The 144,179-nt window shown below is 43.4% G+C and overlaps 1 protein-coding gene across 1 annotated transcript; it reads right to left on the bottom strand.

Moving 5' to 3' along the window:
- Nucleotides 1-42,210: 42,210 nt before the first annotated feature.
- On the bottom strand, nucleotides 42,211-101,923 carry KIT (KIT proto-oncogene, receptor tyrosine kinase). The gene is made up of 21 exons (XM_030023439.1): nucleotides 101,751-101,923; nucleotides 82,770-83,009; nucleotides 78,299-78,577; nucleotides 74,683-74,819; nucleotides 71,825-71,984; nucleotides 68,773-68,962; nucleotides 67,950-68,065; nucleotides 62,437-62,551; nucleotides 61,020-61,213; nucleotides 59,825-59,931; nucleotides 59,606-59,732; nucleotides 59,242-59,346; nucleotides 59,044-59,154; nucleotides 57,230-57,380; nucleotides 54,742-54,830; nucleotides 54,265-54,392; nucleotides 50,909-51,031; nucleotides 46,659-46,770; nucleotides 46,462-46,561; nucleotides 45,704-45,809; nucleotides 42,211-44,555 (listed from the first exon to the last, which is right to left on the bottom strand). The coding sequence occupies exons 1-21, from the start codon at nucleotides 101,815-101,817 to the stop codon at nucleotides 44,430-44,432; spliced, it is 2,883 nt and encodes a 960-aa protein (XP_029879299.1). The 5' UTR covers nucleotides 101,818-101,923; the 3' UTR covers nucleotides 42,211-44,429.
- Between the last annotated feature and the right edge of the window lie 42,256 nt (nucleotides 101,924-144,179).

Below are 144,179 nucleotides of genomic sequence, written 5' to 3'. Positions count from 1 at the left end.
GCTCTGGGTGCTGCTGGGGTGCTCCCTCTCACCCACAGCATCCCTCGACACAAGCCGGGCAAGCAGGGATCTCTCATGCAGCACGTTCACCTCCACTCTTGCTGCATGGCCATTTCTTCTCCCGAGAGTGCTCCTACCTCAGCAGTTCCCAGAAGGGGTCCAGCGCTCATCTGAAGTCAGCAAGAGGTGGAAAATTCACCACTTCCCAGCAGTCTGCTGTTCACTGATAATTGCCCTTGATCAAACACTGTGATCAGATATATATGGCTTTGGCTTCTAGCGGCCAGTTCTTGCTATGCCTCTGGGCCCTAGATTTTTCTCCCTGTGAAGGTAAATTCACCATAATCAAACCACCTTTCATTTTTCCATTCACCCTCTTTCACTGGAACCCGCTTCTGTGCTTTCTCCTAAACTGCAATGTCCCTCCAAAAAAGGTGATCACAGACCTGTGTATTGTCTCCATTACCTCTGTTTTACACAGAAAAATATGCTCCTCTGCTTCTTCTCCCTTGCATATGCCTTCAAAGTTTATACTGAACCTCTGCGGCTGCTACAGATCAGCATTATTGCTTGTGCACAATAATTCCTATGGTATCCCAGGGTACTGAACCATCTGAGCCCAAGGCAGTAAAGCAAGGACTTTTCTTCATCTTAGCTGTTAGGTTGCATTCGGCATATGGAAAAAAGGCACTAGCTTCAATTTGATGATACCAATAGGAAAACAGGCTGGTGTAAAGCTTTTAGATGTAGGGATTGTGTCTCGCTTCCCATTTTGCACAGTGCTTGCTTAGTGCTGTGGGATCTTGTCCTGCTTCTGTGCTCCAGCATTAGCACATACACAAAATAATGAAGTCGAGGCTAATTAATGGGACCAAGAACTCTCCATCAGCTGCTTTACACTTTTCTTCCACAGCATCAAGAGTGGGGCTTGATGCTGTAATGACAAAACTGCAGTTTCACAGGAGAGCTCAAGAAGCTAACTAAAACACTCCAAGAAATGTAAAACTAAATATTATTTCTTGAAATATAGAAATCCTGTCTGGCCCAGGAAGAAGTACTTAGTACTATATATAAGATTGCAATTGGGATTTTAGGAGGAAAACACTGGGTATTTACTAACTGATACACTGGATATTTACTAACTGATGAAGTCTTTGAGTAACAACAAGGTGGAGGCTATTAGTTCAAATCTCATCTCCCAGCAGAGCATGCCCTATAGGCACGTTGGGGTCTGGTACTCTCAGCAGGGATTTCCCTGCTTGTAATGCAAAAGGAGGAGATGGGAGGTGGATAGAAGGTGACAAATGTGAGCAAGTAGGTACTAAAGGGGAATCATCTGACATGAAGAGAGGTGACTGAATGAAGTTATATCTCTGCTGTGCTTAAATCCATGTATATGATGCTGAACACTCATATACATGGATTTAAGTATGTATACTCACATATGCATACTCACATACGTGAAAGAGACTCTGGAGGTGTCGTAACAGTCTCATACTATTGCACGCACTGATCTCCTGCCTAGCTTTGTGCAACCTCCAGTGCCTTCTGCCCTCTCAGAAACCCCTTCTTCACTCAGATTGCTCCTGGATTTTATTACACATTTCTTCACTCTGATACACAGCATCAAACCCCTTTTTAATTAAGCCATCACTAACAGATTATTGCAGAATGCAACATAATAGGCACAAAACTAAGAGAAACTTTACCTGGATATGGTAATCATAAAGATTGTAAACTTCACAGTCTAAAGAAATGTTTCTCTCAACCAGATGTCTAAGGAGTGCAATGAGAAAACTTTTATTTGTAAATCACAATGTAAATAACAAATTCAGATATCACTCAAGCATATAATTCATGTTATTGGCAAATACTTGCATTAGGAGCTTTAATGAGCTTCTAAAAAGTAAGCCATTTATGCAAGCCAGTGTAATTCCTCTTCATAAAATACAGAACCTGGATACATACAGATAATAGTAGATAAGCCCCTGAAAATGAGAAAATAGAGATTTGATGTGATGCACCAAGAGACAGGAAGCCAGTGATAGCTTTCAGAGTGAGGTGACAAAGGAATAACAGCAGAAATGGCAGATGACCTCCCCTAGCAGCAGTGGTTTGGATGGATCGATGAAGGTGTAGTACCCTACCAGGAGACCAACAAAAATACAGAAAGATAACTGGGAAGTGACAAAAGTCTGAGGAAGTTTTTAGTGGCTTAATATAACATGCTAAAATAAAAAGGGCAGTCTCTGTGCCAAGTGAATCCAAATTCTTTCAAAACCAAATTACCTTCATGCTAATGATTTTCTGAGCACTGATGTTTTACAGCAGAAACTAGAAAGCTCTGACTTCAGTGGATCTCCTTCTACCTCTCTGAGATAAGTAAAAGCACTTAAACAAAAATTAAAAAATAAAAAGCATATAAATTCTTGGCAATGAACACATTTATTTATGGAGTTGTATTGCTTGTTGTTTAAAAATTTTGTATCATAGCCAGGTTATTAAAGTTCCCCAAATCGAAGCTCTGTTTAGTTCTTCTGGTGTTCTTGTACCACACCAGCTCACTGCTCGCTCACTCTCCTGTAAAACTGGTCATACCTGATATTATATTAGAGTTTCTTACTAAAATGCTTCATTCTGCCAGTACTGTATGGACTGTGCTGTAAGATCTAAGTCATCAGTGCACCTCAACTGTATTAAAACTAAGAAGGAGAAGTGGGAAAGGAAAAGAAAAGAAAAGAAATGAAAAGAAAAGAAAAGAAAAGAAAAGAAAAGAAAAGAAAAGAAAAGAAAAGAAAAGAAAAGAAAAAAGAAAAGAAAAGAGAAAAGTTGACAACGCTTATTGTTCAAATTATCTATGGCATATTAAGTCAGTAGTTAAAACTTATTTTCTCATGTATTTTAACTAGTCCAAGTTTATATTGCATACATAGCAATGCAATGTATACTTTCATGCAGTACATCCAATAACCTTTAATAAAATATTGTAAAGGCTGTTACGAAGCACATGCAGTCAAAGTACATTAACATAACTAAACTCCTTAATCTAGAAGAGCAGATCTGCAGTTGCAGCGTTGCCCCTGTTTATTAAAGACAGACTGGGAGCGTTGTCTCCACCATTGTGTCCCTTTGCCACTTTTATTTTCCCAAGGAAAAGGAAGGATGACCAGCAAGGCAAGCTTTCTTCGGGGTTGCAGAGCCATCTAGTGTCGGAAGAGCAGGATTCCCGCATACATAATTTCTTCCCATTTACACTTAATTCCCCAAACGTTTCCCCATTCCATACTTCAAAGATTTTATCAGCGTTTCTCAGGCTCCTTTTTGTTCTCTGCAATACCTTCTTTTTTCTTCCTTTTCTTTTCAGTCTTTAGAAATCTTCAGGCATGAAAGGACTGCCTGACAACACTGACTGCCCCATACCCATACACAAATGATGGTAGGTCCAACTTTCTGTATTTGTTTCTTCCTTAGGATGGAAAATACAAGGGTGGAGCTGAGCAAAGATTCTTTTATTTATCCAACCCTCTGCAACACCTAAGGGGCCAATTATACCTAAGCTAGCCCTAGTAGATGTTGGTCTATCCTGTCCCTAAATACATCCAGAACATCCCCATTCCAGAGGTAGGAATATCTTATTCTCTCTGGCCAGCCTTTCCCCTGTGGTTACTCATTTTCACTCGGGCAGTTTGCTCTCAAGTCTAGCTTCAGTCTGTTTCTTTCAAATTTAAGTGGCTTCTTCTCATCCTCCCTTGGAAAAAAACAGAGGCATTTGACCAGTACTGTCTTTGGTGTAACATTTGTCTATTGGTGGATGTGCCTCCTCCGCTGCTTTTTCTCTATACAAAGCAAGTGCAAACCTTACAGTCTTTGCTGGCCAGTGGGGTTTGCGGGACCTCTTTGCCATGCTTTCTGCTCTCCCCTGAGCTGTCTCTTTGTCTACCCCTTTCTCCAAGAGCCACGGCACTGCTGGATGCTGCTTCAGCCAAGTCTTCGCTAGTGTCGCATCAGGGCAGCACAAGGGCTGCCTGTGCCTTACAGGTGATACAGCTGGTGCTGAGCTTAAGTGGCCACCTCAGGTGGGGTAGAAACAGTCTGAAGGGCTGCAGAAAACCCAGAATACAGCAAGAGAAGTCTGAGTGCAGGGTGCTCAGAGAAACAGGACTACGGGGTCAAATAGGAAATATTATGAGCAGTTCCAGAGAGCTCATGAACACTGGTGGCCCTCCAGGTAGGAGGAGTTCTATATGTAACATGTATATGCACGTGCATATTTCCTACAGAATGTTTCAGCTCACTGTATACAAGGTAATGCTTAATTACTCTAGAGATGGAATAAAATTGTGTCATTTGACAGACTAGCTGGAGAACAGGTTAGCTAAATGTAGGTACGGTTTTATTTTGTGACCAAAGTACTTGTTTCAGGCAACAGAAAGGGTTTATGTAGATGACTGTCCTGGGTCTATTAATCAACAACTAAAAAAGAATGAAAAGTTTGGAGCTAGAAAGCTTCCCTATTTCAAAACTGGGTTTGACTGCGTGACATTTGGCTTCTGGTGATGTGTTTCATTTTTATGTGTGGTGGTATATGTTATCCAATATGACCTCCAAAGACAGGCAGCTCTATCCTAAACAAGACAGGACCTCAGAGGCATGCCTTTTATACTCAACTCCAGCTAGAGCAGATTTCAGTGATCCACTTTGGAAATGATGAAGAAATAAATGACAGACAAGCTGCCACCCAAAAAGAGGGGCAACCATAAATACAGAGCTGAAATGGTCTGATCATAGGAGGGATATAGTTACCTAAGTTATATGAATATCCATGTTAGATAAAGAGAGGCATTTATCACCCATGCCTCTGTTTAGGCATCTGTAAATAAAAAGTCCAACAGGATTTTGAAAGCAATCTGGCAGAAGGTGGGTAACCTCAGATTTCCACTGAGATGGTTTATTTTTGGGCTGGTTTCCTAAGAAACAAAGTGTGTGTGATCACACTGTCTGTCTCCCACTAATAACTTCTGAACCTGCTGGCTGGGTTTGATGGAAGGCTAGCAATCTCAAGGATATGAAATTCCTGTATGTTCCATGAAAATCAGTCACTAGGTGGAGGAAAGAGACCCAAATGAGTATCTCCATGGGGAGACAAGTCATAGAATGAAATCAGCTGTTCTTGGTCTGGTTTGGTCTACCAGCTGGGCAATAAGTAGGTATTGGGCAAACAATAAATAAATGTGTGCACATTGCAGACCCAGGCACAGCGCAGCACTGGCTGCTGCCTTTTGGGGCTGTATTGTGTCCAGCTGCTGGGCAGAAACGGGGTGCCCTGGGGGAAAGGAGGAATATGAAACAGATGGTGGCCCTGGAAAGGGGAGCCCTTACTCATAGGAGTATGAACTACTGTTAATGTTGTTCGTGAGTGGAAGATGCTGGACCCTCTGCAGTGATGCAAATAAGACGTCTGCTTCCTCCTCTGCTATTCTACCAAAAGGCATAATTTGTTTAAATAAAATATCTTAACTTGTCTTAGCTTTTGGTTTTGTTAGCTACCCAGCAATCAACAATTTTATTAATTGGAAATTACTGGTTTGGAAAAAAAAAAATCACTCCTTTGCCTCATCTTAAAATAAAAGGTGTTTGTAAAAACCTCTGGCTCACAATAGTTTTTAGGACATTTTAGTACCATGGGAATGGATGCGCTTTCAGAGATACAACTGCCTTGCAGACGGAATACGTTAGCAGAACACGAAAATGAGAAAAATAAGGTGGTTGTTTGCACATCTGCCCACTGGAGGCCTTGTCTCCCTCGGCACCAGCTGCCACAGACCACTCCTTGGAAGAAAGGAGGTACCGCAGAGGTGCCAATGACCTTGATAATATAATGCTGTGCCAGTAATTGCCTGACAGCATCCACCGGTACATGAAAGTATCCGTTTACTCCAGGCCTTTCTTTAGAGGCTGCAGTTTCACTGGGTTATTGGGACATAAGAAGTCTCTGCCTTACAGCTTTTTTTGTGGATTCCTGATGTTTCTGGCTAGAGTGAGGTAGAGAAGGTATCGCTATATCCTCCCATGCTTTTTCCTTCACCTAAGCTTAATCTGTTGCTGAAGAAAGACAAGAAAGCAAAGTTTAAGACCAGAAAACAAGGTTAAACCACAGGCTATTATTTGTAAAACCCTGATGAAGAGCTGCTTGCAATTCCTGGACAACAGGTGTATGGATTATTACAAGAATATAAACAAAACCAATGTGTTTTCCCCTTTATTCTTTCCTATCCTTGCTGCTGTGACATAACTGAGCAGAAATGTAATTATCAATGTAAAATCTACATTTCTGCACATTGTGTACAGCACACACACATGGAAACCCCTTGGACCTTCTTTGGAGGCAAGTTCTCTGTATTTATAATACCGTGTGTCGTGGTTTAACCCCAGCCAGCAACTAAGCACCACGCAGCTACTCACTCACTCCCCCCCCCACCCAGTGGGATGGGGGAGAAAATTGGGAAAAGAAGTAAAACTCGTGGGTTGAGATAAGAACAGTTTAATAGAACAGAAAAGAAGAAACTAATAATGATAATGATAACAATAATAAAATGACAGCAATAATAATAAAAGGGTTGAAATATACAAATGATGCACGGTGCAATTGCTCACCACCCGCTGACCGATGCCCAGTTAGTCCCTGAGCGGTGATCCCCCCCCCCCCCACTCCCCCCAGTTCCTATACTAGACGTGACGTCACATGGTATGGAATACACCGTTGGCCAGTTTGGGTCAGCTGCCCTGGCTGTGTCCTGTGCCAACTTCTTGTGCCCCTCCAGCTTTCTCGCTGGCTGGGGATGAGAAGCTGAAAAATCCTTGACTTTAGACTAAACACTACTTAACAACAACTGAAAACATCAGTGTTATCAGCATTCTTCGCATACTGAACTCAAAACATAGCACCGTACCAGCTACTAGGAAGACAGTTAACTCCATCCCAGCTGAAACCAGGACACCGTGTCATGCCAGATATGTTACCTGAGCTCTCCCAACTTTCAAAAAAGATGACAGCAGGTCCTACTCCACCTTCCTAGACACACCTGCTGGGCAAGCCAGCGGCCAGGAGACCTCCACAACCAGCAGCACCATCAGCTCTTGGCTTGCTGGCATTCCCCCCATGCTGGTGAAGGGGGAAGCTCTTGTGGTATCCAAAGTGGAAGAGGTATTCAGATCAGCATATGAAATGTCTGCAATGGTCTGACAGTGTGGATTATGTTCACTGTATGCTGTGCCCAGCATGGGTGGTGCAGGAACCAGTGGCACAGCAGGCGCCTTGGTGAACCCATTGCTGGTCAGTCCAAAATCCCTCCCTACCTCCCATCTTACCAAAGCTCAGTCCTGAGCTCTCGATGGCACTGGCAGTGGCCTTCCCACACTGCTGGAATCTGCAGCTACTAATTAAAGACCAATCCCTGATGAACCCTTCTAGTGACTGCCCTGTGGCCTCATGCTTCCTCCATCTCAGCAGCCTGTGTTTCATCTCCCCTTTAGCAAGCTTCTTAGGCAGGTCACAGTTCTGGTATAGCTCCTCTCTTAATTGATATTTCTTGTATGGCACCATGTCAGATGCTTCACTGAAATCAAATCTGAGCAAATCTGCTGGGAAAAGTCAGCTGTCTTGTCAAAGGAAGATACTGGCTTAGTGTGGCACTACCTGCCTTTCAATGAACCCAGACTGCGATTTTGCCCTGTTTGTAGCTTACCTTCATGTCTTGAATTACAGTCTCCTCCCTACCAGGTGACAGCTCTTGGGAGGGAAGAGCCCTGTGCTCAGACCAGGCCAGCACCAGTCATCATCCTTCTTGTAAAGAATAGGGTCCTTGAGCTGGAATAAATTGTGACTGTTCCTCAGTAATTACTAGCACCTTTGGTCATAAACAGGAATTAATTCACCATGAAAAATCTACATCAGTATCATAGTCTGAAATACTAGCATTGTTTTTCTTTAAAACAGAGGCAGGTAGCACTAAGGAGTCTTACTGCCACTGCTGGCTGGACAAACCCATCAATTTATGTGCTGGAAAGAAGTGTGTGTAAACATTTTTCTTTCCAGCAACCGTGGTCAGATGAAGAGATGAATGAAATTTCTTTTATTCAGAAATGATTAGTAAAGATATCAGTCAAAACATGAGCAGTATCTGGAACAAGCCATTGAGATGATAGTGGTAATATAACCACCGTTCATACTATCTGGTACCAAATTCCTCTCCCTACAAAGTGGCAGGGTGTATTTGACCCGCCTGCTGTTACTACCAGGCACTGAGAGCCTGGTCTTACTGCAGTGGGTGCCAGAGTTTCCCAGGAATCACATTTGGTTTGCAAGCAAAGTCTGTTTGGTCCATTTGAGATCCTTACAGACCCACCAGCTGCAGTGAGTCAGCTCTCTTCCCCTTTTCTCACCAAAGCACAACTTTCATTCCCAGCATCACGCATCTTTGTGCAGAGACATGAGCCGGTGTAGCCAGGATGGCAATTCACTCCTCTGGATGTGTCCCCGAGGTAGGGGATTGTTCTCTTTTCTCTGCACCTGAAGGTTGGGTCATGGCCACGTGGTGCAAGGAAGTCTGGTTAGGTCATATGAGATGTTCAAATGCTGTTTGGCCGACGGACAAGTCTTGTTTCCCATGAAAAGGAAACAATGACTGGACTATGCAGGCTATAGTCTTGTGCCCTTGTTCTCCGCAGGGTACGGGGTAGGTAGCAGGAGGGAGGATATGGTAGCAGATCACTGCTCATTTTTAGTAAAAAGCCCAGCACATTGGAAACGACGTCTTTTGTCTTTCAGACAGTGTCAACAGCTAATGCAGGAGAATTACTGCAATACTGCAGCCCCATGCAGCGGATGCTCCCTTCTCCCAATACACTGGAGTGAAGCGATTCTGAATAAGCATTTGTAACCAGAGCCCGGAGTCTTTCTGAGTTAATAAAGAATTATTGGCAGCGAGTTTCCCTGCCATTCTTCTGGAGCTTTTCAGCTGCCACTCTGCAGCAAGGAGATAAACACAAGCCCTAGGAGCCTCTCGCAACTTTCCCACATACTGTAACGTATTTTGGAGATGTAGAATAACACAATGGAGTTCAGTGGAACCAAGCAGCACCGCAGAACTGCCAAAAGTAGGAAACTGGTGTGAGGGACTGCCACTGCTTCTCCTACATTGCAAGCTTCAGTTACTTGGTGAGTTTTGCACTGCACTTGGGCATTTTTAAGCAAACGAACAATTCTCAAACATTTAAACAAAATTCAGTAAATGTAGTGGGCTAGAAGCGCTGATTTTAAAATGTTTGGGTCGGCAATCAGGTAATTGTTATATAGAGCACAGTAATAAGAGAGAGATGACTCTTACCTGACTTTAGGTGCCTCTGAGGCACATCTATATTCCAGCTTGGCAACTAAGCACCCTTTAGAGTCAGCATAGTTAATGAAATACAGAGCGCAATTACTATTGCCTAAAGCAGTCTACTAGATTTGGCCAGATGGATTACGAGGTCTCAGCTGATGAAATCTCCTCTGGCAGAATGAGCACCTAGACACCAAGTTCAGATGCAGGCAGCTACCACTGCAGTCAATGTCTAATGTTAGGCAAAATGAACGTGGTCCAGATATCGTCCCTCCTCAAGGTGACCAGGTACAACTCTTACAAGAATAATGCAGAAGGTGCTATTAGCAACAACCAATACAGTGCCAAAAAGCTTTTCAGAAAGAGCAGGTTTCTCCACTGCTTACTGACAGGAATAGGAATCAGAGACCCCGAGAACAAGAACAAAACTCCCAGAGGGCTTAAATAGAGGAAACTAAAGGACTTGCCTGAACGTCAGAATTCAAATATTTATAACCCACTGAGAAAGCGTGTCTCTCCAGCAGCACTCATGGCATGCCTTCACTTCAGAGCTAGCGCAGGGTGATTGAAAAGTTATTGGCATCTCCCCAAAGCAAAGCCCACTCCGAATTGTAGTTCCACCCTGGTGAGGCCCATGCTGGGCTGGGACCATATTCCCCAGCTCCGCGGGTTTCCCCTGGTCTGCCCCTGAGGGAGGAGGTGAGCAGGGGAAGGCAGACGGCACTTGGGCAGCAGCACCTGCAACCTTGATGCAGGGATATGGGTCTCGGGGTGGGATGAAGAAGATGCTGCCCACTGACCATACCCAACCCCAGGGAGGTTGCCCAGCATTAGATGCTTCCCAAAAGACCTGTGTGGTTCCCAGGGGCAGCTGTACCGATGTGCAGAATCCTCATTAACAGTAAAGAGCAATTAGGTTCTCTCTTCATGGGGCTGTACTTTTCTTAGTTGCTTACTAATTGAAGCACACCCTTCCTTTGCTTTGCACCTTCCTTTCACAGGGCTTTCAGGCGTAAGCAAGAATCCTTGCTGCCCTTTCTCAAGAATCCCCCTCTTTTTCTTTCTGTCTCTGTTAACAGTGGGTCTTGCACGAGACCTGAAGTAGAGATGCTCCATGGTCACAGGCTGACGACAAAGCTCCTTCTTCGTGAAACAACTGCATTTTTTTCTTACATATTTATCATTTGTGCCCTGATTTAAAGAAAAAAAAAACCAAAAAACTTTCATAGGTGAGCTAAATTAACCTAGGACCACAAGTTACATGTGTGCATGTATGTGTGTGTGAGTATTCTGAATTGGGAAACATTCTTCCTTCGTTTCCTCTCCTGAACTATTTACATCCTCATAGTGAATAATTTAATCATTATTAAACTGTCCATGATCATGGTATTACAATGTAATCACTACTGGCCTGCACAGAATGCAGATATTTACATACATCACTTCTTTTTGTATATGACATACATTAAGAAGTATACCTAAAACAATTTTCAGTTCTGGCCAAATTTTGTTTTAAGAAACAAGTGGAATCAGACAGACAGTATCAGCATATTTAGGCCATTGTTTTAAACAATATCAGGAGATTTAATTAAAGAAAATCACCCCATACTGTGAGTAACACTGCGTGACTGTAGCACAAACAAAACTAAGCAAATTTTTGATGAACGCTGCATCATCGGTTACTAATGTCAGATGAATAACTAATGCTATCTCGTGCTCCTGAAGCCTCGTTTCTCAGCAAGGAACCTCCCTAAGTGAAATGCTAAAGAGAGCAGTCCAAAGATTTACATAGGTCAGGATGTAAATCTCGGGGGAATGAACAGATTTCTCCAAGCAGAGAAGCAGGAAAGGGAAAAACAGCAGCTTTCCTTCTTCTGAGAGGGGAAAACAGATAAAGGGTCCTGGTGGCTCCTGCCAAGTCCTCACACCCGCTGTGCTGCAGACAGTCCTGCCTTTCATAGACGGCGGAGCAGCAGCCATTCATTATTGGCAGAGAATTAACTGCTATTCCCATTTATTTTTTCCTTTAGAAATTATAAAAACTGGCTCGTGGGAGAAGCTAACACTTCAGTTTGCTGTATCCTGCCAATAATGATCAACCAAGAACATTAAAAAGTGGCAGGCAGTGATACATTTTGTTTGACTGGGCCTTCTTTCTCAACCTCCTGATATTTATCAGCCTCTGTAGTTTGATAATCAAAGTTAGCATGCTAGAGACAGACAGCATCACCTGCCCAGGAGCCATGGGTACCATGGTTTAACCCCAGCCAGCAACCAAGTACCATCCAGCCACTCACTCACTCACCGCCGCCGTGGGATGGGGTAGAGAATCGGAAGGGTAAAAGTGAGAAAACTCATGGGCTGAGATAAGAATAATTTAATAATTGAAATAAAATAAAATAAAATAATTAATAATAATAATAATGATAATAATAATAATAATAATAATAATTTGTAATGAAAAGGAAATTAACAAAAAGAGAGAGAAAACCCAAGAAAAAGAAGTGATGCACATGAAAAACAATTGCTCGCCACCAACTGACCAATGCCCAGACTGTTCCCGAGCATTGGTCCCCCCAGGCAGCTTTCCCCCTAGTTTATATACTGAGCATGGTGTCATATGGTATGGCATATTCCTTTGGTCAGCTGGGGTCAGCTGTCCCGGCTGTGTCCCCTCCCAGCTTCTTGTGCCCCCCCCCCAGCCTTCTCGCTGGCAGGGCAAGTATGAGAAGCTGAAAAGTCCTTGACTTAGTGAAAGCACTGCTCAGCAACAACTAAAACATCAGTGTGTTATCAACCTTATTCTCATCCTAAACCCAAAACACAGCACTACACCAGCTACTAGGAAGAAAAAGAACTCTATCCCAGCTGAAACCAGGACAGCCTGAATGCCCCAGAAGCCCCTGAGGCCAGTGGGCAAGAAGTGGTGCGGCACTGACAAAGTGAGATCTCAGAACGGACATGTTCCCTGAGAAGCCCTTCCATCTTGATTTCTGGGCACTTTTCCATGCAAGACACTTCAGTGGAAAGTTGATTCGTATCTGTTTACAGCCAAACTTATCCCTGAAAGGCAGATGTACGTTAAAAGCCAAAAAAGCTTTGGCTGTTGGGAAGGGTTTCTACTGCAATAGTGAAATGTTGACCCTTTGCTGGTGTAGTTGCTCTGAAATTTTCTACTACTGAAATGTGCTGCAGCAGGTGGAGAAAGGAGGCCCCATCCCTCCCCAGAACATCAATGTTTTTTGTGATCTCAGGCTGCCAAAAATCTTTTTATCAGTTTTATAGCCCCAGAGAGGTTCAGGGCTACAGCTCAAAGCAAAGCTTGGTGGGACTTCAATTGCCAGAATGGAAGTTATTAATCTCCCAAACTTTGCTCCCCAATCTGTGTACAGTTGGGTTTGGATGGCCCTTCTAAGGCACCTCACCTTCTCCCTACAGGAGATGGGAGGGTAGGTGCCTAGGTCTGGACTTTGCATTTCTACTCTGGAGGTCGGAGTCTGCAGCCCAACGTTTGCCCCAAAGGGGAGTCTCTGCTGCTTCATTCCTGGAGCAGGCTTGGCTGGTGGCCGTGCACCGCTCCTGCCTCCTTCTCCAGCCTGCAGGTAGGCATTCCTCTGCTCTCGCCCAAAGTCACGCAGAGCCTGAACTCTGACTTCCAGCTCACTCTCTTCCATTTGCTTTCAATCCCACATGCGTCTCGATCCCTCTTGACAATTGTAAAGCCCATGAATACTGTGTCTTTGTGGCAAACACAATGTGGGGTGGTCCTCCTCGGTTAATAACCAGCCGATGCGCGAGCCCTCAGCTCCTTAAAGCACAATGGGGAGTTTCTTAGGTGCTTTCCAATGTTTTGTTGCAAGTCCATGAAAACTGTCCCACGAGCATACCGATGCCCTTGCACGTTTCAGAGGCTGCAGGCAGGGGGATTTTGCAGAACCTCCTTGCATTCAAGCTCTTGCCACAGAGAGGCAGCCTCTGCCAGTAAGACAGAAAGAGAAAAAAAACAGTGAATGGGAAAGGGGAGCTTTGTAGGAAGCATCAGTAAATGGAAAAATAGGGACAGTGTAGTCGGGATGTGAGGCTGTGCCTGACCTCCTCCTGAAGTGCCCCTGTGCTTTGTACTGTGGATGGAGGCTGCACTTCAGCGAGGTGTTTTACATACAGTAACAAGGTTAAGTTTCCCTGACCTGTGAAGGCAAAAAAGAAGTTTTTTCTGGTGTGAAATGACAGTGGTGTCTTTGCAGCAGCTCGTTCTCAGGACTGGAGCAGCAGTGGTACCTATCCTGATGGTTTATGTGCCCTCACTGAAGAGCTTGGGGGATTCCTGAGCCCACTTTCTGCAACCAAGGGACTTTGCTGGTGGGGACCACCCCGTTCTAGCATGGTGGGCAGTCTAAAGAGAGCATAAGCAATAATTTACAGCAGGTAGGGATTTACTAAAACCATGAAAACCATGTATAAATTTTGTCCCTTATATTAAAAGACCAAGTTGAGGACTTGCTGGGGTTTTTTCTAACTGAATATATGGACCTTTGTTCCTTTTTTTTTAACTGGGAACTCTGTGATATCAACTTTCCTGAGGACAAAAGTCCTTAGCTTTCCACCTGCAAGTCAAGGATGTTTTTCTATTAAAATCCTAATTGTATCAATGAGGTTTATTCATTGTTTCAAAGTTACTAGTAACAATTAGCATGCTGATGTTCACTGATTAAGAGAAGAAGGAAAAAAAAAGTCTAAGGTAAATAAATCAACTTAAAAATTATCCCTTTCTGCAAACAACAGCTGCACAGGAAAAGGAAGACTGTTAGCCATCTTTCACTGATGTACTAGGCTGATCCAGTAGATGCGTTTCAAGTACTCTGCGGCTGCAAGTTAATATATCCTACACTCCACAGGAAAGAACCATGCAGGAAAACAAAAAAAAAAGGCAGAACAATTGTGTGAACCAAACGCCCCATCTTATTCTGAAAACATCTGGGCCTCTGAACGTTTCATTCATTCATTTGGTTTATTTGGTGCAAAAGCTGCCCAAGCATTAGCAGCCTCTTGGTTAATAATAGAAAAAGCAAATGTTGGTGTAGAGATCCTTTGCCTTTTATTCGGTAGGACATGGACTCAGAAAACAGGAACCGCTCAGGGACTGAGGCTATACGGAGTATGACGAGATTCAGTATGGGGGAGGACAGCTGGGATGTGTGATGCTGGGATTATGGAGGGGATAAGGAATGCCAGTGGTTTTGGAAATACTGGTTTATCAAGAGCCTCAGCTCAGCACAAAGTACAGGAGTGTTGGAGAAAAAGACTACAGGGGCGAAAGAAATAAATGGAGGATGAAATGCAGACTCAAAAAGTCTGGGATGATTTTGGCACAAAGCTTCCAAAAAGCCAGGATTTTATCAGTCAGGATATCACAGTTTCTGACAACTTCTACCAAGCTCAGCCATGGGACTCTGCTTTAGTGCTGAAGAGTGTCTTGTGAAGGGTTAAGTGGTGAAAGAGCAACTGCTTCATTTTACGAAGATAACACAACAAAGCCTGGAAATGCAAATGCGTTCAGAAAAAGCCTTTGAACAATTTTTTTTTTCCTCTCAAAGTTTTTACGTTATAAAGGTTTAAGAAAAGTCCCCACTGTTTATTGTCGAGTGTTTATTACTGCGGACATCAGGAATGGCTGACAAGTTTACATAAAAAATTCCGGATCTTAACATTTTCCCAGTTGTTACTTTTCCTTTTCTACCGCTTCATCTTTACAGAAGAAAGGGATTAAAGTGATGTATTTTGTCGCACATTTTCCTGCAGTGAATTAACCCTTGGCCAGCAATGACAAGGAAGACAGTGCAGCTATATGGAAATTAACTTGACAGCCAATAAACATGAAAGCCTGTTGTTCACTGGATTTCATTTTAATAGGCATTAACAAGGCTTTTGGGTTAAGTAAGCAAACGGAACTAGTCCTGAGACTATAATTTCATTTCATAGCCCTTTTCATAGGGATTAGCTATCAGTCTGAAAGGCCTGTGAGGCTTCATCTGGCTTTTTAACTCAAATTGTACTGAATCCATCGCAATTCCCTTTTGCTCCTAAAATGCTACAAACAAGTAAACAATCTCCATTGTGGATCTTTATATTTCTTGGTACGCGTCAGATTTTTAATGAGAAATCTGAGGTTGGAATGGTGCAAATCTGCACTGCAGGTAGAGCCTGCCTATTCCCAGAGCTTCAGTTAGTGAGAATCTTTATTCTACAATGATGATTTTGCTTTAAAAAATGTCAAAGGTACCTGCATGAGCTTAAGGAACAGCTAAGCCTGTTTCCCCTCCTCTCAAATCTTAGGCACAGTTTGTGCCTGGGCTGAACTTGATTTGGCTACAAGCTCTCCGGGTTGGGGTACCAAGCTTGTGTCGCTCTGCAAGTTAATCAAAATTGAAGTGATATCTCACTACAGACCTTGATGCTATCGTTCTGCTCATCCTCCTTATCAACTATCTTCCCCTCCAGAAGTAATACAACAATTAACAGCTGGGTAAGAACAAAGCATACTGTGCATGCTTTATTAGGGGGTAAAAGGGCACAGAGTAGCCACAGCACCAAAGAATCAAGATGAGTGGTTTTAATAATCACTTCTGACTGAGAGCAGCGTATGGGAAATTAAAATAATGCTTTTATACATGCTCTGGTTGAGCGAGCCTTCCAGTCAAGAGAAACCACAGAGCTTCCTAACGTGACAGTCAGGAGCTCGCTGTAGGAGTTCCCATCGGGCCCACGGCTGGTGATGGTGGCACCATGCCGGATGGTCCCAGCTCTGCACAGAGGCATCAAAGCTTGAACACTTCGGTGATTCTGAGCAGCTTAATGGAGTTGTACCACATGGTGCCTGGCATACCAGAGAGCGGTCCACTATTTCAAGCCAGCCCTGTAAAGCTGAGGACCACACTGTAAGCGGCACAGGGACTACATCCTCCTGTGACCGGGAAACAATGGAGACAGAACGGTTCTGGGCAGAAGTCAGTTGGTGCTGACGCCTGGCGTAGGACCATACCAGTGGTTGCTCATCGCGTGCTGCAGGGATACTGCTAAACTGGGGCTGAAGAACGGTGGTCAGAGGGTGCTGATGTTAGAGCATGTGACAGGAGGATAAGTCGTGTAGAGCTACCATGTCCACTGCTACTGTGTCCGCTTCTCAGAGTACTGAGTGGATGGAGTTGGGTGATTGATGGAAAATTGTTTTCCCATGGATTCGCAATTCAATCTGCCATGCTTGCATCCTTTTCACCTGCCTTAATGCAGTTGTTTGTTTGTATAGATATTTGTGAAGAGTCTTTTATTTATGTGACTAAGTATTATTCACACACAAGTGAATGTATTGACACGTGAACAAATGGGTTCCCAGAAACAAAAGCGCACTCTCTCTGGAAGTGATTACCCTGCCAACCTATACATACACATTTACTTGATGAGAATGTGACTAGAGAAACCAAATGTAAAACATGCAGGACGGTCAATAAATGTCATTTATGTGTCCCAGTCAGGAAGGAAACTAGCTATTTTTAAAACAGGAATTTATAAATATAGCCAAATATAAGGCATGGTCTAAAGAGGACAAGCAGGAATCAAAGATGCTCAGTAGCTTTCCTGGAGCACAGAGCTTACTCACCATCCCTGTTACTGGCCCAGACCCAAGTAGAGCAGAGCCCTTCTAACGTCCTGTTAATGTGAGTGTCTTCTGCTCTTTTAGCTAATAGCATCAGCAGGTCAGAAAAAGTCTGTAGAAATATGCAGGACCGGGCTTAGCACTTCTGCGTGGCTTTGTTGCAGATTCATGACTTACGAGCAGTGGAGGGCTTGAGAGTGGAGTTTTCTGTGTATCATCTGCCTCATGCTTTCATGCATAGACACTCACCCTGTCCTGTGGCACACATGAACCTGAGTGTATTTCTTCACATGTTGGGCCAAGACAGCACCTATCCACTTTCTTTCCTCTTCTCAAGAATTCAAAAAGTCCTGAATGACTTAAATTGCCCTAGCAAAATCCCAACACAAGCACCTACGCGTTATGGCTCATTCAACGCTCTCGAGTCTCCATCAATACCTCAACCAGAGGATCCTGCCATGCAGATCCTGTAAGAAAGATGTCCTCAAGTGAGGTACGTGTGCCCGGAAAAGTCTGTATTTCTGTGCTAAAGAACAGGAATGTAAATATTGTATTAAGATCTTGTATTTAACATCTGTGATCTCAGCAAAGGGGAGGAGAAGAAAAAGGAGGTTGTTGTCATGAAGAAAACAGCAATGCTTACTACCCAAAGGTTTCTATTTCAAAGATTTAAAAAAATATTTCATGTGTTATTTGCAAAGTTGTATACTAATTAAAACATGCACTGAAATATTTATTAAGATTCTGCATCTCTCTCTTGGCTCCCTCTCTAAAGCTCACTCGAAACTATTATATCAGCTACTTTGGGGGTTTATGTACAACAAACAGCCCAGAGGCTTAATTTTGTGCAGCACTTTTTGAAAAGCTATGACTGCAAGCTGTGCTTCAGCAGAGTGTAAGGTTGAAATGTAGCAGGATATTGCTGTTTTAATGTTCCTATCACATGGGTATGTAAGGCATGGGAGGTAATCAGTAGCTGGTTATTAAAAATCAATTTACTCCAGTGTGCTATAGTGCAGACATCTACCATCATAAGTAATATAAAAAAATTTAATTTTATTGTGAATCTCCTGATACATCGATATTTTTTTTTTCTTTTTTTTCATGGAGCTGCAGTTAGACTTGGAAAGGTGATGTGGTAGCATTAAAACATTTCTGGACTGATAAAAATGACAAAGATATTGTCTTCTTAATTTCCTGCTTTGAAACCATTCTTACGATTTCACAGCCTTTACTAGTGAATTCACTTATTAGTGAATTTTTGTGTTTCCCAGTCCCACCAGCATTGCCTACATGCAATAATTAGCAATTAACATGATAGTTATGTTTTAAGGTGTTTTTTTCCACTATTCCTAACTTTGAAGACTTGATTTTGTTCTCTAAATTACAGTTATAGTCCATAGCATTACCTTTTACTGGGGCCATTCAAGAACTGTATTTTTAATATCTGTTTTCAGTAGCTTAAAAGACTGTCGAATTTCAGTCAGTTTGAGGGTGTTATTTTCCAGGGTGGCAGTCCACCTCCTCCAAATGAATTTGGAGAGGCTGGAGGAAGAGAGGAAATGCTTGGCCTTCTTTCGGAAAAGAGATGAGGGCCCTCAAGAAAACTTATTGCCTTCATGCTTTGAAATGATGGCTTACGTTCACGCACACAACCCCGCCACGTTTAAATGGCATTATTACGATGGCAAAAACTCATGCATTCAAAAGGTCAGAAATGCCAGAATTATAACAACATATTTTCTGGGGGGAGTTCTTTCTGTGTTGTAATGTTGACCCTATGGATAGGATCACGTGCTATTTCTCTGTAGATGCTACATCTTGCCAAGTGCGTTGCTTTCACGTGACTCAAATACATCTGATTTAGTTATAAATACTGGAATAGAGGAGGCGAAGCTTGTCTCTTTTGTTCTACAGTGCACCAGATGTCCCTTTTCATTATCATTACAAATATCCAGTGGTATTATTCCTTCATGTCTCTCCTACAAGCCCACACAGCGCTGTGGAGGAACCATTCATTGTGAAATTACAAGTATCTATTTAACACCAAGAAGGATATTTGGTATTTTAAGAGCTGTATTATATCAAGGTAAGTGAAATTTCTTTCAAAGCTGTTCTAGATTCACACCAGTGACAGTCTGGGGAGAGGCGAGCCTCAGCTGCAGGTTCCTTTAAGGCATTTCTGTAGCCTCAGGGCTCCTTGGACTCATGTGCTCTCTGCAACTGTCTCCTTTAGGCAAGGAGCCGGCACTGTAGCCAGTGGCAAGACCTTCTCCCCCTTCCCCTGCGCTCCCCACACATGATCAACCCGGCAGGTGAGTGAGTGACTGCTGCTGCACAGAGGGGGTTCAGTGGTCACATACCTTTTTTTTCCCCAAAAGCAGCCTCAGACTGATCACCAGCCTGAATAGCAAACCTGAAGCAGACAAGATAATGCAGGAATAGCAGGAACCTCATTCAGAGCCGGTTTCAACTGAAATACAGTGAGCCCACTGCCTCCAGATTGTGCAGACTGTGCTACTGCATGTGCACGCTGGTTCTTAACTGTAGATCTTTACAGAGGAGTTTTTGCCTAGCTTAGTTAAATGCCAAACAAATGCCAAATAAAAGATCATTGCAAAAGGTACCATAATAAAACTACTTTCCAAATGCCTCGTGATTAGGACAAGAAATATCAGCAAAGGAAACAGGTTAAACTTTATTCCTTACTTTCTACCCACCCAGTAAAGTACTGCAGTACTGATGTGGGAGGCTGCTGAAACGCCATCCTGGAGGGTTTTAAGGACAGGTTAGCAAATGTCTCCCAGAAACAAATTAGGAATCACAGATTCTGCATGAAGGTAGAAGAACAGACTGGATGAGCTCTCAGTGTTTTTTTCTAGCATTCATTTCTATAACCCATCACACACCAGAAATGGGGCCGCTATCCCAGTTTAAAAGGGATTCCCAGAGAAACCCATACCGTTCATTGGCACTGTGATGGGTCTTCCAAATCCCACGTCGAGCAGCCTGCCCTGTGCGGTCCCAGCAGTTGCTGCTGTTTCACACCATCACTATGCCATCAGAGAGAAGAGCCCGGCCATCACCACCGGGGAGAGCAGCTGTGTTGGCGTGGCAGCCCGGCTCCAGCAAAGCCTTTGGGTGCAGTGCCACAGGCAGTCACTCCAGCAGAGATATTTTAGGGGAAGGTGCGTCCTCAGCCCCTCAGTGGCTGCAGACACCTCTCCCTTGTGAAACCACAGCTTAGAGACAGCTACGCTGTGCTCTCATGTGATCAAGTGCATCCAGCACCCACTGCTCTGCACCGACTTGACTGTGTCACCACTATTGGAAACCCATACTTTGGAAGAGCAAGAGAAGCCCATCTCACTTTGCCTGCAGACTGGATTGATTGTCTTCCTACAAGGAAGAACAAACAAAAGTGTCTTTCACACTCCATCACACTCCAAGTGTCCTTCACACTCCATCGTCACTACTTCCATTGCAATAGTCAGTGGTGTAAGGAGGCATAAAAGATTTAGCTCAACTACTGCACCATGCTAACAGTAGACACGAGTGAAAAAGAATAGCTGATTTTTTTTTTTAACTCTTTTAAAATCTCATTTTAAAATTTTAAATCTCAACAGAAAAAAACAGTGTAAGTGTGGCTCACACCGTCTTGAGGGGACAAATGAGCTTAGACAACTCGTCAGCAAATGAGCAGAAGATGGGGAGCTACCGAGCAGGACAGCTCGATGCCAAGAGTGAGCAGGGAGCTGATGTGCCACCAGCTTCATCTGAATATTCAGGAAAGTTAGTTAAACGGTGACACCTTGTCCTGGCACATGTCCCTATCCTCTCCTGTAAAACAAACCCTGGCACACAGCACATGTCGTGTCACTTGCCGTTTTTCTTTCAGAGGAAGAGAGAAAAAATTCTGCATATTTGTGAGACATCTGCATTTAAAGCCACAATAGCAGGGAATGTAGATGTCTGTGCCCTTCAAAAAATAAATGCCAGGGCATACTTTCACAGAGTGCTTTGTGCCCTGCCCTCGCTAGACCAGGGAGTCTTAAGACCACAGTCACATGGATTAAGGCAGAAGCATTGCATAGACTGAATATATCTGCCACACTAGGCAAAGATTTCTGGATTAAGATGCGTAAAAGCTAGCGGTAACTGAGATGGCAGAGATTTAATAATGCTTCTAAAATTGCCTATGTGATTCTCCTGGCTGTTCGTGGCCTGGAGGAAATGCTTTCTAGGACCGGGGTGGTGCGTTTGAACCAGCGGTTCACACCTGCCAGAGAATTTGTGGGGGGAGCTGTATAAAAGTGGGATGCGTTTGGGAAGCTGAGGGGAGATGTGGCAGGCAGGGTAAGTGCCACAAGAGTGGACGGAGGAGTGGGCTGTGCCAGGCTGAGCAGGACACAGGGAGGCTGGCAGAGGAGACAGGCTCCTTTTTGGAAATAACTCTGAGGTGCGGGTCTTGGTGGGGCAAAACAACCTCTCTGTTAGTGCAAAGCAAGAGCTGTGGGAAGGGTGGCAGCTTTAGAGGAGCTCCCCCAGAGCTGAGTCTCCTTTCCCTCCTGTCCACTGCTTTCGCTTGCAGACCTGGAAAGTGCTTGGCAGGGATGTGTTCCCCCTCGGCCAGCTCACCTGGGAGGAGCCCAGGCAGCAGCCACCAAAACGCCTCCCGTAAATCCTCCCTGCCACCCTCCATGCCCGTGCACGCCCCTCGGCACTGCTCAGGCTGCCTGGGTGCCTTGCGTGGTGGCTGGACCCTGCACGGGACGGTCGGTCACGGAGCAGCGACTGGAGCCTGCCAGCTCCGCAACAGCACCTGCTGAGCCGGCGTGGCCGCCGTTGGCAAAGAGGACTGAACTCAGGAGCAAAGAGTGTGTTTTCCAAGGAGATTATTTGGCACTTAGTGGTTTGTCTCCCAGATGACAGTGTCAGTCATCATAGCAGGGACTGTGTGTTAGCTGGCTTCAAACACAAGTTGAAACACAAATCATCTCGTGAATTACAGATGAAACCAGAAAAGGTGATCAGAAAGAAAGACTCTTCAAAACTCAAAGGTCATGTCCCTGCCTTGACGGAGAAGCAGGTTTTTCTCTAGTAGTAGGTAATTATTCTTCTGTGGAGTATAGATTTTGTGAAATATCACGAAACACTATCATAAATCAGAGAAAGCTAAACCCTAAAACCTCACATCAGAGACACTGGGTTCAGGCTTCCCCTAGAAACTTACCCCTCTGGCTCTTTACACAGGCCAAATCCAGGCTGAGGAAGTGCCCATGTTAATCCATTTAAGAGGGAGGATCACAGCAAACATCTCATGACAGCAGCTGACCTTACAAGAATGCCTCCCTCATGATGGCAGAGACTTGACATAGATGCCTGAACTTGCAAAGCATTTGTCATTTTGAACTGCCACCCTGGGACAAGAGTTCATAACCTCCTTGGGATCCCCAAGCCTTGTTCTCTAATTGCCCTTCAACCTGAAACCCAGTCTTTTCAGAAGAATTCAAGTAAACGTTCTGGAGTATTTATTTTCAAATATCTGAGCTGACTTAGAGAAAGCAGGCTCTTTTTATCTCCACAGTAGCCATTTCTCAATGGAAATAGAAGGGAATTACTTTTAAGGTAAAGAAGTAATTGTTTTCAGCTGGTTAATAATGAAAAGAAATTGCATGCAAGAGTTTGTATTGTCAAATCCTTCTATTAAACATAGAGAGAGAAGGATTGCAGAGCATGGCTCCAGGCTGGAACACTGATATAGCATTATCCCTGTTCCCCCTCTATTACAGCTTTAACAGTGATCTGCAGACTGCAGGCTGCACCTCAAGACAGCTCAAGACAAAGGGTCTCAGGGAGCCAGAGCTAAGCACCATGTTTTATCATTGCAAATTCCTTCCATCTCCTGCCTGACTCAAATAGATGCAATCTAGACTGGAGGCCTGATGTTCATGTACCTTTTGATATCTTTCTGACTGTGTAAAGGGACCGCAAATGGGACATAAGTATAATTTATACATACTATAACCTCACTTTTCATTGCCCCAGTGGAGACTTCCTAACTATGAGACTCAGGCCAGAAAGTTCACATTAATTCAGGCATTTGTTGTTTCTTCAAAGTATAAAATGGCAGTTGTACAGCTGAAAATCCCAGTGGCAGCCCCATAGCTTCACAGGAGGAGACAAATAAAGCATTCAGTGTTTCAGAAAATACCACAAGGGCCAGTCTCGGTGAATCTGCTGATCTCCCCAGCATCCGTCAAGCAAAGTCTTGTCAGAGAAAAAGCATCTGTGTTTGAGACTTCTCATACAACTGACAGCTCAGAAGGTGACTCACAGACTGGGGGGCTGGTGTAGAGTCAAGCTGGCCAACTTTGGTCAAAACGAGCTCTGAGAGCGGGAAGAAAGAGAAATGGCCCCATTGTTACAGCCACGCCGCATGACCAGGGCCCAGGCTGGGGCCAAGGCAGCGGAGAGGCTGCCGTCACTTTCTTCGCCTCTACCCAGAAAATCTGGGCTTCCAGACGTTTTGATTTTCTCGATCGCGGAGCAACCATTGCCATTGGGCTGCAGGAACATCCGAGTCCGTACAACCAAGGGATCGGTGGCAGGCAAAGGCAGGCGGTGACTGCTTACACCCCACAACTGCTCTGCCAGGCGGTGCCCCAGGGATCATGGCACTTGGCGACTCGATGTCAGTAGAGCTAGGATAGTGTTTGCATTTGCTGTACCCCAACCTGCACTACCTGAAGTGGGGAGGAGGAGGTCTGTGAGGAAGGGAGACCTAAGCGGTCAGCACAGAGTGAGGGAGCCTTCTGGAGTCTGATACTGCTCCCCTTAGAGCATCCATCTCACCCTCCTTAGTCCTCTGCACCAAAGATGTTGTTCACAATTAAAAGTGGTTCTTAAAGGCACGCAGGCTAACTCTGCTGTTTAACAATAGATAGTAGCAATGCATAGATAACTTCTATTTAATTCCTTAATCTTACATTAAGCCAGGAATGTGTGTTTACATTTAGTATTTCTAAGTATCATGCTTCTCATGTGTGCCTGATTTTTAATGATCTCCTGAATAATTCATTCTAAAAGCCTCTTTATTTTCTTCTCTCCAGTTTAATTAACCTCTTGGTGCAGTCGGTGGGATTTTACCATAAAAGCATAATGCCTTTTGCACTAGTGTGTAATTCTTGCTGGAAGAATCTGAGTACAGCCACTAAAGAGTTAATAGCAGCTTCTGACTTAGTGCCATTTTATTATGGATGATGAATAATAACAGAACATTTTCTTATTGTTCTGAGCACTACCTTAGGATACCCAGGAAGGAGTATTCATCCTGCCCAGCACCACTGGCCAGACCTCGGCGCACGGCTCCTTCCTCGCACTGAGGCAAGGGCAGCATCCTGCGTTAGTTTTCTATGGAGTTCTCTCTGCCCTTCCCAAAAGGCTGAAGAAGGCTCCCAAATGTATGCTGGTCCTCTGCCAGAGCCTCGGGCGACAAAAACAATTATGTGCGATGCAATTGCAACAACAGGAGGCTCTTGACTGATACGCGCTTTTGGGTTCCCAGTTAGAGCCTTTTTGGGTTCCTACCGATGGACCCCATTGACCATCCCATCCAAAGACTTGGACTTCATCAGCAGAAAAGAGCATTTCTCCTTTGTGCTGCAAGTTGGCAGCAATTATCAATAACTGTATGAGCTAAATCTCCTTGTTCAAGGAGCTAGACTGCTTTCTACAATGAGAAATATTTTTTACTTTGCAAATGGAAGTTGCTGTAACATGGTAGTGGACAAGTCTTTATGAATGCCCATGCATGAGGTATCTTCTTATTTCCAACATGTCTTCTGTTCCAGGGTTTCTAACTACCCTATGAGTGTCTGCAAACTCACCTGTCTAATTTCACAAAGTTTGGGGATATTATTCTTTCTCTTACAGAGGTTAGGAAATGGTGATACAGAGAAATTAATAAAATTGTCCCCAGTTCTGTCACCTGGGTAGGGACACCAAGGGGAACCTTTGTATGCTGACCCCACCATGGTGCTTTAACTGGAAAGCCAGTTTTGCCGCAAAATGTCCCCTGTGCTCATCCACACTCTCAGCAGGTGCAGGGGCTGCTCACATCTACAGCTACCTACCAAGTTGGTGAGGGGCCTGGAGCACAAGTAAGTCTTATGAGGAGCAGCTGAGGGAGCTGGGGCTGTTTAGTCTGGAGAAAAGGAGGCTGAGGGGAGACCTTATCGCTCTCTACAGCTACCTGAAGGGGGGTTGTAGTGAGGTGGGTGCTGGTCTCTTCTGTCAGGTGGCTGAAGATAGGACCAGAGGAAATGGCCTCAAGTTGCAGCAAGGGAGATTTAGGTTAGATATTAGAAAAAATTTCTTTACTGAGAGGGTTGTCAGACATTAGAATAGGCTGCCCAGGGAAGTGGTTGAGTCACCATCCCTGGAGGTATTCAAAAAGCGCGTAGACAGGGTACTCCATAACATGGTTTAGTGGGCATGGATGATGGTTGGACTCGATGATCTTGAAAGTCTTTTCCAATCTAAATGATTCTATGATTCTATCATTCTATGCTTCTACTTCAGAGGCAGAAGACCCTCCTGATGCCTTCCGCAATTTATCCTGTCTCTGGGCAAGTTTCTGTATCTCTTAACCTGGTACAGAGTCGTACTTGACCAAGTCACGCTTGGGTCACCTTAGTGCAATACCTTTGCAGTGGACCAGCCGAGCATCACTTTGGTCCTGTGGTGAGGGATGGCACAGGGCCACATCAGGCTGCGCTGGGCCAGGACCCAGAAGATGTGCAAGAGGTCACAACAGCAAGGAGCCGTGTTTTATCCTGGGCTTGTGAAAGATAACCCATCATTAGATAAAAGCCCGTCCCTGAAGATTAGAGAACTACTCCTAAAATAGGCAAATGATTAAGCCCCAGCTGGTTTGGTCTGGACTAATTAAGGCTGAGTCTTTGGCTGGGAAAAGTGATATGGGATTTAAATCAGCCCTGCACCGTTTCAGGAAACAGATTCTCTCATGCTGTTCTTTTTCCCCCGTAACTATTCTCCGGGTTCAGATTGTCAAAACACGCAGTGGCGGTTATTCGCTGTTAATTATTTGATGCTTTCTTAAGATCCTCTTATGCAACTGCTTCGTTATGCAATTAAGCAGCGGCAGGTTGCCACACACCAGGCGGGGTACGAGGAAGCCGGTCGTACCTTAGATAAGCGGCAGGGGTTGGCACGGCGGCAGGGGCTGGGGGCCGGGGGCTGCGGGTCGGGGCGAGGGGGGACGCGGGGAGGGCAGCGCTTCCTATGCACAAGCCGCACCAGCGCCTCGGCTTCCTGAGCATCTGCGGCTCGCGGGACGGGCAGGCCTCGCGCCTTTCCCAGTCTTCGACGTTGCTGACTGCAAAGCGTCCCCCGCGTGACCGCGGGGGCTCAGAAAGGGACAGAAATGGCACTCGGGCGGCTCCATTCCCCACGATTTGAGGGAGCTCGGAGAGAGGATCGCAGAAGCCGGAGCTGGGCTGCTTTTTGATGCTCAGGCTCTCGACACGGGGGTCTTTCGTCTTGCCCAGGGCAGCAGCTGGCAGTGGTACCCCGGCTGGAGATGGGGAAAGCCTCACTGCTTTCCATCAGGTGCTCTCTCCTGGCACGTAAAGCCTGGTTTGCAGCTTATTTAAGGAGAAATTTGTGAGATGGGTTTTATCCGTGAAACCTTAAGCGATGTGGTCCCCGGGCACCAGCGCCTGCCTCACTCCTCGCAGGACACCGCGGCCAGCCCAGGCGCTCCTGCTGGAGCCACGTGTTTCACGGGGAAGGTGCTGGCAGGTGGCATCTCCGGTAGTCCCTGGCACTTGCCCATCGTGCTAAGCTGCACCAGCCTGAATTTGCGAGTCTCAGCCCCTGCCCCTCTGGGGAGAGAGGAGAGCCTAGCGGGCAGGGGGATGGTGATTTTAGGCATGGGCATTTGTCCAAGTGTATAATGCCAGGGTTTAGTTTATTAGATACGTTCATGTATAAAAAGGCATTTTATTTTAGTGTATTTTAATACATACCTAAATGCTTCCAGCTCCTAAGATTTCTCCGAAGACTAATTTAAAACTTTTTTTTGCATTGTACATGAAGACCCTCATACTGTTCCACAGAAGGGAACATACTCATGAGGATGTTATGACAAACTGTCTCTTGGTGTGTCTCTTTATTAATTTTTGGTAAGACCTTTTCTAATAATACCCATTAGTTCAAAAAACTAGTATCCCGTATCTGGAGCTTCAAAATTAAGAAAGACTATTTGCCTCTGAGGGCTTCAGAATTGTCCCAAGCAAAAGTTCTCAGAGAAAAGAAACCAGCAGTTTGTATTTTTTTAGATTTTAAGTAATTTTAAAATTTAAAGAAATTCAAAATTTAAGGGATAAACTCTTTGACTCAGATCCATTAAAAGCTGAACTCTGTGTAGAAAATATGTTTTTTTAATTCTTTTTTTTTCCTGTGTAATCAAATAAAGATTGTGCAGCCACAATTCAGGCTGTTTGTGTTTTTGTCTTGTAATAAGATGTTATTTTTTCCACAACATCCTAGCATTAGAAATATATACCAAAAGCACTGCTTAAATTCCAGCCAATTTAGATTGTTTGATCTTGTTTGTTCCCAAGCTTCATTCTCAGTCAAGAAAGTTAGATTTCTGTGTCCTAGTAGATTATTATTATCATCTAAAATTATTGGCACTGAATGAAAACATATAGGAAATGCAGATAGCTTGTGGTCTTTACACATCACCACGGAGGAAATTCCTTGAACATACAATCTGCCTGTCCAGCTGTAACTTGCTATGTGTTGAAACCTTTATATGCTAAACATATGGTATATGGTTTAAGTCTTCTCATGCGATGAGCAGCCTATCTTTGAAGGCATGACTTTAAAATGCTCCTTTGCTTGGGAGACCTACCAATGCACAGCAGCACTCTTTCGTTGGGTGCATTGAGACGATGGTCGCTGAGTGTCCGTCTTTACCAGAAAACAAACTGGGGAGGGGGACAGGCTCAAGCCCTGCATTAGCATGATTTACACGCTGCAGGGAAGGCCCTATAGCCCAAGCAGGGACCATTTAATAGAAAACTTCAAACGCTGAGCAGAGCTGGTGTTTATACATCAAAAGTGTGACTTTTCCAAGGAAAAAAGACACTCAGAAAGTTTCTGTTGCTGAAGAGCAAGTTTCCCTTACCAAGGCATTTGTACCAGCACATACACACTACCATGTTGTGTACTTAAAGGTTTTCAAGCTCAGCCCACGCTTGCTGAATTTTCTAGCTGGGGATCAGCTTTCCAAAATCTCTAATTACTCCATGCATCTCTTTATGGGATAGTGTTGCCATATTACAAGAAATCTCATCTGAAGAGGATAGCGTAATCCTCCACCATAAATTATGTTAGTCAGTCTTCTGGAAAGCTGAATTGCCAAGGGCAAAACACCACTTCTCTGTATCTGTCAAACTGGGGTAATAATAATACTTACCTGTATCACAAGGGTGCATTTAGGATTCATTACCCCTCCTCATGCCAAGGATGAATTTATCCCATGGTGTTTGGTACTGCCACCCATTAGTGGTAATTTGTATAACTAATTATTGTGAGGCCTGCCTGCCAATGTTTTCACACACACACATGCACATACTCTACATTAACTTCTTTCTAGTAGACTTTCTGGCACTAGCAGAAGTTTTGGGCAGATCTTTCCCAGCTAGGTCTTGCTCATGTTTTCCTTTAAAGGAGTTTATCTGTAAAGCAGTCTCGAATGATGAGTCCCCAAGCAGCCTGGGCTATTTGCCCATAAGGTGCAAGTATTTCCTGCTGACATTTTAGGATAGGCTTTCAAGCACCTTTTAGAAAAGGAAGTAGAATAGGACCCAGAGAGATCCTGCCCCCAAAACCAGGCTGCAAATCTCTCTTCCAGCTGGTGGCATTAGATTATGGCATGCAGCTCAACAAGGACTTTGTACAGCTCAGTCACAACAGGGCTGAGGTAACACTCACTTCCCCAAATTAATTGGAAACCTAGTTTCTATTTCCGGAAGTCATTTACAAACTGACTGAAACTGTTAATGATTAAAGGATTCACCTCCCATAGCTTCAGCAGTATAAATGCCAGCTTTGTAGTCTTGAGTGATTCATCCCATCACAGGGTAAGCATCCAAGACAGGTGAAACAGTCTCGCTGTCAGCTGCAGAAATAAACTGGGGAGGAGGGGGAGCTTGGCCAGGGTGCCTAAATTTCAGACAGCCAAAATTAACTGGAATTAATCCACTTTAAGATGCTTTTGAAGATGGGAATTAGTTTGTAAAGTCACAACAGCCCAGAACATCAAAGGTCAGTGAGCACCTCACTTGGGCTCTTTTCCCAGTTCTGAAAACGTTCTCTCTGTATCACATGAAACTCTGGTTCTCGGTGAAAAATGCCTGCCTGCTTGTGTATCTGAACTTGTGAATACGATGTCCTGTATAAAGCACAGTGCACTATACTGTTTGCATTCATTAAATCCTCTTCCACTGGAAAATTGGCTCTCTGGCTTGGGATATGCATGACACACGGGAAGGATGTCTGTAATCACTTACACAAATGTCCATATCCTTCTGTTGTTCCTGCTCCCTCCTTACTGTCTCTCATGCTCAACCCAACTGCATCTTGAACTGGGAAATGACAAGCTGTGAAGTATTTTCGATAGTTAGAATTACGTTTGGGTCTTGAGTATCATAAAAGCCAGAAAAAAACTGCATTTACTAAAACCCTTTTCTCTGAAAAGGTATTAATAATGTATGATCATACTTTGCAGATAATGCAATAATTGCTTGCTTGATTATGTAGCCAAAATAATCATTTTCAGAGATGTTTGTTTTTTGCCTGGTGACTACATTTTGTATCATTTTCAGGGCAACAGATGCTCATCTATTTGTTCTGGTTCAAAAACCAGCTCTAAATTGAAAGTGAATTACTGTAAACCTTCCACAGACATCTAATTTTACTTTAAAAATACATGCAGCCTAAACGTTCTTATACCCAGGAGGGGAAAATCCACACACAAAGACCATGTTCAGGGAACTCAGTGCACTACAATTAGCTTCACACCCTGCCAAAACGGAAAAATTATGCACCCAGAAAATACGCATTCGCACACACCCGCAAAAACATGTGCTGTCTTTCAAATCTGTTTTTTAAATGTTGATTCTGCTTCTTTGCCCCGGCATGACAGTATTTTATGTAAGTTTTTTAAGTACGTGCCAATTTCACTAAATAAATATAAGTAATTAAATAAATAAAGTGAATAAATAAATAAATTAATAAACAAACAAATGTAGGTAAATAAATATAAGTAAACAAATTTATAAATATAAGTAAATAAATAAAAGTTAATAAATATAATTTGTGATCTTGGCTAGGCTGAAATGCACTTGAAGACCTGTTTGGGTAATGATTTGGAAAGTAATGGACTACACAAAACCTGACGCCCAAAATGGGACCAATCCAAAAATACATCTAGGGATAAAGAAGTACTAAAAAAAAAAATTTAAAATAAAAGAAGAGAAAAATTCATGATTTTTCCCTAAAGAAAAGGAAAAAATCCAACAGTAGAAAGCAGGACAAAGCTGCAGCTAGTTAGGTTATCTGCTTCACTTTTTGGGTTGTTATAAAATACTCTGCCTAAGGTTTTCGAAAGTCATTACCTTTCAACTGACTGTTTCCACCTCCTTCAGTACCAACACGACCACGGCTTGGTGAAGGCCCCAGTTTACAACCTTGTCCAGACCAGCTTTCTTTTTAAGTGCTTAGATGTGCTTTCCCTGCTCAAATCCAAGGGCAAAGCTCTCTGCAGAAGAGGCTTTACCCCCCGGGTCTGATGTCGTACAGCAAGGACCTCAAGGAGAGGACGATGCCAGTGGGCAAAGCCCACCCGGAGAGGATGTCCACCCTCACGCCGAGGGCCAGCACAACCAGTACGTCATCCCGCTACAAGCATTTCTGCCCCAAGGAGGATGCTGTCTGGAAATCAGGTTGCACCATGGACTGTTGATTTTTTACCAAATTCTGACAACTCCTGCTTGGTTTTGCCACCTACTTTTTTTCAAACAGCAGGTGAAGTGCTTTATTTTTTGTGGAGACATGGGTACATTATTTTCTAGTTGTCTTCTCCCTTATTCAAGTGTATTTTCACCATGGCCAGGCCTGAGGTAGGAGGCAATTTAGGGTTTGGAAAGCGAGTTGTGACCAGATGTAGTCAGCAGTGTAAATGGGCTCCCTTCTACTCAACCCCACTTACTGCATCCTCGTTCAGGGTGTTGCAATTAGATGAAGTAATGTCTGAGACTAAAAGAGGGAGAATGACCTTGTTCTAGGATTTTTTTTGTAAATAAGACATTGAAATGAAAACAAGACAATGTTGCACTGGAGAGGAAAATGCAGGAAAGTAGTGGCCAATCTGGTTAGCGAAAGGCTACTTAAAATCTGTTTCTAAACAGGAACTTGGGGTGGAAAAGGAGAAGGAAACACCCCCAAAGGTATGGCTGGTCATGGCATGCAGACTAAAGAGAAAAGCATCAAAAAGAGAATCTGCACGTGGCAGGTGGAAGAGGTTGGTGCTCAGAAGTGACCCTGTACTTTTTGGGTGGGAGGTGAGGAGGAGCCGCTTTCACCCCTGCTCCTGCAGGCATCTTTCCCAGCCTGGCTGCATGCGGTGCTTCCTCCTTGTGCTGCCTCTGCCTGGTCCCCTGAGACCATGGGAAAGATTTCAATAAAAATGCTAAATCCTGGGAGACGAGCTTAAAAAAAATCAAGAAAAAATAGAGGCAAACTGTGCAGTTATTAACCACCCAATTTAAGAGGTGATTTTTGCAGTCATTTTCTACCTGATTTCAAATCTTAGAATATAATGAAATATGGTTTAAAAAATTCCTTAAACAATCTGCCTCTAGTCACAGCCACAGGTTCCTGTTCCCTGAACAACAGGTAAATGTAGGTTAGGAAACAAAGTGGGAGGCAAGAGCTATGTTACTTCTTGATTTCAGCTGGTTCTTCATACCATGCAGCACAAAATCCTACCTGCTAAAGGACCAGATGCTAGTTTGTGTTGTGTCTAAGAGTGAATTGAAACATTCTTTAAACAAAATGTAATGGGAACTACCTCTGTTTCAATAAGGCCCTTAATGGAACAGCACAGGCATCAGTATTAGGTCTGTTTTTATTTAATATATTTCATTATTCATGATCTAGAATTTTACAAAGGAGTCAATTAATTACAGTTGGAGAAAAAAACAAAACTGGAAGGTACATTACTATGCTGCTGCCAGTAGTTAAAGTCAACTATTTCTTTGCCAGGAAGATTTTTTTCCTTCCAGCCAAAATTAGCAGTGCGATTACCCCAGATTGCTCTGTCTCCTTGTCCCCGAAGCAACTCCTTCAGGTGGTGGAGCTGGGTGCCACCAAACCCACAGGGTGCCTGCCAAGGGGGTTGTATGTCTGATGGCGATGCCTGCGCCAGGTTGTCTCAGGAGCTGCGTGACTATGCTCCGAGCTTCCTTGTTCAGACTGCACAGACAAAATAGTGTAGAATCAGTGCCTTCTGAGCCCTCAGCACATCTAGTCTACCTACTTTTATCCTTTCTATATACTTCTTCCCACATACTTCTGCGGCAGGCATGGAGGAGAAGGGGAACAGATGCGCAAGGGCTACAGGTGGGTGCTGGAAACACTGGTGGGGATGTAATGAAGAAGGTGCTTTGGCAGGAGCCATCCTAGTAACAGCGAGCATCCTCAGAGGCAACCAGTTAGTTTAGCAAGTTGCATCTGCAGGCAGTTGGTAAAACAGTTCTCTTGAAGGACTTCTCAAAAATAATCACATCTTTTTTCATGACAAAAGGCCTCTGGACAGCAGGATGAAAAATGCTGCACACAGGTTAGGTGGAATGATAATGCAAATTCTGAAGTATTTCTTCTTGTAAAGTCTTCACGGTAAGTCTGTCATGCATAGTCATGTCATAATATGCATAATATGCATAAGTCATAACACATAGACTTATGGCTGTGATAGCAGCCCTGTACAGCCCTCTTTCTACACTTGGGTTACAATGCTAAAATCTATTGCAAAAGGATTATATTGAGTGTGCCTGCTTGGAAGTGATAGACTTCCTGAAGCTGTACTGACGTTCAGGAATGGTCTTTTCAAGTACAGCATATACTTAGCCAGGAGAGAGGATTTGGACATTATTAGACAAAATGAACCATATTCATATGGTGTTTATAAAATACATTTGGATGTTATTTCCCACTGCAGCAGATGGTACCCAAAATAAGAAATGACCTGGGACCTCATTACCAACTGCATAAAGTCTGCACAAAACTGCTCAGGGAAGTAGGAAAATATTTGACTTGTTTTCATTTGAAGAAGGTTTTGCTTACTTTTGGTCTCTTAGAAAAGAAAGTTCATAGAAGATATTCATCACAAATACCCACCGTGACACTGGGCAGAACAGAAATTTAGAAGAAATATCCCGCCTCATGCTGCAGGGTACCAACCATCAGTCACTGCCTTGAGTTAAGAAGACACATCCCCACCATGAGGCAGGTATTCCCAAGGTGCATGTGATGGGCAACTTGTTTCCAACCTCCCCTGAAGCAGCTGATGAGGCCATTGCCCAGGACTGCAACGCTAAATGCCAGCATTCATCTTCCAGGGAAATGGCTGGAGTCTCAGATGTTGCCAGATAAGTGTCCTGGTGTCATATGATGGGACCATCCCTCCTCCCTAGCCAACAAGGGCTCTCGAAGGATGCAAATAAGGGTAATTATCCAAAGAACCAACACTCAAAAGGGTGCCCATCTCTAACACTTCCCTGGTTTTGGTATCGCGTGCCGTAGATTGCTGGAGTTAGCAGCCAAACGCACAATCTCCTGTTTCCATTAGTTTCTGCCACTGTCATGAGTTACGAAGGACAAGGACGAGCACGAAGCACAGGACTGATGTGGTGCCAAGCCCAGTGCAAAGAGCAGTAGGATGCAGCCAGGGAAGGAACCTAAGCCCTTGCAGCAGCTCTTGAATCTGAAGCTCCTAGTGACCATCTGCAGCTGTGTTTGCCCACGTGAATGTCAAATGCAGCCTTGTCTGGTTTTGCTTCATTTGCTCTTGCTGGTTGACCCTTCACGGTGACTGCCCTGAAAGATGGCGGCTGTTGTCTGCAGGGGCTGAGCCAGCAGCACCCGGGGCACAGGAGCCCTAACTTTCTCCCAGATGCTGAGAAAGCCTTTTCCCTTCCCTCTGAGTTTTCTCCCCTTTCCGTGATCACTGTAACCTGTCTATACAGACAATAAGCTTTAAGGCTGGATCTCCCCATGTTTTGGGTCTTTGTTGGGTTGTCACACTCTTCTTCCCACTTCTTGATGCACTGCACGATTTCGTATTTTGATACGAATTTGAGCCTAGACAAATGTGTGCCAGTGTGTAATTCAAGTTTAATCTGCCACCAGAAAAGTTACTCTTTTTAATTTAAAATAACCATTTACCTGAGAGTCGAGCTTTTTACTAGTTGTAACTGGAGAAAGAGCCACACCAGAGAATAGTAATGCTTCAGTGTAGGAAAGCTGGTTTTTGCCTGTTTTCTAAAACTTCCACTGAGCCCCAGAGGCTGTTTTTTTTGTCATGGAGGAGAAACAAAACAGTTTTTGTTCAAGTTCCTTGTGCAAAGGAGCAGAGACGTTTCCTTCTCCAGCTGATATGTTGTAGATCAGCTTTAACCATATTTGCAGGTATCACTGTGGTTAGGCTTGTACTTAACCACAGATTACAATTCGGGTGCCAAACAATCTAGATAGCTCGTCATATGACTGTAACGATCTCACAGCGCAGCGCAAGTGGGGTCCACGGTTTTCTGTGCCATCTTCTTTGCTTTCACACTGGCCGCACGCAAATGTAAAACTGCAACCTTTTCATATCTATCCTGCCATTGGAAGGACAAGGCGTGGGTGGGCAAGCAAGGTGTGCTGATACTCATCCACAGTCCTAATTTGTGCGCATCTGTGTGCTCCGGTGAAAAATTAGGCTCTGCTCCAAAGAGGCTTTCGGTATCAGAAGAAGAAATCTTGAAAAGATGACGAATCCGCACGCGCTCTCTGGGCTGGTGACACCGGCCGCATGTTGCGCTACGAGACTTGCAGGCATCAGGCCAGAAAATATCCTTGGCGATACTGTGGTGTTATTTCTGAAGATATTTCTCATGTAATAGAAACGGCTCTTTGGACTGTCCAGATACTAGACGGTAAATGAGGGGATTGAAATTCTTACTTTCCAACCGGTTAACAGTCATTTTCTTCATCATTTATAATTAAATTACTAACAGCCCTGCACTGTACAATGCAAAATACTTTGACCTTCTATCAGGACCCTCATTTTTCTCCCCCTGACCTAAGGCTAATGTGTGAGAAAGCAGGTGTGATGTATTTAGTCCTAAATAATTTTCTGCTTTGACAAATGTGACAAAACGTGGTTCTCCTTCAGCCTCCCCCCTCCCTCCCCCCGCCTTCCCTTCAGGAACTGATGTTTTAAATGCAGAGCCCACAGCGATGGTCTTGTCCCAAGGAGGTAGATCCATCTATTTATTACTTGTGATCAGAAAAGTGCCAGGGTGGTGATCGGCACACATGACCATCACACGGCCTGGGCAACGTAATTGCAACAATAGCTTACGAAGATGATTAAAAGGAGATTTGTTCCTAAAGCCATTTAAAGAGGAGGCCAGAGGGGCTTGTGTCAAACCGCGCCGCCTGCCTCAGCAGCGTGTTTGCCTGCAGGACAGTGTGTTCTGCAGCTGCCCTGCGCTAACAAATACACACACACACACACACACACATTGCCCAAGGAAGGGAGCTGGAGCCTCCCCACTGCTAGGGAGAAGCCTTGAGCAGTTTCCATAAAAAGAGGATCTTCCCCAATGTTGTACTGATAGAGCGTCACAGAAAAATCAAAAATACTAAACGCAGCAAAAGCTGAGGTTGGTGAGGCAACTGTATTAAGGAGCAATAAAAAAAAATTAAGAAAGCAAAGAAGCATTAAAGATCATAAAATATTTTTTTTTCTTCCCAGCTCTTTGGGACAGAGGCTGTTAAGGAAGCAGGTAATATGCTTCCTGCTGGGATGAACTGGCAGAGTAACAGAGGCCACCTGGGAGGCAAATCCTCTGGGTTAACTCCTACCACTCCTAGAGAAATTCCCATCCCCTGTCAAGTGCTGGTGGCTTCTCTGCAGGGAGCCGGCAGGATATAGTGCAGGTGTTCTCCTTGACCCTTAAAGTGCCATATGTGGCCCCAGAGAAAAGCTGGCTGGTGAGCCCAGGGCCAGCACTGCTGGGGATGCTCGTCCCTGTGCTGGGATCCCAGTACTCCTGTCGCTCTGGGTCCTGCTGAGGCATCCCTGCAGGGGCCGTGCAGCAGAGCGCAGGCAGTGCAGTGTGACGTGCAGTCGCTGGCAGGATCTTGCAAAAATATTTTTATGACAAAAATATTGGTTTGTTTTGTTTTTCCACTTAAGTTGCTGTGCTGGTTTTGGCTGGGACAGAGTTAATTTTTTTCATAGTAGCTAGTATGGGGCTATGCTTTGGATTTGTGCTGAAAACAGTGTTGATAACACAGGGATGTTTTCGTTACTGCTGAGCAGTGCTTACACAGAGCCCAGGTCTTTTCTGCTTCTCACCCCACCAGCGTGTAGGCTGGGGGGCACAAGAAGTTGGGAGGGGACACAGCTGGGACAGCTGACCCAAGGGATATTCCAGACCATATGACATCATGCTCAGCGTATAAAGCTGGGGGAAGAAGAAGGAAGGGGGGATGTTCAGAGTGATGGTGTTTGTCTTCCCAAGTAACCATTATGCCTGCTGGAGCCCTGCTTTCCTGGAGATGGCTGAAGTCCTGCCTGCTGATGGGAAGTGGTGAATGAATTCCTTGTTTTGCTTTGCTTGCGTGAGTGGCTTTCGCTTTATCTATTAAACTGTCTTTTATCTCAACCCACGAGTTTTCTCACTTTTACCCTTCCGATTCTCTCCCCCATCCCACTGCGGGGGGGGGGAGTGAGCGAGCAGCTGGGTGGTGCTTAGCTGCCGGCTGCGGTCAAACCACGACAGTGGCCAAAATCAGCTTGGCTCTTTTTGCTCCAAGTTTATAAGTGAAACCCAAACAACTGCTGCCATTCAGAGGAGCCTGAGAAATCCTAGGAAGTCTCTAATGAGCTGCCAGTTGATGACCAGAAGGGATGCAGAAAGGTGCCGGTCAGCCGTGGCCTCTGGGCTGCTGCTGGAACTACCTCCCTGTAACCCAGGGCTATACTTCTGCCCCATCGCCAGGCTCAGGCACTCCCCAGTAATGCCCCAGGCCTCTGAAATCTCCAGTGGCTTAACCATGAGCTTCTGAAAAGTAATTATAATCCTGGGATTCTATTAATTTCCTTGGGGGATTTTTGCAGGTACTGCTCATATTTGTATACTTTCTTCATGCCCCCAAATGCCAGAAACTCTAAAAGAAAGGAATAAATCTTCCAAAATGAGTTATATAACTAACTGTAGTGAAGCAATTTGATTTTATCCTACTTAATTAGTCTCATCACAACAGTTCAAAGGATGCTGACAGACATGCTCTACAAACATTTATTTCTATTATTAAAAGGGAAGGTGTCATGGTTTAACCCCAGCCAGCAACTAAGCATCATGCAGCCGCTCACTCACTTCCCCCCCCCCACCCAGTGGGATGGGGGCGAGAATTGGAAGGAAAAAGGTAAAACTCCTGGGTTGAGATAAGAACAGTTTAATAGGACAGAAAGGAAGAAATTAATAATGATAAGAGTAATAATAATAAAATGACAATAACAATAATAATAATAAAATTACAATAATAAAAAAAGGATTGGAGTATACAAAACAAGTGACGCACAATGCAATTGCTCTCCACTCGCCAACTGATGCCCAGTTAGTTCCCAAGCAGCGATCCACCCCAGGCCAACTCCCCCCAGTTCATGTACTAGGCATGACGTTGCGTGCTATGGAATATCCCTTTGGCCAGTTTGGGTCAGCTGTCCTGGCTGTGTCCCCTCCCAACTTCTTGTGCCCCTCCAGCCTTCTTGCTGGCTGGGCATGAGAGGCTGAAAAATCCTTGACTTAGTCTAAACACGACTTAGCAACAACTGAAAACATCAGTGTGCTACCAAAATTCTTCTCATACTGAATCCAAAGCATAACACTGCACCAGCTACTAGAAAGAAAATTAACTCTATCCCAGCCAAAACCAGGACAGAAGGTATTCTAAAACATACTTAATTTTTTCCCCTCTTTTCATGTTAGTTCTCTCAGATGGAACAGCTAAAATGTATTACACCAGTAAGTTTCCTCCCCTCCCTCAGAACGAAGCCACTTGCAAACACTGGGATGAGTGAGGACACCTTTGAAGGCCTGAGTTACAAAGGGCTAAAGCCAACATTTCTTCCTCCGCTGCTGCCGGGCTCGGCCACGTGCTGGTACCCAGCACATGAGGCACATCGTGCTTCTGCTGCTCTTACCAGTGCAGCAACTCAAGGCTATCCTCAGGCAAGCAAGGGCCTGTGCAACTACTTACTGCTTTTGGTGGAGCAACTGTCATTTTTGATCTGTTGTTTCTAGTCCAGGAGAAGTCTTTCCTTTGGTGCTTAGGTCCAGAGACATCCTGTCTACCAGAGTGAGTTGAAACCCAAAACAGGTTGCACAAGAACTCTGGAAATTTCCAAATAATACTAATTTCTGGGACTACATGACTAGCTAATGTTTGGTCCTATCAAAAGAAAAATGCAAACAGCTTTTGAATGACAAATGACTGAAGGGGAAAATACAAAAATGTTTTCATCTCATAAATGAGTCTGAATTGTTTTGCTATTTTAACTCAGAAGAGGAAATGCCAAAAACAGCATTTGGGAGGTTGCTATTGCCCTTTTTAAATTTTCTTTTAATGTACTGAATAGGCTGGAGGCATGAGGAATGTCCTTCACTCCTTTCATCCCCAGCCCACCAGGCAGCTAGACCCAGGTCTGCTGCCCTGCTCGGCAGCCCTCCTCCCACCTTGAGCAGGCAAGTCAAATGTCACTTGTTATTTCAGTCACCAAACCTGAGTGCTCAGATGTGCCACTAAGCCAACTTCTTTTCTGATGACCACACCAAAACCCCCCACAACCACATATTAAGAGCAAGGCCCCCTGCCTGGTAACAATATTTAGACCGGCCAAAAGCACATGCAGTGTAATTCACAGAAGAGCAGCCAACCACTGGTGCTGATACTTCTCAAAATGTACATATTTGGGGGAAGTCAAAAATTATTTTGCACTTTCTGCAGCTAGAGAAAATACTGGGGTAACTTGCACTACACGCTGATGTGTATTGATCTATAGGGGAAGCTACACACTGCGCCTTCCCACGTGGTGACCTGATGGTTGGATAGCGTTAAACATGCCACGTGAACCCCTGATCGGATGCTGCTGACATTGCTTATTGAGGAGTGCAGTCTCAAAGCCCAACAGGCCCTTTGGGGTCAGCTGGTTTCTACTGCCTGTTACAACTTAGCTAAAATGATTTCCAGGCCACAGACAGAAAAATCAAGTCACTAGAGCTATTGCTGCTAGTAAATAACCTCTGCTGCCTGGTTGGCAGCTGACAGATAATAGTTATTACCAAAAAGAGTGACTGATAATTTATGAAATATGGACAATCTTTCAGAAAACATAGCCTCAGAGCAATTTTTGGACATAAACTTATTAGTTACGGAGTAATCTTTTAAGAAATTAGTGCTCAGGAAACATGGCAATTGAAGGTCATCTGTAACCATTATTCATAGTTACAGAAGTTTCTGGAAACCACAAGAACTGCAGAGTAGGCTTTCATATTTTTGTTATAGCTTCAGTTCTAAACCAGGGGCTAAAAGGTCTACGCAACTGCTCCTTGTCTTCTGTTGAGACTCAGACCTCCCCACAGGACAAGTAGGAAGTTTCCTAATCCACATACAGGAAGAGGGAAACGTTTCACTCTCTCGGTTTCAGCCTACAACACAATAGAATTAAGGATGCTATTGTCCAATCTCTTCAGCGATCACTGTGAACATTTCGGCCCAGGGTATGACTGGTCGTTCCCTGGTGATGTGGCCAGGCACATCTTGTCTCCATTTACAGACAACTTCCCCAAAGACCCATACAGCATACAGATGTGAAGGAGAACCACAAACAAAAAAATCTGGTGGTGGTGACGACGCATACAATACAGGTCACTAACTCTATGTATACTGTTGTGTTTCCATGATCTTTCTTCTTCTCTCTCACAGAGCCTACAAGTATTTTCTTCTCTAGCTAGTAAAGAGAATGGAGGAAGAATCATTCTATAGCATTCAGCACAAGGGTGGGATTTTTCTTTTCTACTTCTGGCCAAGTGAATGCTACAGCTGAGATTCTCAGAAGTGCATAACTGATTGCAGAATCACAGAATGGTTGAGGTTGGAAGGCACCTCTGGAGGTCATCTGGTCCAACCCCCCTGCTCAAGCAGGGCCACCTAGAGCCGGTTCCCGGGACTGTCTCCAGATGGCTTTTGAATATCTCTAAGGATGGAGACTCCACAACCTCGCTAGGCAACCTGTGCCAGAGCTCCGTCACCCTCACAGTAAAAAAAATAAAATCATTTTCTGATGTTCAGATGGAACCTCCTGTGTTTCAATTTGTGCCCATTGGCTCTGGTCCTGTCACTGGGCACCTCTGAAAAGAACCTGGCTCTGTCCTCTTTGCACCGTCCCTTCAGATACTTGAGTCCATGATGGTCCATGGTCCCGAGGCTCCATGCTGGCATCATGGTGCTGGTTTCTCTTTATATCTGGGTACAATAATGCTTTGAAGGAATGCCTTCCTGATGTGCTTTTCCATGTAAGCTGTTGTTTAGAACTGGCACAAGAAAATAATTCAGGGGGAAATGGTCCGTGTGACCATGAACAGGAACGGAGGTGGTAATCCCTGCAGGCCTTGGAAGAAGAAAATAGGAGAAAGCTCTGCTTTTTTCAGAAAGCAGAGATGCTGTATTCTAGGTTGCTTCAGAAGGGGAAACATTTCAAGAAAATAAAATCAATGATGTGCTAATGGAATAAATATATAAAATAGCTCCTTTGGCTATACTAAATGAGAATCCACGAATTATTTGTACCAGTTCAGATACTGGAATGCCTCAGTATGAAGTCTACTTTGCTTGAATGGGGGGGTGGACAAGACAGGAGAAAAAATGGTCCAAAATCAGCCACAAACTCAGTATCTTCTGAAGCACTATTAGAAAACGGTAACAGTGCTAATTGTGGCAAAACTTGCACCTCCTGGCTCCTGACAAAATTAGTTTTTAATTTCCTTAATCAGTTTTAACAAACAGAGCCAAGACCTGGGTGGAAGCAAAAAAGACAAAAAAAAAAGGAAGCTGTTTTAAAAAGGAAGCTCTGAAGGAGGGGAGCTCTTCAGGGATGTCTGTTGACAGAACAGAAATGCTTAAGGACCAAAACAGTCAACGTCTGTCTCTCATATGAGTTAGTAGGGGGTTTTGGTAGGATAATTCTAGAAACTTTTGCTTATATGCTCTGTACCTACTATCAAACCATGCACCAACCATGCTGATACAAAGCCTTACGCAGCAGAGGAAAACATGTGAGCAGGTGAGTCACAGATTTCAAACCTGGAGTAATTAAAGCAAAGGGTCTCCCACTAAGATGAGGGGTACCTGCTCAGCAAGGGAAGCATTACGTTTTCTCTTTATGACCTTGGCAACCAAAGCAGCGCTAGGTATCTCACGCTGCCTCCCCTGCAGTGCTGCATTCAGCCAGCCCAGCACAAGCCCTAGTGCCGGCATGCAGGAGGGGACATACCCTCAATAACACTGAGATATTTTTGTTCCATTTTAAATACTATTCATGACATACAGACTGCATCAAGAGTCTACAGGATGAATCTTCTAGTTGCAGTTTTTTCCAGAATGAAGCTGCATCCAAGTTTCCAAGTATTTGTCCCGTCTGTTCACAGGTAAAGAACTTTCATAACAAATAAACATTAAGGTTTTCTGGCATACATTTGCAAAAATGTTTCAGAATGCCAAACTTGACCTCTGTGTGGCCAGACACTGAGATTTTGCTTCAACCCAAGAATTTATTAAGACTTACATGAAAATATTCCATCTCAACATAGTACACATCAGTAGCATTTGAATACATATTTACAGATTTATTTGAACTTTTCTGAACTGCAATTCTACAACCGAGCAACATATCCATAAGTGTTTCATAAACTTTCAAACACTTACATATTTATACATATAGTTTTTGCATATATATATATATAAAAAAATATTTTTGAGACTCAAGGACTGAGAATAGTCAAAAGGACATTATTGCTACATTTCCATATTTACAAAAACAATGCATAAACCTATTCAAAACACCAAGCCATTGCAAAATAAGTTTCAAAAATCCCCAAATTATAAAAATATAAATTTCAAGAACGAAAAAACCCAAACCTCTTTCAGCTAAGTGTCCGTAAAGTACCGAGACATCTATAATTATAACAACTAGTTTGTCTACAGTTGCTCTGAAAGCCAACACGTTACATAAGAGCTTTTATAGCATTAAACTGAAAATGCTCAACAACAAGTATGCATAAGAGTGCCTCCAAACAACTGGCTAACTTTGGAAAGGTGCAACAGCCTAAGTAAGTTCAGTGCAAATGGCTAATTTTTTACTTAACTCTGAAAGACAGATTCCTGTAACATTAAACCAAATGCACAGTCATAGAAGGAGCGTGGTATTCAACATAACTCAAAATATACTACCAGTGTGTGTATTTACAATTACCTTGCATTTGGGCAGTTAGTTACACATTTAAATTGCATGTAAACTCAACCAAAATCCTGGTATAGTATAAGTTACAGAGTGCTTAAGTGCATTGTAAATAAATAGGTACTCAACTAGTACTCTGCCTCTGACAAATGCTTCTCTCAATGCCTTTACTAATTTCTAGGGGACAGAAACAAAGGAAGAAAAGAACTAGCAGTGTTTCCTATGGGAAGGGGTTAGAAGATACTTGAGCACAACCCTAGGCTCAACAGATACTGACCCCAAAGCCTCATGTCTGTCAAACACGACCAAAGGGGTTCTTTCTTTTATCCCATTTATAAATTCAGCACTTCCCAGTTAGGCTCTTCTTCATTATGATCTCTGGACTACTACAGAAAGATGAAAAGACTCAGGGTGGGGGGAAAGTAACCCTCTCCAGTTAGCACTATCCAAGCCTGCCTGTGGGAAAGATTCACCTGGGTAGGACAAGATAAAGAAAGGGCCCCCAGGAGAGAATTTTTTGCCTCTGCTCTTGCCTAGATAAGATGACTCGTTAAACGGCCTCTCCTCCAGACACACAGTTTACTGGAAGCAGCCTTCCTCCTCTATTTTGACTAACTTGGCAGGGCCCACCTATCTTTGGTGAACACTTTTGGACGTAACTATTAGCAAAACAAGCATCAAAGCCCTCGGGTTCCCAAGGCGGGGGGGGTGGGAGCGGTTCAGGCTCCATGGTGGGGTGAGACCCAGCGATGGGCAGCTCTGTCCCTGGCGGGCAAGGGGCCAGTGGGAAGTAGTGCATACACCCACAGAAACCTTGCGACCCATCTGCAAGGCTGACAGCGTGGGCGGGAAATAAAGATGAAGATTTGCACTCTTCTTCCCTCCTCTGGTTCAAACCCCAGGGCTCCCGGGAGGGTTTGCTGCTGTGCAGACCAACTTTGGAAAGGTCTCAGTCCCTTCACCTCTCTCGCCCAGGTACATCCAGCACCCTCGCTGGCCTCCAACCTACGATACCTACCTGGGAAAGCTTCTCAGGCTTGGCTGGACATGGAAAGGGGTTTGCAAAGCCATTAGCTTCATATTTGTTTATTTCTTAAATTCAGCAAAACAAGATTAACCAGAAAATGACTGTACGCTTTCCAGGCACAGATCCACAGAAGGATCACTGCAGATTTGGTTTGATCTGCAGTCATCTTGTTCCACACCCTGGCTCAGGATTTCTTTTGTTGGTTGTTTTTTTTTTTCTTCAGATCTGGCTCTCTACTGCAAATACACACAATATAGCAAAATATATACAGCTTCAGTTAACATTGCAATGATGCCTGTAACCGTGCTCAGCAGATTAAGTTTATGTGTAACAGTGTGTGGTGAAGGACAGTATTACAACAACGTTTCGGCTACACAGTGGTAGTAGTGAGTAAAAGTAAGAGAAATTATTGAAGTTGACTGTCTCTCACCCCCTGCACAATACAAACAGCTAATACATCTGGCCTCCTCTTCTTCCAGATGCCACTCAAACATCTTCGCGTACCAGGAGAGGCTGAGTAGATGAAGCACTGCTACCCACCGAGTTAATCCTCACCGAGTGATCTGGAGCATTTCCTTGACTGGAAGGTGGAGTTGAGAAGTTTGCATAAACCTGAAGAAGCCAAAGACCAGTGTCAATACTCTGCAGACCACTCCCTTTGCACATACTTGGAGAACTCTCCTTTCATAGCCTTTTCCCACTGTGTACTACACACCGCCGTGGAAGGGTTCCAGCTCAGGTGTTTCTTTGCAAATGTAAGGAGAGTTTCAAAAGGTCTTGAGCTTAACTGCTCTTTTAAAGAATCAAGAACCTCAATCACAGTTATTAACACCACAGCTTCCAACTGCACACCAAATTTCAACTGAGCTTGAAAAAATGCAGATCAGGTTATTACTAAACTCCCCCAGAAACCTCACTAATACTTCCTTCACATTCTTGCTTTTGTTTTAGTAATTCCTCCACCTGCCAAAAACACGCTACAGGATGCAATCGAACACCAGCAGCTTTCAGTTTCCTCTTTTCTAAAATTGTCAGGAAGCCATGTACTCTGTGCCCAAACAAGGCATCCAGAAGGTAAATGGAAGCTTTGTTTTTCAACCAGGTTTTAAACTTACTTTTTTAAACCCCAGTAACACACAAGGTTATTGTGAGAGAAAACCCAAGTTTCTGATGTGCCTCCAATTTTTCTTTGGACTGTTTTGTCCAATTACCCTCTCAGAAAAAGCTTTTGCTAGGGAATGGTCGAAAGAGCAGTGAATACAGTTTGTCACAACATACCTCCAAGGTTATATAAATAGAGATAGGGGAAGCAAGTGAGAAGAGGCAGAAGAGCACCGAAAGCTCAACCTCTTCGTCCAGAAAGCTTTTCTAATAAAAGCTAAATATACTTCACTTCTGAGATGTTTCCCAGATTAATAAAATATTTCATAGTTTAATATAAGATGAATTTATGCAGTACCATTGCATTTTGTAACATCAGAATTATAGTGTCAGGTTGAGTAACAAACATCAATCATGCAAAGAATCTTCTCCAGCTGGTATGTTTTGGGTATGGGCTTAGACAGCTACTGTCTAATGGCACAACCAAGAAGTGAGAGACCCAGACATCATTCCTACCACCCAAACTGATAGTGCAAAGCTACATAAATAATACTGGAAAAATAATGAGGCGCCTGGGCTCTTTGCTCCTCACAGTTTTAGTCTAACGTCTTGCTTGAAACAGCATTGACTCCAAAAGACTGTAATGATCTGTAACTTACCCGAGGGGCATTATCTGAAAGCTGCTGTTCTATCAGCTGTACTATTTGTTTAAATGTGGGTCTCTGTAAAGGATCAGCATCCCAGCAACTCTTCATTATGTCATACCTGCAAAGATACTGAAATTAAGTACCACTCACGAGGAAATCCTTAAAGCTTTTATCTTGCCTCCACTATTATTTGAAAGAAAAGTGTGACCCAGTTCCACAGTTTACCTTCTTTAAATGACTTTTAAGAATAGAAATAGTACTGCTAAGACCTGTGCTTGTGACAACAAAGGACTCAATACTAATAGGAGTCTCTGGACATAGTTTTCTTTGACAGCTTGCTAAGTGCCAATCCCTTCACAAAACAGCGAATTAGGGATGGCTCATAACGAAGATCAGTAGCCAGTCCTCTTGCTGTCAGGAAGTACAGCACAAATGCAGATGCTGTACAGTCTGGTGATACATCTCACTGACTGCTCTATCTGAATTAAAAATGTTTAATTATGTTCTGTGATCCGTCAATAATTTATTGATATGGAGCAGATGCCACGACAAAGTGATCAGATGGTACAAGGCATGAGTGTATTTCATTGCTTGTAACAACACAGGCATGTATTCTGCTAGTTAGAGTATATGAATTATTTAAAACATGAAAAGAACTTAAAAAAAAGACAATGGGGCAGTGCAATAAGCCCTAATGCAAGAATGGAAGCTTCCCTTCCTTTGCATCATTGCTGGTGTTTGGTGATTAGAGGTGCTAGTTGCTCGCTTACATTTCAGGCGGTGCACACTCAGGGCTGAACATCCTGTATCCCTCCTTGATCATTTTATAGAACTTGGAGTCCACGGGCATCCCTGGATATGGGCTGCTTCCTGTTGAAAGAGCATGCGAGCAACATGATTTCTGCATCTTCAGTAAAACCAAGATGCAACAGAAATCCTCTGAAGTACAGATCTTGAAGGAGCTTACCTAAAGAAAAGAGCTCCCAAAGCAGTATCCCGTAAGACCAGACATCACTCTCAAAGGTGTAGACGCAATTGAAAATACTTTCAGGTGCCATCCACTTCACAGGAAGACGAGCCTTTCCAGGGAAAAGGGAATAAATTAAGACAATGGACATAAGGTATACAAAATTTACAAGATAAAATTAACCTTTTCTACTTCTTATGTGCTTTAAATATTTGTTAAAACAAGAAATAGAAGTATCCAACCAAAAATGGAAATCTCAGCATTTTAGAGTCTCCAAGTGCTGCATGGTTACTGATCCATCTTTCTGTGGGTCTACCAAACTTGTGCAGTGCCTTGCACTCTGATTTTCTGTATACTGTGTGATTCCTTCTGTCTTGTTTATAAGGGATGGCAGGAAGTCAGAGCAAAATAATATATATGACCATGGCATGGTTCCTTACATAAACATGCAAGTCTACTTCCGTGGACTTGCTACCATAGGCACACAGATGAGATTCACACAGTCAAGATGGTTCAATGCTTTAATCAACAGTTAAGACATCTGCTTTAGCTTCTCAGTGTACCAGAAAAAAAAAGAAAATTCACAGGAAAGAAATACATATTGACATACATATTTTGGGCGGGAGTGTTGATTTGCTTGAGGGAAGGAATGCTCTACAGAGGGATCTGGACAGGCTGGATTGATGGGCAGAGGCCAATTGTACGAGGTTCAATGAGGCCAAGTGCTGGGTCCTGCACTTCTGTCACAACAACCCCATGCAACGCTACAGGCTTGGGGAAGAGTGGCTGGAAAGCTGCCTGGTGGAAAAGGACCTGGGGGTGTTGGTCAACAGCCGGCTGAATATGAGCCAGCAGTGTGCCCAGGTGGCCAAGAAGGCCAACGGCATCCTGGCCTGTATCAGAAATAGTGTGGCCAGCAGGAGCAGGGAAGCGATTGTTCCCCTGTACTCAGCACTGGTGAGGCCGCACCTCAAATGCTGTGTTCAGTTTTGTCCCCTCACTACAGGAAAGACATTGAGGTGCTGGAGTGTGTCCAAAGAAGGGCAGCGGAGCTGGTGAGGGGCCTGGAGCACAAGTCTTATGAGGAGCAGCTGAGGGAACTGGGGCTGTTTAGTCTGGAGAAAAGGAGGCTGAGGGGAGACCTTATCACTCTCTACAACTACCTGAAAGGAGGTTGTAGGGAGGTAGGTGTCAGTCTCTTCTCCCAAGTAACAAGCGGTAGGACAAGAGGAAATGGCCTGAGGTTGTGCCAGGGGAGGTTTAGATTGGGTATTAGGAAAGATTTCTTCACCAAAAGGGTTGTCAAGCATTGTAACAGATTGCCCAGGTGTCATGGTTAAACCCCAGCCAGCAACTAAGCACCACGCAGCCACTCACTCACTCCCCCCCCCCCACCCAGTGGGATGGGGGAGAAAATCAGGAAAAGAAGTAAAACTCGCAGGTTGAGATAAGAACGGTTTAATAGAACAGAAAATAAGAAAATAATAATGATAATGATAACACTAATAAAATGACAATAGTAATAAAAGTATTAGAATATACCAATGATGCACAATGCAATTGCTCACCACCCACCGACTGACGCTCAGTTAGTCCCTGAGCGGCGATCCTCCCTGCCCCCACTCCCCCAGTTTATATACTAGACGTGACGTCCCATGGTATGGAATACCCCGTTGGCCACTTTGGGTCAGCTGTCCAGGCTGTGTCCCCTCCTGACTTCTTGTGCCCCTCCAGTCTTCTTGCTGGCTGGGCACGAGAAGCTGAAAAATCCTTGACTTAGTCTAAACATGACTTAGCAACAACTGAAAACATCAGTGTGTTATCAACATTTTTCTCATACCTAACTGAAAAACATAGCACTATACCAGCTACTAGGAAGACAATTACCTCTATCCCAGCTGAAACCAGGACACCAGGGAAGTGGTTGAGTCACCATCCCTGAAGGTATTTAAAAGACGTGTAGATGTGGTGCTTAGGCACATGGTTTAGCGGTGGACTTGGCAGTGTTAGGTTAACGGTTGGACTTGATGACATTAAAGGTCTTTTCCAACCTAAACAATTCTATGACTATGATTTTTCTTAAGTTTGTGTGGGGACAGACATCCCTTTGGAATGCTAACTGGAGCAGAGGAAAGGGCTTCTGTCCAAAGCATTTGTCCTGCTGTGGGGGAAAGCAGACCTCTTCCTTTTAAGTGGTCTTGCAATGATGTGGCCAAAGATATATTTCAGCCATACTATAGAGAAGACCCTTGATGTCTTCTAAGGAAAGGAGACCCAACAGAAAAGGAGGTAAATGGAAAGGAAAAGAAATGAGGTGGAGGAAAGGCGGCATTTGCCATGGGCTGGCTCACCAGAGAGGCAACCAGAGTTGTTTATTTCCTGAACCACACAGACAGCACTCTTCTTGGCCAAGCCCCCAGGTGCTGTCAGCAGCACTGCCTCCCAGCAGCGTCCACGGCTAGCGATGCCCCAGCGCTCCTGATCTGCTTTAAGATCAGGCTAGATGCAACTAAATGCCTCCTGCAGCCACTGCTTCCTCTCTCCCCAGGCAGCTGCACCCTATCCTCCTCTGACCCTTTCACGCTACATAAAATCCTATTCTCAGGCAACTCAGGAAACTTAAAGGGTAGCCTAGACAAGTAAAACTTAATTACTTCACTGCCCACTTCCCTCCTAAGCTGCTGGTCTGCACTTCCCACTCCCAGGAGCCGTGAATGATCAAGCAGCTCCTGACCTGACCTTGAGCCTGAAAGCAGCTTTCTTACACTAAATGCCACTCAATATCTTGCCAGGACAGCCATTCCTGAATTGTTTCAGCTCCTATTGTTCCCTAACCTCAACTTCTAGGCACCCAGTGGCTGGTACCAATGTTGTTTTTGAAGACAACCAATAAACCCATCTCTCCCATAGCCTAAAATAGGGATGCTGTAGGTACCTGGGACATCAGAGGCTGCTGGGTGACAGCAGAGCAGCAGAGATATCTCAGATACCTGAGGTACCATGGACTGACTGAGGTTAACTGAGCGTGGCAAACCACTTTGGTGAGAAATGATCAGGTGTGGGATTTTCTCTCTTAGCCAAGTTTGCCCAAAGCCAGGATGGGCAAGCTTCAGTTCATGTGTTGTCAAGTCCCTAACTAACAACCAGCCCCTGACCGTGGAGAACTCAGCTGGGCTGGGGAGGTGGGCTGGGGAGGAGGGCTGCCTTGTTGAACATGATCTTTTCTCCTTTGAAAAATGGTGCAAGTGAAAGCATGTGTACTCTGAAGGCAGTGGCTTGCTGCACTTTACTGACACAGATTTAAAACACTAATCCAGGCAGCGCAAATCAGTTTGAGATGCAAAATACCTATACTTCGTGGCACACTCCTCCAGCTTAACCACAGACAAGATCAATTTTCTTTTGTAGTAGGGCTCCTTTTACTGTACTAGCACTTTAAAGGGGACTTCGAGTGCTGCCAAGGTAATCTGCATCACTTCAAAGTGTCTTTGTACCCCTCCAGAGGTCTAGTAGGTACTAGTGTGATTGATACTCTTCTACATGGGAGGTTTTAAACTCCTCTCATCAAAATATAGTGTCTTGTTCCAACCCTGTTACAGGGTTTGAACTATAGCTGCAAGTTAAGGCTGTATTTGTTACATATACAAGGTTAAAATCTGTATATGGAATCAGAGACAACCAGGGCTTTTTTGCCTCCCACTATGCCCCAATCAATAAATTTACACTTCAGAATCCAGTTTCCATTGTCTGAGTGATGCTTTATAGCAAAGAACAGGATGCAAACCCCTGATTATGTAGATATTTTTAAAATAAACTATTTCAGTAATGGACAAATATAGCAATGCCCAGAGAAAAAGTTTCAAAATAATTATACTTAGGATAGGGCTACCAGAATATTCCAGTGGCAAAACTTGCAATTACTCAGAGAGCTGTAACTTTTAGTATGTTCAGATACAACAGAAAGACTGGGAGTTACATTGGTGCAGCAAAACCATCTCTTCCACTACAACATACATTCAGATACCAGCACGTTTTTTCCAGTGTAACAACATGTATATACCAAGGGTTTTTATCAGCATACACATCTACATCAGGAATCGCTCCTCCTAATGTTGCTGACCAGCACGCATATATATCAGAATCGGGAAACCTACGTTTCTGCCTAACTAAGAAAAACTTTTCTTTCCAAGCCAAGACAACAGGAATTCCCCTAACTTAAAACAGGTGGATAAAATATCATATATACTTACGTTTCCTTTGACCACATAATTTGAGTCATTCCTTATATCTCTTGCCAGGCCAAAGTCACAGATTTTTGTTATTCGACCATGAGTGAGAAGAATATTTCTTGCTGCCAGATCCCTATGAATGCACTAAATAACAAACAGACAAACAAACAAAGCTATTTTATAATATCCTGAACAGGCTGTTGCTTGGTTACATGTTTACTTAGCTATATAACTTACTGCATTATGCATTTTACGGCAAGCTGAAAGTCATAATGAAGCCATGTGTTGATAAGCTTACTCAGATGATTAAACATTCTGGTGTAGTATCTTTGCTATCATGACATTGATCCACACAGTTAAGCTTGTCTATGCATTTATTTTAGAAAAGACCACTTGTAGTCACTTTGAATTTTCTAGTGTTTCACGTTTGCGGCTAAAGTTTAATGTACTTTTTCTCTGACTTTTTATCAAAAAATCACTGGCTTGTTTCCTAACACAGGACACATAAGAAGAAAATGTGGTTTGTTTCTAAAATAATTCCAACCTTTTATGAAGTAGCTATTGTGGTTGAGGGGAAAGTGTTGAAAAGCTGAAAATAGGGAAAATTATGGTAACAACTTCAAAGCACAGAAGTCAGGAAACTGAATCCTATTTCAAAAATACTCCTCTGGAAGACTTGAATTATTAAGTACCTAGGAGAGTTTTATAAGTAGGCCTAAGTATTTGAAGATCGTGGAAATTTTCACGTGCCAGTATCTTTCAATGAATAGTCAAGCATTTAGTGACCTAGCTAGCTTATACTGCAGTTTTCACTTCAGAAGTGTGTATGTCTTTGTAACTGCAGCTCCAGAAGGGTGCCCGAGTTTCCCAGCAGTTGCATTTTCTTTGTATGCAACTGTGGAGCCCATGTGCATTTGTTAGAGAATGGAGGTAGTTCTCTAACAAAATGATCTCTTTTTCCATCTGGAAAGGAGAGCATTCAGCTCCCACTTTACTGATGGTATATAGTATGCAGGCCACAGCTTTCCAAAAAATAGCTGAAGACAGTTCAATTTTCTCTTCATTTTTTTTCCTTGAAATACAAAACTTTATGAGTTCCCTCCAAAAAACGACTTAAAATATCAAGAATTATGCAAATCAAACTCAGGAAATGATAACTGCAAGTTGCATAAGCAACTTGATCTCTGTCCCTTTTGCATGCTTACACAAGGAACTATTTTTAATGACAATTACTGTCTCAGAGGACTCTCCTTCACCTCCCAATCCAACATATTCTTCACTTTGCATATGAAAATTACTGTACTGAAGCAGTAAAGTGAAGGAACGGCCAAGCATTCAGCATGTCTCTGCCTTGTTCCTCCAGAATCAGTGCAGTTTGCATTGAATAAAGACTTTGTCCATTGGAGGAAGTCCTGTCTTGTGATTAAGGCACCGTGTGCTTAGTAAGGGAATTATCCCCCCAGGACAGGCTCCTATCCTGACTCCTACACAGAGGCACTTTTATGCTTCTGAGCCTTGATACACAAGTTGCAGAAGAGCAGCTGGGTACTCTGCACTGCTGGTCTGTGTGGACCCTCCCTCCCTGAGGGTATGAGGCAATGTGAAGCATCTTATCCATCAGCCCACACTACTCTGCATTTACTAGTTGGACCAAAAAGCATGTATGTACGCAATGACCAAAGGGGACCAAGCACAGTAATGTGTTAGTGCGGTACAACTTAACTCTGTGACAAAGCCGTTAATTCTGCACTGCTAAAGCGATACTGCACATTACTTCCCAATCTCACAGTGAGGTGGTGTTACATTCGTTATTGCCTTTGGTACTCAATGCCACCGTGTCTGTTTTTATCAATGGGAAGGCTATAAAGAAAACAGTCACTGAGAACAATGCATAGTGAATCCTGCGGCTACTCTACAGGAAAATAGGAAGAAATAAAGAATATGTGTGCTAAGCACTGGATGTCCTCAATAGTGAAGGGTGCAGGAGCCTGGTGAAAACCATTACAATCTGTAATATAATGTGTTTGCCTGTCAGGCCTGTTTTAAAGCTGTTGATAGATGAAAAATAAACTAAGGGCTTTGGAAGGAGGAACAGTGGGGGAAAAAAACAAGTGCAAGTTTTAACGTGGACTTCCTTTGGAGCAGAATTAGAGCCACATTTCCCACTACTAACACAGGATCCCAGGATTACCTTATTTTTCTCAAATTGCCTAAGTTTGGTTTTGAGCTTTATCCAAGGTGCACCTGTACTATCTTGTGTCTATATTAGTTACAATGTTTACATGTTAAATGGCATTTTTCAAATAAAATGGAAGAACAATCATAGGAAGATCATAATTACACTGTGCTTAAGACTTCTACTCTTTATAGATCCCTTTCTGTTATGCAATACCTCTCCTATGAAACGCAGAGAAATGTCTATTATGGTCAGGGTAGCCAACAAAGATTCTTTGTGGGTCTCTAGGCTGATTTTATCTTTCCAGAAAATTAAAAACCAAGACATATCCTGTGCATTAAGCCATATTGCTAAAAAAAAAGCACACGATGTGATAGTTCCCCTGTTTAAGGCAGTATTCTGCATGAGAGAAGTAGCAAGTGCAGCGTTGTTTAAAACTCATGCAAATAGATAGATTTGCAGCAGTCTTCATACTGTTCTTTAGTCTGTAAACTCTCCAGCAGTGCCACAGAGAATATATCCTAAACTCTCAAGATTTAATTGTTTTTGAAGGTGTCCACATGTTGGGTTTCCAGTTCTTTCCTGAATTCCATTTAATTCCTATACACCAGAGAAGACTGAAGAAATAACTCCTTGGGGTTTCTATGGGTTTTACTGCCTCCAAAGCCATCAGGAGTTCTGACGAAACTACCTGTGTGCTCCAGGAAACAAAGGAATGGCTGGAGATCAAACCCATAAGAGCCACCACCCAAGCTAGGCAGGGTTCAACTGCACTTGCCGTCTCCCAACATATGACATTATTAATCAGTGCAGCCTCGGGGTGCAGCAAACATACTTCGCTGCAATTCCTCTCCTCTGGCTCTTCTCTTGACATTTCTATGACTGGTTTCTGTTCATGAGCAAGGCCACTGATTCTACTAGCCTGAACTGTGGATAGGCAATAGCACTGCTTCACACTGACTACTGTGCACCCTACATTCTGTTTTATGGGATATAAAACGCCACTTTTGGCCAATGAGCACAGTACAGAACTCCAACAGTAGCCAAAGCTTCACGTACAAGAAGGAGCATACGAGTTTGCAGTGCTTGTTGAAAAGAACACAGAAAGAACATGTGGATCACATTAAAACACTGAAAGTGATGCTAAAGGAAATCAGAAATCTACTGATTCTGTCCAGCTCTGAAAAATTCTTCAACTTACATTTTTGGAGGCAAGGAAGCTCATGCCCTTTGCCACCTGGTAAGAAAAGCTTAGTAGGTCTTCAACATCTAGAGCAAGTTCATCATCTTCCGACATAGAAAGGGTAACATCCTGATCAGTATAGGATCCTGCACAATACAAACAACAACAGCCTTTGAGTGGAGCAAGTGTAATCATTTAGAAAGAGAGCTATCTTAACTTTAAACAGAACAGTGATCTGAGTAAGTACCAGACTAGAGTCACGTAAATAACCCATCACCAAAAAGCAAAAAATAATCCTGATACTCCATTTAAGTGTGGAGAAATACAAGACACTGTAATTTAGCATATTGTTATTTCTCAAGCCTTCTCATATCAAGTAATGAGTTTTAATTGTCCCCATCCATGAGACAGAAGTGTGATAAAATTGAAAAAATGTATGAAGCCACTCTCTCTGCACTCCCACCAGCAAACAGAATTCCTTGTCACTGTACTCACCAGACTTCACGGGTCGTTTTTTATCAGCTTTTGGTGGGACTGCATATGACACTCCTGGTTTCATGTCCATGTACTCATTGGCAACATCACTGTACAGGCAGCAGATGAAATGAAACATAGTTTAATGAAAAAGATCTCAAAAGCCATCCAAACAAAAAGCCAAGGTTACACCAACCTCCTGAATATAACGCTTTACAAATGATCAGTAGATTGGAAACTCATGGGTGTGTAAAAAAGATGAGGAAAGGCCTGTGCAGAAAGAGAGGTTTGTCAGTACAGCTGATGATACATCTCAAAGTTTGGAGTTTGGCTCAGGTGAGCAAACAAAACTGTTCATACATATACTGTTTATACAGACTTCACTCTCTATAAATTAACATCCAGATGTCTCACAGGATCTGCTAGTGCTTCCTTCTTCTGCTTAGGCCAACTTCTACCAGAATATTTCAGCAACTCAAGTGGCAATTGAAATGCAGAAGACAAATGGTAACAAATGTTAAATTCAGAGATTCCCAAGTTCCACAGGGGATTTGTATGTATTTCGAAGAATCAGCCAAGGCTTGGGACAGGCATCTGCTACATTTTTTAAGGTTAAGTTTTCTTATTGCTATATATAATTCAGATGTACAGATTTTCATACTATATGGTTTATAGATATACAGTTAGGCACCTTTAGAAATGATGGATATACTCTGGCATTTTTCATGTCATTGCCATTAGAACTCATATACATAGCCCTTCCTTAACCTGAAATATCTGTTTTGCTCATGAACAATAAATACAGCCACAGAGCTAACATGGAAAGGAGTAATGAGATCACCAATAGCTTTAGTCACCACCAGAAACACATCTGACGCATTGTCCTGGTTTCAGCTGGGACAGAGGTAATTGTCTTCCTAGTAGCTGGTATAGTGTTAAGTTTTGAGTTCAGTATGAGAAGAATGTTGATAACACACTGATGTTTTCAGTTGCTAAGTCATGTTTATACTAAGTCAAGGATTTTTCAGCTTCTCATGCCCAGCCAGCAGGAATGCTGGAGGGGCACAAGAAGATGGGAGGGGACACAGCCAGGACAGCTGACCCAAACTGGCCAAAGGGGTATTCCATACCATGTGACATCATGCCCAGTACATAAACTGGGGAGAGTTGGCCAGGGGGGGTGGATCGCTGCTCGGGAACTAATTGGGCATCAGTCAGCGAGTGGTAAGCAATTGCATTGTGCATCACTTGTTTTGTATATTCCAATTCTTTTATTATTATTACTGTCATTCTATTATTACTATTATTATAATTATTATTTTCTTCTTTTCTGTCCTATTAAACTGACTTTATTTCAACCCATGAGGTTTTGTTGGGTTTTTTTCCCCGATTCTCTCTCCCATCCCACTGGGTGGGGGGATAGTGAGGGAGCAGCTGCAGGGTGCTTAGTTGATGGCTGGGGTTTAACCACGACACACATTTAGCAGCTGCAATTTTACACTAAATACCAGTATGAGAATTTGGTAAATACTCTGCCATTAATACCTCAATTTACAAAATGTTCTCAAACAGTGAGATTCCTTCACTGAAAAGAGGCACACCTCCGATGGCAAATCACAGCTTTGTGTTCATCACCTCAGTGGTCCCAACCTCTCTGGGGCATCACCAGCTATCCGTATATTACCACGGCACAGTTTCACCAGTACTATGTCCTGCTGGGACATAGGACTTTACCACCTCCTAAGGGCCTGCCTGGTTCTTTTGTGTCTGCTAACACAAAGTAATGGGCCCACTGGGGCAATAAACAGACTACTAATAAAAATGGGCAGGTATTGTAACAGGCCCTACATTTTGGTAAGCTATGTCTCCCTCACTTTGCAAAGGGAAGGAGCAAGCAGGCAATCTGCTTGGAAACGTACTTGGAAAGAGCTCTGGGCTGGTATCTAAAACAGAGCAGTTAAAAATATACAGATGAAGTAACTGAAAAAAACCTAAGTACAAGAGCAATCTCAGAATCGTGACATGGGTCGTGTCATCACAAAATTTAGCGAGCTATCGGTGGCAGCTTGCCTGTGATATTGTAAGGTGCTGGATTGATTTTGTAAGAAGTCATTTCTGAAGGCAGGAACTTAGAGGAGCTCAGAGTATTAACACCCCAACACTGGGGGAATTGTCATTCAAGCTGCTAAATGAGCACTGCCAATGTTTAACAGGAACGATAAACACAAATACGTACAAAGATTGGAGCCAAGGAGTTGCATGAAATAACTACAGGAAATTTGATAAAGAAGTAAAACAAAGAGTGTATACAATCAATTGCGCTCTGTTAGAATAAACCACCCACTGTACAAATCATCTCTTTAATTAAATTGTTTCCTTGCACAGCAAAGAATCTTCAAAGCCTGCTGCATGAAAGGTTTCTCCACATCGCTTATCCCTAATAAACTTTGGTATCTCCTCCTTCCCGATCTTCTAAAAACACAAGTAAGTTTCAGCAGGTCATACTTACGCCGCAGGCTCTGCCTGATGCAAAAGGTTCTCGTAAACTGCTGTTTCTGCATGTTCTTCGTGTTTTGGACAAATAAATGAATCTCGTTTCCGTCTCAGAAAATTTAAAAGATCACCATAGCAGCAATATTCTGTAATCACCAGAGTGGGACCTGTAGTTGTATGTGAGGTTTAGAAAGCAGGTGAGTATTGTTTTTAAAGCAGAAAACCTTACATAAAGATAGCACTCAGCCAAGCACACAGGCTGGGCTATTAAAAATCATACTGCCTATCACTGTCTAGACTTGAAAAGTTATAGAAAAGTAACCCAACATCTTCCCTTTCACAGATCAGCAACTATGGTCCAGCTAAAGCTGTGTCACTCCCAATTAATTTTCCCCGCCGCGATAGCATTGCATTGTACAAAAATTAAACAAATAAGTCTTTTTCTCTTTCTTCACGTGATAATGTTTCTGGCCAGACACTTCTGTTTGATTTTGCTCACTTCCTGAAGGAAGTTATTTGTTCCAAACGTTAGAGTAATTCAAGCTTCAAACATTAATCCTTTTGATTCACTTCTGTTTACAGTAGAGCTTCACACTCCTTCAGTAATGTTTTGGAAATGATGTAGAGTGTTATATTCTGCAGTATAATAGGAAAAATCATTCAAACAGAACAGCCTGCTGCGACAGAAAACTACATTGCACAAGGTCTTTAGAATATTAAAATGAAATCGGAAAGGAGAATCAAGTCATCTCCAGCACGGATGTTTATAGATCAAATATATGTTTTCTGAGTGAATGACTCCAGCTATGGCCCTTGAATATGTAATTGCACTGCGTGTTATTTCATCTGTAAGGTTATTCTGTGCCACCGTTTCCTAACCTCACTAGTTTATTTCCATTTTTCTGCAGTTAAAAATTATAGCTTTCGTAATAGCAAAAGCAGTATTTGTGGTGGGATTTTCTTACAGATGCCACATTTTTTCAGCTGTGACACAGTCATGCACTCAGGCCAGTAAGTCTACTTTGTTGACTCCTTAAACAAAACTGTTTCATCCTATTTTTAAATCATTAAATGTGAAAGCCAGAAATGTTTTGCCTCCATCTAAAACTATGAATTTTTACAAGCTCCTTTTCTTTGAAAAATGAAGCAAAAACTTAAAGAGCAAATATTTGTGTAAGAAGCAGCACCATCTTTCATATTAAAATGCACATAAATTAAAAATACAGGTCTGTATCTTTCTACATTGACACTTCAGCTGTTTTGTAGCTTTTATTATGTATGAAAACAAACTTATTAAGTTAATATTAAATGTGAAACACTTGGGTTGTGCAATAGTTTATTTGGAAAATCCTTTTTCTCAACTTTCTGCTGCTTAGAATTTGTAACTTCAGTGGTGCCTTAACAGATACATTTACAGTTTAAACAGAAGGCTGGAAGACTATACAAGACAGGCCTGTTGACTTCACCTTGGATACCAACAAGAAGCCAGTTCATGTATCTTTTCTCATTCGTGAGAAAGTGTGGTTGAGGAAAAAACTCATTTTTTGTCATCTCTCAAGAAGAAAGTGCACAATGGCTCACATGAGGGAGAACGACAGCAACCTTCCTGTTTAGCTGCAGCTACAGGGGTCTCCTTACTGCTTTTAGGATAAGCCTAAAATCTAGTTTCAGTAATTCACAGGTGATATTCATGATGATCTGCAACCTGCATAAGCAAGAAATATATTTAAGATTTCTATATTTAGCAGCACTGGATACTTCTTCACAAGGTTCCTCCTTCTGGCAATACAAAAGGAACAGAAATAATCAATAATCTATTGATAACCCCACCTCCAATAGTGCAAGCTCCAAGCAGATTCACGATATTAATGTGGTTTCCAAGGTAACTCAGCACTTTAAGCTCTGACATCAAGGCTTCTCTTTCTGTTAAATGGGCACTTGCTGCAAGGCAAAGCACAATGTTCCGTAGGTAACACACCGACCAGAAGGAAGTAAGAAAAAATTGTACAGTATATTAGAGCAACTTACTTTTCAACATCTTTACTGCTACTGTCATAGCAGCATCAGATTTAAACAGACCATAAGCAGTGGCTTCAACAACTTTTCCAAAAGCTCCAGCACCAAGGGTTTTACCTAGTAAAGCGAAACAAAATAGTCTGTAATGACTTGGAGCACTTCTTCCTGAAGAGTTCAACATTTTATTTTATGATATCAAGGAAGCTATTGTAGATATGCCTGCTTGCTTTTTGTCCCAAGGTAAGTATGAGCAATTATCACTATTTGCATTACTGCACAACATATTTTTGACAAAACGCTGCTGTGTTTGACCAAAGTCTCATCTGAGACCTGAAGGTTTCACCTTGCAGATGAAGTTAAATAAATCTAAACTAACCAAAACTCAACCGGTTTCTAGGAAATTCCCATTTGTGATCATAAGGAAGTTGTGTTGGGTCTATGTAAACATAGTTGTTTCCATTTATTTCTTCAACAACTTTCCATTGAACTTCGTATTTGGGTTTCTGGAAAAGAAAGGGAATGGCTGTCACTACCGAAGCCTCCACAGGCAGCTCACAGGCTTTCCTAACTCAGGCAAAGGGGCTTCTGATTTTACCTGCAAATGTATGTACACGAGGATCATGACTATGATGCACAACAGTCCTGCAGCGACTCCAAATGCAATTAGTAAAGGGGTGAAAAGGGTATGGGTACGGATTTGTTCTGGAAAGAAACAAAGAAAATTCTGCTTAAATACTGAACAAGCAAAACTATCTTAAAAAGATGTAGGTGAAACCCTTTCCTTGGTTCTTCCTTGTGAAACACGGTTTGGGGCTTTGACTTTCCCAGATGTGCTCCAGGTACATCAGAATGGCTTTCCTGAATGAGCTGTGGGGGACAGAGCTGGCACAGAAACCATCCAATTTGTTGCCTTGGGAGTCTCAGTTTCATCAATTCTGGAGGCGTGACGCCAAGATCAATTAATGCAAGGGGTTTGCATGATCTCAGTCAAGTTAGGTTAAAGAAAGAAGCCTTTTTCTCAAGTCCTAACTTCTTTTCTTCCCCGCCCCCCCCACCCCAAGCATGATCTCTGCAGCACAGTCTTTACAAGTAGAGGTTATGCCGAGTAGCAAAGGAATACCATTCCAGTAAAACCCATCTGCCCCAAATCTGGCTTATTTGTTTATATGTTATATCTGGGTGTAACAGAGAAAAAAGCAGCAGCAGAACATTTGATTTTGCAAAGAAGGGCACAGATTTACAAACACATTTTGAGGCATCTATGTTCTAGTGCCTTTTTTTCCCCCACAAACCCACAAATACTGCTATAAAACTCGTAAGCCCTTTTACAGTACGTTGTTGTTACTTCTTTTACAACAGCAGGGCCCTTAGGCTCTAGGCAAGTTCGAGACCGCATATTTCCTGAGACATTGTAAAAAAATAAAAAAAAAATGCAGTCTTTCCTTGAAAAAAAAAGTGATGGCCTAAATAGTCAAAACAGACAACAGCAGGAAAAGAAAAGGGAGGGAGAGAGGAAAAGCCAGTGTAATGCTGTAGGTGGTTTGCCCCTGTGCTGCACAGACAGAAAAAAACTAGCTACCTGCTGCACTGCAGATCTGGAGCTGTAAAAAGACCATACCACAGTATTCAGTGAAAAATTGAAGCAATGCTTTGACAGGCAGAACATGTAGCGCAATGCATTATACAGTACCGTAAACTTTCTCATGGCAAAGGTAAACCACTTAAAATCCTCTTACAGAAAGAGCTGAACGGCACCCACATTTTATGGTCTCATTCACTCCAGCCGTTACCTTTAATAGCAAAGTTGAAGAAAGCAGAGCTCCTGTCCCCATTGCTGGAGGCCTCGCAGCACACGGTGCCAGTGCTCCTCAACATGCTGGCGTTAATGGTGCTTTCAACCAGGATTCGTTCAAATGACGGCACTGATGAATTTGTGTAACTGATTTTGACATCCATGGGGGATATTGTCGGTGAATCAAAACACCTGGGAGGAACAATACTGACAATTACCTGCCATGGATTGCTACCTGGAATGAATGACAGGTCCTGCTGCTGAGGCAGATAGTCACTGCCAGACCATCAGATAACTAAATAACACCGCTCTACAAAGTGGTTCAGCTGAAGATCTTATCCTCTAAAATTAGCCTGCTCACGATGTCTCATTGTCTTCTGTGTAGTGGGTGAAATGAATACATACACCAAGCCTGACCCAGCTGGACACCATGAGGTCTTTGCGTTTGCTTTTGGTTAGAGATACCTATGGGCCTCTCAGTCCACTACGGGTTTTGTACCATTCAACCCGCATCTCCAACTTCAGCTTTGAGCAGTTGTGGTCTATTACCTGCTCTTGAAAACTTCCCCTAAGCAGCGCTTTATTACAGCCCCAAAAAAATCCATGATGTACATACAACACCATCAAGTTTACATGCAGCCAGAAAATAGCAGTTCTGTTCTCTCAAGATGCTGCCTCTCCTTCATATGTCACGTCATTACTATATGAGCATGCAACTAAGATTAAAAAAAGTGCTATTGAAAAACATTAATGAAATAACAATTATTTTAGGCATAAAACAAATTATGTGGGTGGGAGACCCATGACTTGCTAGTATGAGACCTACAACCATGGTGGAAGTCAAAAAAACCCTGTAAAACGTGCTTCACAAATGCTTACTCCACAGTGAAACTCTACAGTCTTTTTAGAAATGTGGTAACTAGATATCAGGTTTTATTCATAGTAACTCCGGACTTGTTTACTTGTGATACGCTTCATGTGAATAGAAATCTAATTACTTTATGCCTTGAAAAATTATATCATTACACAATAAAACAAAAGATAACAGCCTTATTCACAAGTGATGCTGTGACTGTCATTCTGTGAAACTGCATACAGAACATGTGTCATTTGCGGCCAAACTGATACAAACATTAGCTAGCTTGCAGCAGAGAGAAAGTTTGGCTTTTACTTTTCCACAGCAGAAAATGTTGGTTATTCCCCTTGCAAGGATAGAATGCAAAGGGGAATAATGAAACGTACCTCTGCCTTCCCTCAAACCACTGCAAATAATGCAATGCCAAAAATTATGAAAACAGTGATGCAACATCTGAACATAACTGTTACCGAGTCATTTTATGTTCTTAATTTTTAATTATAGATTGAGTGTGTTGCATCTAGAATAACCTTTGGGAACTCTGGTTTACTTAACTCACCTCTGCTCAGTTCCTGGGCAAAAATACCAGTATATGGTAGGGGCTGGGAATCCAGCTGCTACGCACTGGAGAATACCATTGCTAAGTATATCCAGAGTGAGAATCTCCGGTTTTGCTGCAATAAACAAAAATGAGAGTTACACGTTAGGGGAACATAGAATTTGCATTGCCATTTGTTCTTCACCCCAGCAACTTGTGTGCATCGTCATCCGTGGAATTATTCAGGTGAACACAGCTTCACATGTTCAGGGGTGTCCAGGTCTGAATTGGTGTCCTGCAAGCACTGACCATCTGTAAAAATATCAGTTCTTACACTGAATGCTTGGGCTGGATTTCAGAAGAATACCTTACCTCCACTGAGTATTTGGTTTGATGAAAGATCCTAAACCAGCAAAGCCCAGAGCTTAAACAACCCCAAGAAGTGTGTGCTTAGAACAACAGTGTGGTTCCTGTTCCTGCACAGCATGACTTTACCCGCCTGTAAAAATGACAGTTTCTTCACAGTTATAAGCGTACTAAATCTGTCAAACCACATCTCTCTTACATCTGCCCTGTATTAAATATTACCACCGCAGCCAGAAAAGGAACTACAGTGCAAGGCAACCAGCGCAAACCTCCCCGACCCCACAGAGGACATACGTCCTTCTAAGATACCGCTACTGAAATGTCTGACTGACTGACTCTTTGAAACATTGAACGCAGAGGAAACTAATATTTGGCTGAACATATTAGCTTTCCAAATGATAATTCGTGACTGCTGTGGTACTTTAGAAACCAATCTAGACAGCCAATGCCTCCTGCCACGTCCTGCACCGGAGCTAGTCCTGCAGTTGGTTCAGGAGCTGCTGTTTCAAGTATGGCAGGAAACCTGAGCGATCAGACAGAGTTTACAGTCATTAGTCTAATGTCTTTCCAACCATCACCAACACAGCGAGATGTTTTTTCTTGGCAAAACTTGAATTAGAGGCCCTATTCCCCGTAACTACCTTAGATTCCTTGCAAAATCACCCAAAAAGAAGTTAATGGAAAAACCAGACTATATTGCAACGATGCTGCTCACCTGACAGGTACAAGTTAAGAGTCCATTATCAGTTAATACAACTTTACAGAAATGTAAGATGAACTAATATTCTAGAAAGTAGTGAAGCCGTATAGACTACAGTGGGAAAACGCAGATTTATTTCAGATAAAATCCACGTACAAAGACTGCATGCTGTTAGTTTTTAATGAATATTCTACTTGCTGATTAAATTAGAGCCAATAAAGCACACGTATATTCTCAATCACATAGCATCTCCTCATGACTCATGTTACAGGAACTGAATGTTCTTTCATTTCTAAATCCGCATGTTGTGTTTTATGCAAACCACCAAGAACCAAACATTGTTGCAAAATGTTGAGACGGATTTTCAGCATTACTCATTTGGTGAGGAACTTTTTGACAGTGCACAGCATTTCACCCAGCGTCAGTCTCATGGAATACACATAAGTCACATTTCCGAAACTCCTACCAAAATGGCTGGATTGTGAAATTGTAATTAGCTAATCTACTACCCATGTGCCATTTGTTTAGGTATATGCTACGTTTTAGGCAACGTTACAACACAATGTAACTCAAGAAATGAAAGAAATGAAAAAATCAAATATAAAAGGGATATGAACATTAAGCCCTGAAAAAAATATTGTGCCAGAGTTGGGCTGCATCTACCAACTTCCGATTTTGAGTGAGGGAAACAAAAATGCCCACGTAGTCAGGCTTTTTCCGCTGTAAAAACCTAGTGCGATAAAAGCCTGTCTACATGGCCACGAGTCCACGGGGACTCATCCTGCAGCAGCAGAGGGAGACGAGATGCCGCGCAGGGTTAACGCCTCCAGCAGCCCGGGCGGAGTGGTCCAGCCCTGGTGCCATGGGAAGCTGAGCATGCCGTCAGCAGCCTCCCAAGAACCGCCGACCTGAGAGCAGCTTTACCCGTGATGTGCCTGCCGAAGTGCTTTGATGTGGCGATTAGCGCGATCAGCATCTCCCCACCAGAACGGAGGGCTCCCAAGCCTCTCCGGCTCAGAGAAACTAAGGGATGCGTTTCACTTGCGGCTGCAAAGAGTCCCCCGCAGGCAGTACCCGAGGGGACGGAGGCGGCTGCCACTGCCGTCCCCCTGGGCTGTGCCGTTTGCCGGCTCGGGCCACGCGCGCGTCTCGGCCCCTGCACCCCTTTCTGGCAGCGAGAGCATCTTCCTCACCCACCAGCGTAGGTGCTCCAGGGGATGCTGGAGCAAAGACGGACTGGCTTTCGCTAACAGATGCCAAGCTGTCACCGAGCATCTTCTTTTTAAAAGAGATTTTACTGTGCTAGATTTTATGACTTTCACTGCCTAATTACCCCTCGCATCAGACACACTCTTAATGATTAGACTTTGCTTACTGTTTTGGCTTTAACCCTTTAAATATTTAATGTTTCATTAAATTGCTCGTCATATATGCATATTGCCTTCCATAATCAGTCATTAGATGTCTTCAACTTCTAATTTCACTAAGTCTATTAACTGCTTTTCAGCTTTTATTAATGTTGATTCTGAATGTATCAAAGATGATTTATAAGAGGTCATTCCTATTTTAATTCAATACTCTGTATAATAACATCATGCATTTAATTGCTTTCTATTACTGATTTCCTTTTCTTCATCGTTAACAAAGTAAATGTCTAAAAAGTAACACTTAATAGGTATTGTCTGTCATCACAGTCAAAGAGAGAGGGCTTTCCTCCTGGAGCTACATTTTCTGGATTGGAACAAATCTTTTTATGATATCATGGTGACTCCTCATTTGTTCACTGCATAGTCCAATGACAGGAAAACCGCTGAGCTTGGCTTCATGTGACCAGTTTTCTGTTTGCAGCATGAGCCCCAACTGCATAGATAATATTTTGTTGACTATAATTATGCCCAGATATTATTTTTCACTAAAATCACAAACTAGTTGGAAGATTCCTCTACTAATTGCTAGACATGCTGTACCTTGCCACTCTGGAGATTTCTACAATTTCTTAATTGTAACTTAGTTCAGCATGCTGCTTGTCAAGTTGTAATTTTCTTTTTGGCTCCTAATTTCAGAGCTCCTTCCTTCCTTACTTCATGTCACATTTACTATGAATTACTACTTTTTTTTTTTTGAAGCAATTTAGTATTGTTTCAGATTAGCATATGCAATTGCTAAATGTGTTTAAATCCAAGGTAAGTATTTCTACACTGGGCTTTTCACTCCTTTCAGCAAATGCTTCAGCATCGATTTTTGTTTATGTGAAGACATTCTCCTGATTATGAATCCTGTTTTACCTGTTTGATTACTTTCTGCTGATTACTTGCCCAAGCTAGATGTGTAAACATCATGAGCTACATCTCAGCAATTTATGTGAAATCCCCGCTGACAACAATGCCAGGTCAGGATGCACCATTAGATCAGGATCTGACCCACCCACACGACTCACCTTTGGCAGTTACTCTGCTACATCAAATACTATGGTACGTTGTCGTGCAGTTTGTGTTTCATACCTAAATGATGAGCATTTTACAAGCCACTGAAAACAGGTCAGTCTTCCTAAAACCAAGCCCCTAGAAGGATCAATCTATTTCACCTCCTCTTTTCCAAACAAAAAAATATTTGCAGGAGCTTAGTCTAAATGCCAAAAGAAACTCTTTTTGAGTCAAGTGTGCCAAATCCATCTGCTTCGGCAATGGCTGCAGTCCACCCAGGGCCAGAGCGCATGGTAACGTGAGCTCTTGAGACTGCTTAAATGTCCTCATTGCATCCCAAGACTGATCTTACTACTTACAAGACCAGTAGTTGAAGCAAGAGGGAAGAAGACTTGCATACTGCTGGTTGTATGGACAAGCCATTCAGAAAAACTAAACCGTATGCTCTCTCTTGCCTTGGCCATCCTGCTTCACCATGGTCTTCCTTGTCTGACTTCCTAACCATGATCTACAGGGATTTTCAGCTTTTATCAAACAGCACGTTCCTCAAAAGCGGCAACATGGAGCTCTGCACCAAGAACTGACACCTGATGATGAAAAAACTGTGGGTTGGTTTTTTTTTTAGTTCTTGTGCCCAGACTGCTCCCAAGCAGCCTGCAGAGCTTGGGAGAGCTGGGAGGACCATGAACAGCCCCTCGCTCCAAGCACACATATGATGCTGCACGTCAAAACCACCATCCAGCCTTGTGTGAACTGACAGTTCCACAGGCAACCTGCAATTTCTCCCATTCCTTCCCAGAAATTAAACTTCTGGCTCAACAATTTGCTCCGCTAATCTGTAAAATAGTAGAATTATCCCTTGTGACTGTGACCCACACTCATCCACGGAGGCAAAGGACATCTGAGGTTGCCAGTGCCCTCATCTCAGAAATCACAGCTAGGAAATGGAAAAGGCACAAGAATACAAATGACAACATTCACAGATGAAGGAAGCTGAAAGGAGTCCAAGTGACATTTCTAGACCCGAACTATGGCATTGCTAATAGTGACACTACAAATGTTGATGTTCAGTGATAAATAAGAAGAATTCAGAAATTAACATCTAGGATTTGGGGCATTTGTGGAAGTCTCAACAGTCCTCTGCATAAACCTATGCCTGGAGAAGCAGAGCAGCAAGACAGAACTGTATTTGCAGCACATTCACCCACTTTCTATACAGTTCCTCCTGCTGGGCTTGAAGGCATCATTGTCTACCTCACCTTAGTTTCTCCCATTTGCCTGCAGTTCCCTCCTGGTTTAATTTTCCTTAAGCTTGGCCTTTAGCAGCTGCCAATATTTGTCTGCTGAGAGCATGAAACGCTCTAACAGGATGGCTCTGCTAAGAAGGACAGGGTTTGCTGAAGATTTAATTGAATTCATTTTGAAGTTTAGCTTTTGTCTTGAAGAACACTGTTTGGAACTGAGACCGATGCTCTTTTTTAACAAGCATGTCCCGAAGATGACAGCACACACGTCTGTAAAGCTATGCAGTTTCTCTAAAACAATGGTGATCTATATTATTATACAGAAGTATTTAGATGCCAAAAGCCACAAGTGAGTAATTCTCCTGACAAGCTTTCAAATTCTGCATCCAACTCAAACAAATGAAAGACAATTAATAGCTTAACTTGGTTGCCAAAAATGCAAATTATAATCCCTGTATATCCTGCTCCACCTTAAATTATCAAAGGTTTATGGTACATGCTTATTTTTGAGATCGTGCTTCCAGGTGCTACAGCTTTTTTCCTGTATAAACTATCTAGCTGCTCTCTGGTAACCTCTGGAATACATTCGCTAGAATGTAAGGTCATGCTGGATAGTAGGTGGATTTGTGTAAGTACTCTGCACTTTTATATCTTGACATTTAAATAGTTTTCCAGCATGTGCTTCACTTCAGAAAGCCTCTCATATGCTGAACCACACTGTGACATCTTGTGCATACATTATGTTGTATAAAATACAATGACTGTGATAATGAAATATTTCAGACTGTTCACTTTACTTACTTTTCACATAGACATTAAATGTTACAGAGGAGCTGGCATCAGAATTGGACACAAAAAATGTGTAAATGCCTCCTTCTGTTCCTTTTAATCGGGTAAGGTGAAGTTCACTTGTATAACTGTAAAGAAAAAAATTAAGCATTACTGATCCTCACAACTTGCGGTGAACAGACAATTGATGCGTGGAAGCTAAGGAGTGAATTATTAGCGTGCTGTCATCTTCTGCAGACGCTGTCCATGTGGACACTCTTATCTTGCATTACAACTGCCCTTGGACTACAGCATCCAAGAGTTTTGCCACTTCTAACACCAGGGTGTTAGAATGTGTGCCCGGGTGACAGCTCAGCACCCTGCTCAGACCACTGCTCCTTTTCTCGCTGAGGAAGGAACCCAGATACACAACCCAGGCCACACGTGCTAGGTGCTTCACTGGATTTTTGGAGGACCAGGGCTCAGGAAAGAACGGTGCACAGCAGAAGAAAAAGCGTAAGCTTTTGTCCAGAGCATTGGGCTCTGCTGTGGTGGTAGAGGGAGTCTCCGCACACAGACAACTTTAAATTCTTATTTTTGCTTATTGGGCAGGAATGGCATCTTGTAGGTGAGTCGTGAGTATGTGGCACACTGGTCCTCAGGTGGTGTGGTTAGCTCAATGCTATTCCAAATCTAGGTTAGCAGACTTTGCACCAGTTACTGTGGTAAGCCACGCGTACTACAAGATCTTTTATAATCACAATTTTCTCACCATCTCCACTTTCCTCTTTCCAGAGCAGACTCTAGTTTGCTGTTCCAAAGTGAAATCGATAGCACTTACAGTCACTCTTATTACCTGTTATTGCCCACAGTCTTGAACTTGACATAATGGTCTGATGAATTCTGTAATGTTTCGTTCATGTACGTCCAGACTTCTTCCTTCGGTTTTGGATATGCCTCATATTCAACTGTTAAATTTCCATTTTGTCCTGCATTTATATCTATTGTGGTATTCATTGTTGCAAACAAACGGACAAATCCTTTAGCTGACGGCCATAAGAGGAGAAGAAAAACAATTTCAGGGCCATTTAGAAGATTGTCAGGGCTCTAACCACACTTAAGACTACTTCAAGATCAGTGATCAAACATCCAACTGTGAAACAGGAAACCTTATCTACAAAGCAGAACTTGAACCCTCACCTGCCATAACCAAGGCCACTAGCTATATATAGCAATGAGGCACAGGACTTAAGGGAGCCCTGAGTGCCTTAACAGAAATAATTCCGTCTTCTGGTGATAAATATACCCTATTTGCTTTTGGAAAAATGCAAGCACGTCTTTGATTCTACTCAAGTATTTACATTTTTCCAAAAATCGGAGTTGCTAACTGTCTGGTACAAAAGAAACACTAAGAAAAAAGCAAGATCAATTGATAATTTATGACAATATACTAGAGTATTTAAGGTTTCTTTGTCAAGTGTAATTAAGACCAACATTACAAATGAAGCTATTGAAAACTGTAATTAGAGAAAAATGTGCTAAGTCCACAGGCCTGGATACCAATTGTCTTAAACTAAGGCATTTCTGTGAATCCACTGCTGGGTCTTAATCTTTTATTTGGCAGATACCATTTATCATTGTGCAGTTCCGCTCCAAAATATCACGTGGAGCAGCATCCTTACCGCAGTGATTTTAATTTCATTAATAAACTCATCAGCTTCAGGATTATTCACTTTGAAAAGGCAAATTTTTCAGTCCTATTACACAAATTCATACGGGAATTATCAGTTTGACAGGCAGATTGCAATTACAAGGAAACACATTTACTGAGAGAGCTTGAATATAGACCAAAAGTCAATCTCTGATCCCTGCTTCTTCTCACTTTCTAGTAATCAAACTGCTGTGGCCAGCTGGGCACCTGAGCTCCGGAAAACCAGAGCCAGCGGGGCTTGGTGAAAGCATATGGAGCTGCCAGAGCACTTGACAGATGCTTTGGAGAAGAAAGGATGAAGTAAACTCGCAGCAGGCAGGTATGCTCTAAAATGCTCTCCATCGCTAGAAAAGAGAAAAAGGTTTTAAATCTGGAAACTAAAGATTTTTAGTTACTTCGCAGAGCTTTTTTCTATTTTCTGCATAAATACAGGATCCCCTATGCAACTTAGATTCAAAATCGGACCCAAGAACCTGCAAATAAAATTTTATGATTGCACTATCAGTCCCCAAAATGCAGTTTTAGAAACTGTTTACATTTAGATAAATTAACTGTTAAAAAAAGTAATTGGGAAAATTACCAAAAATACCCATTATTTTTTGTAACCTTTTTGGCTAACGTTAAAGCCACACTATTTAGTATCTGATACAATCCCAGGATCTCTCCAGTACACACCATACATCACTTCCCAGGACCCTGGGAGCTGGCACAATTCAGGTAAATGTAGTCAGTTTGACAATGAATGGTGAAAGGCATCCAGAAGCCAGAGTTTATTTTCAGTCAAATTGGGGGGGGGGGGGGGGGGGGGGAAGTATCTTGAAAAGGAAAGATTCCAGCTTTTCTCTGGCATTTTTTATTAAATACAAACTTTGCATTTTACTAAATACAAACTTGTTACTTTATTATCTACTTTTTATAATGTCATGCTCTATTTTAGTCCCCAGACCTTCCAAAGTCAATTCTTTTTAAAGCCACATTTGCATACGTAGTAGTCCTAAGAATTTCTGTAGTTAAGAACTTCCCTCCTCTTACAATAAAAGCTTTCATATTGTTCCTCTTGGGGGAAAGATTTTCTTTCATACTTCACACTGTTTCACTCTTTTACATATGAATTTAGTCTCTCCTGTAAAAAAAAAGAGGAAAACATCCCTGTCCTTATGAACCCTACCCCCTCGAATGGCAGAGCAAGGTTAAGGGCATTCAAACCTCTGCCACTCTGCTGAAGATCTGACCCACACAGGTCAAACACTTCTGTTTTCTTTAAGTTACCAAAGAAAGCAAAACAAGGAATATTGCAGGAGTATCTGTGCAACAGAAAAACAGATCTGAAAAGGAAAAAGGATGCAAGGCTACACTTCCCTCAGTTACTACACCCTTGAATGGTAAGGAACTGAAACAGTTGAAGCCAACTACGCAGACTTCTTCAGAATTATATTATTAACTATACCAACATGTCCTTAATTGTCCTTAATTTATTGAATTAGCAGGTTTCAGCAGCTTTAAAATTCAAAAGGCACTGTCTGTCACCCAAGTTAATATACAGTAGACTCTAAACGAGTCTGTTATTAAACAAGAGGAGGCAGACAGTTTGCTCACTGTTAAGGGACACAATCCAAAACCTGTGGAAGTGATGGATAGTGGGTTTACCACGGGGGTGAGGCCCGGAACAATTTCATGCTGACTATGCACACTGCAATGTTCCTCACAGCATTATTTTAAACAGAGGTACATGTATAGCTTCTACGTAAAAAACATTGACATGCCGATGTCAGCAAAATTTCCCATGCTTGGAAGGCAGGTATTAAAGATACGCTTTGTGCTTCTGCTGCCAAATTACTTAAGCATAGGGATAGTACCAGGCAAAGGTAAATTAATTGCTTTGTTAAGACTGGATTTAATTTAAAATTAAACCTGGAAGGATGAGACAAACCAGAGAGATGGAAACACGGTTGGGTGGTTGTTCTAATATCACATTCCAACAACATGCAAAGGGTTATAGAAATTAAAGTGGTCATACACACCACAACACTTCCTGAGCCATCCCATATGGTACCAGTCAGCAATAACCTTTTAATAAAGCAACTTTGCTCATTGAAGTTTGGGGGAAAGGAAAGAGATGAAAGAGAAGGCTCCCCAGTGTTCTCACTTTCCACCTCCCACTCTTAGAGATGTTAAGATTTCTACAGGAACTATTTACCTAGTGCTTTCAAGGTTACTGTGGCATTGGTTTTTCCAAAAGGGTTTTCTGCTTGGCATGTGAATTCTCCAGAATCATTAACTCCCACTGAACGGATGTTCAATGTTAATTTCCTTTCGTATCCATAATCACCCAAATTTCTGCTTTTGCTTGTAACAATCTGTCGGTAAAAAACAATTAACATCTAAAACACTGTGTATGCAGCATCTTTCCTAGATAAATTAAAAATAGAAGTAATTATAACTTTGCTATATTAATATTCATAACTTTAAACCGGAATAATAAGCCAGCACGACAAACCTGTCACTAGAATCTCTCCATGCAAAACAAGTGTATGATCAGCTGTCTTTGGGAGATAATGTCCTCTCCTAAGTCCCATACCCTCCCCTTATTCTTTATTTTTGTCCTCCTCAAGCTCCACTGAACTGTGTGTGTGTGCAGGCATGTGTGCATATGTGTGTGTTCACCTCCCCCGAGAGCGCCAACTGGAGAGACCACCCCAAGCCACAAAGCTCAAACTCTAATTTCTTCAAATGTTTCAATCATATGAAGAAAAGAGTATTGTGCTCAAGGTCATACCCAGCTCACTCGGGCTACATTTCTAATGCTGATGAACGTGAGGAACCAAGAGAAGGTTTTACTTGTACTAGCAACCCTTCTAGCTGTAGGGCTTGATGCAAAGTGACCACTGGGTCTTGACTTTCCTAATGCTCAGAAGCTGCAGCTATTGTAAAAAGTCATTGCAACTCTGATGTGTGGTTCACCACTCAAGTGGTGCCTAAAAATCACCGAAGTCTCTAATGGTTGCAATGCTTCCCATTGAACAACTAGACAGAATTTAAGGTGCCGGAACTTCATTTTAAACTGGGTTGCTCTAAGACCTGAGTCCGCAGCATCTCCTGATTACAGCCATACTGCAGAAAGACCTGCAGGCAGCAGGCTTTACACAGCATCCTTCCTCTGGTACCCACTCTGATTCTTGGTCCATAGCAATCTAGATTTATTAATCTTAAAGGCAACTGGAAACTTCATTCTTTTTTCAAAGCATTAAGTATATCATGACTCTAAGCCTCTGTATGCATAGCAAAAATAAATGCTTTGAGGTGTTGACTTCAGTTTCTGTGAGAATGCTCAGTGTGGTTGGAAAGACAGATAAATTTACATCGATTAATCCAAATGCAGACCTGGACTTTTAATGATTTTCTAGTACAATGATTTCAATTCTTGGAGGTTCCAAGAGCTTCTAGATAAATTTAATCTTCTCAATGCAATTTTGCTTCCTCCTGAACTATAATAATCACAGATAGAAGTTTGTTCTGTATGGATGTGCTTGCTTATAACAAGTCTCCTAATTTTCAAAAGCGGTGATAACTTCAGTCATACAAGGAAAAACTGGTTTGGGTTTTTTCCCTCCCACCTATTCAGGACAAAACATAATTCTGCATCTATTTACACATGAATTTTATGTATTCTGTTTCAGGACAAAATTTAATTTGATAGTCAATATTTAAAAGATAGCATACCCTGCTATTTACCAGAAAGGACAGAAAGGTCAAACTTATTTGGTCAAAAATATTTTCCTCGTAGCTTTTACTCATAAAATGAAAAGTGATAAAGCACAAAAACTTAAGGGAATGCCCTGATTTCATCACACTGTAACAAAGAAAAGGGAGGAGAACGAGAGAAGAAATGAAGTTCTCAGATGAAGGACCTGCAGTTGACCTTGGCACAGGACCAAAAGCCCCATCTGCATGTCCCACGCTGCCTTCATGTCATTTAGACCTCCTCAACCTTCGGAGCTGCGAGGTGGGATTTCTGAAGCGGCACACACTTAGCGAGAGCAGCTCTGCCACAGCCAGTGGATTAGCTAAGCATGGCATGCCTGGCCCCAGGGAACGGGCCTCCCGTTCACTATCTGTCTGAGGAGATGTGATTTAGCCAAACATCACAACATCACAGAAGCCTTTTTTCCATACATACATGGACTGCGAATTATGTATTCTGGTCACTACCATTAGCAGTAAAAGAACAGCCAATTAGCATAGGAGCATATACAGCAGGAGTTACTAACAGGTCTTCCCAAGGGCTTTTAATTAATTTAAATTTCAGGGTATACCCAGAAGACCAAGAAGCATCCTTAAAAACAACCCAGTGCCTGCTGCTCGTTTCAAAGGCAGAGCTGGCAGTATGTTGGCTGACCAGGGGAGGGGATCTCTCTGCCCCTTGTCTGCAAAATAACTGTGCTGCCAGTAACATACTCTCCTGGAGCACTTAGCGGGCCAATAATTTAATTTGGTGATGCCAGGCAGAACCTTCATCTATCAGTACAGACAGAAGCCAGTTCACTGGTTCATCTTTCAGAACTTTGCCAGTTAGTAAGGCACACCATGTAATTTAAATGAATTAATCATTCCTGTGAATGCTTACTACTATTCCTGTCACACACAATCCCATGCTAATTAGCAGGTATTTTACTGTTAATGATAACGACTAGAATATGTAATTTGCAGTCCATGTGTTGATATTTGCAGCTCCCATTGATTGCAATGTGATGTGTAGGCACTCCGTGCTTCCGTATTTAGGCAGCCCAACAGAGGTCACCTAAACTTCACACTGAAAAGCCTAATTTTAATTTCTGTTTGGGAAGAGAAGCCCATGCAGATGCTTTTCCTCCCAGCCATCCGCATGGGCATGGGACAGTTGTTGCTGGCCCCTCACCAGTCTCTGGGATGCAGGACCTTTGGAAATGCAACAAATCCAAACTGATATAGCATCAGGTATCCAAGTCAAGCACGTGAATGTCTACAGAGTTTGTGTACTGTGCTGAGGCATACAATGATACAATTAAAGGAACTCACCCCACTTTTGTGAGAAATCCAACTAGCTTGTACGCTGCTATCCACATCCGTGATTATGCATGTAACTTCAAATTCTTCCCCTTCCTTGAGAAGCTCGTAGCTTTTGGATAAGGTGATGACGGGAAGAGTTTTGTGAACTGGAAAATAATTTAGAAGTGCGTTACTTTTCCTTAGCTGCAGAGCTTCCAAGGGGGGATAAAAAGCAACAGTCATAAACTTTCCAATAAAATTTCAGGCCTCTGAGAGGTATTAAAATTTCTTTAACATACTACACAGTTGTTCCTTTACAACAAGCACATTACTGCTTCAATCTCCCTTCAAATTACACTTAAAGTTAGATAATACTTGTTAGAGCATAGCAACTTGCACAAAGAAACTTGAACGATGTTGAACCATCAATGAGATGACTCATTCCATGACAGCGATTAAAAAGTTGCACTCTGGAACCGAAAACACAGTGAGGATCAGCCACTGAAGAACCGCAGCCTAGCATTAACTGCAACTTTTAATTACAAAATACTACAGCAGACACGAAGTACTGTCTGATACATCCCTGAAAAGCCCCTGATGGACAGTCTAGGAAGGACAGGTACAGCTCAAGGACTTCAGCACACCTGCCCCTGAAAGCACCACAACTTCTGCTCACGGTAATGGTTCACAGAGGTGGCTGGAGTCAAGACCGTGGACAAGTTTGTCACCCAAGAGGTAGGTGGTTACAAGCAGCTGTGGGCTAGCTGTATCCCTGTTCTTCTTCAGGGTGTCTTCTGTCAACAGTCAAGTATATCTGAGGACTATGTGTCTCTTATCTCTGCAAAGCTCTTCCTCTGTTCCCTCCACAGATTTTTCTCTGTTTTCTTCATCCTTTATTCAAATTTTCCTCATTTATGAGACTCCAGTGAACTTCCCACTAGGGCTTTTACGCAGGAAGACTGACTTTCAAACCGTGAATGCAACATATATCAGATAAGGTCTTCCAGACTCTCTTCCTGCCTCTGACACAGGCTTTGTAGTTGTCTTAGGTAAATTATACGAAACTTAGGAAAACGCAATGCTTTTCAGCCATTCATACTTTAACAATAATGTTTTCCTCATGGTGCTGTAAGCGGCTATGAAAGAGAACAAAGAAACATGTTTGCTCTCTTCAGATATAAAGGCTCACATAAAAATCCCCCCCCGGCATTCAGCAGTACCCAAGAGACAGGAGGAAGCCAGTGCAGAAGGCGTGCTGTGCTCTCACCCACCAGAAAGATCTACGGACAACCAAAAAAAAAAGCCGTAAGGCCATAAAGCGCCTCATTGTTTTGAGAAGGGCTGGACATAAACACTCCCTGTGCTATTGTAGCAGGGCTGGTGTATGTCTGAGTACGCCTGCACAGCTCGCTGTTTCATGGATGCCTCTTCTGTCCTTCTGCACTAGAAGCTCAGGCCTGGGGGTCTGAGTGCCACAGTTACGATTACAAAAACATTGCCCACCAAAGGGTCTTGCACTTAAACCTTCAGCCAAGGAGAAAGTGGGAGTTTTACCTGGTGAACTTAGTAACGACCAAACACTACAGCACGGTAATTAACACCGAGGATGACAATGCTGCTTTGCTGCTGATGGCCTTCAGCAGATGCTTCCACTTACTGCACGCTTCCCCCAGATGGAGAACGTGGGCAGAGCACCCAGGTCCCATCGGTCACCTACGGCTGCCCACCATAAGTGGGCCACTGGTGATGGATGCCAGGTCAGCACCCTCCCATCTGAAGTCACCACTCCATCAAGAAAGTGCAGACTTTTATCCCATAAAAAAAATGAAATAGTCCAATACTACAACTTGCACTCTCCTATGTCAGAGAATTGTCAGCTATGTTAATCAACTGCTTGCTTTCTTTGGCCATCACTGAAAAAACAGTTGAAAAAAAAACTCGTTACAGAACAAACAAGAAAGACAGCAAGAACGGACTTGATTTTTGTCATCAAAAGAGAATGCCAGATTAAACCTTTGTTCTCTTCTCATTAATTGAAATTTATTATTCATTAAAATTCACTGTATCAGAGTGTCCAAAACACCAGGAAAAAGACTGCTTCAATTTGCTACAGCACTTGAGATGGCCCCGGCTGCCCACCCCGTGCCCCGCCACCGAGGAGCACGGCACCGGGCAGGTCACACAGCCCCAGCCCCGGAGCAAACACCAACGCGTCCCCTCATCACGCCACGGGGCAGCCCTCCCTCACCAGCACGAGGGGGGCTGCCGGCGGCGGCCTGGCCTCGGCTCCCAACGCCTGGCACAAAACAGGCGGCGGGGGGGACGCGCGCCGGCCCGAGCCGTGCACCCCCTTCTCCAGCAGCAGCCTCGGCGGCACCGCTGCGATGGCACCGCTGGCGGCTGGCTGCCTCTGAAAGCACAAAGCCAACCCACGCAGCCCCCACCCGCCGCTCTCCCTTCGACAACAAAAAAGCCCCATGGGACGCCTCGGCCGCGCGGACAGAAATGCCGCGGCCGCCAACACAAACTCCGGGCGCGCGGTCTCACGCGTGCGCACGGACGGGGGATGCTCCCTCGCCAGACCTCACCGCAGCCTTCGCGCTGCGCACACGCCTGAGCGGAGACACGCTCCCAGCTGCAGCCAGGGGTTACTTCGTTCAAAGAGACCCACAGCTACGTGGGGAACAAACTCACTTACTCGCCCCTCAGGAAGCGCTGAGACAGCCCGGCTTGCTGAACCGCTCCCTCCGCTTCTCTCCCGGGTATTCATGCAGCGGATGAACGACACGCGGGGTAACCCTAGGCTCCGAACTGCCCAGACAAAATCAGCCCGTAATGTCCTGCACGCCCAGCCATCGGGCTTCTCCTCCTTCCCAAACCCACTTAACCACCCAACCCTAGGGCACAAGGGCGCGTGAAGGTCAAAGGTAGGGGGTCATCAACAGGTTTCCAGAGCTAAGTGTTGCATCTGGCAGCTCAGCCACAACACACTCCTCATCATGATCTGGGCACGTTGTTGCTGTTGTGACCATCCTCACTCATGAAGACGGAGACAAACAAGGGCTCTCTGCTCCCCCAAGCTCTGCTCCTCCACTGAATCTCTCTTCTTTAATGTCATCAATCAGTTTCTCCTGCTGTCACTTGCGGGCAACAGACATGTAAGTAAGGCATCCAAATCTCCACCTTTCCTGCACAAACCTGTTCAAACCTCATGGCGCTGGTTTGTCCTCAAAGTTTAACTGCACAACCCACATTTCTTGAAATGGTGAAAAAAACACCTGGAAATCACCAGAACAGAAGACAAAAGTGATCGTGGCCAAACCTGCTCAGCACAGCCACAAGCCAAGTGCCACGAGATCAACCTGCACCCTGACACAACTTGCCCAAAACAAGTTTTCTAAGTCCACCACCTTCCTTTGGACAGCCTGCAGCAGCCGCAGGCACCCCAGAGCAATCCCCTGGTGTGCAAGCACCTCTGGCTTTGAGTAGAAGAAGACTCCAAAAGCCTCCAGAGGAGACTGCCACCTCCAGCCTCCCCATGACAAGGTCAGGACACAAGGTGAGGCTTCACAGCACTTCCCACCAGTTCCTAGGAGGTGAAGGGTAAAATCTGGTGCTCTACAAGAAGGCAAAAATCCTGTGTTACCTGGCCTCACATTCAGGAAAATGTGCTCTGATATTTTCTCAACTCCATTGTGCTTGGCCAAGCACTGGTAGCAGCCCTTAAACGACCTCTGTACGTTCTTTATAGTGATGCCTTTCTGGGGATTGGGAATGAACGTCATATTTTTGGGGAGACGTTTTCCATCACATTTTCTCAGCGTGAAATTTGAAACATCTGGATCTGTTAGTGGGCACACCAGCAGGATGTCACTGTCTTCTTTTCCATAGATCAGAGAATCAACAAGGAAGAGCACGTTTGGATCTGTGAAGAAATGCAAAGACCTGTCAGAGAAGCTGACATTGCACAGGGAACTTCTGATGACCCCAACTCTGCAATTGGGCACTTACATCAAAGAAAGTTTTACATTCAGCCAGTAAAACTGAGTATTACCCAATTCATGTTTACCAAGAGACGTTAAATTTTGTCCTAAAAGAGCAGCACAACAGGAGATGTGCAGTAGCATTCAATACCAGACACACTACAGAATCATGTGCACTAAAAATAATCCTACTGCATTTTTATTTGGAGATGGGGATTTTTTTTTTGCCTTGTTTAGCTCCAAAACCTCCACCCTCCACCCCCAACAACAGTAAACAGATTTTCACAGACCATTAAAAGTAATTTGCTTTTAGCTAGTGGCAGGGCTGTAAGGTTTCATGCCCACAGGAGGATTTTGAAGAAATTTATGAGCAAATGGAAGTTGAAAAGCACCTAAATTATGGTTTTCACTTCTGTAAAATACATAATCTAAATGAACACACATTGCTACCAGAGGAAGCACCAAACAACTTCTCTCTCTCTCTCTCCTCCCTGAAAGCAGAAGTTATTTTTAGCCTCCTTAGAAAAAAACTGGGCATACAAACAGCATATCTGATTGAAAAATCATCATGTAATCTTTCACAAGGTACCTTTTCTAAAGCATTTCATCTCAGCCACCACAGCACACAAACATACAGTACTTAAAACACTTTTACAACAAAAGTCGAAGCCCATGATAGGTGATGACCTTGAAATGCTAAGAACCTGGCCATTAATAGCAAACACAAAAATAAAGGATGGTGTGGTGACAAACACTCCGTAGAAGTTTATTTCAGCTCCCATCTGCCCTCCCTACAGAGTAGCATGAATTAGAAATGTAGAAACAGAGGGAAAAGTTTTCTTTCTTTTTTTGAAAACTGCCTTCGTACAACTTGAATGATTAGAGATCAACAAACCATGATTTAACAAAAAAACCTGAGAGAATTTGGTTAAGATGATGGACAATGTGCATTTGGTTTAAGACAAGAAGTACTAGGCTGAAAATGAAGCATGGGACATTTATGTAAGCAATTAGGAAATGCTAAGTCAAAGGGTGCTCATCACTGAACACGAAGTTACTGGCTGGTTTCTAGCTTAGAGTGAGGGTATAGTTTTAACCTCGTTTGATACTGCTACCCAAGAAGCTTCCACAAACTAAAAGCTTTGAAGCATCAGTCTAGACCTAGTGGATGGACACTACTAACAAATGAAAAAGTAAAGCATGCCTGAACAGAACCAAAGTGTGATGTTTTGCACATGGAGATACTTAGACAAACACTATGAGTTGCTGTCACTCCTGAGCTGGAAGAGCACGGACTGGAAGAGCTCATCTAAATGTCCCTGCTGACAGAGACTTAACTGATTGCTTTCCTCTCAGTCCACTTTTTCTCCAATATGGACAGAGCCAAGACATCTTCGCTATGCAGAAAGTATGGCTCCCCAGGAAAAAAAAAAGACATTTTTGAAAACAGAAGAAAGGAACAAAGACCTGTTTCACTAACAGCTGAAACCGCAGGGAAGGCCCTGGCTGGGGTAAGCGGAATAGCTGAGGTGCTCCCCTCCCATCTTCCATCCCCCTCTGGAAGGGAGACCTCAGGGTGAGAATACATGAAAGGATTTGCTGTAGGGAATCCAGGCAGAAACAAGGCTGCTCATGGCCATCTTCTTCCCGTCACGGCTTTCCACCCCAGGTACGTCTTGGGTAGCACTTGCTTTCTGGGCATACCTCAGGTTTCCAACACAAGATGTGTGCTTGCGTCAGAAAAGACATGAGATTAAAATCGAGATTTTTCTCTCTTATGTAGATGTCTGAACTAGCTTGATCTTCACTAAACTTGCTTGGATAGGGACACAAACTGCTTCTATAGACAAAACACAGGCACCTTCTGCCAAAGCAGAAAGGTGAAAGAGGTAAGCGCCTGCAGTCTGCCAACACTGTGTCATCCTTGGTCACAGAAGCATAGAAAATTTGTTTAGTAGATCCAGGTGGATGTAAGAGATAAACAGCTGCCACCATTTTATGTGCCACTTGGGACTGTGCAGGATCAAGGTTCTTGGTCCTGTTCTCTCTTCATTCCCAGCTTTACAAGCAGAAAGCGTGTGGGCTGCTTGTGGCAACCCCACAAGCAGCTGAGCTCATGGTAGCATCTTCAATGTGATGTAAGATGTCATTAAGCCACAGGCTATTGCAAAATGATGGCCCACCTCACAAACATACTTATTTTACTGCCAGGAACTTGTCAAAGCGAAGCTTGCACATTTTTCACACAATTAAGACAAAGAAATTAACATCTGTTGCATGAGGGCCACACAACTTCTCTGATGCTTTGGTAATCATGCTCAGTGGAAGCGTTCCCTGCTATCCTGAGACGAAGGAGTCACGTAATGGAAGGCACAAACAGCTCTGTGATCACAGCTGTCTGGGATAAGTACCATGACCTTCAGGAAAACAGTCATGGTAGATAAAGTCAACAATGTTTGTCACACACAGGTAAAATACATGCCAGATTTCCTTTAGTCATAGTCTCACAGGAACACAGAAGGTCAAGAAAACTCATCCCTGGTAGCTGCATGGCTATTTGGACAACTCAGCAGTGGTTAAAGGAGCACTCTTTAAATTGTGTGGCCACTATGTCAGATATCTTCCCTTGGGAAAATACTCTTCGCTGTGCTGTGCTGTGCTGGTACCTCCCTGTCTTGGAGAACAACCTTGCAGTAATTCTCAAAGGACTGGCAGGGTTCACAGGAGGCTCTTTGAAACAACCCCTGTTGGACAAGGAATCCTGTCTCCAAGAAAGCAGATGTTGTAGGACTTTTTTCCATCAACAGGGAAGAAAGACCACCAGAGCTATGTGAAGAAGCAGCAAAATAACTGTGTCCTGGTTTCGGCTGGTATAGAGTTAATTGTCTTCCTAGTAGCTGGTATAGTGTTATGTTTTGGGTTCAGTATGAGAAGAATGTTGATAACACACTGATGTTTTCAGTTGTTGCTAAGTAGTGTTTACACTAAGTCAAGGATTTTTCAGGTTCTCATGCCCAGCCAGTGAGAAGGCTGGAGGGGCACAAGAAGTTGGGAGGGGACATGGCCAGGACAGCTGACCCAAACTGGCCAAAGGGATATTCCACACCGTGTGACATCATGTCTAGTATATAAACTGGGGGGAGTGGGAGGGATCGCTGCTCAGGGAACTAACTGGGTGTTGGTCGGTGGGTGGTGAGCAATTGCATTGTGCATCACTTGTATATTCCAATCCTTTTATTATTATTATTGTCATTTTATTATTGTTATTATTATAATTATTATTTTCTTCCCTTCTGTTCTATTAAACTGTTCTTATCTCAACCCAAGAGTTTTACTTTTTTTCGATTCTTGCCCCCATCCCACTGTGGGGGGGGGGAGTGAGTGAGCGGCTGCGTGGTGCTTAGCTGCTGGCTGGGGTCAAACCACGACAAACTGTCTTCCTTGGAAAGGAAAAGGGAATGCCAGGCATGGTAAACCGTCAGCTTGAGGGCAGCTGATGAACCCATAGATCAGGAGCCAACAAAAGAGAAGAAATCTGCACAAAGAAGAAGGGTAATAAAGGACTGTGAAGATGTGTCAGAGCAGAGGCATTTTTTTCCCATCTGAGACATTTCTGATCAGTCACAGGTAGATCAGGAACTGGAGGCATAGGAATCATTGCTGCCTGCTGGCTTAAGCCTGAGAGTGCAGCCTCGAAAAGCCAAATCCTTTAGCTAACTGCCTCAATAAATCAAGAGCTTGGGGCCAAACCTTACATGACTCCATACTGATGGATGGCATGGAATTAAAAAGACATTTCTACATACTGCTTGCTTCCTCACAGTACAACTGACTCATACAACTGATTCAGGTCACTTGGCTAGCTTCTAGAAAGAGAGCTCAGGTATATTTCACCACAAAACAACAGGGATGTAAAGAGAAACTCATCCAGAAGTTTGCTCTGGTGACAAAGGCTATTGCAAGCAAAGCTGGGAGTGAGTTTTCTTTCTAATGGACAGGGAATATTTCTTCTATCAGACTGTGTTCTCCCTCTGTACCTCAAATTCATTCCCTTCTCCACCATTTACTGTCCTATTATTTTGGGTGTGGGAAACTGGGGGGAGAAGCAAAAATAATGCCTTCATTGATATTTACCTTTAACAAAAACATAAAAAGAGGTGACAGTACTCCCGTTGCTTTTGCATATGTATCTGCCTATGTCTCTGACTGTTGCATTTTTGGTGTACCACTCTTTCTCATTGGAACTCCTTGCTTTTGCTGATGGGTCCGAGTTCTGGAAATTCCAAGTCACAGGTCCATCCTCATTGCACCTCAGCCTTAATTCCTGCCCTTTATTCACAACCAGTGAAGATTCTTCACGGGGCAGTGAACCACCTGGAAAAAAAAAAAGCACAAAATACAATGCCTGTGAATAGAACTCTCTTTTTTCCTGCAGCAAAATTGTTATTTATAGTTGTATATATGCAGTTAATATTTTGGGAGTTATTTCTTAAAAATACAAAGCTGCAATGGCATTGTGCAATTCTACAGACACCTTTTGGCCTGTAAGACCTTCAGCACACAGAGCAAATAACCACTGCAGATGGAAACTGGTCTTTAAAAAACCACTTGAAACTAGTTTCACATGCACCAGTTTCTGCAATGGTTTGGCTTTTGAATGGGAACAGACCCAAGCTATTTAAAAATTAAATTCAAGAACATATGAGCCTGATTCTACATGGCAGCACTTTTAATCATTCTTTGTCATTTACTCAGTATGTTGCCAAGAACTAAACTTTCCTTGCTCAACAGTTATCTTTTTTTAACTGCTCCCTCATGTATTCAGAAGCTCCACTCACACTCTTAGATTAGAAATGTCCAGTTTAATGAAGGCATCAGCACATGCTTTCCGTACTTGCTTATTTCTTTAGTTGAAGTGCTAATTTGTCATTTCTTACCTCCAAAAAATTTCATGGAAAACGTTCTTCAAGCTTCCATCCCAACGCTACCTAATTAGTTTCACTGAGGCACCAACCTCCCAGTCACCAAAGCTGCTCTAAATGACCTCTCAGCCTCTTTTTCACTGAACATGCTATAACACAACTTTTTAAAAGTTCTCAGAAACTAAAGATGTGTAAAATTAGCAGCTTCAAATTGTAATTCCCAACCGCTTCCCAACTTACACTGTGTACTTGGAGAAAGAAGCACATTCAGGCTTCTCTGGCTCCACTGTTAAGGTAAGTCAAGCAAGGGGTTGCTGAGTTAGCATACCCCTGATGTGAACATCTTAGTGAACCTACAAAATGGAGTTCATAGCTGGAAAAGCAGATAAATTCTTACTACTGTGGACCTACTTGAACATCAAAAGAACATACACAAATATTGAGGTCGTCTTGCAGGAATAAACCCTTCCCCTTTCAGAGTAGCTCTTTAGTCCTGCAAGCAATCCTTAGCTTACAATAGCTATGCTGTTAGCTAATGTCCCTCTCATGTGAAGAACAGTTGTACAAGATTGTACAACATCCATATGTAGTAGCAGAGTCATGCCACTGAAAATACTACTTGCATTCAAAAACACACTCTGCAGCTCCGCTCAGAGGCTGAATTTCCCTACCCACACAGATAACAACAGACGTTCAAGCAAAACAATCGGATAATTAGTTGGGATGTGGTTATATAGTCCAGACTTAAATCACTCATCTCACAGCTTTAGTTGTTCTTAAGGTATATACTGGATTAAGACCAGGTCAGGTAACTGCTCCTCTTCCTGACAAATCCACCACAGAGCAGGAAGCAAAGGACAGTCAGACCACCTGCAGAGTCTAATTACTTGGTTTGTGGTCTGGGTTTTGGAGGGAGCCCTTGTTCTCGCCCCATCTCCCTCGGATTAAAATTTATCAGTGCTAACCCGACAGGCAGTCATTTTTCCAGCACCACCAGAAATTTTCCACATGAGGTCCACTAACCCTGCATATATGCTTCCATAACTGAACCATAAACAACCATCCTAGAAATAATAATTGCCAGAAAAAGGCAGAAAAAACCCCCACGTTTAATTTCAAATCTGCTACCTCAAAGTGCAGGTGTAAGCCTGAGCTGTGATACAGCAGCTCAAAGAAGGACAATGAAAGTCCAAGGCCTGAGGAGCGCAGGTCCCAGCCAGCAGTGGCTCAGCACGTAGGAGAGCTGGAAAAACCCTTTGCCCTGGACATAGAGGCACCTAAGAGCAGGGTAGAGGCAAGGAGACCTCTGATTTGCAAACCCCTCAGATCAGAGCCAGCAACTTTTGGCACCTGAGAAGGCAGAGGGCAAAGACCTCTGAGAAGGTCTCATGAAAGATCATGCAGGTCCTTCATGGGATGTCTTTGGAGGACTTCTCTGCTGCTTCCCACAGACCACAGGGTACTTCGAACAACAAATGACACGAGCTGCATAAATAGCAAAAGTGCAGTGTGGTATACCCACACTGGCACTAGGTCCTCAAGCGAGTCAGGAAGGCTGGGAAAGGAGAAGTTCAGGACATCGTTCGCTGGCATCAGTCCCTGCCTTCAGCCAGCAAGGTCTCAGCCTGGGCCCCGCCAGGGGAGGCATGCGTGTGGCCGGGCTGGGACAGCCCCCGCTGCCCACCCCGTGCCCCGCCACCGAGGAGCACGGCACCGGGCAGGTCACACAGCCCCAGCCCCGGAGCAAACACCAACGCGTCCCCTCATCACGCCACGGGGCAGCCCTCCCTCACCAGCACGAGGGGGGCTGCCGGCGGCGGCCTGGCCTCGGCTCCCAACGCCTGGCACAAAACAGGCGGCGGGGGGGACGCGCGCCGGCCCGAGCCGTGCACCCCCTTCTCCAGCAGCAGCCTCGGCGGCACCGCTGCGATGGCACCGCTGGCGGCTGGCTGCCTCTGAAAGCACAAAGCCAACCCACGCAGCCCCCACCCGCCGCTCTCCCTTCGACAACAAAAAAGCCCCATGGGACGCCTCGGCCGCGCGGACAGAAATGCCGCGGCCGCCAACACAAACTCCGGGCGCGCGGTCTCACGCGTGCGCACGGACGGGGGATGCTCCCTCGCCAGACCTCACCGCAGCCTTCGCGCTGCGCACACGCCTGAGCGGAGACATGCTCCCAGCTGCAGCCAGGGGTTACTTCGTTCAAAGAGACCCACAGCTACGTGGGGAACAAACTCACTTACTCGCCCCTCAGGAAGCGCTGAGACAGCCCGGCTTGCTGAACCGCTCCCTCCGCTTCTCTCCCGGGTATTCATGCAGCGGATGAACGACACGCGGGGTAACCCTAGGCTCCGAACTGCCCAGACAAAATCAGCCCGTAATGTCCTGCACACCCAGCCATCGGGCTTCTCCTCCTTCCCAAACCCACTTAACCACCCAACCCTAGGGCACAAGGGCGCGTGAAGGTCAAAGGTAGGGGGCCATCAACAGGTTTCCAGAGCTAAGGGACACATTGGAGGTAGCAGTGCATAGATTAATGTCATAACTGACCTACTCCATGAGTGCGGGTCTGTCAACCCATACACACTGCTGTGATGTGTGCAAATGCTGACAGGTTCTGCAGCAACAAACCCTTCCCCTTCTGAAGGCTGGCTCTTTAGTCCTACAAATAACCATCGCCCCATGCCCCTCTAATGCATAGCACAGTATTGCACAGTTGGACTAGATGTATAATAGCCATGCCTGAGCCAGGGATGAACATTTCTCAAAAACGAATACCACTTGCATGCAAAAACACACTCTGCTGCTCCATTCAGAGGCTGAATTTCCCTACCCACACAGATAACAACAGACGTTCAAGCAAAACAATCGGATAATTAGTTGGGGTGAGGTCATATAGTCCAGACTTAATTCACTCATCTCACAGCTTTAGTTGTTCTTAAGGTATATACTGGATTAAGACCAGGTCAGGTAACTGCTCCTCTTCCTGACAAATCTACCACAGAGTAGGAAGCAAAGGACAGTCAGACCACCTGCAAAGTTTAATTACTTGGTTTGTGGTCTGGGTTCTGGAGGGAGCCCTCATTCTCTCCCCATCTCCCTTGGATGAAGATTTATTTATCAGTGCTAACCCCAACAGACAGTCCACCAGCACCTGTTTTTCCAGCACCACCAGGAATTTTCCACATGAGGTCCACTAATCCTCTAAACAAACTCACATGACTGAACATATAAACAAGCATCCCAGAAATAATTGCCAGAAAGATTAAGAAAAACAGAATTCCATATTTTTATGCAACGTTTGTGACTTTTACCTACTCGTTCCCCTAGCACTCATCCTACCCATTCAGGCTAGGAGTTCAAAATTTTTCAACACCTATTATCAGGATTATCTAGCAAGTTGTTGGAAAGTTTTTAAAGGTGGTAAACAACAGAGCAGAGCATGGCTCCATCCAGAGGTACAAGAAATACATTATGTACCAGAGGTGGGGAAAGAAAGGCGAAGAGAGAACAAGCACACTGTGGCACTCCACGATATTCCAGTTGAAGCCATCACTCATATTTCAAGACAATGCTGCTACGGTCCCTTTTACGCAGCCTACAAATTCTCAGCAACACAGTGTACAAGTTGAATTAATGCCTCGTGCAAAGGATTCCCACAATGTAAAGGGGGTTTTTGTTCCCTTCTGAAAATAATGTATCTTCAAGGAAAGTATGGCAGTGTAAGGACAACAGGTTGTAAACGCAAGGACTATCAGATGTGCTTGGTATTATGCACCTAAATATCGCCTGTCTTTAAAAAAGAAGAATTAAAATGGTGCTTAGAAAGATGGGAATGACTTTGTATCTTCTTTTTGGAGGAATAATTAAGTAACAGAAATCTGAGCGTTTAACCAACAACTTGTAATCCAGTGTACTAATCCCCACAGCACGTGTCCATCTGCTATCTCTTGATCTTTCCTCAGACTGCTAAAGCCTCACATCTGAGACTGCTCCATTTGTGCCGCACCTGAGGCACGACGGGGTTCTCCCAGGCCCACTGTTGCTCTTGCGCACTCCAGTAACACCAATCATAAGCATGTAACCATAACCACGACACTGACACTAATAATTCGGGAATCAGTTGTGCTGGCAGATAATACGCCAGGGATCGTAAGAGATCTCCAAGTGCCAAACCCCATGGGATACAGCGTCTGCTGTCTCCTCCCAGGGCTCCATGTTCACCCCAGGCAGGACCATGACTGTACCATTCACCAGTGAGACTGTAAACTCTCTGAGCGACAGGATGGAGGAACCCGTCATTATGTCTCCACTGAAGATTTCCAGGTGTGGGTGTGTACCCTTATTCTATTATCTGACCCACACCTGGGCATGCCCCCCCCGCCCTCTACCTCCTTCCACCTTGGAAAAGGAGGTGGACCACTACTTCAATATCAGGTTGAGTGTCCCCACCTCAGTGAAGCCCACCTGACCACAGGGAACCCACAGGAGAAGGGGAAGAGAGGAAACCCATCCTCTGCCCCTGTGGCTCCTGCGGGTGAGTGGGGCAGATGCTCCCAGTGTCGGCCACAGACTGTGGATCCCACTGCGAAACATCCAACACTCCCCATACACTGCATAGCCAGAGTACCACAATGGGGTTCTGGATGACCCTCTACAGTTGTCCTCAAGGGCAACTAGCAGGTAGTTATTACATGCTAACAAAATATGTTGATAATGGCAAATATTTAATGAATAACAATGAAAAAAAAACCGTTAAAATAAATGGCAAAGCTCAGAGTTGGACAGCCCAAGATCCATTTTGGATGTTCTAAATTTGTATCCCATAGCCGAAAAGACTCACTTCCACTACCCTAGCATCTCCTTGTAATATAACAAATTTGAGTTAAAAACTACAACGCCGGGATCACTTCTGAACAAGGCTGTGTAACTGAAAAAAGAAGCAGAATATATGAATATATTACAAGCAGCTTCCTAAGACCTAAAAATGAAGGGAGAGGGAGGAAAGAGGGGGAGTACAGCAGTTGTGACTTCTGCATGCAGAATGAACATCTGGAAAACAGGGCTGGAGGAATTAGAAAATAAAACAGCTCTAGATAATACTGATAGGAAATGCAGGTCAAATTTCAGGGATATGATTAAGGACAGCAGAATGTTCCTGTAACAATTAAGGGATGTGCAAACAAAAAAAGCTTTGGCTAAGGAGTGCACCATCCTGGGAAAAAAAATACGGTTTATGCCGGAGCTTCTCAGCCTCAGCCACAACACTGCTGTAGCACGGAAAAGCACATCAGGTGCAAGTCCACATCACGCTCACAAGCAACTGGAAACCATCTCCAGCTGCCAAGCAAACAAAGGACGTGGGACTGCTATGGAATAAGATGAAGAGTCAAGCGCTGTGGATCTTATTCCCAGCTCTGCCACAGATTTCCTGCAGAACCTTAAGCCAACAGGTTAGTCCCTCTGTGGCCATTTCCTCTTTCAATAATTATCTAAACATTAAAAGGAACAAGAAGTTTGTGGCAGCTCTATAACACAACAGATTGCTTTCAGAGAAAACAAAACAAAACAAAACAAAACAACCCTGTGCCTTATTCCACCCCCTTCCACGTTAAACTTGTCTCAAACATCTCCCAAGACAGGGGCACAGCGCAGCTTCACAGTACAGCCACAACCTGCTCATATCTAGTACTAGCCTTTCTGCCAAGCCCAAGGGACTGGCAGCGACCTGCCAGCAGGTTCACTGCTACCCAGCAAGAGCAAATCCCTATCCCTACCTGTCCCAGCGCTGGGACACACTTGTAAGGGCACGGCAGGCTCTTCTGAGCATCTGCCTCTTCCCCTTGTGGTTGTCCATAACCTTCATAGCCAGCAGCAGTCCCCACGTAAGCTGTACACACACTGCGCAACGAAAACAATGACCTGACCATGACCTGATCCTGACCATGATTTCTAAACCAGTTAACGTTTTTTCTATGACAAATGCACCGAGGAGCTAAACTTCAAGGGTCAAAATGTCCGCGACTTTCACGTAAGACTGTGGTGATTGGATACAATTAGAGAGACTGTTTTCTTTTCAGTGCCTATTCATTCTGGGCACTGGGTTCATGTCAAGGGCTGTCACACAGACCTCACTCACCACATTTTTCAGTTTCTCATCTACACCAATGTAAGAGAGCAGAAACAAGAGATAGCTTTATCAGTTAAAGTAGTGGCACTGCTGTAGACGCAATGGTCCAGGGATATCAGCAAGACATGGCCTGCAGGGAGGTAATATCCTCTTTCAGCATACCCAGCACTGCTGGAAAAATGAGTATGTTTTCAGAAACTCAAGTCTCCTGCAGATCTGAAAGAAAAGCAGAAGCAAAAACATCTCTTTTACACAAGTGCAGAAGTCCTAGCCAGAAGCCTGCCCGGTCTTCTTTACAGTATTAGTTGGTCTAACTGAAGAGTATCACCTTTCCAAGTCTGTCTCTTGTTTGTTAAAGCCACTATGACACTTGACATATGCTATGATGGAGATTAATTTAAGACCTTTTCAATTATACTTTCTTTGTCCTACCATTTCATGGCCCAAGGCAACAAATATAGTGTCGAATTCGCATGTTAATCACGCTGAAACAACTTTAATTTACTGTGATGTACAAAATCTCCCAGATTTTTCAAAGGAAAGATGCTATCATATGCTTACTTGTTTTGTTCCACTTCACTAAACAGACACTCTCCCTTATGCTAGATGAAAAGTTTAGCAATGGCAAATGTCAATTTTAAATGATTTGATCTGAAAGCTACATCAGATCCCATTTCAGCTAGGCTGCAGGGGAAAAGAAGGCTAGCAGTATAGCCTCTTACTTCGCAAAAGAAACCATCCATGCCAACACCCATGCTAGTGTCTTCCTCAAAGACACAGACCAAAAAAGGCCAAAGACGTGATTGTCCCCTGCAAGTGTCATGGACTCTCGGCATATTTGAATGCCACAAATCCTTGCTGATAGAAACGTTGACTGGCTCCTCTGCCCCAGCTCCATCTTGGACACTGAAAAATAACTGTCACTGGGCATGTATTACAGGGTCTAGACTGATTAGGCTTCCCTGCAGAACAAAGTGGTTTGTTTCTAACCCATCTAACAGAGTCAGTGCTATCTGCTGACCAACAGACTCTTCAACGCTGTGTGTTTCCCAAGCAGAAATGCAGAGCTCCTATGCTTGCGCTTGCTCTGAAGTTTTGGATCCTCAGAGGCTGTACGTTAGTAAGCATAAAACCAGAGGAGAGGATTAGTGGGGGCTTTGACATTTACCCAGCTGCATGAGGGCAACCACTGTCTTGTCACCCAGCCTTCCCCCACGCCGTAGACCCTTCAGCCTGAACGGGAAGGGGGCAGAGGAAGGGCACTGTGGAGGGCAGAAGGCGGGCGCTCACCAGCCCGGCACTCAAAGGCACAGCCAAACCAACTCCATCTGCAGGCACCATAAAGGAGAAATGGGTAACCCCCAACACAAAGAGCAAGCGTAGAGCCAGCCAGCCGATTCCCACCCACGGCAAACCCAAGAGAGGAAGCAGAAGGAGGCTGGAACACAGGTTGTCTTTATCATCTGTGGAGGCATGAGTGTGGGGAACCACAGAGGCAGGTGGACCTTGACTGTGGCTGTGAGACACCCCCCTTTGCAGTGATGCCCCACGGGAAGCTTTCAGCTCCACGGTTTGGGATTGCTCCTACATGGACCTGCCTCACTAAACACCTCAGGTCCTGGGAGGGCACTCCACGTGACAAGTAAAAGGCACTTGGTGCTTACCCCTTGCAGAGAAAACAGCTCAGGTGACTGAGGAGACACCCAGCTACACCTGAAGAGAGGTTACGCACCCCTCTGAATGAGATGCGGTTAATCAGAAACAGCCAGCATCAGAGGCAGGTGGCAAGAAGACAAATCCAGCCAGCTCTCTAGCCCCCGCACATCCCACTCTCCAAGAGAGACATTCACAGGATCTTCAGGCAGGACAAATGTGAGCACCTGGGCTGAACTCCTGCTTGTGGGTGGAAGCCAGCAGATGCTCCTGCAGAGGGTCTTGTCGCAGCAATTAGCAATGTCGCTCATCATCCTTTGCTTCCTTATTTCAGAAGCAGGCTTAGCAGAGCAGATTCTGCGCCTGCCCTCCAAAACAAACATGTGAGAGCTGCCCCATACGTGCAAGCGCAACACTCCCTCAAGGCAGGGGGCTGGGGGAAGTAACTGCACCTTCCAGAGACAGAGGTACACCTTCCTCTTCCCCCAGCCGCTTTGTTTTCCTTTGCTGGGGTGAGGAAACTCCAGCCATGTAAACAGGCCGCTTTTCCTGCCTACCAAGCGGCTTGCCCTTTCTGACTGGCATGCCTCACTCTGCTAATACAGCTGAAACAGGCATTTGTCAAAGGCAGACATGTAGCTGAATATAATTCTACTTTAGCACACATACTAAATGGCCACAGCAGGACCAAATGCCATGCTTCTTTCCATGGCTGGGTATGATACCTTTCAGAATCCTCTTCTTCTGGGAAATCATGGCTTTGGGGCTTTTTCTGTTGTTTTGGGGCTTGGGGGTTTGTTTTTTGAAGGAGCACCATGCGTACTACAGCAGTCCAGCCACTCATCTTGAAGCACTATAAGCAACAACCTATTCCAGGTGATTAATTCATTTTATTACAGCACATTGATGCGCTATGGTCTCTTACACCTAAACTTCCCACCACAGAAGGAATCTACAGGCAATGTACTAATGAACAAAACAAAACCTGAAGCATGACTGACCTATCAGGTTTCTTTAAACTAGAATGGTCTAAGCTTAAAACAACCACTGGCTAATTCTTATTCAAAGAAAAATACAGAGGACAAATAAATATATAAGTATGTACACACACATAAGTAGGATTTCCAAAAAAGAGCAACTGTTTGCCACAACACTTGTCAGCGTTGAGATTTATACATTTAGACTGATCCTTACTCCTACTGAATTATTGCCGCCTTCCCTCTAATTTCCAAAATTACTTATTAACCAGCTGTTCTCACAGTTAGTTTTATCAGCTGTTAGACACATAAATAAACAAATTATAAAGTAAGTACAGAGAATGATTAGAAGGAATGAAAAAGCGCACTAATGCATAGTGTATTCAAATTCAGCTGTCATTCATCCAGTCTATTCCTTTAATGGCTTTTTCTTCTCACTTCTCTTTGCTGACATTTACATTAAAAGGTGCAATATCTTTCAACTTCCATTTTGAACGAATGTTCCTTGTAATGAGCAACATGGGCTTGAAAGCATGTTTTCTGAAATGCAGTGAAAAGGTAGTTTTCAGGAAGAGAAATAAGAAAACTGGAGAACAGTGAACCGTTTTGCAATCTGAATTAATGTCTATTTGGAAAAGGCTCAACTGAGGAAGGCAATGTAAGACTTTTGGCATTGCGAATTCTAATTATTTCAAGTCCTGGCAGTAATTTTATCAAATAGTAGCAATTTCATTAAAAGGTGCACTGGTAATCATCTACATAAGGCCTCCAGAGGGGAATATATACCAATAATTGCATAATTACGTTATCATTACTCTTATGATGGACCACATTAAATACCACAAAGAGCAGCATTGCTTTTTACTTTCTCTAGATATTCAGTTCAGTACTTTCTCCTAGAAGATTACAGCAATAAACAAGACTTTCAGATTAATAAATATGTTCATCAAATTTTGCAGAAAAGACACAGCTACCTGTATATGTCTGTATTACTTTGTATTCTCTTTTCCTTCACTGAAAGAACTGACAGATTCATGAGAAAAATCCTGGTTTTAGTAATAAGATAGCTAAAGTATTTATATAGCTCTGTTACCGAAATACAAGTCACTGCATCACATGTCATGCATCCACATGGCACACATCCATTTAAGAAGCAGGTTTTGGAGTATTTCCCTATTTGTCCATATAAATTAACTTCATCTATTCAGTGATTTTCAATAAGCCTGCAGTAAGTTGGATTTCCCTTGTCTAACTAGCGCACGAACTTTGCTACTAACTAAGAAGTTGGTAAAAAATTCTTGTAAAAGCGTTGTTTTACAGACAATACCAAATCTAATAAACATGTTTTTAATGGCAGATCCAGTATTAGAGAAGTATCTTTGCACATGCGTTCTGAAACTGTGATGAGGATAACTTCTGGAGGATTCATCAGCATGTTCTTCAGAACCTCCTTGGGTGAACAAATCTCGCCTCAGGTAATCACGCTAACACCCAGCAAGATCTGTCACTGATGGTGTCTTGGAAGCGCCTTGAATACAGAGACTTGGATATATTTCTGACAATCCAGTTTCATTTCCCCAGTTTTCTGGCAAGGAGATACATAACTCAGCTCTTGAACTTAATGTCCAATGTCAGCAGGAGTCCCACTTGTAATTTTTGCTTGCAAATTGTACTTTATTTCCTAGTTTATTAATAAGCCCTATCACGAATTGCATATACATGGCATATATACAGATAGCTGCTTATTGAAAAAGTGGTCCTCCTTCCTACACCAGGAACGACACAGAAGAGGGCATTGCGCTGTGAGCACGGTCTGAGTACCTGCCTAAGCAGGGAATCCCATTTCAGCATTGCTTCTGATGGTATCTAGTTTATGGGAGGAGACCAGAAATATAGGGTTTACTTCTGCTCCTTCCATTTGACCTCTTTTATTGTGCTGCATACCTCAAATCCTAGGTATGATGATATTAGCGTTACTGCAAAGTCAGCAATTTTATGTATAATACCTGGAAGTCAGACGTGCCATGGAATAGGAAACTTCAACAGCTTGTGTTACAATGAACACTACTGGGAGGAAGCTTTTATTTTGTTGAAGATAACATAATTTCTTTTCAAAGTTAAAAAGTTATGCTCATCCAGGCATAGAAAGCACTTCCATGCCATGTAAAACAGCAAACAAAGAGGCAGCAAAAGTAAAGAAAAGAATTGGGCACTGAGCAGCAGAAAATGAATGCCTCAGTACTAGGTCCTAGTGCAGAAGAGCATCTAAGGCACACGAACAGAACCACTTCAGATAAAAATACCCTATTAAACTGCATATTTAATTTAATATTACATTAAAAGTAAAAATGTAGGATTTTTATAATGAATATTTTCCTTTTTAAAAGTAGAACTATTCAACAGTAATTTTGAAAATACAACAACATAAATGTAAACTTACAACTCCTCTAATCATTAAACAAAAATTAAAGGCAAAAAAATTATTCAAGCCGTACATTTGCTGCCAACATTTTAAAGGCAATCAAACTACTGAATTCATGGAAGTCAGTCACTGAGCACCTCTAGGCAGGTTGTGCCGCAGTGATAAACCAGCCTTCGCATCTGGAGTTCCCTAGCAGGTGCAGGGAAAATATTTTCTTTATTTCCGTTCATTCAGTACAACTCAATTAAGCAACTAGTCCATTCAAAGAGAAGCTACTGATCAGGAGTTGAAAAAAAACATGTATCTTTTTTCCATTGCCATTCTAAGAATAAAAAGAGGCTGAGATGGACTAGTTTTGAAATTTTTACAGCATAGTGATTAGAAACCACAGTTTTGACTACAGATAGGCCTTTCAGACATTAATTCTTTATTTCAAAACATTTCTCAATGAGTTTTTTCTTCTGAATTGGCTGGGTTCTATGTGGTGTTATTTGTCTAACTGAAGACCATTCTAGAATTCTCATTTCCTTCATTGTAATCGAAGCAAATCATTAGTAAAAGATCAATTATCTAATACAAGAAATGTCAACACTTTCTATTTTCATATTAAAACATACACACAAAGAATCAGAATAAGTGTACATATAACAACCTACATAATTGCTTAAATACAGGCACAGTGATTAATCAAAGTAAGTATAACATTAAGTGCAAAGGCTATATTTAATTAAAACTCTATCTCAATGGTAATAAAGGAGGTTAAACCTTTCTTTACAAAATGATTAAGTAGAAATGCAAAACAGTTAAAATGAGGCTTACTGTTGGCTGATTTAAATCATGATTAAGATCAGATTTACAATGCTTTGAGTCAAACTGAAGCACATAGTACATGGGGAGGTAACTATTTTGTTAAACCTGGGAGCACTACATTTCTTATCTGGAGTCAGACGTCAATTTTACACATCATATCTGGAGGAAATGCAAACAAGTTGGAGAGGGCTGAGAAGAACAAGAGGAGGAGGAGTTACAAAAGATGCACCAAAAGAAAAGGCTGGAAAAGGTTTATCATAGAAAAGAGAAGTCAAAGATGTTATATTAATTGTCAGTGTGTAAAATGTTATTAAAAAGAGGATGGTGATCAGCAGTTCACTGTATCCAGCACAGCAGGGGAAAAAAAAAGGATGGAATTAAGCAACCAGCAAGGGAGATTAGGTTAAGTATCAGGAGAAGCTTTTGACCTTTTAACTACTAGTTATGTACTAGGCGGTAGACTCTTCACCACAAGTCTGCCTTAGAGCAGGTTAGTTGAAAGTCTGCCTGGCAAGATCTGCTCTGTCTGAGCCCAGGGGAGAGCAGGGGACAGACCAGATGACCTCTGCAAGTCTCCTCCAGCCTTACTCCTACAGTTCTGTGGGAGCTTCCTAAGACTTGCCACGTCTCTTAGAAACCCAGCTGCGGGAGGCAGGTGAATGCATGAGAAAGCCAGATTGCATTCAGCAAAGAATGAAGTTTCCAGTCTTGAGGGCTGCAGACAAAACCTTCAACATGTGACGTCGGTGCAGCCATTAACTCCTGAACAAAAAACAGATTAAGAGAGCCAAGGGCAAGTTTTTAATCTCATGATACCCTTCAGCAGGAACCTAGTTAGTTATGAATGGCCTAGGTATGTGAACACCCAAATGACTTCTATTACACAGCTCATTGGGACCTTTTCTCCCCCCAAAAACATGCAGGCTCGGAAGGAAAGGTTATAACCAACAAGTCTGATTTCTTTTTCCTGTGTGGCTTTTGCACAAAGCCTTTCTTTAAAAGAAGTCCACTCCATGTCACAAGGAGCATGTTCACCCAGCATGAGCAGAAGAGTGCTACTTAGCTTAAGACAATTGCTGATGGGAAAAGAAAGGAGATGTAGGACTAACCTGGCATTTGCCAGGCTTCCAAAGAACCTGTGAGAGATGTATCTCTCTGACTTTCAAATTTCCCTGCCACAGTTTTCATCTCTTCTTAACTTAAATCAGCCCATGCATCCTCTTTATCACTTAGACTTCCAACCGTCAGTGCCTAGTTGACCAGCGGATTCTTCTCCATATCAGATATTTAATGATTATGTTACATGATTAAGGATTCAGCTGTCAAGATGACATTTAAAATCATAGACATTTAATGCTGTCAGCCTCCCAGTGACAAAACCCCCTATAGCTGACAATGTTACTAAATGATGCTTCATCTGAGTTACAATTTCCAGGAATGATCCGTATGGGGCAGCCTGGGAGTTGCATAGCATGGTAGCAACATTAGAAACTTTTCTGTTATTTGCATGCCTGTTTGCTGTTAAAGATAATGTAACCAAGAGCCTTACATGCTGTAAAAAAAGATCTGCTGTGACAAGAAAAAGATCATTAAAAATCCATTTAAAGGTATATCTGAAAACCTATGTTTTCAGAATAAATCAATATAATCCCCAAGAGTAAATCCACTGAGAGATTAACATTTACTGTGCTTTCTAATTGGTATACCCTAGAAAATAGGAGTCGCATTCTCCCTTCAAACACAGATGTTTACACTCCCCTTACGCTTTTATCACTAACGGCAGCAATCTTGGCCGGTGGACAAACAATACACTTCAGTTGCCATTAGGTTTGGCAACCAGCCAAGGAGACTGCTCACACGCGTAAAATTACGTTCATTTATGACTTTTTGCAGGATTCATTGTCAAAGAGAGTCCTTTCAGAAAAAGCCCTTCTAGTTTCCTAAAAGTCACTGAAAAAGCCAAGCACAATACTCCTGCAGTAAAATAACACAGAGGAGTAATAATAATTTTAAAATTCCTTTTATGCCAAATCCTAGTAATCTGTATGTGCATTCTCTTCAGACTTTTTAATAAATGTCCAAAAGACTAACACACTTAAGTCTGGATCACCACTTTCATTAGATGCCTTTAGCATCAGCTCTCCTCTTTTGCCTAAGGTTACAATGAATAACTTAAGCTCTATTAAGGCTAAAGAGCCTTAACCAGGGAAGCTGAGTTTCCGAAGAACAGAAGCTGTTTCTTGTGCAGAGGAATATTCAGAAGGACGTTCAGAAATTACAAAAAGGCAAAAGTTTTGTACTTAAAGTGAGAAGGTACTTACAGTAAATGCAATGCATTAGGATATTAGACCTCATTTCCTCTAGCCATTCTCCAAACAGCTGAAAGAGACTTAAGGAAATGAGTCAAAATCCTGGAAGATGTTTGTACTAGATGAAAAAGAAAACAACATCTGTAAAAACATGTGTCACATACATAGAGCAAGACAATGTGCAACACTTGATCTCTGCAATGGCATTCATCTTTACGGACAGGGAGAAAAAGCTGAAAAGTGGCTTAACCTTGAGCAATTACTGCCTCTCTTCTACAAGATTGATATGAGATAAGATCAGTTGTCGTGTATTGTAGATAAACATATATGTTGTTGAAACTCTTTGATGCCGTGTGGTTCTTGTTTCATCCAGAATTTGTTATTCCTTACCTTCCGATTACACCAGAGTGTTTACTGAAAGTTCAGGCTAGAAAGCAGCTTTCCTTCAAACTACAAATGCGTAGTATTTGGTATTTAGTTTGACAGCTCCAGATATGCCTTAAAAATCTTTTGAACAGCTTGCACTAACAACGAATTACAGTTCAGACAGAAATCCAAAGAATATAGAGGTATCATTACAGCCTCTCACAACAGACCAGAGAGAGAAAAGGACAAGTTTCACTGCGAGAAACTCCTACTGACTGGAACATGACTCAGATGTTCCTGCTAAGACCTATCCTAGCTCGTGTTTACATGTGCTAAAGACATATCCTTTCCAATTCCACCTGTGTCCTGGTGCAACATGTCCCTTCTGGAGGTGACTCAGGATCCTATGATCAATCCAGGCACCTGCAAAGAAGCGTTACTGTTTGGACAATCAGCGATAGGTTTCTAGGAGGGCTGAAGCGAGGTGGAAAGTCCACAGAGAACCAGTATAACCCAATGGTACTACAGCTGCAGTCATCTGTCAATGAGAGGCTCTCTCTTGCAAAATGACCACATGGAAATGCCTCCAGTCTCTACGAATGGTACTTAAACGGGATGCAAATGGGAATCTCGCTTCTTGCCAAAATTATCACCATCTTTGTTACAAAGCCTGAAGAAAAATCACTTAGGCACTTGCTGGGAGAGGGTTCCCAGTTGTAACGGGAGGAAAAAGAGTCGAGTATTGAGCAATCTTTGACATTTCCATTCTGTTCCTGGCAGTGGCCTTGGGCCACGTTTCTGCGCAGGAGAATCTGCACTGCCACAGGGCAGGGAGGAAAAGGAGGAGGAGAGAGCAGAGATAGAAACAGGGGAGTAGGGAGGGCAGGATACTCGGATGGTTTGAGGGGGTCAAGGAAGCAACTGAGTGACAGCAATCACAATCCTCATCAAGTTCAATCTTCCTCCTTCAAGCCTCCTCCCTCGTGGCTGACAGGTAGCAGGAAGCATTATGAAAACAGACGTTCTTCCCTCTGGGCACAGGGAGAGCCTCCTATTACTCTGCAGCTGACTGTATTGATGGATGCTGAAAGGAACCATGTCCAGTCTTCCATGACCACGGGATGGAAATGCCCCAGAGACTCTGCCAGATTACTGGGGGGTGGGGGACAGGGGAGGACAGGAGAGGCACAGAGAAGAGATCGTTCCAGAATATTGCATAAAATGAGGACTAGGCAATCCCCAAATGGAAGGAAAAGTGGTGGCGTATGTTAGGAAAACAAAAAGTAGGAAGGGGCTGTGGACAGAGGAGATGAATGGTTTATCCTCCAAGAAGCTGCATTGAGCTCTGTTTTCTACATCCTCCTTCCCTATTTGCAACCAAAGGAAGGAGCTCTTGACTAAAGGCCAAAGAAGGATACTTAATATAAATTTGTACACCGATAAATGACAGGATAGGATAGATCTCAATAGGGACTGTGGGAGATCATCCAGTCCAAGTGTCTGCACCGAGGCAAACCCAGAAATAACCCAGGGTCATGCTAGCTCCAGAGCAATCCAGCACAGCAGAGCAGCTCCGTCCTGCCTGTCAATTCTGATGTCCCCTGCGCCCCTGCCAGGACACGAGCCATCACTGATACCTCCTCCAGCACAAAACTAGCCCTGACTATTCCTATATCTGCGTGATACACAGATGATGCACACACATACCCAAGACAGTTGTCTTTTGCAACAGCAAGTCATTTATGCCTACTACACAGTGTATTTTTGTCTACACAAGTTCGTCTGATGTGCCCGAGCTGAAAAGTCTCCCACAAGTAAGTGTTTGAACCCAGAACCAGAGGAAGGATCACGAGAAAGGTTCCCTCCTTGCCTCTCCAGTAGTGTGGAGCCTGCATTTCATGTCTTCCAGGAGATGCTGCCAGTCTGGCCTGTTTCTCAAGATTTCATTAAGGACAGTCTAACCATATGATGAAGGATAACCTTCAAGTGCAGGCAAGAAATACACAAAGTAAAGAAAGTTGGTGCGTACTAATAATTTCAGCTTTTTTTTTTTAATTTATTTCGAGGAATAACACATTGGCAGGAGACTTTCCCATCCCTGTGGCCACAGCACTAGCATTTTGCAGACGGATGTGGGTATTTCTAAATAGCAAAGTCCAAATTGTCAGATATCACACTCCAGATTACCAATAAACAAAAGGGAGCAAACCCAGAAAGTTACCCAAACAAAGCTATTAACAAAAATGTTCATCAATCAACTACTGCGCCCTCTCACATCCCAAAGTAAAGTGCTTACAATGAAGAAGCGTAAACTGTCGCTACTGTTAGCTCCTGGTATCTTAGTTTTATTCGCTCCCAGCAGCATGGGCAGAGACTCGCAGAGCCCTCCCCGGCTGCTCTCACACAGGGTGCTCTGCAAGGCTCCTCTCTGTTGGTGGCAGCAGACGGTAAACATCTAGCACTGTGCGTTGCTTCCCTGGATCCTCAGCTTGCTCTTAGATAAGTAGCAAAATAACCTTTCACGTTACCCGCTTTCAGACTTCGGTGCACAGGGCCAAATTCCTCCCTGGGTGCAACTCCTCGAACACTAGCAGCGACCTCCTTACAGCACCTTCCTCCGTAGGCCTCCAAATGCCCCTCAAGCCTACAAACTGTGCAACCAGCTGCACGGCGACTCTGAAAGCCATGTGCGAAGTTGCCCGGCGCTGCAGCCAGATCGCTGTCTTTAAAATCACTGGCCCGGTGCGCCAGGGCTGTGAGGTTGGGCAAGGAAACCCCCTTTTCACAGAACGGTTTGGGTCGGAAGGCACCGTAGCAACGCAGCGGAAAGGAACCTCTGAATTTACACCCGACGCACCGAAGTTTGAGCACAGACAGACCTCCCGAAGGCCCGAGCGGCACCGCTCGCCCTCCTCTTCACCGCGGAGGACCGGCAGCGCCAGAGCAGACTGGCTCCGATGCCTTCTCCCGCGGTCACCCGCCTGCCCGGGCGCTCGGGACCGCGTGGCACCGACCTCCCGGCGGGGCACCGACCTCCCGGCGGGGCACCGAGCCGACCGCTCCCCCACCCCCGCCGGCGAGGCTGCACCTCTGCCGGGGAGCGCTGGACACCTGACGGCGGCGGCTCGTTCCCTGCCCATTGTTCAGCGAGCACTTACCCGCGGGGACATTTTGTACCGATTACCGGAGAGTTTATTGTCAAAACAGCCCGGCCCGCGGAGATGGGGGGTGGGGGCTCCCTGCCGGCCCCTCTCCCAGCCCCGGATAACCGCGCACTGCAAACAAAGGACTTTCTTTTCCACCCACCCCCCCACACCCCCCGGCGGGGCGTCCCGCAAAAGCGGCGCGGGGCGATGCCAGGGCAGACGGCGGGCTGCCGCCGCGACCCCCGCCACGGCGCTGCCCCCGCCGCCGCCCCCCGCCGAAGGGGCCGCCGGCGACCGAAGTTTTCCCCGCAGCCGCCCGCGCCTGCCCCGGCCCCGCCGCCCCGCGGGGCTCCGCGCCCGCCCGCGCCCGCGGCTCCCACCTGCGGGGAAGAGGCTCAGCAGCAGCACGGCGTGCGCCAGCTCCCAGGCCAGGTACGCGCCCTCCATGCCGCCGCCACCCCCCCGAGCCCGGCGCGGCGCAGCTGCCGCTCCCACCGCCCGGCGCGCAGAGATGCCCGAGCCCCCGCGGGAGGGCTGCGGAGTGTACGGCTCGGCCCCGCCGCGCCGCCGCCGGCTCCGCCTCAGCCGCCCGCCCCGCGCCGCGCCGCGCCGCGCTGCGCGGCCCCCCGCGGCGCCCTCCGCGCCCCCGCCCCGCCCCGCCCCGCCGCCGCGGGGATGGGCGCAGGTGAGAGGGTGCCCCCCCCCCCCCAACCCCCGGGGACGGCGAGCGTCCTGGCTTGCCGCGGTGAGGCTTACCGTAAAAGACCCCAAACACACCCCCCGCGCACACCCCCCGCCCCCCAAATAAAATGGTTTAAAAAAGAAAAACCCCGGTGGCCGAACGTGCACACAGTGCCGTCACGGGGGAGAGATCGCCCTCCTCACGGGGTAGCGCGGCTGCCGTGCTGGGCACCGGCGACCGGTGCGCGGAGGGGTCGGGGCTGTGGGGCTGGGTAAGCCCGGGGGGCAGCGGGGCCCGGGGCGGGGGGGGGGGGGGGGGGCGGCTGGCGAGGCGGCCAGGCTGGGCACGGGGCCTGGAAACGGAGGGAGCATCCCTCAAAGGGCAGGTGCAAAGGCATTTGTCTTGCTCTCAAATCCCCACTGGTAGCTCCTGGAGGTGTCACAGCAGGTTCTAGGTGCACCAAAGGTAACGCCTCTGCCCTGGCTCGCACCCCTGAGACCGCAAACCGTGCCCGCTCTCTGGGCTGCCACCTATTAAGGGTCAGTCAGAGCAGCAGAAGTGAGACTTAAAAGTGTGACACAAAAGGAAGGGTTGAAAGAACTGGCTGGCTCGGTATGGAAAAGAGAAAGCTGACAGGGAGCTTAAACATGGACAACGTTCTCACAAAGAGGATTGTGAGCAATTGTTTTTCATGTCCCTCAAGGGCAAGATAAAAAGTAATCCATTTAGTTCTCAGCAAAAAAAAAAAAGAAATAGCTTAAATGTTAGCAAAGCACTTGCAAAGAGTAAGGAGAATTTAGTCTACAAATGCATTGCGGAGAAGAGATTGCGGAATCCCACAGAGGGAGTTTTTTAAGCACCGATGAGACAATTGACAAGGAGGATCTGGGAGTGCTCGCTTCTGTAGCTGCAGAGCTGGAGTGGAGCTGCTCTTCAGGAAGAAATAATACAAACTACAGATCTTCGGGCAGAAATAATACAAACTACAGAAATGTCTGTCTTTAACACTGCTTTGTCAGTCAGCGTCACGCTGCTGAGGTGAAAGAAAGGTGTGTGGGTGACCCAGGCAAAGGAGTCATCCATGCGTTCACCAGCTGCGCTCTGCCCAGGTATCTGCAGGCAGCACCCTAGCTGGCAGGTGGGGGAAGGACACACAGACTGTCAGAAAACCCGTCCCAACACTTCTGGATGGACAGAAAGATGTAGGGGACACGTGGCAAAACCTTCACCCGTGGAAAAGCATAGATGTAGACTTTTTGAAACGTGTCAGTACAGATCAGAAAAGTTATTGAAGGTAAATTATTCCTTTTTTTTTTTCCTTCATCTTCTTTTCTTTTTCATTCCTGTCAGGTTTTTTCCAAGGTTAATAGCACTGTCCCATATGGTCCAGCATGAGATGAAAGTCTTGTCTTATATGTTTAAAATGGCTCTCTCCATTTCTTTACTCTCTTTCATCTCTGACAGCCAGTCTCTTTTGATGGGTGAATCCTTCCTTTGCTGCGAAACGGAATACATTTTTGTTAGCACACCAACAATTTCAAAATCAAACACTGTTTTTAAATCATATTTCTCACTAGGTGCTAGCCTCATCAAATTAATTCTAGGTAGAGGAAAAAAATAGCTGAAATACTTAATTTTTTAGTGCACTCCAGATTTTCCAGGTGTCTTTGGGTTTTGTTTTTGTAGGAGAAAAAAGGGAGTTGGAAATTTTTTCTGTAAACACTTGGAGCATTTACAGTTTAATTTCTTAAAGAGGCAAAGGTTGCGCACAATATGCTATGAAAAGTTTCCACTGAAACATTATCAGGGAACATGTGACGTTGTTATTGTGACAGGTTTCTCCCTGTTCTTCTTGATTAGTGCTCTTTCAGTTAGTGGCCTGCCTTTATGTCCTGCACATCCCTGATCACATGAAGCCAAACTCCGCATGGCCCTGCATCATGTGCCTCATTTTCACAAGCATTAGCTGAATGTTAGACATCTCAAAATCAGAGTGGCAACAATATTCTCCGTGTACTTTGCCTGGCTATAAATAGCTACCATAAGTGGGAAACAAAGGTGAATTGGTTTTAACCTTGCCACTTCATTTATTTTTAATAATCATAATGATAAATGCAGTTGCCCTTTCCACCTCTGTCCAATGTATTGCACTGAATGCTGTAAGTTCTCTCATCCATATTCTGTTTGCATTGTAGAAGAAAAAGGAAGGTTCTTAAGCAGTGGAGGATTCTCTTAGGTCTTTTTTCTACCTTTGTCCAAAATATGCGAGCTTAAGCCAGAAAGGGTCTTCTCTGCATTTGCAGCCAGCCTCACATGTTCCTCTCTTCAGTCATCACTCCAGTACTGTGGCAGTATGTTAGGACAGGTAATGCCATCTCTCCTCATTGTCTGCTGGAACCAACTTGCAGTAGGTTGACGTTTTAGGCAGAGGGAACAAAAAGAGAGAGGATCTACAGCCTTTGGAGACAACGGATACAGATTTGGAGATAAGAATGGTAGGCTTGGAGAAATATGTGAAACGCTGGCTTTGGAAAGCTCACTTCAGCTTGAAATCCTTGAAGTGATTTAACATTTATGGACCAGCTCCTTTGAACAGTCAATTCAAAAGATTGCTTTTACACATCCATGGGACTGCTTACTGGAGTAAACATTGAATAAATCAATAATATTGGTAAGATTAAGCTAATGTCACTGAACAACGGGTGCCCTAACGAAGGACTTCGGTCATTTCTGTATCTGAATGAAAATGCTGTTGGAAATTAGCTAGTTTGATGGTTTCAAGCAGTTTATTTGTCAGGGCTATGAAAACCTTTTTATTTTAAATCTTTACATCATAAATAATCCGTGGGTTCTATTTTATCTATGGCACGACATATCTAATGAGAAGAGAGGAAAATACCCTTCTGATACAGCCAATCAATGCCAGCTAGAATGCCTCCCGATAACCCTGTGATAACAACTTCTTCTATAAGGTTATACTTTCCTTTTTCTAAATTGCAGCTTGATAGATCTTAGTCTGGGGCATTGCTTTTCCATGTAAACTGGCAGCCCCAGCAAGCCAGACAGCTCCAGAATTAACTCCTCTGTGATTCCCAAAGGCTTTGAGAAATTATGAGAGTTTGAAACACGTATCGATTTACTGGTGTTGTTGTAAAAGCTATCTAATCATTGGCACAAAAGTTTGTTAAGCTTTTTAAAAGTGAAAAGTGGTTAAATTTCTGCCTTGTGCATTCATCTAAAACAGCCTTTCTGAAGAGTGGCTGTCAGGAATCTCATATGACCACGGTGCAAAAAATATATACTCAGCACTCTGCTGTATCTTAATTTTAATCGACAAAACCGTAGCTGTGAATTTTCTGAGCCTCTTGTTTATTAATAAAAAAGATATGTGTAAAATCTGCTGGTCTAAACTGTTCGTACGGCAAGGTGTAATCCAGCTGGACCTGTTTTCTAGAAGCCTTGAGATTTCGGAACATCCCATTGCATTTAGTTTTATTAATTTCCAATCTTCTACATCCTCACACTGACGTGTAGGGATGGGTAAGTGAAGAAAACTGGTAGTATTTGATAGGCGTATGTCTTAAGACTTGATCTGTAGGTGGTAGGATTATAACGTCTTCCATGCAGTTTAACTGAAGAAACTTCCGGTATGTTTAGCAGGGATGACACTAAAATAAATGCAGATAAAGTGGACACCTTTATCTCATTCCTCCTGGAATATGAGCCTTCAAACTGAATCCATTCAGTCTTACTAAAGTGGGAGGTATCTCTTATTCCCTTTTAATCCAATTTTGTAAAATAGTCACTAAATCCCATTGTGCCCATGATCTTAAATCAGCATTGCCATCCTAGTTAATTAAAGAGTTTTCCAGCATCGAATGTCAAGAGCCTAGATATAATCGTCATTGAAGCTTGAAATATATGCTGTTTTTAAAGACATCTTGTATTATCACACGCCTAGCACACTATTGTAAAAACTGTCTTATCAGTATAAGCTTAAGTGGAAAATAAAGGCTCTAATCTTCTTGATAGCATTTTTTGTTAGCTTATAGCCTGCAATCTTACTAAGAAAAGAGATTTGTCTTTATGAACTGCCAAGTACGGTTCTTGCCCTTATCGCTTGCAGCTTTATTTGCACAGGCCACTGTTGAGAGCTGACTCCATGCAGCAACTTAGGTCTTTTCAAGTGTTGTTTTGTCTTACTTCGTTTTGCTGCTGGGGGCTTTTTTTGAAAGAGTTTAACATATCAAAATAATTGTGGAGAAACAGCTGATGTGGCTTCCTCAAAAGCATTCTCTTTTCCCACCTTGCTGCCCTTCCCACTCTTCCCTGGCCTTCCCACGCATGGCAGCTTTGGGCTGCAGACCTGGAGAGCCTCGTCCTTGCCCCCTCTGCCTGCTCCCAACAGGATAATAATGTCACGGTTACTGAAAACATGTCCAGGCTCTGCATCTCATGACAAGAACTAACTTTGCTTTACAGTGCATAAAGAGTCCTTCTGTGTTTTCTTACAGTGCTTTGCCGTATCTGAAATCTAAAGAAATGGCTAGAGAGGGGTTTTGTCAGGCGTTTTTCTTCTGAGGTGATTAAAACCACATGAGACCCAGTTGACTCCTTTGGCATTTTTGTTCAACTGCACTATTTTGCATATGAATTTGAGGATCAAATAAGAAGAAAACTAACAAAAGCAAAAGAACCCTCTTGACTGAGATGACATATGTCAAAAGTGTGATGTGGAGAACAGGGTGCTTGTCTTGCCTGTGTTCCCTGAGTAGATAAACTGAAAAGCGTGTTTGTTTTATCATGTCTTGTTTGTCTCATCGCTTCTCAAAGTATCTTTCTTTAACCTATTTTAATTTTTCATTACTTAGGTGTGTCAAAAATTGCTTGGATCCTCTTTAGCCTTGCAAGGCATCTTCAAAGTTCTTTAGGTCCCATTTTGTTTACAACTTTGTGTAGTTTGCGGAAATGTGTCGGTTCCCCTTCCGTCAGCTTTAAAACTTGTTGCTAACCTGGGTTGTGCTTCATGGGCGAGCTGCCTCTCTTGACTCCTCCTGCCAGTGCTTCTCTCACATGTCTGGCCTGGAGCACTCAGCCTTTGTCAGGGGAGCATCATATGAGTCTCCAGCTCTCTCCCGGTCCCATCCTCAGTGCCTGCTCTGCCCGTCTCCTTGTACAGTGCGAGGCGGATTTGTCACAACCCTGCCACCTCGTCTGGAACAAGGATATCAGTGTCTGGCCTTAAAAGCAACTGTTATTTATTGGAGTCAAAGCACTTCAGAGAAGACAGTTCTTAAAATAGTAAACAGGCTGCACATGTGACCCATTTACTATTCTTCAGAGAAAGACCAAGAAGCCTGGTCTCCCTAGCTGCTTCTCTGCAAAGCTTATCTCAGTTTCTGCTCAGTTTTGTTCAATTCCCAGGGTGGCCGTGGCCAACTGAACTTCTTAGAGAGCAGGGCACTTTTTAGTTAGCATCTCCGTCTTTGAGTGGGTAACTCCCAACTTTGGTAAAGCAAGGCTTGCACTTTGCAGCAGATGGATGAAGTATCCACAGAGCTAACAGCTTTTGCATCGCCTCTCCTTTCTGCCCCGGCAACTTTTTGAGTAACCCCTACTAAATTAAAATGCTGTAGACGTTGTTGCCCTTCTGTATGGGGTAGGTAACTCTTACCAAGGCAATGCTGTGGTGTTTTAGGGGACCGCACAGCAGGTATGTACGTATTTACGTTTTTATTACAATCTATCTTCACAGTTCTTGGTAACCAAGAAGTCACTAAGAGATTATTTTCCTATCAGTATTATTCCATTTTCATACAGCTATCTCGTACTGCCAGAGGCCTTTGGGGCTTTTTTTTCAGCTATGTATGTTTGCGAATGCAGTGTATATTATAATCCCCGAGCCCACAGTCCTGACAGACGGCAGGAAAAACATACACACCACTGGTAGAGTAAGGGGCAGTGAAAGGTGCCTCCCCATTAGGAAGGTCATACCCATCACATTTATCATCCGATCCTCTATTTTTTTCACCTGTAGATGTTTTTTCAGTCTTTTTGATAAGAGTTTTCAAACTGGGATAGTGCAGTCACCTTTGGAAATTTCCATATGTAGCCTGTTACATAGCATAAGTGAGCTTTTGCAGATGCTTTCAACCACCTCCCCAATGGATGCTGGCTGCCCAGCATCCTGGGATTGCACCTTGATGAATTTACATTTTGATGACTTCTTAGTTTGTCCAGGCTGGATAACCAGAAAGAAGAAATCAGTTCGTGAAGATGCCTGGGAGTAAAAATGGTATTTGTCCCTGTGAGACAGGTGTTGTAAAGCCTGCTGATATTAATGAAATCAGCTAGCTTTAGCAGGCTTGTGAATTTGGACCTGAAGAGGCAATATTCTGTTAAATAGGATGGCTACTTCTCCTTTTTTCTCCTCCTGTTCTGAGTTTAAGCAGATTTAGTAGGGCCATATCAGTTCAGTATGCTCAAATTCAGTCAAATGAATTTCAGTGTATGGTTTCTGGGACCCTCTTCCTATTTTATCTCAGTTCTTTTAGGGAGTTGATATTGAAATGATGCATTTCTCAGGTGTGCAATGTTTACCTAGATGTTTGTGTACATTTTTCTGTACATAGCTGTCTGATATGCAATATAAACATCTGCATTAGTGTAAAAAAGTATATTCTAAAGACCGTATCTGTTTTTGTCCTGGTGTGTTCAGCTAGTTCCCTCTTGTGCGTTGTTTCTGCTTCTGAATTAAAGAGCACTCCTGGCAAACCCCTAATCCCAGTTGCCGACCCTGCATAAAGCCAGGCTCTGGCTTGTGTACATGTCCCCATGCTCAGAGGACTCTGCTATTAGGAGGTGACCTCCAGCAGCTGCACCAAGGTGCGTTCTCAGAGCTCACCAGCTCTTTGTGCCTGAGGTGGAAAAGCCCTGCCTTCAATTCTGCCTGTCTTAAATCTTACAGACGTTTATATCTCAAAGCCTCTCTTCCCTGCCCCAGGTTCCTTAATTAACTGCCTATAGAGCCATCCCCCAGTGATAGACAGCTGCCTTTGGGGAGGGAGGCTTTGTCACCTGACAGCACACAGGACTGGTTTGGGACAGGAAAGTGTCCAACGAAAACTGAGATTTGGGATTCTTTGGGGTTCACATAAGAAATTACGGTGCGTCCCTTTGCCATCTGCTCCTTGTTGGAAATAATACAAATGTAAATGTCACTTTTGCAGCTTACGAGCCTGTTAGCCCTCTAGGCATACGGCCTTTCTTGCTGAGGGGATGTGCTTCCACTGGGACTCGGCTTTCACAGCTGATAGCGTGGTTTCTGTGTCTGCCTCCATCCTGAACTACTCCTGTGTCATTCAGGCCTGCGTTTGTCACATCGGCTTGCAAGAGACTGGCCATGAAATAGACTTAGGAAGGTCCTGACCCTTCTCTCCCTAATTCTGTTCCCTGCTGTGGCACTTTAACTTGCTCGCTCTTTGTTTTGCTGCAACAGCTATTTTGAGGAACCGCAGAAAAGGTTCTTTTTCACCCCTAATCTAGTCCATGATCTGGTTTACTGTGTGGCTTTGCAAACAGGTCTACTGCCAAACTGAAGGAGGAGAAGCGATGAGAACGAGCAGTGAGAAGGAACTTACGCTGGCTTGCTGCCAAAGCCAGCACCTCACAAAAGCAAACCCTCTTATTCTACAGGAGCCGGCCTTTAAATACCGAAGTAAATGACCCGATGCCTCTACCTGAAGCCAGGTGTGAAGGTACTTACAGGTGATTTCCCCATTGTAGATGGACACCTAAATAGCCAGGGCAGTTTAAACAATGCAAGGCAGCAGACGGCTCCTCCTAGGAGTGGATATCTTGGTTATCTCAGAGCTATTTCCCTTGTCTCACGTCAGCTGGCCGATTGTTCTGTGCCCAGTCCGGGCTGCTGCCACCGCTGCTGCCTTTATTTATCCGTATATTAAATGTTATACAAGATGTCAGTTATAGGTACAATCTGTTAAATGCATGATCTCTGATGTGTTACCAGCCCTCTCTGTACAGCCCACATATGGCCCATTGTTAACACAGATGTCAGCCCAGGAACAGCTTGCTTATCTCGCTACACCTCAGAAAGCGGGCAGCTCTTCCCTCCCAGCTTTTGCTTGAGTTCATGTGTCAGAAGCGGATCATTTGTTTGGGGCTTTGGGGATGAAATTAGTACAGCAATTAGGATGTGGCTGTGGCAAACGTCCGCTCATTAGTCTATGACAATGTGCACTGGATTTATGACAGTGACAAGAAGTCAAAATAACACGGTAGGGTAGCTCCTTTCAAAGGCAAATTTAACAGGTGGTGTTTGCTGAATCTGAGTCAGAGCCTCAACCTGGGGTTAAATCTTGGGGCATTATTATCTGTAGAACCTTGATGCCATGTTAATAATTCTCACTGCACAACCACTGTACAGCTGATAAGCAGAAATATGCAGCAAGTGTTGTAAATAATATTTAGAATTCTTCTTTCATCTTCTTTCACAGTTTCTCTAACACGATCATATGATGAAACATGTGTCATTTTGACCCTTGAAAGCCTGGAAGAACATTAGCATCTCAAGTTCCTTTCCAAACACTTCAGAAATCCTTCTGCAAACAAACACTGGAGATATCCAGAACTAGCAACACATCACAGCCCTTGGGTTAATGTTTGGCCGATACTGTCAGCCACCGATAAAATAGAAAACTGCAGCCTGTGTTCAAAGCAGTCACAGGGTCCTGGATCAGCATGTCGAATGTCCATACATTTTGTATTCATGTCATACTGCCGTGTGGTCAGCTACATTGGATAAAATGTTACTGATTGACAGCTCATGGAGTTTTGCTTCTCTTAGTTCTTTAATGAAAATAGGATCCCTACTGAAATGAGCCAGCTGAGGCTAAGATTCATCTAGGTCTAAGCTAGGTCACTAGATGCTGTCTATACCCAGTGCAGAAATGCAGGCACCTCTGGAGTGAGAGTCGCCCAACCTGATGCAGATGGGATGAATCATCCCCTGGAGATGTCTTTCTCCTCCTTAGAGGGAATCTAGACAACTATGTGAAAGTTGCATATGCTGTTTAGTCTCAAAGGTTAACAGTCATTTCCTTTAGATGCCTAAAAGACAATAAGGTGGACAAATACGATCAATGAGGAGTTTCCTCTGTAAATAAATCCAAAGCAGTACTAACAAAATATTTAGACATGGAGAGTCGGTCACGAGCACAGATCTGTCTAGATCTTGCATCACTACCAGCTACATCTTATATCACTTCACTGTTTTCAGCTGTGAATGGCACAGCCTTAAACACGTCTGCAGGTCTCCTTGCTCAGTGGGAAAAACACGTCTGCAGCTGCCGTATGGCACTGGGATTTGGGATCCCCCTTGCGCTGCCCCACTGGAGAACTTCAGTGAAATTTCTCTGTGCCACAGCGTCTCCAGCTATAAAGTGCACTGACCTCCTTTGCAAAATACTTTGTGCTCTGCGGCTAATGAGGGCACTGTAAGAGCTAGGTATTGGCCTCCCAAAGCAGTTACTGAGCATCTCCAGTGCATGCCACATTCATTTCCAGTATGCCTTTGGGTCTCGTTAGCTGCCTGGTATGTATGCCTCCCTGAAGCTCCGCTCCTTTCTTTGCATCAAAACCAACGTAGCACAAAGGTTGCGGGTGGCAGATGCCCTGCCACTCAGTTTCCCACTAATACCTTGCCTGAACGGTCATCCTTCCATTAATGGTGGTGTGGAGCGAAGAGTATTTCCTGATGGAGTCAGCAAGCTCAGCAACTGTATTTGTAGGTGGATTCCTTTACTGGTGCACACTGCCATGCTTTATCCTCCAGGAGTACTTGTAACCCAGTGAGGCGGGGTGTAGCTGGGTGTTTGTAAGCTGGACCAGCAGCAGTAGTAGGTACCAGAGCCTTCTGCATGCCTGCATTACTGTGATGGCCCAATACCACATATTCTCAAAGTGGTTGTGCTGCCCTTTCTGTGACTTACTCATGCTTGGCTCTCTCCCCACCGTTGTGCTAGGCAAAGGTGTATGTGGCCACATCGTGGATCCAGGCAGGGAACTAGCCTAGCTGAAGTATTGCTGTAATACAAAAAAGGGAGGTGGAGAACAGGGTTGCTGTCAACGAGGTGCATCATGGACTGCAGCCTATGCAGTTGTTTCTAGGTCTTCATAGTCTCCTAGAGCTGACAACTTCTGTCCGCTGCCTCTGATAAAGTTTTCAGTTCCATCAGCTAGACTGTGGTTCCACATAGATTTTTTAATTTCCTTCTACCAAAGATGTTTGAGATAAATTGCAGCTCCGTTTTCACAGACATACTTAAGGAGACACAAGGAATGCCCTTCTCAGCTCATCTGCACTGAATCTACTGCCAGCAGGTGCAGAGCATCCCCAAGCAGGATGCACTTTGGGACAGGAGAAGGGGAAGGGGGTGGAGATGGCTCCCCAAACAGTCAAAAATACTACGGGATTACCTTTCCTACAGCTGCAGCAAGGGTCTGGCCTCAGGAAGCTCTGCACAACAGACAGGCAGCATTGCGTGTTTCAAAAAGGGATTTCCTCCTGGCACTAGCTCTTGAGTGCTCTCCAACATACGCCCAAAGCTCTCACATCTGGATCAGCTCACCGGCGGGCTGGGAGCAGAGCCTTAGTGCTACTTGTGCCTTGTCCGCGTGAGCCCCTTTGCAGGGGGTATTAGCAGAAAGCTGTTACCCTGGGTTGTATGACCTATTTATGCTGATGTCACTACATTAAATAGCATCATTGGAGTAAACCTGTCCTGGAGGGACCATGGAAACAAACCATTTGTGCACAAATTGCTGGTAGAGTTCAGTACAGTCTCAGGTATGATGTTTCTGAAAAGGCTCAACTTGTATGTTGTGTTTTCCACAGACAACTTTAATTCATATTCATTCATAGCCTTCTTGCACTATTTGATTGACTGCAGCTGGATAAAAAAGAAAATGTTTGCTAATTCCTTTTTAGCCAAGTATGCAACAGTATCTCAATTTTAACAGCAAGCATATCTTTAGAGGGCATCTTTTTGTTGAGCAAATTATTATAGATTTTGCCCAATCTATAAAAGAGCAGTTTCACTGTTCTTCTGATTCTCTTTTACTTTTATGATAAGCTGAACATTTATAAGACAAGATATCGTTTAGATGTTCAAAATAGAATCATATTTTTGGACCGTGACATCAGTTTTTATGCCATTTCACTCTATTTTGAGCTACAATTAAAAGTTCTTTTTTAAACAAACTGTATCTAATTTCTGTGCTAAATCAAACCAGGCAGCAGGGAATGTTTTTACTTTTAACTAGAATGTCATTAGAGTCAAGACATGCAAGTACAATGCAGAATTGTAAGACATCTCTGCAAAAAAAATGAATTGACTGCAAAGTCTTTGTCTACACTAGAAGTGGAGGTTTTCTGGTAGAGAAATTCTGGCAAACGCTCATGAAGAACCACTGCTTGCACCAAAATAAAGTGATTTCCCACTAGAGCTTGTTACAGTTTTCTGAACAGAAGCAGCAATACCAAGAACAATTTTGCCAGCCCAGCAGCGTTTGCGAGCACGACTGTTTTGCTGAGAGCTGTGTATTACTGACTCTTCCTTGACATCGTTATTCCAGCAAAAATTTTGGACCCAGCTAATGCTGCTATTAGGAGCTTAAACCAACAGAATTAGCGCAGAAGTGACATTCAGTTTTACATGTGGAAATAGTATGCAGAAAATGTGCAACAAATATTTTTTCCTTGTAGAATATTAAGTTTGTAAATAGACCAATGCTCCAGTTACTTTTACAAAACTACATGCTGGGCCTAAATTTCTTTACAGAATGGATTTAAAGGGCCACATATTGCATATATATGTAAGTTATACATAACTTTGCTATTTCTTCAAATATAACATTGTTCTCTGAGAATAAAGCCTGTGGCAAAATACGAAGTTTTGAAAAGCAACTTGCTTTTTGGGTTTGCTAGACAAAGAAACAGCGTATGACCAGTGTCTCTTGCTGTAATCAGCGCTGCAGTTTTCACACTCGGCTAGCACGGAAAGGTTAAACTGCATTTAGCTAAAATCCTCCAAAAATTGTGTGGATTTCTCAGCCATTGATCCATTGATGACCCAGGTCAAAAATTCAGCCCCTGTGGAAGTATTGTCTTCAGCATGATGCTTAGACATCAGAGCCCCCCCAAAAAACCTTAAGTGTTGAATTCCTCCCTGGGATGGTATTAAAGAACTGGAGCATTACCTGTGACCCAGGGGAAGGCTGCAGTATCTGGGACTTTGATGTCTCTGGCACTAGTCAGTGTTGATTAAAGACTGGGTATGAGCTAAATGAGAGGCACATGACTGTGCTTGGTTAGCTGTAGAAAGAGTCAAATATTCAAAGCCTAAAATTATAGTCTTAGGTCACTACCTTTAATACTACCCATGACTCACGGGGAGGCTCACAGGGTCATTCAGCTCTCTCTTGCATTAATCTGCATGTCCACAGCTCCTGCTGCAGGAAGATGTCTCTTCCCAGGTCTGCCCTGGAGAGCCGTGCTCTGTGGTGGGGCAAGACCTGAGCTCAGTCTTTCGCGTTACTGATGGCTAGGACCTACCCATTCCTCTCCTCCACCTGCTGCCTCACTTTATTCTGATTTTTTTTCATTTCCAGCCTCTCCTTTCTCATTCCCAGCCTCCCACCTGCCTCTCCAGCCCTTTCTCTCATCACACCGCTTCACTGACAGTAACTTTCAAAAGCTGAAAGTGATGAGGACTTTTCCCAGGTTATTTCAGCTCCTGATAAATATGAACATCTCTGCAGGCATTCAAGGTGGGATGCTGCTGTGAGCTGAATATGAGAGACTGCTCCCCATCCTGACTTGGAGTATGCATCCAAGTAGGAGAAAGTAAATCCCTCTATTCCCAGTATGCCTAGCAAATCTGCATCTCTGCTAACCCTAGGAAATCTCTCCCAGACACACATGAATTGCCGCCTTTGTTTGACCTGTTTCCTATCTATTAAGCAGAGGGGACTTCCCCCAGTTTCTTTTTGGTCTCTTTCATCTTTTTTCTTTTTTTCTTTTTTTCTTTTTTTTTGGCTTCTATACTCCATTATAAATAAGAATTTCCTAATTATTTCTGATCTAACCCTTTAAAAGTTTCACGTGATGATGACACAGTAAGGAAATGAAAGAAGGAAGATATATTTGTGAATTGATCTGGTCACCCTCAGGCTTTGAAGTGGGAAAAATTTAGGTCTAGGCAATCCATTGCTGATGTAAATGTTTCAGTCATATATCTGGAGCCCCCATTAGTGAAGGGGCAATCTGTCATAGGCTGTCCCTATATGAGATGCTTTGTGCCCTTGTTCTGTGAAAAAAGAGTGGTAAACACAGGAGCTGACTATTAAATTGAGGGACGGAAAACACCATTAATAGTGTTCATTAACAGCAAGAGAATTACTTTTTTTTTTTTTTTAACGTGGAAGGGAAACAGAGAGATTTGGTTTTATTGATATCTGCAAGATAAAAAAAAAAAAAACAGCTATTAAGTCTCCAGATAAATATATTTCCTTGCAACACAAGATGTGTAATTCCATGGAAACAAACACACAGACAAACTGCAAAATGCTTGGGGGCATTTTTAACTTATCAGCATAGGAAAAAGGGAAAGTAAATATAAATGTCACAGAAGCTATAACCAAAATTAAGAGAGCATGCATTGTGTTTAAATCTTATGGATAATGTGCTAAAGATTAAGTTGCATACTAATAACACACAGCACACATTTTAAATTGGTAACACACAAATCTGATGAAAATAACAAAAACTAATTTAGTAACATAATATATATTATGATCATATTAATATAGATCTGTATCTGGTGCAATTCCTGCTCGCGTTTTTAGGAGGCTGTTAATTAAGAAACTATGACATTAGTTCCATTTTTCTAAATTGCAAGCAAAACCCAAGGCCACTGTTGTGTGTGACGAGGATTTAACCTCTGCAAAATCTCACTGGACACATTAGACAGACAAAGTTTACTAAAATGGATGTCAGATTATAGAAATAACGATTCTAGCAGCTACTTTTCTCACTGATGCACTTTGGCAGTGTTGTTTCATTGTTAATATCATAGGACAGAGTTGCGGGAGCTTCCCCATGGGAATCCTGCTGCAACCTCAAATATTAGCATAAACAGCTGAGTTTCTGCCAGGTTTGGTGACCCTGCAAAGAGCTCCTGCAAGCTCACTCGAGCTTGGAAAACAGCGCTGTCCTGTAAATGACTTGCTGATCATTTGTCCTGGCCTTTCATACCCCTGGTGCAAGGTTGGAATAAAGGAAGCTAATAATTACATCTATTCTTCCAGATGTGATGGTGGAGCCTGTGGGCAGGCGTATTGCTCGAATCTCATTTGCTCAAATTGATTTAAATTTTATGGGGTCTTTTTAATGAGCAGGACCGGTGGCTGCTGCCAGGAACACAGATACATACATGGAAAGGTGGCAGTAATTGCTTTGTACGTGTGAACCACGCAGGGTCTTTCCTCATTTTTCTCTTAACTCCTGCACCAGAAAGGCCATGTTTTGAAAGACTTTTCCTAATTCCTAGATTGAAACTAGGTAGGAGAGAGGCTTTCCAAAAGCCGCCTCAGAGCTTCAGCACAGGTAGATCTGTGTGATGCTACAAAAGGCTGGGCTCTGGCCCTCAGTTTTGACAGTAAGGCAGCAAGCCCCGAGTCCGGCATTTGTTCCAACACAGGACCTGAGAAAAGCTTGGTTAGCTTCCAAATGCCTACATTTTCCTGCCTATTAAGCTGTCATACATGTGGGGCAGCTTGATTCTGCAGCATCTATTTTCTGGAGAAATTTTGTAAAGAAACTTGAAGTTACCTTTCTCCTCCACTTGTCTGGAAAAGGCACTGAACTTCTGATTCAAACATGTCCAGCATTGTAACGTGCTGGGGAAGATCCTCCGGGCATTCACAGCTTCTTTTGGCACTGTCTGTCGTATTTGGATTCAGATATGCTGTAATTTATTAACTTTCCCTCTGCATATGTTGTGTGTCTCCAGCAGACCTAGTTTTGGAGGAAAACTTTATAATAGTGGTTTTGCAGAATGCTTTTTGCAGGCATCTGTAAAATAATAAGAGTTTCAATCAAAGGGACGTGATTATGAAGGAAAAGGTGGGAGAAAAGTGAAACTGCTGCAAAGTTCAAAATGTTTCCAGCAATTACTAGCAGTTTTCCGATACATCTAAGTGTTGCAGTATGAATTATGTCTTCAAGCAGTTCTTGAGCCTTCACAATACAGATTTTCAGATATATTTGTTTATGACTGAGGCTTACTGCATAACGCAAATAATGTAGCAATACAGCAAGCGTGAAGCATGACATAAAAAATACGATTAATGTCAAGCTCCCAGATCCAGTGTCTGTGTGATATGTCCTCAAAGCGCCCTTCGCCTCTGAGTTACACATTTGAAATCAGGAAGACATAGCCTAATTTTCATTATCTTTGGATGCTCAGCAGTGTTTAATAAGAATGAAACTTATGCACGCATTTTCTCATAAAGATCAAATCTCGCTTGGGAAACTTGATAGCTTTTCTTTGTTGGCTCTTAATTCTTTTGGTAAATTAGCAACTGAAGAAAACATGGTAGCGGTAATTTGAATTAAAAACAGCAACAACGTTTGATATAGCGCCTTACAAAGTCTTACTCTCAAAATTAATTCAGAATAGCTTGGGCATAAAAATTGCTATGCAAATTGAAAACTGCAAGCCTTAAGCATAACCAAACTGGACATCTATAATGTTTTCACAACCAAAAAGGCTTTCGTCCTCCATGGGAAAAACTTTGCAAAACACAGTAATTCTTTGTTTGTAGAGGTGCGGTCCAGACATGAGAACTCACGACTTTTTAGAAAAGTTTATAGGCTCTGTAACTGTTCTAGACACACACTAACAGTATGATTTCCTATACTGATGAATTCAGCCAAATCAATATTGCTTGACCCCTTGGGAGTTCTAGATTTGCCAGGATTCTGTTATTTGGAACATCTTCAGGTCTCTGACAGACACACAGTCATTCGTTTTTCTTGCTGTTTCAAAATCCCCTACATCAGATTCCTGTACTTGATCCTGTGTGAATTGAATAGAATTATTGTTGATACCATTTATGATTAGTATAAATAAGTACATTTTATGCACAGGGTGCCAAGTTTTTAGACATGTTCTTCTCTGTTCCTGTCTGCATGCCTGAAGAGGAGCCCTCATTTTCAAAGAAAGAGCCTTCCCAGCAACCCCCTTTGAAGTATGTTAAAGATACTTTAGAAATGCAGGTATTATTAATCACTATTATGTCACTGGACTGCTCAGCATTTTCTGCATCTCCAGAGCCTGTGGCAATAAGGCTCAGACATTCTTCCAGTAGCAAGTATACCATCAGACATATATATCTTTGTAGTTAAATACACTTTATTAAGAACATATATCAAATTATATATGTATTTTCAGGTGTAGTTGTTTTGGACAGTGATACATTGCAGTGCATTAATCATGACTTAAGCAAATAAAAGAGGTATTCCTCACCTTTGAAATGTCTGCAGAATTACTCACTCCCTTCTGTAATGTAAATAAACAAGGCAAGAGGTTGTATGGATAGTCAACACTCCAACCTGGTACAGGGTACAATAGGACAGATCTTCCCAATGCCGGGTAAAGGGCAGGTTACTTCTAACAGAGTTGCAATGATTGATGTTAACTGCTTGCAATTAGAGGCTTTACCTAGAGGAAAAGGCTAACTGCCTTGTCTGAAGAGGTGAGAAAACAAACACTGTGTTTCTAAACAAGTATCCTCCCAGAAAGAAGAGAGGAAGGGAAGCTGTCGAGGACAATACTTTTGCCCTTGAATTGTAAGGCCCAGAGACCAAAGGGGTCAACTCTTCCTGAAACTGGGAGCTGACTTTTTGACCTCCAGAAGCAGTTCAGTGCTTTAAGCTCATCCAAGGGCCCGTCTTTCAGATTCAGGGCAAGTTTTGTGCGGCTGGACATGGAGCCGCATCAGCTCCTCTGCCCACATGGAGACTTCACTGTGAGCCAACTCAGGCTGCTCCAATTAGGAATGATGCTCCGGAACATCTCAGGGATTAGAGATGTCTCAGGAAATGGGAGTTTGCTGTGACTGAGGGATTTTTGAATGATTTTTGTTTTATTAGTACCCCTGTTTGAAGTTTGTTCAGCAATAAGATCCACGTGGATAAGAGCCAACTGTGAGAAAAGTTACCAATATGCTTTATCCCTGTTATTATGGAGTCTGAGACTTGTTCGAATCAATCCACAAACATGCAGCCTTGGGTGCTTCCTATTCCAACTATCTTTGATACAAGGCTTGGAGGAAAGCTTTGGAGATGGAATTTTCCATGGTTCTAGCATTTATCAGAAGGGACTCATTACACAGATGTCCTTTGATGAAAATCTGTGGGCTTGCTAGCTTGGTGAGGGCAGTCACACATTAGCTGTGGCTGCACCCAGAGCTGGCAGGACAGAACCAAGCTTAGCTACAGAGGTCATTCAGCCACCTCAAATGGACTAATTTGCTCTGGTGCAGTCCTGGCTATGCCTCTGGGTCTCAGCTACCTCCATGCCTACAACCGAGCAGCTCATGGGCTAAACCAGCATGCGTGATGGGAGCCTGGCTGGCGGAGAAGCTTGCTTCAATAAGACATGGCAAGACAAAATCATAATATGCTTCTTCCCACAGCATCTTTGATGATGTTAATTTTCAGGTCTCTCCACGAACACCTTCAGTCACACTCCACTGATTCCTGTTGATGGTCCTCACCTCCGTGATATACAGACTTTTTGATATGATGTGTGGTTGAATGACTTGCAAACGTGGACAAGGAATGCATTACTGCTTTGTTGCAGGTGGCAAACATTACTTGACGTGGTCAGTTTCCCTAGCCAGGGTAGGGCCAACAACTTATTCACGGGAAATCCTCAATAATACTCACTCTCACCAGAATTCAGTTGTCAGACCCACAAATTTACCCACTGCTGATCAGCAACACCTAAAGACAGTTCTATGCTGAAAAACTTTCTGTCTAATACTTTAACTGCCATTTTCAAGCACTGAATGAGTACTTGACTGTGCTGGCTCTGCCTGAGTGTATTTCATTACCCAACATACACTTGAGGATACTACCTGAAAGACACTTATCCCTCCCATCCCAGCCAACACTTCAACTGTTGTGGGAGTCTCCCTCTGACCCAGGATTTCTATCCTGGCCCTCAACTATCTTCTTGCACCGTGTGTTTCCATGAAAATTTCCCATGTTTATGAATCCGCATTTTCTCATGAGAAACTGCTTCATCAAAACATTCCCTATCAGCTGCAGTTTTGTTTCACTTCAAAGACAAACGCTATGGCAAGACCTGCATGATGGGAATTTTAAGTCAGATGTCTCGTCTTGAATGTTAAAAGGAGCCATTTGGGGGGTTTTGTACACAATACATAATGCCCAGCATTAAGTATTTGAGGTAAACCACATTAAACTAGAATAGCATCAACAGTATGTAACATTTGGCGCTGCCTGAACTGTGACCCAGAGCCGTCATTTTTTTTCTCATCATAAATTGGGGTGTCACCACTGTGTTGACTGTCTAGAATAGTGCTTAAACCCATATACTTACTAAATTCCCCTTATTTGCTTGCAAATAAAACTCTGTGAGTGGTGTAGGGGAGGTGTTAACTGTCGACATGCTGGAATGTTAGCGTGTTTGTCTGAGTAGGGGCAGTACAGAAGATGTTTGGCTCTGTCTAGAAGCCTGGATATGGTTTTTATTGTGGACACATGCTGACTCCCATGTCATGTTGCAAGTAGGGACCTGGCCACTCTGACTGGGGAGGCAAAGACAGCCATGTGCAAGGTTACCCATGTCCTCACCATGTCTTGGAGGAAAATATACCTGCAAAGGCAAGCGGGAAGAGAAGGTGGAATCACACCACCATCAAAAAGGGTATATGACAGTGAGGTACCCTCTCCAGATCAAGACATTTGAAATTGTTCAGCTGTGTCTGCTCAAAGTGCTTTGCTGGTAGGTGGCTGGAGACTGTGCCAGAGGAGACAGACCTTTGTGTCAGGTACATTGGGGTCATAAATCTGATATGGCTTGTCTTCATGTAAAGTACTACCAGGATAGTTATATTAACATTCTGACGAAAGTCAAGTGGGCTCTCCTCTTCCAGAGCAAATTCATTATCTGTGCTGAGATAAGGATTAGCGTCCCTCACCATCACATCGTGGTTCACATCTTACTGCGACGGACCAAAATACCTCTGGCTTCTCAAAGCAGTTGTCCAAGGCTCCCTTCAGCTTCAGGCACACATCCATTTCACATTCACTGGATTTTCTTTCAGCTCTCACAGCAAAAGGCTTATTTATTTACGAAAATGAAAGACAACCTAGATTTTGAGATGTATGTGTGTGCTGTAGATCAGTGTACCAGCCCAGTCTAAGCTCTCAGAAATAATGCTAAGCCTTTTATCTTGAAACCGGGCTACCTCTGATAAAGCCTTTTGGTCCAGTGTGGGTGCAAATTTGTGCTACTTTACATCTGGTGATATCACAGCTCTCTCTGCAGACTGTCATTCCAAGCATGGAGCTAGAAGATGTTAAACAGCAGCTACAAAGATTAAACATTTAAAATCAGAAGGTCTGGATAACCTGCACCTGTGATTTTTAAGACAGCTAACTAAAGAGAACCGAGGAGCAGAAATGGTGATTTTCAGCATACTGGAAAACTTCCAGTAGTTCCCAGGAGACTGGAAGAAAGTCAATAGCATGTCAGTATTTTAAAAACCTGTAGCAGGAAGCCTGGATATTACAAGCGTATCAGAACTATTTGGAAGCAAAACAAAATGTTGAGTTGTGAGTATAAGACTTGATTTTTAAGGATAGAAATAAAACTGTTTCAAATCAAAATTGGCTTGTGGAAAACAAATCTTGTCAAACTAAAATAATATCTTTTTGTAATGAGACTGACCGTTGCTGGAGACAAGTTATTAAAGTAAAGGGAGAAGATGCAGTACTACTATTTTTGCAGAAACTCTAAAGCATCAGAAATCCCAAGTTTAGACTGAGACTGAAAAAGAAATATTTAAATTGCTTAGCCAGAACTTATAGAAATAGCTCTTGGGTTCCAAAATGACTAAACACTTCTGACAAAACCTTCTTTCCTTTGCTATCAATTTTGAAATATAGGGAAAGGTAAGATCCATATTGCTCACCCATGTAAATGGATTTTTGCATAAACGAGGCAAAAAGTAATGATAGCAGGATAGTGATGGCTTTGATTGCTGCTGAGCAGCTCAAGCTATGCAAATGTACAAATACTGTTTCAACAAATGAGTAAAGGGCAGTGGCAGGTAAGTTCACCAATAAGCCTTTGTTTGGGATGTTCTTTCTCATATATTCTCTCTTAAATAGTCAGGCTGTGGCATTATGCTCCAAAATAAATACAAGTTAGTAATCTGCTGCACATCAGCAGTATGCACCAGATGTTTGAAAGCTGTGAGTACATTTAAAATGCCATTTTACAGTGTCTGATTATTAAATAGGATGAAAATTTTGGGCTCCATGCAGGAAGCTGCAATGACTGTCTTATCTATGAAGGATTCATTTAATTTGTAGCAGAATGGCTGCATTTCCCCACTGCCAGAGAAAGTGGAGGAAATTAGTATGGTTGCACACTTACTGAAGAGGATGGGAGCAAGCCTGTGTGCATACATTCATACAGATGTTGGGTTTACATTGCTCCAAACTCACCAGACCTGTAAACTGAGAAAAGTGAGTGAATCCTTGTTAAAATTCTGTGTAGACATTCCCATGTGGAATGAAATTGGTTTTATTGCATTTTGATTTAATTCACTGGTGGGTGTAGCAATCGCCCCTCAATCTCAGCTGAGAGTTTTCACTAGCTGATACCAGTGTTTCCCATTGTGGATGACCCCATGAAATGTAGCCACAGTCCAATGAACACAAAGGATCAAGTAATCACAATGTAGAGTTGCTGCTTCTTGCTGAGAGTTGCCACCATGAAGGTGGGAGATGTGGAGTTTATTTCACTTTTCACTGGTCTGGTAAGCCCAGGTTTAGGGTGGTCACAACTCCAATTCTCTAACCTCTGCCTGCCACCACCTAACGCCAGCCAAAGGGCGCATGTCTGAGATCTACAAAGGTACTTGGGCACCTACCTCGTATCAGCTTCCCATGGGTGTCGCTGGAGACTGGAGATGGAGCCGAACCAGTGTTCACTGAGGATCGCTCCTTACCTGCGTAAGAAAGGGGTCACTAACATAGCTGTACAGCCAGGACAGCTATATTAGCGAACATTAGTAAGAGAGTCATAGATTATTTTGGAAGAAAGAGGACTTTTGCCAGGACACCTTACATGAATAAAATGTCCTATACTTGCCACCAGACTCTACTGGTGGTCCCATTACTCCTGCATTGAGGTGTACACCAAGGCAGCTCGGGGTGCAGCTGCACTAGTGTTTCCACTTGGATCAGGAAGGTGCTGTTGGACTGCACATCCCAGTTTAGCATGCTTTGTGAAGCAGTGCTGGAAAGCACAAACTGAGTTCTTCTGGGATCAACCTAAACCGGACGGTGCAGATCAGGAGCACCCCCATGGGGTTCCACCCACAAAAAGGGGAATGGACCAGACTAGAGCTAGTCTGAAGTCAAACTTCCATTAACTTGTATATCACAAACATCAGGTCCTCTGCACCAGAACTCATTTGCTTTGCAGTTCACCCCTAGTGCGCTGCACTGCTGCTGCTGCAGATATTGTCCATGGCCCCACACCAGCTTGGTGTTCATTGTGTCTAAATGTCTCTGTGTAAAACAAAATGGCATTTTCTGTCTTCCAGCTGTAACTGAAAGAGCTGCATACCCACACAAACTATTCTGTATGAAAAAAAATCTTCTATTTGGGACAAAAAAACCCTCTTCAAATAGATCTTGAAATAAAATGAGGGAGATATAGAGTAGAGATACGGAAGAGAGCAACAGAACACCACAAAGCATTCCTCAGAGAGAAGTCTTGAGTCCTAGCCCAAGGAGCGTTTTCTGCAATGGGGTTGCTTATTCCTCTCCAAAACCCTCAGTATCTCTGACTAAAGGGAATAATTTTCTAATGTGCCTGAAGAACTGGGTAAGCAGGTGACAAGCATAACATCCAAATCTTTTTCATCAGGAAAATGGAGTTTTACATAGAATTTTATTTGCAAAAGTCACTGCTTCAAAAAATGCAACATTTTTTGGAAGGCTGTAAGTTGGATAAAACTCACGAGATTTTCATTTTTCAGAAGTTTTCAGGCTATGATCAGTTTAGTGCTTAAAATATGGGGGAAATTTTAACCGAAAAACCGAGCGTGAGTTTCTTTTTTACTTATGCATAAATCTTACTGGGAACAGGATCCATCTTAAAAGAAAACACAGAAGTTCTTCTCTAAAGTGCTACAGTTTACTACAACTGCCACAAAGTAAATTTATGGAAATTTTTTAAGAGCAAAAGAGGAATGTGTGAATTTAGATCCAGAGGTGAAACAGAAATGGAGGAGGATGTTGGCAATCTTTATTCCACTTGTAATGTAAAAAAAGGAGTGATTTTTAATTCACATTTTTAACGTACCTAGTTTTTAAAAAACATATCCATTGAAAAACAGAGAAAATATGATGTGTTTCCAGTGTGATAGAGGTAACTAAAACCTAGATGCATAAATGCAGAAGCAGATGTAGAAATACTATACTATTTAGAAAAAATTAATTGGTGGAAAGCTATGAAAATATTAAAGTGATGTTTGCATTCACCTCCATGTTATTAGTTAATAGATACATAATGAAAATTCAGGTAAGAAGATGGCACTAAAAAGCCAAAGCTGTCATTTCTGACACTGCTGTCTACCTCTGCAGCAGCCAGGATTTTGCGCATGGACTGTTCCCTTGGCAGACAGAGAAATCCTTTTTGTTATATTTTCTCTCTCGCCTGCTTACTGCTTCCTGTCTGCATGTGATGACGAGATGTCATTTCAACACACAGCGTTGAGACGTCTGACAACAGCCACTACACCATCCCAGTTTGAGCTACTTTCACTGCCAGAACCAGGACACGTTGAATATGAAAACATCCATCCCGCGGTCTAACACAGAAAAATATTAGCACAGATGCTGCAGGTGTGGGAAAGCACTGTGCTCGGTCAGGAAAGGAGCAGGCACCTGGCTGCCAGATGACGTTGTCCACGAAGCTGCGCCGATGCCACCAAGCACGTAGGCGCTGAGGTCTCCCCAGCTGTAATGTGGAATGAAAAATTCAGAGACGGTTCTGATGCCACACGTACCGCCTCAGAGGGCTGGGATGGTCCAGTGCAGAAAGCAAGGTTTGTCTTATCTTTCAGACCACAAAGGTAATGACTTCCACTAGATTCCTTGTCCTGTGTCCATGCAAGTTGATGGCAAAATGCCAGGGTGCCCACCACAACGGGAGGCAGGGAAGTGGCATTGCAGCGCTAGAGGGGTGGCAGTGGGCATGAACCTGGGTTTGGGTGTGTGGGATGTGGAACATACAGCGTAAGGGTGGGTGCTGTGGAAGGAGGGAGTTGTCCCTGGGAAGGGAAAAGGGGCGGTAAAAATTCTTGCAGCCACCTCCTTGCCTGCATGCTATGCTGCCTGACTGCCACCAGTGGTGACACCTCAGCAAAATAAATCTGGCCACAGGTGATGAAAGCGAGCCGTGTTCATTTTAACATTAACTTGTAGTGGAACCTCAGCAGAGTCCAAGGATGTAGCCTGTCTTCCACTGGACACCAGGGCTTGGGAAAAAAACTGAGAGGTCATTTACACCACCCCACTGTCCTAAGACAGTTTTAGCTTTCCCTAAGCAATTTGTCAGAGAAGTTTGTCCAGGCACATTTCTAGGGATCCCTTGCTTCCTTTAGCAATGTCTTCCAACGTTTCATCACTGAGAACAGTTTTCCTTTTGCCTAATGTAAATCACTCTTGCTGCCATTTAAGCCCCTAAACTTCTTGCCCTGACCACCCCGGATAAGAGGAAGAGTTTGCTTTCTCCTCCTTCCAGCTACTTCTTACATATCTGAAGACTATTATTATGTCTCCCTTCCATCTTTGCTTATTGAGGCAACCATGACAATAGCAATGTTCTTTAAGGTTTGTAATCAATAGAGACGGAAAGAAAAATCAATCAGATTGACTCCTTGAGGGAAGTGAATTCTTTGGCCTACTTTGTAGCAATGAGATTTCCTGACTGACCAGGGTATTGCTCTGTGTGCGGGGGATGGGGAGGCGGGAGCAGCTCTGCGCTGCGCAAATTGGTAGGGCAGGTGAACACTGGTGTGAAAATATCTATTTATCTGTGGGGGATTTTTTATGCTACTTTTCTATGGCAACCGAGGAAACAATTTTCAGAGGTACTTAGCCATTAAGTCTAAAAAGAAAGACAAACCCAACCTCAGAAAGGACTTAGAAGTGCTCCATTATCTTCAGAAGTCTTTCCCCGCATGCTTTGATCAGGGAGTCTAGCGTGGAGCCGTGAGTCCTGCTCATGCAGGACAGTGCGTGAAGGAAAGATATGGCAATGGCCTGTTTCAATACATCAAATTCCCCTGAACGAAGTCAGCAAAGCAGACTCAGTGTCAGCCAGGCCAAGCTTCTGGTGCAGTGGGGGTCCTCTGCTTTTCAAACACCATGTCCTGCCAGCATAGGCTGTCACACAGTCACCCCCAAACTCTCGGATGCAATTTTCCAACATGAACAAAGAAAAAGCAGCACAAAGTAATTATTACATAGTTTTAGTTCACACACTCATCATTCGATGCTTAAAATAAAAGCTTAAGTGGAAGAGGGTCAGACTGCAACAAAAGTCAGAGTGCTAAGTGCCGTGAAGGGCTACAGTATAATTAGTGTTAGGTTGTATTTGATTCAATAGTTTTATTGTAAGATCATTGATCAATAAAATATTCAGAGATTTTACACAAATTAAAGCTTCAAGGTCTCACTTCAGTATTGGTTTTATTTTTTAAGTCAGTCATTGATGAAGATGGCATATGCTGCCATGCTAATCAATTCATTATTCCATGCAAATACCAGCAAATAAATTTAAATAAGATTAATTGAATTATGTTAATACTAACACAGATGCATGCACTTCTATTAACTTAAAACAGGGTATAATCAAGTAATTAAAAAATAGCCTCTGGATATGGGGAAATTTTTAAAGAATACAAAGACAGTAAAATTCTGGGGACTGAGTGATGACTGTACAGCTCACAAGAGCAACAGATCCATTAACAAAACAACCAGCTTTTCAACTTACTGTTGGCTACAACCAGTGTGTTTCTCAACTGTAATGCAAGATAAGAACACGACAGTTATTAATTTCAATGACTCATTAAATAATAGAGAACAAGTACATATAGCTTTATCTCATCTCTATAACCACCATAATCAATGTTCCCACAACTTGAAGGAACACTCTGTTGTCATTGACTGTCAAAATAAAATACAGCTGAGAACTGGCTAGGTTTCTGATTAAAATAATCTGGCAAACTGGAGCAAATTAACCCCATAGTGAAAATGATGCAGTCACTTTGATGGGTAAAATGATGGGCTTATTATGTGCAGTGCTCTGGTCAGTGCTTAGATAACATTCTGCAGAGCAATGCAAGGAGAAGGGTCACAGTCTACCACTTTCCTGATGCTTCGAGGATTTGCGGGGCATGTGGCTTTGTTTGCTTTTGCACACATATATACACTCACACAAATAATCCGAGAAATACTCACTGAATCTATTTCAAAATTACTTTCACTGGGTGCTATAACATTGTTTTCATTGGTTTCACTGAAAAATACGAATATCCCATAACACAACAAATTCTATCTGTGAAGCTTATGGCCCGCTGAAGCAATCTGTTAGTATGATTTGTCACAACAATAGCCTAATTCGCCTGGTTTAGGAAGGAAAACATAATCCTCTGGCAACATGCAAAATATTTTATTTTCCCTATGACAGTTAAGGCTGTATAACGAAGAAGAAATGTATCCCTACAACTTGGGCTCTAAACAGCCGCGGCAGATTTGGGCTCAGTTTCACCTTTGACAAGTTCTTCCTTAATCGTGCTGTATCTGTAAAATTGTGGTAATGCTGCTTTCTACTGCTCTTTGTCTCGTGTTTGGACTGTAGCTCTTCAAGGCAAGTGCTGTCTCTTTTTATGTGCAGTACTGCCAACTTAAGATGTTTTTCACATGTCTCATGATATTTGATGTTTTCCCCAGCTCTTGTGAGAATCTCAGCATTCATGTAAAAAAGAAAAGTTCCAGTCTTAATGGCTGTAGATAAAAGCTCAAATATGGGCCATGCATATAATGTAAGCCTCAAAGAGCAGAAAAAAAGAGGATAACAAATAACAGGAACCCTATGTTTTTATAGCTACTGATAGATCAGTATTTGTTTGTCCTTTTTTAGTTCATTATTTGTGAACCCTCAGTTTTGGGGTTGCTTCTTCAGTACGTACAGCACAGAAAACAAGGCCGTTCTCACCTTCTGGGGCTGACGGACCAGCTGGAGAAATCCCCATGGTGGGACCCCAGTCCTGCCTTTGGACAGGTGAGTATGGACCCCCCCTCCTGGGGCTAAGGCTGTTGGAGTCGGTTTGGCTCCTCCTGTCTCCACAACACTTGGGAAAAGGCAATGTTTGTCCTGTGTAACCTAGCACACCATTAGTAAAAAACATACGTCGCTGTTTTGCTGGTACAGGAACTCAGAGATAGCATCCTCTCAACATCTTTTCTTTTTCCTTATAGTAATTATTTTTCTCTCTGTGTTTGGATTATTTTTTTGTGGTAAGATTTGGCACCGTACACACTGTCTGCAAGCACCTACATCTGCTGCTGGCCCACCCTGACAACTAAGTGGTGTTCAGCTGATAGGAGAGCTGTTTGCTCACCACTTCTCCTCTGACGTGAAGCTGTTATGTCAAGACTCCCTTGCAATTTTGTTCTTGCAAGGACAGCGTCTCCCTGCTAGTCGATGGCCTTGCTTTCAGGTGGTGCCATCCTACCTGTAGAAAAAAAACACTTCCCTTTCTACACATAGAGATTCAAGAGGTACTTCTCCAGTAGCACTGTGTTTCGAAGAAAAATACCCTGAAATGTGATGGAAATCCGGGGGAAAGGAAACCAAGGGAGGAAGGAAAGGAAACAACAGTTTTGCTCAAAGACAAATATCTTTCATTACCTGCCACATCTGTAAGAAATGAAAGAGAGGAAAAAATACTATTTTGTTTTCTCTTAAGCTTTGCTTTATTCACAGCAGCAGCTTCCTTTTCCCTGTGACAAAAGCATGTATGTGGATGTACCGTTTGGACCCTTGTTCAGCTATAGCCAGTATTTTGCAGTATGGTTTTCTTTTGTGGTGTATTACCTTTCCCATTATGCCTCAGTGACATTGGTTTTGGCAGGAGATGTTTATTTTTTCCCTTTGCTACGTCCTGTACAAAGGGGCACTGCAAATCCCAAGCATTTGCAATATCCACGATACCTGTGTTTTTGGACTGCAATGTAACAGTTGACAGTGGTCTGCTGAAAAGCATAACTATTTCTGTGATTTCTGCTGCAGCAAAGTAACTTGATCTTTTCCTGCGAGTTTTATGGTAGATTCACACTGACACCACAGCTAAGGAATATGCTTCTGTGACTCCAGTACAGTACTTCTTCTCCATGCAGTACTCAAGCTGACATACTATGGAAATCATCTTTAACCTGTTTCCCTATCTGAAATTACACTTAATTTGCTGTTTTAAAGAAGCATGAGATCATTTGAAAGAATGCACATGATGTCTTAAAAGCAAAATACTGTTGATCTGTTTTGATTTTAAGCAGCATGAACTCCTTTTTGCCTTTCCCATATTGTCTGTTTCTTTGCTCCAATGTGAAATTACATTACTGTCTGGATGAAGGATAGGAAAGTGTGTTGGGTAAAATGCACTAATAAATTAGGTCATGGTACCTGATGACTTATAGCACATCAGTACCTTTGCAGGAGAAGCAGAAACAGTGGAAAGATCCTGCACAAGTCCTACGCTCTTATTGTTCACTAGGTAAATATTGCAGGAGATTATCTGTTGAACAGCAATAACTATTCTAGGTTTCCTGAACTGTCAATACACTGCAGGGACCAGGGTAAGCTCATCTCATGTATCTTTATATGTACAATACAGATGTGTTCCTCCTGGCTGCCAGTTTAGGAACCCCTAAGAGTCAATAGGAAAAATGAGGGATTTTTAGGGAGTAATTAATCAGAAGCATTGTATACATCTACATCTGCTTGAGGATTAAATGAATCATATACCTGAAGTGCTTCTTGTCTTCCAGTGAATATGCTTAACAACCAGCTCAGATACAGGTGTTTTCACTGTAGCCATCTACATCTGATCACATAAAGTCCACACCAGTGGACTCATTTATGATCTGGAAGGTACTTTAGACCCCATAGATGGGCCTTTCCATCCATAAGCTCCTTTCAAAATGGCCTTCCCATCAAGCTCATTATCTTCCCTAAAACTCATGCTTGGCATTGCTTCAGGTGGAAGGCATTATCATTTTTATCATTACTGTCTTTATAATGGCTGGGTAAATATGACATTATAAAAAACAGATAGCAGCTATTCCTTTGAGATTTGCACTTTGGACTGTGGCCGTGGCCTTCTTAGGTTATCATTTACTGTGATTTATCCCGAAGAAACTTAAGCTTATCTTCTTCATCAACATTTTGCAACCTTCACCATGTGTGCTGCTAACTACAAGTTACCAACTTGGTTTTGCATTGGTTCGTCAGCTAGATCTGACTTTCCCTTGACTTACACTAGGATTGGACTAGACTCCTGAGGCTCAGTCTAAATAACATTCCTAGAAGCAATGCTGGACATTTTCCAAAGTATAATAACGGTTTCCTTACTTTTTAAGAACCCAAACCTCTTGTGTTGTAAGAACATGGTAGCAGAACAGCAGGAGCAAGGAAGAATGATAACAGGAAATCTTCTCAAACATATTTGAACTACCAAGTATCTATCACTTGCAGTTCCAGGGGTACTGCCTTGGGATTTTAACAGGGATAGCGTGCAGCCTCTGCATGCACGAGGTTTTTAAACAATGTGAACACTGGCAAAGTAAATGAAGCACTTGGCCAGTCTTTGTGAACATAATATCAGGCAGCAGGATTTAGAGATAGCTGTACAAGCAACCTCCTCTTTGCTAGTGTCTCACAGTCAAGAACCTCTTCCTATTTCTTAGTCTAGTGACAACTTTCATGCCCAAAGTCCCAGACTACCACAATGGCAGATTGAGTGCCAGCACAACTTCTAAAATGACCAGTACAGCCTGATGCTACAACTTACTGAGTTCTTCATGGTCTCACATCGGTTCCTGTCTAGGTACATGTGGCTTGGTAGTAGCATTTTGAGTGAAAGGGATGTGGTTCTTCACCCAAATTTGCAATTTTGCCCTTGTGAAAAATGAAGGCTGGCTGACCTCTGTGGTTTCCCATAACAGAACTTTTTCAGTCATAATAACAAACGTCCTCTGTGAGTTACATTAAGACCTAAAGCCACAAATACAGGCAAGGGACAAGACTACTCAGAGCTGGATGGACAGGAGGTTTTCAGTGGGGGAGGATACCTACAAGTGCAGGAGGTGGATATTTTTCTGGTTGAGCTACATGTTTAGCACTGCAGGAGCCAAAATAATCAAGGAAGACTTGCAAAGAAGCCCCACAGACAGTATTTGTTGTGCAACCCAGGAGAAACATTGGGAGAGACCTCTGCACTGGCTGGAAGGAGGTCTGGAACAGCCAGAACAGAAACTTTCTTCTAGTGTGTGATTCCTCCTCATACGGCTCCAGGAAATGGGAACTGTGTGTGATCTTCATGAGAGGTACAGCCACAACAAGGAAGTGCCCTATTCCATGGTGAGCTTCTTCTTAGGCTGGATTCAAGTCTTAAGACTCAGATTAGTGGCAGGTGACATGTATGAAAGGAGCTAAGTCAATGACTACACGCTGTATGCTTACACTTCATATCATCCCTGATGAAATGGCTGGGCACACAAAACCAAAATTTTCAGGGTAAAGAGACTGAGGAAAATAAAGTCCTGGGTATTTAGGCAATCACAGGATGAATGCAATCAATTGGCGTGATGCAGCCAGAAAAATACAGCTGTAATTGTGGGGTGCATCAGCTGAATATTTCTTGTAGTTGGAGACACGGTCATGCTGTTGTACAAGTGACTGTTAGGACCCGATCTACACTACTCTGTACAAGCCCGTACTCAAAAATGTGAATTCCAGGTGGGAGAAGGGCAAAGAAGGGTCATTAAAAAGAGGAGAGAGGTGGAGTACTTATTCCACAAGAACAGAATAAAAGAGTGTGGGTGGCTTAGACTAGAATACAGTTACAATTGCTCTGTATATATCTGTGAAATGGCTAATCACCAGGTAGTCATTAAAGAATTAAGAAGTATTTAAGTAAGATGGCAACACTGGCACAAGGACAAATGAGAGGAAAGTGACAATGAATAATTTGGAGTGGGAATTAAAAAGCAAGTTCTCATCCTCAGGTGCCCTAGAACATTTTTCCAGTTGCAGTAAGGAAGCAAGATGTCTAAGGTTTTTAAGATGGGCTTGTTGTGACTAAGTGACAGTAGACAGCTTCCCAGTGTATCCAGCATTTGCCTTTTAAAAGAATACAGGCAAAAAGGAAAGCTCGATATTTTGTTGACAAGAAGGTCTTTGTCAAAGATGGAAAAGCTAACCCAAAAGAGCATCCAGGCATATTTAGAGCCTCAAGACAGGGACACCCTTCTTCACCTAGACCCCAAACACTTTTCTTTTTTGCTCAAAGACTATCGAAGAACAATTTGAAGCCAGACAGTTCCTTTCTGGCTTCTCATAGACACTCTTTGTCATTTGTAAAATTTGCAGGAACCAATCTAAAGCAATTAGTTGATGGCAAGAACACCCAGGGTACATGAAGGGTTATGCTGTGTTCAGTAATCTTACTCTTTGGATGAAATCCTGGCTTTGCTGAAGTCAAGGTGAGTACTGTCCTTGATTTCAAGGATTCTTTTCAGTGTTCTGACACTCACATATTTGTGCTTGCTGTTAGTCACCACGTCTCAGAGAAAGAGACAGAACCTGGTAGGATGGTCAAGGGGTATTTATGCCCTAAAAAACAGAAAACATGCCAAAACAAAAATGATGGCATTAGAATGGAGCTCAAGGATTTTTTGGGGCCTCAAAAAAAATTTCTCCATCTATCCATGACACTATAAATGTAATTTCCCTGTGACATACTAAAACGCTTGGTGAGCAATGCTTGTTCTCAGAGGTGGTTTTTTTACTTTGTAGTTCTTCAATCTTCATTTATGCCACTTCTCCTTCAAATGTTCTGCTTGGGTTTTGTTGATGTTTTTTATCTTTCCCTCTCCTCCATTCTTTTCACCCAGCTGGAGTAAGATGCCCCTGGAAAGATGAAATATAAAGAAAAGCACCTGGCAATTCAGATGAGTTTGAATAGTTTAATGTCCTTTCTAGTTTTAAATTCTTTAGCGTTTAGCCTCCTTCTTAAAAGACATTTCTGATTCACTTACCTGAGATTATGCAAATCACTACTGAACTCAGAGCAGCAAGGGTTATTTCCCTGAATAAAATTAGCAGACACTTAATAATAAGACAGATTTACATTTGTACAGCACATTTTATCTCACTGGATCCCAAAGCACTGCTGAAATGTAGTAGGACATTGAAACTGAGAAACATTCTTGAGGCATTAATTCTTCTCCCATTCTCACTAATTTAGCCTGCTGACATTCATGCAGTTATTCCTACTTCATACCAGTAGAAATCAGAGGCAAACCAACCCGTAACTTCTTCCAATCATTTACCAGAGTTAATTAATTCATCCTGGACCATTTATTACCTGATCATGAAAGCTTTATGCATGCTCCGATTGCCTTCCTCCATATATTCACAAAAACATACAGTTAAAAAAGTATCCAAAATGGGCTTTTTTCAAAGCCTTAGCCATTTTGCATAGAGCTGGCAGGACATAACTTCCCATCCTGGACTTGGTTTGCAGCCCTCCTAAAGTGTGTCCTTCAAAAGTCTGCATTTCCTACTGTCTCTTAAGATTTTGAATGTGTCTGCCTATATGTGTATTCCTAAGAAATAAGTAGTTTTTCTCTTTTCTCTTTATTTATCCTTTAACAATAGCTTGGACCCTTATAATCTCACCCCTTGTTTGGTGGGTAGTGGTCTTTGTGTGTTTAAAATTGTTAACAAGAACTACTTTTCTGTTCTTTGAGTTCAGCTGGTTTTGTCCCTCTCCATTTATTCCCCACTGTCATGATCACAGGCTCATCTGAACCTGTCCTCATCCTATTCTTATAGTTAATATCCCTGGGGGGGGGGTTTCACACTTCAAATTGAGCTATAGAGAGGCTTATGATGAACACACACCTCTACACCTACTAGTTATATATTTGATCCCATCTTATATGTACTTTATGCGTGTATGTACATGATTATGACACAGTAAACTTTTAATATCGTTCAAATCCACACTCAAAAAAAAGACAACAGAAATACCAGAAGCTGTTGGGCACTTCCCAATGGAGATAAATACTTCCAGCAGACTCCAAGAAGAAAACACTGCATCTTGAATAACTATCACCATTTTTTGGTAAGATCTTGCTTTTTTTTCCTAACACCTCATTTCAGACCAAGTGACAACACAGAAGTTTGTCTTTTCTTAAATGCAACAACATTATCCTCTAGCCTGGAAATAAATAGTAATGCTGTCATGGTGTCTAGAAAATTAGCCAGATTTTAGACCTGTTTTTCAGACATTTCAGAGAAAAGGCTAAAATCTGTTGTGTCAAATATTCAGGTAAAAAGACTGAAGCTGGATTATTGATATACCTGCCTGGTTTCGTTAGTGTGCTTCTCACAGTTGTCCCTGCATTTGCCTGAATTTGTGCATTAGGCTCAAAAAAACCTGGCAGACAACAAAGCTTTCTGATAAAGATGTAGGTCTTGAGCCCCAGCCAAATGTCAGCAGGGGCCTTTTATAGACTCCAGTAGGAACTGGATCATGCCTCGCTGGCATGAAAACCTAATGTATCACCCGGCAAAAGTGGAGCTTGGCTATCAGAAGCCCTGAACAGAAAAATCGCCAAAAGGGCTTTGTTCTGTGCATCGAACAATAGTTCTGGATGTGTGGCCTTTGTCATTAGTGCGTTCACAAGAGACACCTAATTAGATTAGGAGGGCTTTAAATAAGGCAGTGGTAATCGGCTGGGAGAGCCCCATGCAGACTGGCCGGCGGTGAGGAAAGGCAACCTCCCCTACAGTTACCAAGACTACAAGGAGCTTTAGTGGCTTGAATGGAAGAAGTGAAAAACGAAGCACAGAGTTTAGTACCCAGGTGGGAATCGGTGCCTTGGAGTAATCAACTTAGGTAAAGGCGGCTGTTTTCAGGCATTCGGGGAAGATTTCCTTCAGCACACACAGTGAGGCCATCCCAGCGGCACTGGGACCATGTGGGACGGACGGTGGGCACGGACCAGAAGAAGCCCACAAGCCTGGTGCTACCGGACAGGGAGGGAGGAGAAAGGAGAGCACATCAGAATAGTTTAAAGCACTATTTGTCATAAAACACCCTTCATGTTCGGTCATGAAATGAGGCAGCAGATATGAGACAAGAAACCAGAAATGCTAATGCCATTTGTAAAGCATGAGAAAAATAAATATGCTGCTATTTGGCTGCAGCTAAACATGAGCTCACGCACGTCTAATTAATTAACATGGCAGTTAATTAACAGGACAGTTTTGATCTGCCATAGCAAAGCTTTGAAATACAGTGGCTCGCTAAGTTATTTATTTCAGTCAAAATTAAAGCAAGTATTTTTTTATTGGCCTATTTGCAGAGCTTCATGTTACCCTAGTGGCATCAGCATGGCATCCCAGTCATCTGAATCCAGTCAGAATTAATCTAAGATTACAAAAGGTAAATAAAAGTTGATTTAGGTCAGGGAGCACAAAAGCGGCCATGAGACGCCCCCAGATAAGCTGGGTCTCTGGTAAAGTGCAACTGGCCTCTCACAGCCTCTTGTTTGCTGGTTTGGTTTATTTCCCTCTCAGAAATCAGAGCAAGACTGAACAAAGGAACAGGTAGGCCAGCAAGACCTTGAATTAAGTTTTTTTCTCCCTCACCAATGTATCATCTAACTTGGGATCCCTTATTTTAAGGGAAACACCAGTAGTCTAACCAAAATCCTTGGCTAGCCCAAGTTCCCACAACCCTGCATGATAACGCTAGGGTGGCTAGAAAAGTACAGGAAGGACTCTTGCTGCTGATTGCAGCCCCAGGACAAGTGTCTACAGCAGCTGTTAAAGTCCCCCTTCAGTAGCGACGGTCTTTTCCTCTCTAGGCATGGTCGCAGGCAGACCTGGTCTCCTACAGACCTGGGGACAGGCACCCAGAGGAGAGGAGGAGATGCACATCACCACGCGATCTGTGAGGCATTATAATTTAGAGATGGTTCCAGGGCAGGCCACAGAAAAGTGGTTTAAAAATACCTCTGCCCTTTCAAGGGTTTTGTGTCGCACCCGCCAGAAGCGGGGAACGGAAGCTCACCTTACATTTTAATCAGTCTTTCCTTCACTTAGTTTTAATCTGACCCTGAGTAATGCCCCCTAAGAAGATTCATTTAGAAGCAGATTACAGCATCTAATTTGCTAATGATGAGACATCATCCTCAGAATCGCAATCTTCCATCAGGACTTTGTAGATGCATCAGGAAATAAGATAAAAATGTCGTGCCCCCCTCGGCATTGGCTTACAGCTGGAGCGCTCGTCCCCAGCCCCAGCTCCAGTCCCACCTCGGGTGGGAAAGGCCGTGCCTTGCCATACTGGACCACAGGAAATAAGCAGGAAAAGCCTGGATAAGGGTATGTTTGGGTTGGAGACCTGTGGGGAGGAAAAAGATGGTTCGTGTAGCTCATTGCTCCAAGGCCAGCGGGTTCAGGTCAGCATGCAAGGGTGGGTTGCAGCTGGCCCGTGCAACTGGGAAACGTGTTATGGAAAGACATGATTTCCTATGTACAGATGAGAGATCATGTGCTCCCAGTTTTCAGTCAGAGGGAAGGACAGCAGGCTTTCCATCGGATTTTGTGGTCAGGTCTATGGGCAGGATTTTCTGGGGAAAGCAAAGAGGAATCACAGGACACCCCTGGGGAGTGAAACAAAGGGGAGCGTCGACCACTTGCAATGGGGCAAGGAAGGGAGGGAAGGGGCTACAGGGAGATCCTGATGTTTTGCTTCAGAAAGGTGTTTAGAGAAGGTGTCAGAAAATATAGAGTATCCTCTATATTCTCTGGTTATAAAATGGTTTGTGATTACAACCTGATTCAGCTTAAATTCAGTGGAAGACTTAAAAGTTTTTAAATGTCTAAAGGGTGCTTTTGTGTAATGAAACGAATTCTAACAACTGAAGAAATAGAAGACGTGAATGGAAAGAAATGCATTTAAGCCAAATGTGCCATAGTATCTTCAACTTTTATCCTGAGCAAAAGAAAATCTTTCAGGAAGGGCTCCAGACTAAGCAAACTGAGTCAGCATCTCCGAAGTCATACTAAGAGTAGCAGAGAGCTCAGAAGTATTGCAAAAGCATTTGATCAGCAAAGAAATCTGCGTTCAATAAAAGGAGTATTGCCAAAAGTCAAGCTGAGTCAGACCTGTGAAGGATATTAAAAGACACAGCAAAAGGTTCTCCAGCTGCAGGAAAGAAAGCGGAACAGGTAAGAAAGAAAACTGTAACAGTAAAGCAAAGATCAAGAACTAGCTTCCCAAAAATTGCCTGGACCACACGCTGTGGACCCATCCCACATGCAAAGACTGAAGGTGTTCAGGGAATGACAGTGGCCTTCCCATCTCATGGCAGACCCAGCCCATGGGCCACACCACCTGCCCTGGCTCCCTGCCAGTCTGCCATGACACGCAGGCAAGGAGGGCACGTAGCTTTAAGCAAAGGCTGAAAATCTGAACGGGGGAACTCCTACAGTCAAATATAAATTCTCAGACAGAAAAACTCAGTGCCACTGGGTGCCACTGTAGTCCATAGCTCCTAAGGTCAGGGAAGGGGTTTGGAAGGGCAACATGGGCTATAAACTGAGAAACAGGGGAAGTGCTGCCCCTCACACCTCGTCTCCAAGCTTTTGCTGGTCTGTCACCAAGCGGGCAGGAGCTGTTGTCAGCCCTGCAGGAACAGGGTCCTTTTCTACCTCGGTCTCCCTGGCCTCTCTCCTCCCTCTCTCCTCTCTGAAACACCTCCTGCTCCAGCAGTGCTCCCTCCAGGATGGACTCCCAGGTGTACCTGCCTCGTGCCCACTCCAGTATGGGGATCAGGCCTCCATGGCAATGTTGATCCCTTTTTTTGGAGTCTGCACTGATGAAGAAGTCAAGAATCTCCTCTTGCTTCCAGTGTTGCAAGGAAGCAGATGGAGCCTCTGAGCACAGCAGGGGCATCCTACTAGTGTTCCCTGTGTGTCTCATCCACGCTGTGTTGCCTGAGGGCTGGGAATCGTAACACACAAACATCTCGCCGTACACAACAGGCTGCCTCTCCAGCCTGTCCCATCACTGGACAACCAACAGGAATTTGTTGATTTAAAATGTGCCTACATGCCATTTTACCCCACATAGCAATATAGCATGAGGCAGACTAGGTATTCTCTTAGGTGCAACGTCTGGTTGGCAAATGTGACAGAGACAGTCCAGTTGCAATAAAGAGCTGATGTCTGGTAGTCAGCAGCAAGTAAAGTGCATGTGGCTCTTGGTCCTTGTGCTGTAGCACAGGCTATCAGCCGTCACAGGGACTTACCTCCTAGGGGATCTCATGTTGCTGGAGTTTGTATGTGTACCTTGGAGAAATGATGCACAACTATTAGAATACATTTGTAACACAGTTTGTCATTTAAGTTCCTTCCCATGCATCATTTCCTTCTCTTGCTTTTGGTTGCCTTTAGGAACCAAAGTGACACAAAATAAATGGGAACAATCAGAGTATTCACATCAAACTGTACTATTGCTTCAGACCAACTCACTAAGGCAGACACAGCCAGTGAAGATGCTACAAGAGGTGAGGAAAACTGATCCTCAGCAGAGAGAGGTTCTCCAGCAGCATCCATCAGCAACTGAGTTGATGGGAAAGAGGAAACTGGTTTTAAGATGGAGCTTCGTACATTTCTGAATGTGATTGCATGATTGCAAGGAAACTAATCAAATGGTTCAGGCATTCCTTCCTGTTCTGTGTCCTGCATTGCAATGGATACCAACACCAAACAGTGAGAACTGCTATGATCAGCTGATTACGCCATTGCTACCTGCTGGAGATTTTCACTGTTTTTCAATAAGCCATGATGACCATTTATTAAGCCAGGGGTTTGGGCTAGATGGACAGTGGGTTTAATCTAGTTCCTAACCTGTGCTTTAACATGTGCTACAATTTGTTTTCTAACCGTGTGGTTCAAGTAAGTAGCATTCCTATGGAGAACAGGTGTTGCATAGGTCTCTGGAAATTATTGCATGGCCTGGAACTGTACTGCACGTAGATAAGAAAACTTGGCTGACTGATGTGAAAATAGGTAGGACAGTTTCTAATGTGAAGGAAGGTGTTGTTTGGGGAATTCAACAGGACATTAACAAATATGGTTCCGCTATCCATAAGTGCCATGAAAAAGGTCTCACAAAGATCTCAGTTTTTGCTTTAATTCTATAGATGGAACTACAAATATTATACAGTACAATTCTGCTAAGTAACACAGATTGTGCATGTGTAATAACCAATTACTTAAGCTGAAGGAGAAAGAGAAAAGGAAAATAAAATTTATTTTAGCTACCCACTTGCAAATAAAAATGGAATTTCATATAATAAACTTCAGGACTGCATTACTGAAAAAAAGGCATCTAAAAATATCACATTTATATTTCACCAAAATAATAAATGTGGGTTGATATGGTATCTTTCATACTCAGGAAATTCCTCACGGGTTCGCATGATGACACATGGATGCCTGATCAGTTGGTCTGTAGCAAATTTAGCTATAACACATTCACCTCTACTCACAGAGATATTTCAGTTTTACAATCTAAGGGAAGAAATACAAAGCTGGGGAGCATATCAGATTTAGAAATCTGTCTGTACTTTTTTTGCCTAAAGAAAGTCATGAGGTCTTCAATATTAATTTTTGTGACTTCCTTTTGGAGGAAGAAGGATGTTATAGAACAAGGTTTGAGTAAAGTGGAAATGGGCTTGAGGAAACAAGCCAGACGAGTTGGGGCAAGAGGAGAAATTCTCATCTATTGTCATTAATTGAGATGGACTTCGACTAGCAAGAACTGAAGGAAATTTACCTGTAATTGGTGGTAGCTGATAGCTATCTGCCTTAAGGGAAGGACATTCAAAAGGAAGTGCTGAAGAATTTCCAGGAAGATATAAGCACAACATTACATACTTATATTCAAACCACTCTCTGAGTTCACACAACAGCATTTAAGCTGCAAAGAAGAACTGGTCTAACCTACCAGAGATATCTAAGTATCCAGTGCCTCTTTCTCAAATAATCATAGGGCAACAAGGATCAGTTGTGATCATCCAGCCTGGCATCTTGTGGAACCTACCAGACCAAACCACCAGACGTTTTCAAGCCAGTTCTTGTTTGAACTAGAGCATCCCTTTCAGAAAACAGGTACTCTTGATTAAAAATAAAAATAAAAATCTTATGATGGGTTTCACTGATCCTCCGACAAGGTTTTCTAGTGGTTTATCACTTTCACCTTTAAAAATTCACACATTTCAAGACTTACCACGTTGACCATCAATTTCTGGCCACTGGATCTTCGTACATATTTATCTCCTAGTTTGAAGCCTGCTGATGAATGTCAAAAGCCACATTCAGCTTTTGCCAGTGCTACTTTTCCCAGTGCCCATGTACAAATTGCCAGAAGTTGCCGAGAACTAGCCCTAGTTCACAGCGAAGTCCCAACAAGACTTTCTGCAGAGCTTCTCCTACCTTGTCTTGGTAGATTTAAGTGACCCATAAATGACAGCAAGGAACGTAACTTTATCTGCTCCACTGGGGCAATGAGGCGCTAGCTTCAAATCCCCACCCTGTTTTGGGTGAGAGACATGTGTCCACATCTCCCACACTATCCACAAGCTGGAGCAGGCTTTGCTCAGCCTCTTCCACCGAGAGGACTGTAATTTGCCACAGAGGGATGTGCAGCCCTGTGGTGAGGGTGCAGCCCCTGGTGAGGAAGCTGGCTCAGGTCCTAACCTCAAGGATGCAATAAGTGCAGTTCCCGCAACTGCTCAGGGGTATACGTGCCAAACTTCACAGCTGCGACTATCGTTTTACATATACTGTGACACTGAGGCAAGCACTGGGAGGCGGTTTAGCTCCTAGGTCCTCTTGGCAGTAGCCCTGGAGGGCCCCAGCAATCACTGAAATACATGACCAAGTGAAAAATTGCTAAGGCAGGAGAGCAAAAGGCAAGTACCAAACACCATGTACAGTAGCTTTAAAGAGCTCGGTTCCTCTTTAAGCACCTAAAGGGGAGTCTGATAAAAGCCACAGGGTAATGTATCTCCAGCACTGTCATTTTTTAAAAGCAAGAAACAGCATGAACTTTCCCAGGACCAATCTGCGGTGTGTCTGTCTGCCTCTCGCTAATGCACGCTTACAGGTAGTGTAAATGGCCCTGACACCCTGTGAAGTCTCCAGCCCTCATATGTCCTAGTGTGCTAATGTCAGGCAGAAGAGATGGCCCTTCCTTGCAAGGGTCTGGAGGACTACCCCAGGGCTGCCATCACAGCCTAAGAGCACGATGGGCTGTGGAAACAGTTTGGACCTTTGTGCTGGGTCTTGGGAAAAGCCTGGGATTTGGTCAGTCATTGCAACACTGAGCATTGGGAAGCTTCAGTCGCTGTATGGATTTAGCCCCCTGTTAATTCAATGTTAAATTTGCCACAGGAAATGTGCTGCTGGAGCAAACACTGTGTGCCTTTCGCCAAGCCAACAGTGTAACATTGTAAAGAAAACAGAAATCTAACAAATAGTCTTTTCTCAACATGTGGCATAAAATCTTTCTTCACACATGCAACAAAAATTATTAGAGCAATTTAATCAGGAGCAACAACGGAGGGGACAGACACTGGCAGGGACAGTGCAGGATTCGTTGGGGAGATTGGGGACAGGGGGAGATACAGGGATCCTCTGGCCATTAGACCTTATTGCCCTCCTGGACATGGAATTGAATCTTTTCCTGCCTCAGAAGTGTGCAGATGGCAGACAAAATCCTTCACCTTAATGTAAAAAGAGAAAGAGGATAGAGGATTTGCTATGGATCTAAAAAGGTCCCAACCCCACTGGTAAGAGTCAAGACCAAGTCGCATAATGGAATTAATTTTTTTCTGTGGTTTGTCTGGAATTTTTTTGAGCAAAAATAGGAAATGGCTTTTTTTTTCTTTCAAGTATGGCATTACAAAAAAGTTAAGTGAAGAAATTAGGAAATAGGAAAATTAAGAGTTCCTGTACAGCCTTCATCTGACTCCCTTTATGCACATACTTTATAGCTTGGTCTCTGCAACACTTTCTTTTCACCCCACGGGACCCATTTCATTCATTGAAGATACTGGAAAGACCTATCGTGAAGGAGACAGTGGTTTACAGGCAAAAAGGACGGGCTATAGTTGAGGCAGTTGAATGTTGCCCTAGAGAAACAGGGACTGAGTCTACAAAGGATTTAAGCCTTGTGCGTATTATCCTTGTCTATCCTCCCTGGACCTAGTGTCTGTGGCATCTCAGGGTTCACCCAGAGCCTTGCAGAACGTCTCAGTGCCCTGTGCCAGCTGCAGCGGGGACAACACAGGGGCATCCATCGCGGGCAGGATCTCCTCTTTCGCCAGGAGCGGGGCACTTCGGCTTCCTCCTCTCTGCTGATTCATTGGTGCCACTGAGACACTGCACCCCACCATCTCCAGTTTCCCTGAGGCTCACCCTGCCTTTTAAATATAAGACACATTTTGGACCTAAGGCTAGGCTTTTAGGACTAATTGTTTTAATATTAGAAACAGAGATTCCAGGACCAAATCAGAGGTAAACCACAGTACTGTTCTGCACTTAAAAACACTCCCTCTGTGCCGTTTCAGTGTGTGTCACCACAAAGTCCTCCAACGTGTCCAGGCTGCAGAGATGGGAAGTGAGCGTTCCCACAGCCATCAATCTCCTGTCCTCCCCTCTCCCTGCCCACCTCCTCTCACCTGAATCATTTCTCTCCATCCTAGCTCTTATATTGCAGTATTTTGTCTTCCGGCTCCTAATTTGCTTACGCTGCAAATGTAAACTTAATGACTTGAACTTTATCATTCCCTTTTTTTAGTACCACTCTCTAGGATAAGGTGACATAACACACCTTTTGAAACCTTGATTAAGTTACGATAGCATGCAGCTTACAACTGTGAAACATTAACCAGACAAGTCTTCTGTTAATCTATGAACTCCAGTGTGTTCTCAGAGAGACCTGTATGGACACAACACAGGTGCAGCATCAAGGTGTTTTGTCCACAGTACCTGTCCCTGTTTTCACTTTAAAGATTTTGACATCACAGCTACCACAGTAAATTGGGAATTGAGGTAATTTTTTTAGGGAAAGGCACTGTAAATCTGTATTCATTGGTATTCATTAATAATTTTCCATGAGGAAATTAATAATTTCATATTCGCTGCAGAGTCTGAAAGGTACACAGCAATTAAAAGATGGAAAGGTTTGCATAAGTATCTACCTTTTGAAGCCTGAATGTGACATGGATTTTGTAGGAAAAATTATCATCTGATATCCTAAGGACTGTGTCAAGATGCATACTTGCAAGAAGACATGTTAAGACTGCCTGAGGCACCTTCTTTCAGTCATTTTC

The sequence above is a fragment of the Aquila chrysaetos genome, chromosome 1 (assembly GCF_900496995.4).
Source record: "Aquila chrysaetos chrysaetos chromosome 1, bAquChr1.4, whole genome shotgun sequence".
Taxonomy (NCBI): domain Eukaryota; kingdom Metazoa; phylum Chordata; class Aves; order Accipitriformes; family Accipitridae; genus Aquila; species Aquila chrysaetos.
This window is presented reverse-complemented; position numbering and strand designations above follow the sequence as displayed.

Bases quoted from the DNA above. Each gene is read 5' to 3' on its own strand.
- KIT (XM_030023439.1), bottom strand. From the start codon at position 101,817: ATGGAGGGCGCGTACCTGGCCTGGGAGCTGGCGCACGCCGTGCTGCTG. The intron at 62,552-67,949 runs GTAAGTAAAGTG...TGTTTATTGCAG, and splicing joins ATTTAATGTCTATGTGAAAA to CAAAACCGGAGATTCTCACT. The intron at 61,214-62,436 runs GTGAGTTAAGTA...TGTTCCTCCCAG, and splicing joins TGCCCAGGAACTGAGCAGAG to GTGTTTTGATTCACCGACAA.